This window comes from Clinocottus analis, unplaced genomic scaffold, assembly GCF_023055335.1.
Source record: "Clinocottus analis isolate CAN_PGR_092001 unplaced genomic scaffold, fCliAna1.0.p SCAF_12, whole genome shotgun sequence".
NCBI lineage: Eukaryota > Metazoa > Chordata > Actinopteri > Perciformes > Cottidae > Clinocottus > Clinocottus analis.
In genome coordinates, this window is record NW_027175843.1 from 17896112 (window position 1) to 18037766 (window position 141655).

Below are 141655 nucleotides of genomic sequence, written 5' to 3' on the forward strand. Positions count from 1 at the left end.
TTTAAGCATGAGTAAAGTGAATATCAGAACGTAGTCTTCTCTTTCCTCTATCAATCATCTCACGACCCCTCGGGTTCATCTGGTGACCCTTTGGAGGGGCCCGACCCCGCGGCTTGGACCAAAATACCTAACAGTAGGCTAGTTAAAACTAGGGCCTCCTTGAGCAGCTGCAACAGTAAAATGAGTCATTTTTCTTTTCAGTACTTTTATTGTACTGAAAATTCTTCTGTACTTTTAGTTATAATTAGAAAAAAAGGCATTTTACTTGAAATGGAGTAGTTTTATATAAATGTATTAGTACTTTTACTCAGGTAGAGAATCCTAATATGTATTCCATCATTTGCGACACAATTTGTGTATAAAAATAATATCTAATCACTAATATATTTACGACACTTATAGTATCCGAGTCCATCAGAGGTAGAAAATAATACGGTAAATGTAGTCGAGTAAACTATGAGGTACTTTACTTGAGTACTTACATTTTAAGCTATTTCATATTTTTGGCTTTGAATATTAACACATCAAACAAACATAGTTACGTAATTACTCGTCATTTGGCGGTTTATGATTTCATGCACAATATAATAAAAAAAAAGATAGTCTGGCATTTAAAAGCAGTCGAGACGTGTGAGTGACTGAGCTTCAATAAAGTGCCTGACGGAATAATTTATGATCTGCAGCAGAAAGTTCAGAGCCAGAAGATCAAACTTTGACTGAAACTCCGCTGAGACGCATTTAAGTTACTTCATTCCTCCGTGATGGTTGACATATGTCTAATAGTCTGTTATAACATGCTGGACTAGAACGTTCTCATCCCTTTGGCTGGGTTATTTTAGACTATCCATCAATGAGATGTATTATGTCCCATTAGCTTCCATTGTTTGTTGCTTACAAGCATATAAATATTGATTAAGGATGAGAATAATAACTTCTGTTTGTCCGAAGCACAGACACAGTTTTCAACTTGTGGGTTTGTTTGTTCCGCAGGATAACGACAAAACTACCGGCCAGATTTTTATGAAGTGTTGGTTGAAGGGTAAGAAGAAAAAGAACCGTTATATTTTGGGGGAAATCCGAATCACGGGGCGGTTAAACGCATTATTTTCACGAATGGGAACGGCGTTGGCGGAGATCTGCGCTCTCCGAGTTGAACCAATAGCGCCTTGAGCAGCTCCTTAAGAGTATAACATCCACACAATACAAGCATGTCACAGCACACATACTACAACAGACACAGCATGTCTTTCTGGTATTTCTCTGATGCCACCTCCTGCACAGCGACTCAAAAAAGCAACAACAAAAAAAAGGACGGATCTTTCGTTACACTATTTTCTGATCAAAAGAGTTCATTCATCGCTGGAGCAGGAATATGCTCAAAAGATATAAAATATCTTGCGCAAACTCTGACATTTTGTCCTCAGAGTGGCACGAGAGTGGGAGCTCCTGGCCCGCCAATGTAGAAATGGTTCATGCTCTGGGGAACAGGAATAGACTCAATAATCTGGCCGGGGCTCTGATGCACAGTTCGAAAGGCTTTTGTTTTATTGAGGCACCAACATTATGAGGATTCATCTTTTTGCAGCCACTTTGTCGCAGGCCAAAGCGTTGCACCGTCATCATCATCCAACAAGACCAAGGGGACGTTCACGTGTCATAACCGGCACCAAACCGGCTCCTTTACATCCAGATTGAAGACTTTTCTGTTTGCTGTTGCCTTTAATTGAACCAGACTCAATGGCTGCAGACCAGCTCAGTCTGCAGCAGATTCCAAGCTGCAGGAGCAGCATCGCTAAAACCCCTTCTACCCATTTCAAAGACATCTGATGGCTGCGATTGGTTGTTCCTCGTTGAATGACGCGCAGTCCGGCTGAGCTGTTCCTAAAGTTGAACCACAACACATTTGAGGGCGCACAAAAAGCTGCAAAAGAGTCTGAGCCAAAGTGACGGACTCGCCGACATCGCCACACCACGAGCAAGGCCAAAATAAAAAAAGGAAATGGGTTTTCTTATGAATCGTCATCATCAAGCCTGTGATGAATGACACGGCGCCGATGTCGGAATCCATTGACTCCGAGGCGCCGGCCTGCTATTAATCTGAGCCTGGGTTCATATCTGACACACAAACCACATCCCGTCCATGCAAGTAGATTACATTACACTCACGGCACCGAGCAGACAGCTAATACAGTCGACACTACAGTGATGTATAATCGCTCAGAACACCCAACACATGGCTTTATGTCCCAAAGCCTGAAAGCTTCCATCTCCACAAACACAGAAAAAAAAACAGATGTAACTAGCAGTGAGCCGGCTGAATAAAAAGCTCTTCATTTCTATTCAGTAGAAGCCATCGAGTTGATAAAATGCTGTGGCTTTTATATATATATATATATATATATATATATATATATATATATATATGTATATATATATATATATATAGAGGCATGCAGTATAATATTAAGGCTCTGAGGCAGATTGAAGACATATTGCAAATGCATCACACTCGTGTGGTTTCAAAACACGTGTTCGCACGCGGAACAAATGAAACCATTATTGCATAATATTCCGGCGCGTATGAATCCTGTGATATTCCCATTCTTTCGGTAAATGGCCTCCGGGTAAACCCGAGCGTCTGTGAGCGAGAGGCTGACTGTGAGCTTCTGTGTCTGACTTCACAGACGAAAAACCGTTAGAGGCAAGACTGGAGGTGCTGTTTTTTTTTTTTTTACAAAGAGGACATTATTTTGAGATCCAGCTTGAACTTTTGTACGTGGAAACCTGAAAGTTACAGCGAGGCTGCGCGTGACAGCGACGACGTCACGAAGCGTAACGAGCTGTAGCACACGCTCGGTTGTTGTTTCAGTAAATCTAGCTTTTAGCAGCTGAATGCCACATGGTCTTAACCTTCCTCTTGTGTTTACGTGGTTCTTATATGCATTTAAATGCATAAAAGAACCTCGTGAATTAGTTTCTTGCATCCAAGCTTTTTGCCTTGTCAGAAGCCTCTATTTCAACAAATTTATAACAAACAAAAACAATGTCACTAAATTTTAAAATGCTCTGGTTGACCTTTCTGTTGTTGGGGTTAGTTTCGACCCAGTTATATATATTTAAAAAAAGATTTGCTTGATTGGTTGCTGTTTGTTTGACCTTTTAAAATCTATATTTTGTGTTATGACTTTTCATTTTGTGTTTCTATTAAAGTGCTACTGCTGAAAAAAATACTTTTTAATAGTTTTTAGTGTATTTTACAGCTGAGGACATGGGTCAAAACAGACCTGTTCAGATGAGAGATGGGAACAGAAAGCTTACGCAAGAGGAAGGTCGAACTAAAAGTACCATCATTTATACCACGTAACTTTTATCTTGTCTTTCTGTAGCAGGACAGCTTGTTTCCTCCTCTGACCGTTAGCTGGTTTGAAGGTCCAGCGTCTTTAGCGACAAGCCTCGCTGTTGCTGCTTTATCTCCTTATCTTGTTGAACCGAACAATAATTAGTTGTTTGTCTGTTCTTTGCAATAGTTTGACCCGCGAGGCTCGGCCTTCTGATTTCCTTCCCCAATCAACACCAACGATATAGCGGCAAATAATGAGCTGCGCCACAATCTAAATCTTTCCAGGAGCCGTAAACGCCACGCGACATAATCTGAAAGAGGATTTGTGCAATCGTGTGCGAGTGCGCATGGAAACGTCACGTCCTCAGCTAAACTATGCGGGTCTGTGGCTACACTTGTTAACAGGATGATCCCTGTGTTATCTTTAAAAAGAAAATGAGCTGGATGGAAAATGTGCAGCGTCAGTGAGAACGTTCTGTAATCCACAGTGTGTCTCCGGCGGTAGAAACACACAGTTCACCGCGAGCGAATGAGCCAGCGTTTAACCCAGTTAAGCACAATAAAGCAGGACTCGGATCCCAGTCTGCAGGAGATGTCAGTTCCAGCTGTTCCTCTGAAAGAAAAGCTGGAAGTAGCCAAACAAAGGCGGGAACACCGACCTCCGAGCCGCTATTGACACTTTGTTTTCCTCAACTTCCCGCTATAGTTTAGTTAAATCACTCCGCATTTTCTCAGGAGAAGCAGACGCCTGTTCACCTTTTCACCAAAGGGGAGTGTTCAAAGTGTGTTCTTCATATCGTACACTATTATAATTCATATTTAGAGGTTTGTGTAGCCCGGTGTGGCCATGAAGTGATGTTTTGTGCATGATGGATAGATGGGTGTGGAAGTGTTCGCCTTGAAACTTGACATCCCGCCTTCACATCCTGTCTCATTATAATAGTCTGTGTTGACATAATTTATAATGTAACCATGACTACTGTCATCCACTAAAATCACTCAAATAGGCACTGCTGCCCCGAAAACACTATTACCAGCAAGTCTCTTTTTAGCTCCAGGCAGACGTCGGTTTCCACTCGAATATGAATAAAAATCTATCAGAAGACACTTTGAAACTTTGCTTGAGTTGTTTAATTTGTTTTTCCAACTGTGCAATATTTTGTGGGCATGTGATTACCAATAACACGGAGCAGTTCAAGTGCAGAAATGTAATTAGTCCTGCGGGTGTTTGGTCATAATCCAACGTATTGACATGAGGATTTCGCTGGATGAGAAGTCAGAGGATCATCCTCAGGGGAACAGGAACTACATTTCAACGCAAACTGATCTTAAAGTTGTTGAGATAGTTCATAAGAAACCACAAATGACAACCGGGTGACACTTCAGGAAACCACTAAAGTAATAGGGGTTCATCCTCTGGGATCACAAATGGAAATTATTGCATTAAGTTGACACTTTTATCCAAAGCGACTTACGTTGTTGCTCTCTACACCGTAGACACAGCGACAGGGAGCAATTCAGGGTTAAGTGTCTTGCTCAAGGACACAACGACATGGATTAGCTGAGCCGGGGTTCAAACCACCGACCCTCTGATTGAAAGACTGGGACGCTAACCGCTGAGCCACAGTCGCCAGAAACCTCAGTAGTGGAGACATTTCAGTCTGGACTAAATACGTAGAAACCAAACGGCTTCATCATATTTAGCAGCTGGTATCTGAGAGCGATGTGATGACTTCCCAAGTGACACAGTAGTGTGAAATACAGTTATTTTAAGAGAAATCCCTGATAAAACACAAACATTTTAAGTATTCTAGAGCGCTGCAGGGACACGAAGGTAGAAAAAGACCTCAACACTGTGAAAATGTTTGTTTTATCTCAGGAACATTCCTGTCATCCTGAAGTATTTTGTTTGCAGTCGACGTGCAGCAAACGACACTTCCAACCCAAACGCTTCAGAATAAAATAAGTGTCATCTCCACAAACCTCTGCTTTCTCCTGTCATTTCCTCTCTCAGAGCAGTTTAAAGTGTTGAATTTGAAGTTCAACATGGCGGTGGGGACCCTAGATCTAAATGGATACACTCATATTATTTAGAATTTACTGCATGGAAGATAATTCCCATATAATTGAATTTACGTCTGTGACTCAGTCACCTGTTAACCAGCTGAGAAGAACACCTTGAAACCTATTTTCCGTTGTAATTTATCTAAACTGTCAGCTGGTGTGCAGTTCATTGTTTGTGTTTCGTGTTAGCACTCATTCGGTGGTTGTCTTGCAACAATAAAAAAAAAAGATTTGTGTCAACACATCAGGATAAAATCAGAAAGTCCTGATAGAGTACAAACAATTCTTTTCCTCCCTTAATAAACAATAACCTCATTATAATTTCAGTAATACGTCCTGTAGTTATTGTGACGTATGAAAGCGCGAGTTCAGACCCGGGAAGGCAAACGACCGCAGCACAGAGCGCGAGGGAATATTCTGCCGGATCAAAGTGAGGATTGCGATGTGGAAAAAAAACAAACCGTCGGCACTAACCCTGCGGTTGGGACGCTGTGTAAAAAGATTTAATTGACGCAGGACTCCGCTGGCGAACGTCTCATATGTGTCTGCATGAAAGGAAATCTGCTAAAAAAACAACGTTAAATATTTAACAAGCGAACTCTCAGCAATCAGTCGCGTTGTTGTCGGGAAGAGGAAATGCAAACACACTCTGAGTATCCTGGTCGTCCACAGCAGTTAAATAAATATGTGCCGTGGATGTTAGGCTTTCAAATCCAACCAAACGCTTATATCTTGATTTAAGCTCAGCGTTCCTTCATGATGACTTGTCAAACCAGACCGGAGTCCTAAAAATGACAACAAAACTGCATCGTCAATGACGTTTGGAGGTCAATGTGGATGATCGGGTCAAACAAACACAGGACTTCTCAGCCAGGAGGCCGCTGTGTGTGTCTCGTAAGAGGCCAAAAGTCAATGTTGACTTAATTTAATTGTACGTTTGTGAACGTAACAAACATGCTGATGCAATCTAAGCATTCGTTTTGTAACCAAGAAGTTTCAGCATCCGTAATCACGGAGAAAACAAGATTTTTTTTTTCCTGTGTTGACTGACAATCGATCGATCAAAGCGCAAGAAACACAAAAGAAACCAGAACATGATGTCAGTCTGGATAATGAAGTGAAACTAAATGACATTTCAGCCTTATTGTTAAGCTAATGGCTTATTTGAGATTCTTGATAAATGAACAAACTAATTGTTTTATTTTCTCCGAATAACACCGAGGCATTAAAAATAACGGTCTGTTCCACAGAAAGTGATTTGGGGGAGATGCTCACACACAGACTGCAAATGCTCCTTTTTTCCTGATCCTCACTTATTGATAAATTCAGACAGGTTGTTTAAATTGCAATGCGACAAAACCCCTGAGTCAGGTTCGACCTTTCTTCTGGACGACCTTGTGTTTCATTGAACACGGACAAAACGTCTAACTCTCTCCCAACTTCCTCCCGGCATGGCATTTAGATTAATCCAAGCAGATTAATAGTAACTTTAGAGCCTTTATAGATCATTATTATGATATGTGGAGTGATATTAGTAGCACTAAGTCAGAAATGTCTGCTTAATTGTTTTATTTTATGAATTGTATTATTTTATTTATTTTACTTTACTCTTTTTTATTTTTTGTTTTAATTGTTCTTCATTTATTTTGTTATTTAATTTTTTATATTTGTTATTTATCATTGTTTTACTCTTATTATTTGTCTTTCGTCTAATTCGTTACTTTACTTTTTTTATTTTGCTTTTTTTTCCCTCTGAATTTCTACCTTACTTTTGTGAACACATACACAACAAAACACGAAAATATTTCTTCTCTAATCCCGGTAAATCATATTGTGCATACTCGTCAATAAAGTAAATACCAAATGTCTCAGTGGCAGCCGTTTCAAAAGACAGGATTCTGAGTCTGGAGGGTCTGCGTCGCTCATGACGGACATGGATTCACGCTCCGGGTCGTCTTCGCTGCTCCGTGCGCTCTGCTGAACCAAAATGATGCAGAAAATGATGAGATGAGTGTTTCCACCATGTTGGGTTGTCTCTCAAAAGGTCAGCCTGCGCGAGACGTCGTCCCTGTTTTCAAGCGTTGGCCACTCGAGCGTAAAATTACAACCTCACATTATCATGATAATTATCATTACACGGTTTCCAAAGGTCCGGCTGTGTCGTCGTCTCGGTCCGCTTCTGTTGGAAAGTGATTTTTTTTTTTGGCATTCGCTGAATGTTCTGCTGCTTTAAAGATTCCTGTGGCTTTTAAACTTAAAAAAAAAACATGACAAATACTAATTATGAATGCACATGCAGCTGCCAAGTGGTTGTGAAAGTCAGAGATAAGGGCGAGGGCTTAATATTTTAAAAACACTGATAATGGTTCTGAAAGACGGCGAAATGGAAAGAAAAATCAGTCTTAACCTTCAGTTTATGAGAGGGACGGAAACCAACACATTTAAAATGTTCATTTCTTTGTGTGAGGGGGGCTGATACCGCACATATATACATTATAAACTGCACACTGAGCACTACACATCTGTGTCCTTGCATCACACACAACGGGGCCTCAGGCGAGAACCACTTGTGCTACCGCATTTGTACTCGAGTGGCAAGTAAAAAAAAAAATGACCTTCTCTCAAAAATGAAACTGCATCATGAATTACTTTGAGGTCAAAAATATTTAGCTTTTTCTTTTTTTTTTTACGTTTCCAATGAGTCCCCGGAAGACGTCAGGGCGGGAGATGGATCCAAAAACACAGGACCCAGGAGACTGCTGTATGAGTATGTGTGTGTGTGTGTGCGTGTGTGTGTGAACACAACCAAGTAGTTCTGTGGTGTGTTGTTTTGTTTTGGGAGAAAATGCGTTTCCCTCAAAACTTAATTTGTGCAGTTTGGCTGTACAGGAGAAAAGGCGAATAGCTTGATGCGTAATATTAACGGTCGTTAGTTGACAAGTCAGAACGTCTGCTGCAGGACATCAATACATGTCTTCATTTGCAGATTCATGACAGCTTCATGACGCCCCACAGTGTGAAATCATTCTTTTGACTCTTCCGGTGGATCTTTTGTGAATAAAAGTGGATGACAAAATCTCACAAACACCTCCACATGCGTTTTAGTGTCCTTCATCGAGCTGAAACGAGCACATTTACGACACATTTGTGCGTCTGAGAGAGTGTGGTGACTTGAAACACTTGTCGGAAAAGAAAGAGGTTTATGGAAAGACTATGAAACATGTTTTTTCTTCAAAACGCCAGAGCTCTGGTTCGTCACAAAGCGATACTTTGTTCAAGGGCACTCGAGCAGTTTCAATAGCAGCCGCTCCTCTGAGGCTGCAGAACAATTGTGTTCAGTCCTCTCTCCCACCTCTACCTCTTTGAAGTCTTCCAGTTGTGTGTGTGTGTGTGTGTGTGTGTTTTTATTTTTTTTTATCTCCAAATATTCTCACTTGTTTGGAACTCATACATACAAGATGAACTCACCTCTGCTGCGGCATATCAAACGTGCCGCTTCGCTCCTCAACCGAGTGATTGATATTCTCTTCTCATCATCAGGCGGTAGACAGAAAACACCCGCTGCTGACAAGCCTCCACCTGACAGAGAAAGCAACCTTTTCTGCTGCATGTCATCCAGTTCAAGTCATCATCTTTCAGCAATGGCGGCACATGAAGAGCTCCTCACATGAAGCAGGAGGCTCGGCTATTCTGCTTCTTTTTCAAAAAATGTGTCCACGCAAAATGTGTCCACGCAAAATCCAGTTCACCCTTATATAGGTATAAAAGAAAGAATAAACAGGTTTCCTCTTCACTGACTATGTTTTTTTAAATTGATTTTGTATGCATCATTCCATTAAATCTAAATATTCTTGATATTTTTAAATGCATTTACCCAAAACTCATAAACCATATTCGACCGTGGACCTGTCAATCACAGTAGCCCCGCCCTAAAGCGTCCCCAGCTTTATGGTCTGTTTGACTCTGACTGGGCCAGAAATGGACTAAATGAACATTATGCTGTATTGAAAAAGACTTGAAACTAGAGATTGAGACATAAACTCATGTTTACAATGTTTACTAAGGGAATAAATCAAGAGAGAAGAAGAGCTGTCTTCTCATAGACTTCTATACAATTTGAAGTATTTTCACACCAGAGGAGTCGCCCCCTGCTGGTCAGTTGAGAGAATGCAAATTTGAGACACTTCCACATTGGCTTCACTTTTCAATAAAGTTCTGTGTGTTGAATAATGTTTGTTTGCAGGCAGCTGCCATCACACATGAAAGTGAAATAACGAAATGAGATCTATTTGTTTCTTTTTCTCATAAATTGTAAAAAAAGAGTAGAAAAAAAAGAATTCAGGACGACATTGTTACAAAACAAAAGTTATGAACGTCAAACCACTCCCATATGCGGTGTTTATAGATATTACATACTACGTAACTAGGTCACATGCATGTGTTTGATTTGTGTGTGCACTATTTGTGTGAGTCATTTTAATCGATTGGCTTTTTTGTGTACATAAAACCGAAAGATTGCCGTGATACTGGACTGAATACAATAATATGCTGTACTACATTATAACGCCTTTTCTTTTTCAACCAGAGGTGGTTTTACCAATACAATCCCATGTTAGGAACACGTAAACCTTTGTATTAGCTATTCTCTTTTGCCTCACTCCACCGCTATTTCCCTCCAGGTTGCAATCTAAAGATTGGAAAGAAATTACATTTTCACATCTTAAAGCTTCCGTATGAGAATGGGGAATTGTATAAAACGATAACATCCATTGGGTGCGGGTGTGAAAGCAGTGGACTGAGAGACATATCTCACCTCAGCATCAGAACAACGCGTCTGTTTCATGATTTCCTCGCCAGACGTGTAAAGGAAACAACAGCTCATCTGTGTGAAGGATGGAGGACACACTCTGAGGAGCTGAGCTCATTACATGTACGCAGTCCAACTTACTGCGCAGGCTTATCGCATCTACACCAGATAGAAACTAAATTACAAATTCAATCAGCTTTGCTTGTGACTCAACTTCTCTGCATCTCATGTGGGACTTCGGCACGTAACAGAAAGATAATACGTATTAGATGGAAGATTGATGAGAAAAGCCAGCGTATTCTTGGCGTGTCAGCGTCTAAAACCGATGAGTTATCGGGGTATTTTAGTGTCTCAGAGACTGTCCTCTGTCACGAGGACGTGGCGACATCGATCCCCCATCAAAGATGCGTTCCAGCAGCGGCTGCGATGTAAAAATCAAAATCTGCTCTGAAATGAAGTGCTTCCACGTATTTCTGTGTCTATCACATCCCCATTACAGTCCACTGCTCCCCGAGCAGCTCTTCATCCTCCACTCATAAGCCAAGGTGAATGGTGATGTGACACACGTCTGGGAGCTCAGGGCTGCGACACATTAACATTCTGCTCACAGGTGAAGCTGAAGAACTGCAGGAAGTCTCAGAGGGAGCCCGAGTTCAGGTGTTCTCTCCGGTGAAAGAGATAACTTCTTCTCTTCACTCCTCCGAACAGAACAGGCACAACCAGAGACAGCATTCACACACACACACACACTCATTAGCATGCACATATGCATTTCTCCTCGCTGTGCACGTTGACGATTGACTGCCGGCATGAACACATTCAGTTGGCAAGAATCGTGCCATCGACTTCTCAAGGGGATCTATTTCATGTCACAATATAATTCACAGTTTTTTTGGTAAAATGGCCAATTTAATTGGCTGTGCGGCTACGGTGCGACGGTCTGAATACTCATCAATACTCATCAATACTTATCCGTTGCATCAAACGAGAACATTGACACCACTCTCCAGTACCGTAAAAGTCGGGTCACAAGCCGCTCCTACCTTCGGTGGGTGTCCCCGCTGTAGCAAGCTAGCGCTGCTGCTAGCTTCCCGCTGCTACCTTCCTGCTGTTAGCTCCCTGCTGCTGCTACTGCTCATGTCCTGCTGCCCGAGTCGGGTGTCGAGCCAGGGCTAGTCCCGCTACCTTCGGTGGTTGTAGGAGAGCTAGCAGAGAGCTAGCAGAGAGCTAGCGGTGAGCTAGTGGAGAACTAGCAGCAGCGCTAGCTGGCTACAGCGGGAAGCTAGCATGGACACCCACCGAAGGTAGAAGCGGCTTGTAACCAGACTTTAACCGTATTTTACTGTCGTCTGGGGAAATTATGAAACCTGTCTGCCAGCACTGACGTATTAACGCGTTATATTTTCTCTTTGCAACCATCTCCTCGCTGTAGAACAGTTAAAAGGCAGGGATTGTAATCTTGAGAAACCAGGAGGAGTATGCTTGATGTAACAAGTGTTATTGAAAAAGATCACCAACCCTGCTTTTAATGGACAACTATAAGGAAATCCAGACATCATATAGAGGTGACACTAAAACCAGTGAACAGTTACCAGCATCTTCGCAAGTCACTTACTGTTGAAATGACTCTGTACTTCAGGGACCAGCGGATCCAGAAGTGTTGTCAGAGCCTCCTGTTGTGCACAACTTGCAGCATTTCTGTGTTTGCAGTGAATATCTGTACGGTGTGCGTGTTGTCAGAGACGGACAGAGTCTTTCCCCGGCTTGTGTCTTCTGAGTGTTGAGGAAAGGTTTCCTACCAGATAACATTTGTCTCCCAGCACATCTTTTGTGGCAGAGATGGAGGACAGATTCCCCCAGTGAGCCGCGAATGTCAAGCTGGAATTACAGTTTTGCAAAGACGAATGTAAACTTCTCAATAAAGTTATGCAGTGAAGGGTATTGTGGGTAAATGTAGACGCACACCTCCAAATAACATCAGCAAATTCCAACTTCAGCGCATTAAAAAAGATAAAACCACATAAATGTCTCCGAATGCAACCCGTGCACACTCACTTACGCACGGAAAAGCTTGCCGGTTTGAATCAAACAATGACAGTCTCTTCTATGCGCTTCTGTGTATCGTTAGACAGGTTCATTTGCCTGTTTATTGTAATTATTGTTGCAATATTTCCCCCCATGTTGCATTGCTCTCTTTTAAAAAGGAACATTTAATCTAATTCAAACGAAGGAAAAGACAAAGACGGGTTGTTTGTCTTGTATACGAGCGAAACCCACTGACGGGTGTCATTTATATGCGGCCGCACCTCCTCTTCATCAGCATCAGGGTTTACGTTTGGGTGATGAAACAAGCCCAGTTAATAACATTCCCAAACCAAATGACTGTTCACAATCCAATTATTATGATCCCCAGTGTGGCGAGGTCCCTTCCTCCCTCTCAGTTTGATGGCATTTGTCACGCCATCGACCCAAATAAAGAGCCGACACGCTGAGTGTCAACAATGAGGCCGACGCTTCGTTCACATCTGAGCGGACAGACAAATGAGCGGCGGCCGGTCCTTTGAGGGTTTTCTTTTTGAAGGCCAGTGGTCTCTTTTTTCATGAAACCTCCTTTCCTTTTAACATATTGGCCATCGGTCGTTTTCCACGCTGGCAGGTATTTCTAGCTTCCTTCAGCACCGAATGAGTTCCCTCTCTCATTTGAGAATCACCGCTCTGCAGCAGCAATGTAATGAGGGAGGTTAACAAATGGAGCAGAGAAGTGGCTTCATTTCCAGGGTGGAACAGTTGGTTTATGATTGTGAGGGACCTGGCTGCTGTTGTTTGGAGGGAAAAAGAGGGAGAGATAGAAAGAGAAAGAGGGAGAGAGCAGCGACTGCCTCGGTGTAATGCAGTCCATTACAACAACGCCTTTAGACCTTCTGGTGGCACGAGAAGTACATACTGTACGTACTATTCATCCTGATGGGACCATGAATGTCTGAACCAAATGTCATGGCAATACATCCAGTATAATTGTTGAGGAAAAGTTAAAGGATCATCAACAGTGTAAGGAATCATCCTCTGGGGACTGTGAACGTTTAAATCATGGCAATCCCTCTCATAGTTGCTTGGAAGTTCGGATATTACAGTGAAATATTGTGTATATCATTTATATAGTGAAATACAAACGTAAACATCGCTGGATTACAGTTTTTTTATTTTGTTTTTTTGAGTGAAACATTTGCCCAAATGTCACCTGTGTGTGCTGTAAACTTCCTTTTTTTTTTTTTTACTGACATTGTGCCGCGCAGTCCGACAAAAATATGGATTTCCTTTACGCCGCGAGGTAAATGTCCGACATCAAAAGGTGGTCGGTCCCTCAGACGTGAGGGGAATGTCAAACCGTGCCGCACGGACATCTTCCTGTTGTGTTGGGCAAACTGTGTGATTCTGAGGACCACATGCGCCGGCCTGCCTTTGTGCTCCAGCTGCTTCACAGCGTTGGTTTAAATAAAGAGATTCCTGGGTTGACAAAAGGCTCTTTTTTTTTTTCTAACTCTGCTCCTCTGCTCGACCATTGAATCACAGTATGGAGAGAGAAAAGATGTTCGCTCGCTGTAGCTGAATGAGCTGCAACAACCTCCTTTCTTCTTCTTCTTCTTCTTCTTCTTCTTCTTCTTCTTCTTCTTCTTCTTCTTCTCAGCGTTGCCTGAAGTCGATATTCAGCCTGCTGGTTCAACGTGGCTTCGGGGGCATTTCTCTTTGCTTGTACGTTATGAATCTGAGACTCTTTGTGACCTTTTTTTAAATATTATTCCCCCTCTTGGTGTGAAAGAAAGAGTCATTTCCAGTCTCGTAGAGTTTTCTTGTCTCTTGACCTGTTTGTTTTTTCAGAGGAAGCGACGCTCGGTCAGCTTCATACGATGGAGTTCCTCTCTCGCGTCAGTTTTGATGTTTCTGGGACATGAAGATTCAAGAATTAACATATTTATTGTCATACGCACAGATAACAGACAGTTACTCCGTACAATGAAGAGCTTATTTGGCCAGGTCCTCCTCACACACAGAGTTACAATAAACTTAAGGTAAAAAGCTGTGCTATAAATGCTAATAGTATAAGAAAATATAAAAAAAGAGGCCAAAAATACATAAATATCAGTTTCTCTGAGTGTATAAAGGGCACTATGCTACAAATATATCGAGTATATCAGTTACATGCATGGTGTCTTTAAAAAAAAATAAACCTCCATCTTTACAGGAAGTCAGGTTTATGCAATGAAACCATGTTAACGAATGGATGATGGCTTTCCAGGTGACTTTCCAGTCAGGTGACTAACGATAACGACTGACGTGACAAAATATCTACGTTCACTTTAAGTTTTTCATTGGACCCAAACTGCTGTCTCTTGTTTTATTCTCAATTCATCCCGTGAGTGTTGCATTAGACAGCATTAGCATTAGCTAGCTGTGTCTTTATAAACAGCGCATTGTGTTTACTCTTTCAAGCGGTTTAATACCTTTATGCTGCTGCAAAAGCCCAAATTTCCCTCACGGAGATCAATAAAATCAATCATCACGTCGGGTGATCCGAGGCTCAGCCTTTGATCGGGGCCAGGGCCACTTTAAATTAATTAAATTGGCAAAGGTGAAGCCTTGTTCAGCTGCTGAGGCCTGTGTCTGCTGGAAAACACTGTCAATCACAGTGATAGTCTTAATTATGGCTCTGGCAAGACGTGGTGCTGTCACACCTTCGTTTGACCTTTTGAACCCAAAGAGGGAAACTCAATTAGTCACAGACGTTTGGTTTGGAGCGTTCTGCTGAGTCAGGTGGACGCTGATTACTCTCACGAAGGAGTGACACCCCCTTTTTTGTGTGTGTGTGTGTGTGATAGTGTTTAATCCTATAAATGGGCTAATGAGCTTTTAACAGACTACTCAAGAGAAAGCCAGGATTTCTTTAACGTCAAGATTCGTGTAATCATTTACAACGCAGAGATACCGCATCATAAAAGGACTGTCAGGCAATAATAAATATATTAACTGACAGACTGCAACTTTCACCTGGAGCGTCTCAATGTTCTGTAGAACATTGAGACGCTCCAGGTGAAAGCTCCAGTTGAAAGATGCTACAATCCAAAATGAGCTCTTTTTATTTTGATATGGCGGCCCAGAGCAACGTTAACATTGATTTGCAGAGGAGTTTGTGTCCAATATCCATGTCTTTTCAGCTCCCGAGCAACATCTCTGGCTGTAAAATGCTCCGCTGTGTTCAGCCGGAAAGTCTCTCACTGTGTCCGTCTGCTGTCTGCTGCTGAGCAGGTACATTTTACAGCTTTTCTTTATTAAAAACAGCTGCCCGCTGTGTCTGAAAATGTTGTTAATGAGAGCATTAAAGCTGCTGGCTATGAAAGCAAACAGTGAGCTGAAAGAGCGGAGGGGAATCGGATGACTCTCACTTTCACATAATGGAAACATCGTTTGATGATCGTAGTGTTAAACTCTGTGTGTAAGATTTGTAGTCTACGAGTCCAAGATGATGACATCAGTGTTACATCATCAGGGATCCTGCTGTAATCTGTTTGAGTTAAAATACAGAAAGAAGAAAAAACAACCTCCGACACAGATGGAAAGCTCATTCAGGTCAGAATCCATCTTTCAGGATCCATCTATGCCGAGATCGACAACATAAACAAACCTGAAATCACAACTTCGTGCACAAAGTGCACCGTAAGCAGAATTATCTTTCACATCAAGTTTTTCTTTATTTTAATGCAACATGGTGCAGGATTGTTGTAGTTCCATACATCTCATATATCACATATATTCCAGATATCACATAAGTTCCCTATAATTTACATTTAGAAGTTTTTGCAAGCAAGTGGTAGACTTCAAGTCTCCCGTCTCTTTTAACAGGGTTACCGCCGATCCTTAAAATGTCCCAAATTATATTATCAGAATTTAAAGGCTAACCCACGAGATGAGGAGCTTTTCTACTGCGTCTCAAGGGAGAGTGACTGCAGTGCATTCTCTAGTCGACATCACTGCACCATGTCTTTGAAGAGAAAAAAGTTTTTTGCTCCTATATTAAAACCCTCTAAATCCAATATACTGCACCTTCAAGGGCATTCAATGTCATTAAAAATGTGAAGTAAGTGACGAGCGTCCGTGTTTTCTCGTGACGATGCTTTTAGATCAAAAGTCGGGAATACCGATTAGGAATCATCGACTTCAGATTAGCAATATTGCAGCATTTTATCACACCATCACAACTTTCGTCTGTAAAATCAGTGGATTCACTGCTCTTCTACGTCAATTAAAGACGTTTCCAGATATTGTTTTAAAATACTAATAGCAGTTCTTAATCATGGTTGTCGTACATCTTATTAATACTGAACGGTGTTGCGTTTCAGTGCCAGGTGCTTCACAGGGCCAGAGTGAAAACAAGGGAAGGTGCTGATTGTTTTCTTGTGTTTCTGCTGTTGTTAATCAGGAAGTGATTGACTTCGATTGCAGACAGCTGGGGTGTTTCTCTAATCAGTGGATAAGCAGCTGAGGAGACGAACCGGCTTCGGGTCGTTTAGCTGGGAGAGGACAGAATCGCTGAGTAATGAGTTCAGAAATGATCGACGGTCACACACTATTGGTTAATGACGTTATCCAGACTCTCGATCTGAGACCCGAATGCAGCTCAGCTGGAGAAGCTTCCTCAGCAACTGCACACAAAACATTTTTGGAAGCAGTCTCAATTTGTCATTTAATACATTAGGCACCCGCAGACGGCAAATAAATCAAGTTTATTACTTTCTAAAGGTTTGTTTGCATTACTCATGTTTGACAAGAAGCACATATTTGCAACAATGATCAGTTGAGAAGCACCAAAGACTTATCAAGCGTCCATATCTCACACTGTTTAAAAGGGTTCGTAAGACTATGTATATGCTCCTGGTTGGATTGAAAGTTGCTTTAAAAATGAAAGAAAGAACTAGACGTGAAAATAATACACAATGATGTGTGTCTATACCTGAAAGTAAACGTCTGTTGCCCTCTGGTGGTGCTCTTTACAGTGCAGCGACTGGATTAAAATGTGTTTCACCACATCAGAGGCACTGGTTTCTTCCCACTGCCCCTTAAGGTCATCTGAACAGCATCGGTTGACGTCAGAGGGTTGGTCGGCTTACGGCCTCTTTGTCCAAGAACAGACCGGAAACATTGAGTGCAAATTGTCAACTGTGGTGGAGAAACTCCCTATTGATCGGTTGGCGTATGTTTGGATACCAGGTTGGATGCTAAACTGGCACTCAGTGTGTGCAATGTTAAATATTATGTCGTGGGTTGATAGACAGTTGTCTGGTAATTTAAACGCTTTGATATTTATCTCAGGTCTGGTCGAGGGATTTGATTGGACAATCAGACATAATGCAAATCAGTTATGGGAGATTTAACTACAGGTATCACTTTTACATTAAAAGTCGTTATCTTTCTTTGATTGTGCATTTGGGATGAACGCAAGATAAATATATAAACACTTGCAGGCCTGACAGCTCGCTTAAAAGTTACTGGGAGTGGAGGGAAACGATGGAGCAACGGCTACTGTTGAAAGACTGTAATCAAATGTAAACCTGATTAAGATTCACACTTAGATGTTAGAACGTCAGACTGATGTCACATGCTGGAATAAAGACTTGAATAACTAGTAAACAGTTTGTGGTTGTTTGAATCCACTGATGTTGCAGTTTACGTGCACGTATGTCCAAAATATCATCGCTTCCTCATTTCACCCTTTTAAAAAGTTGTTTAAAATGGTCACAAGTAGCGTGTAAACTCATAATTTACGGCCAAAGACATGTTTTTGCAAATTCTGTTCAATTCCAGTTCATGCTTGAGTGCAGGTGGACGTCTTCTGCCAAATTCCTCCAGGTGTTCCTGAGATATCGTCATGAGAATGGACCGAATGGATGAGAGGCTGTTGCTGACACGGAGGCATAAAAAAATGATGACAGGAGGAGAGTGGAGCTCTGAATGTTTAATACAATAATACGGAAAACGGCTGTACAGTATACACAGTGCACACATTCACCCTCACACACACACTCAAACACACACACAGAGAGCCAGAGAGCACATGATGACAATAGCACACATGAACGAACACAGTGCTCAGTGGATGTAAAGACTTTGCGCCGTCGGCCATGTTGGCTCCACCCTCAAGCTCGTTTTGGCCGTTGCTATAGTAGCTGGGGTTATTCAGGAGAAGTGACAGTCACGTGGTTTTTAATAGGAGGAGGACAGAAGCAACAGAAGCGGTGTGATTTCTGAGCTTCTGTCCATTTTTAAGGAACATTCTGGTATTTTCCGACGATCGCACAGTTTCTACAAAGACGGTGGAGAGTACAATGTCACGACAGCGAATATTAACCGAAAGTACACGACGAAAACTGAATCACAGGTGATCTGTCTGTGTGTCTGACTGATTCTGCTCTTTGTGGGTCCAAACTTCTGACCACGCCCCAATTAGTGATGTCATAGCAGGTACAGGTCAGGTCAGTTTGGCATTTCCATCAATAAACCACCATTTTGGTGTGTTTAACCGGTGTGAGGCTGGAGTCAAATACATCTTTTAAAGTCACAGAGGAACGGGGATATTTGATTGGATAAATGCCCCCAAGTTTAGGAAGAATCATCTGAACTATTGTGTTTTACACGAAGAGAAAAGAGTTGTTTTGGATGTAAACCTTTGAGGATTTTATTTTACTTTTATTTTACTGTGGCTTTAAAAAAGGCATCTTAAATTATTAACGCTTTGCATGAGCGCAAATAGACACTATGTCACCAAGCTTTGAGTATATCACATTTTTAATAAGGACGCGATGATGAACTTTGCTGAGCAGCTTTCCGGAGGAAAGCACACACACACACACAGACACACACACACAGGCACACACACATTCGTACATATTGCTAGCTAGTAAACCGCTAGCACTGTACATTAGCCATCTGCACGTGGAATGCAAAAACACTGCAGTAGTCAAATGCATGCAAAAAAGAAGAGTTTTTTTATTCATTTTCTTGCCATGTTGAAACATTTTTGACTTGCTGAGACATCATGTTGTACCAACGACAGTGAATTTGTGTGCGCTAACATTTTTCTATTGGCTTTCTCACAACACAAATTTAGGATTGTTCAGCGACAAAGTGACAATTTGACCTTTTCCTCTACTTGCATCCTTGGGGGCAAAAAAAATAAATAATTCACCAACCAATCAAGTAACAAGTCTAAGAGCCTTCAGCCACGCTGGTGGCTCTGTGAGGCTACTTTGGCACTGCAATGCTTTGAGCTAAATGCTAACGTCAGCAAGCTAACATGTTCACGACAGATAAGCTAACGGGACAGGGCTTTGAAGCGTCATGTGATGCCATGGGGCCCAAAAATACTTGTTTTTTTACACAGACTTACATTGGGAAAGCGACGACAGTAACTCAGCAGATGTTTTGTTTTTAGATGAATCCCAATACGAACACTTCAATAGCCCTTATCTAACTCATTAGGTCCTAAAAGTTGTAACAGACTAGTAGCCGAAAGCAGAGTTATTTTCCTCCCTCCGTTCATGTGAATGAGCCCGTTTCCCTTAACGTTAATGGAAACCTGGTGCGATTGCTCTATGGGCACATGGATGCCGAAGAGGAAGATCCAGGTGGTTTTATCTCAATTTTAGACTTGAATGTCAAATGTTTTTCTGAAGTTCTCTTTATGCATCCATGACGTCTACCAGGTATAATGTTTACAATGTTTACCATTTAAGTTAGTCATGGTTAGTATGCTAACATTTGCAAACTACAACTAACTACAAAATACAGCTGACGGGAATGTCATTAGTTATGGTGTGGCAGGTATTTGTTTCCATGTGGAACGAGACAAAAGGTTAATACAGTTGTTCAGACATTTTACTCAAAAACACAAAAAAAATCATCCTCGTGGCGCGAGAGGAAAAAGAAGATGATGAATAAAGTCATTACAATACATCTTCTTTCTTGGCGATCCATTCGATAGTTGTAGAGATATTTCAGTCTGGACCAAAAGCCGCGTGGCTATCGTGGCCATGACATCATATATTGGGGCGTGGCTACAAGCACAACATGATTATTTGAACCCAGAACAGACAACAGAGCAGAAATCCCTCTTCACACTCCTCACGAGTTATATAGGAAGTGTACCACAACACGCCTGCTTCATTCACAAAACCTCCACAACCGCTTCTTAACAGCTGCATGTCTCATTCCTCCAGATATTAGAAGTTTAGCCACGGTACGCTCTCTGGATTTCACCCGTCAATCTTTAAGTTTGAATTCAAATTTTGATACTTCCACTTATTTCACAGACATTTGTATTTCCTCTGAGCTTCTAATAAAATCATAAAACACTTTCACCACAGTGAATGGAGCGTGACGCTGCTAAGAAGCTGATTATCTGATGAATGTCGTCACTTTGAATGCGGTGTTTTCATTGTCGGTTGTAAACATATGGTCGTGTGGCCCTTTGAGGGGCCGCTGAGGGGCCACTGAGCCAGCTGCTGTGTTTAAAACACAAGAGTCCGAACCCTCGTTGACACTGCCACAGTCAGATACAGCGGTGAGTTCGCCGTGGAGCACTTCATTCAGGCACTTCATCTTGTTCTTCCTCTTTTTCCTCCTCGCGCCCCGCCCCTGCAACGGTTAGCATAGCCACAAGTCAGTCCATTGAGAGTTACAGGTTGTTTTTTTTTTAGGGGGAATGTTTGAGAAGGATTAAGTGTTCGTACCGTTCCAGGACAGGTGGACGGGCGACTCGTCTTCTTGAGGTTCCTCAGGGAGGGAGCCCTCTATGACACTGGGGCCGGGCGAGGCATGCGACTGGACGTCGGACTCCACTTTCTCTTGTTCCTCTTGCTCCTTATTGGCCAGCTCTGTTCACGGCACAGAAAGATTTAAGTTGCAAGAAAACGGGACAAAGAGTCACTTTTCTTCTGATATCCACTAGACAAGAGGGAGCATGTGATGTTCGCACGCTGTACTTTCTCTGAGGTTATTCTGTCAATGACAATGCTAACACCCAACATGGTGCCCATCTTAGTTTAGCATGCTAACATGTGCTAATTAGCGATGAACGCAAAGTGCAACTGAGACTAATGTCATAAGGTTTGCAGGTATTTATTGCCGGTGACTTGTGATCGTGAGAAATAAGGGCACTTTATGGCATTTGCAAGGTCGGCAACATGACAGTATATAACATATACAGAGCTAAATGACCGATTTTAAGTTTCCTGTACCTTTTTAAATCCACTGGTGTGTGTGTGTGTGTGTGTGTAGAGGTGTAGGCGTGTGTGAGTGTGCGTACCGTGCACAGACAGCTCTTTCCATCTGTCCTTGTTACTGCCGATCACGCCGGATAGGTGGGTCTTCAGAGCCGGCAGGTCGATGGCTGTCAGGGAAAAGTCCATCTGTCCATCATTGCTGTTCCCGTAGCGACCGCTACTGTGTCTCTGCACCGACTCCACGGTGACCGAACCACTTCCTGTCATGCTGGAACAAAGGACCACGTGGCGTGTGGAGGGTCACAACCAATGCAGCCACACGCACGTGAAATGGTCACACTTTCTATGTTTTGTCCGATCGAACAGCCATGACGTCCATGTTTTCTACAATACTGAATAATAAATATATAATTATGTATTGTAGATTTTACTGTTTTCTACCGTTTTTATTATTTATATTACTTGTTTTGATTTTTTTAATATGTTGCTTGTGTGCACTTTACCCGGTTTGCTGCTGTAATCCTGTGAGACCAATAAAGGAATATGTAATCTAATAAAACAAAGGAATATCTAATGTGAAAAGAGTACTTCTGCCACATTGGTACTTGGTATATCAACCAATATCCTTTTTTTTAACTTGGGTATCAGAATCTGGTTTTCTAACATAGTAACTAATATTTTGGACTGATGATTCAAAGAGCAAAGGGTCGTGTTCAGTCACGTTTTTTAAAACCCATCCTTAGGTCTATAAACACGTGGAGAAAGTTTTTTTGCCTTAAAGTGGAACTTTGATTATTTTTATTTTGTGTAGTAGTCGTAGTAGTAGTTGTAGTAGTAGTAGTAGTACCTCGACTTCCTGTTTCCGGTCTCTCTGGCCTTCCTGTTCTCGTCTATCAGAGGAGCAATCACTTTCTCTGTGGTGTCGATCAGAACGCTGAACGTCGGCTCCACGATGAAGTCTATGAAACCTGCAAAGAGAGAGAGAGAGAGATGTGATGGAGATAATAGAAAAGGTCAAAGGATGGAGGAGTAGAAATACAGTATCATTGATAATCATCAGTTCTTCTTCTCTCTAGAATTTGAAAATCAAACCAATCTCTGAGAGAGAGCGGAGAATGATGGTAGTTCTTCAAACCACCAGCAGGCGTCACTGTTGAACCAAAGTGAATACTCACTAAGAGCCTCGTGTCGTGAGTCAACAGTACTGTCCTGGTATACGTTACCAGTTCAAGGTACTCCTCACCTGCTGTGGCCCTGTGGTATTACTGGTTGCCGGTTGATCTTACCTATCTGTGATTGGGCGATCATGGTGGCTTTGCGGTCGCAGAGAGGCGAGAAGGGAAGGCCGAGTTCCACCTCTTTGTCTCCCTGGAAGAGACACAGTCACCAAGGCAACATGAACCCCGCAAACTCAAAGCAACTGTGTGGTATTTGCATCCACTTAAGAAGGATGAATCCAAAGCAAAGAGTGTCAATTCAAACAGGAAGAGGCCTGAATGTGCAAGAAATTACCCTCACAGTCCTGTAGGAGATGTTTCTACACGCTGCGTTGAGGGGATTAGTTTTGACGGAGAGGAAAACGTGACGATATCATTCCCACATAGTCACGATATGTCCCATTTTACAGATTCACAGGACTCAGACATAATGGGGCAAGCTGCACGGCCTCCTACAGCTTCCCAAATAAACAGGATTTTTTTGACATGAATCATGACGAGCGCCTGTCTCTCGAGTCACACCGAAAGTAAACGCAGAAAGAAACCGCGAGAAAATTCCTTCATGTCTCACTGCGTATGGGATCTATCAGCTCAACATCATTTAAAATAATTATTCTACAACAATAACGGTCCAGACTGTCATGAGTAAATAGTTAATAGACCCTCACAATGCTTTACATAATCCAAACCTCAAAATTTTTAAAAAAGAAACAAATTTACCATTTTAAATGTTGGAACCAATGTTTGGCCATTATTTTGCTTTGAAAAAATTAAACTAGCTTGCCAAATAATTTCCATCCAATCAATGAAAATCAGTTAATCAACCAATAGTTTCAGCTGTACTTGAATTCACTTTTGGAAAACAGCATATTTTATAAACTCTTCATATGTTTTTTATTCTTAGTAAAATTATAACTGAAGCTGTCAGACAAATTTAACGGGGAAAGTGCGATATTTACACTTTTTTTAGAAGTAGTGCTCGTGTGTCTGTGTGTGTGTGTCTGTGTGTGTGTGTGTGTGTGTGTGTGTGTGTGTGTGTGTGTGTACCTGTCTGAAGAACTCCTCCATCAGACTGTGAGTCCAGCGGTCGTGCAGCGGCCAGGCTTTGGCTGGATGACTGATGTCTGCAGCGTGAAGCATCAGAGACAAAACCTTCACTTTGTCGAGACTGGAGGGACGAAAATGCATCTAAAAGTCATCTTCAATAACAAAATGTAAAAGCGACACTCCTCGTGAGTTTGACAGGAGAGAGTCAGCATGTTTTAATTACCCTTTAAAAACCAGAAACGGTTAAGTGCGTCTTCGCGAGTGGAGCCGTGTTTTAACTGGGGATTAGTTTTGTAGAACTGGTACAGTTCCCCAGCTGCTGCAGCAGCACAAAGCAGAACCAGCGAGTTGACAAGCTGATGACAGCGTCTTCCCCGAAATCCCATCCAAGCGTGAGCAGCCGCCCGCCTCCCTCCTCCCCCCTTTCTCTCCAGCTTCTCCCCAGCAGGGCTGACAAACAGAGAAGGGAAGCTGGACTCTGGTGAGACTCAGCACTCGTCCTGTGAGAGCCCCGCGGGGACGCACGGGCCGGTCTGGTCCAGCAGCCTGCAGGACCGTATGTTGGCTGTTTCAAACAAACTCCCACTGCTGATCTTCATCAGATGGAGCCGCCACACTCGCTCTGCCACGACGCATTATTTCAAGTCTACTCAGGCATAGAATATTCGCATTTTCTATAGAAAATATAATTATGTCCAGTTATGATGGTCTGACTATACAAAGACAATTAAAAAGTGCATTTTTTTCATGCCGTCAAGACTTTTTTTTAAATTATTATTATTGTTTATTATTAATTCAACATTTTAGTTGTATTATTTATATCTTGTTCTTACACAAATATTGTGTCTCTTTATATGTCTTATGATAATATGATTAAAAGGAAAAAGTAATGTGGTTGTTGTTTTTTTTAAATTTTTAGAAAGGTAGGTAGGTAGGTAGAGATGGAGGGAAGGAGAGGGAGGGAGGGAGGGAAGGAGGTAGATAGATAGAACGGTAGGTAGGTAGGTAGGTAGGTAGGTAGGTAGGTAGGTAGGAAGGGAGCGAGTGAGGGGTGAGGGAGAGTGGTAGATAGATAGATTTAATATACTTTTCTCCAATCTTTATTCCTCAAATTGTTTTTTCATGAATCCCTTGCTAACTAGTAGATTATAACCAGCAGAATTACGTCGTTGCTAAAACAAAACACACGTGTGCATGTTGTCTGAAGCTCAGAGGTCAAAGGTCACGGCTGCAGCACTGACCTGTCTGTCTGTGTCAGGGTGTTCCTCATGGTCTTGATCTGCTGGAAGTGACAGGACATGTCTGTGGACATCACCATCTCTATCACCAGAGCCCTCAGCTCCCTGCCAACGATCAATACACCTAGTTAGTGACCAGTCACCGTGACAAGTATTAACCCTTCAGTAAAGTGTGTGTGCGTGTGTGTGTGTGTGTGTGTGTGTGTACCTCCAGTCGTCCTTGTTCAGGTTGATCAGGATGTTCATGTCCTCCTCGGCCATCAGCCGGTAGGCGGCGCTGACGTGATGGTTCTCCAGCACCGACCGGTCGTTGTACAGGATGGCCACCTCCGACCTGACGGACAGACACGACATCCAATCAGACGCTTTCAAATTACGGAGCCCCCCCCCCCCCCAGCAACTGTTACGATCTGTGTTATCCTCCTATAGTTTAGAGATCCATTCTCACATTTCATTTTGTGTGGAGACCTTTAGCAGTCAAATCTTATGGCAAAATCCAAATTCAATATTTCAATATAACTATTTGATTGATTGGCATGAAATTCGGTACAGATACCCATTGAGCACCGAGGATGAATCCAATAATAAAGCTTATTTTTCTTTTCTTTGCACTCCTTTTCATTCATAGTCTCTCAGTCTCCCTCTCTCCCTGTGATTACTGATTGCAGGCGTTTGCTTTAAATTAACCAAAGACGGTTTCCTTCAGCCAATCACATCGCAGCTGGACAAAACCACAACAGTCTGAAGCAGCTCTTTTGACATCGGTTACCCTCTATTTGACAGAGTGGAGTACATTGAAGACTACTTTTAAACGTGGCTTTACAACAGATGAAATACTTCAAATGCTTGCTAATTCACATGGGATTGAACTAAGCAAACGCACCCTAGAAAAAAAGTCAACAAAAAAAAAAGTCAACAAAAAACAATAAATGTTTTTTTTGGTCTTAGTTTTTTGTCCTAATTTATTTATTTTTTGTCCTAATCATTAGAATAATTTTTTTTTGGTCTTATTTTTTTCTTTTTTTGTCCTAATTTATTTATTTTTTTTGTCCTAATTATTAGAATTATTTATTTATTTTTGGTCACAATTTCTTTTTTGGAGTGTGGCGAGAATGGGCCTCCATACTGATATCTGAAAAGAGCTGTGACTTATTTTTGTTAAACACAGACACAAGAAGTGAAACCACTGATCCATAAAGGTCAGGTCTGTGACAAAAAAAGGTCACTGTCCCATCAGATCCTTCATAGATAATCTATAATTGTATTAATTTATAACAAGGCAGGACATCCTGTAACAATTATGCCTCAAGATCACCAAATTAAAATCTAATAAAAAGCCTCTGTGTACCAATGTATAATAAGGAGTGAAACATTTGTAGTATTATACAATAATTTGACAGTAATACTGTCCACATTACCTGGTGTGGATGTGGAAGTTGTTGGTGGTTCCTGTGTGTTCAAAGTCGTGAATTGCTGCAGCAAAAACCATCGCAAGAATCTCCAGCTCGCTGAGCCAGTGCTGCAAACAAACACACACACACACACACACAGACGCACACAGACGCACACACGCACACACACACACAGTTAGCTGAGTGAGATAATTCACTGTGCAGAGAGACACTGTCAAGTGATAAAGTGGTGTAATGTCAGTGTGTCTGTGTGTGTGTGAGTGTGTGTCTGTGTGTGTGTTACCATTAGTCCAGTGTGCAGCATCAGGAAGTGGGCGGTCTGAGTGACATCGGCGGCGTGGATCAGGTTGTGGTAGGGGTTCTTGTGTTTGCTGTAGCCGTTCTCCAGCGCTTCCACAAACTGCACCAGAGCCTGCACCGGGATCTGAACACACAGTACCAGCGGTAGTACAAGTACTACGAGTACTACACCGAGTCTATGTGGATACTCAGTCATCCAGGATCAAAGACTTCTAGTTGCTCGACTGACTTTGAGGCAGGTGGGTCGCGATATTGCCTTCATCTTATTTTCCCAGTAAACTGTCTCCATTACAACGTCTTATCTCTGGGATCTTTTTTCTCGTAATCCTGAGGTGCTCAGCTAAGTGTACATGAAAGGTATTATAATAATCATGAGATAACATCTCCAATCTCCAATCTTTTTTTCTTCTTTGATGAATGCAATGCACTTGGCACCAAGAGCCAAATAAGCTTCAAGCAACAGCTACAAGTCCTTGAGGGGATGTGAGCAGGACTATCTCAGCCGGGTGATGTAACTTCCTGGAAACAGTCGGGCACACAACCGTACCACCAGAACTTAGTTTTTATACTTTGGTTGTTGTATGAATTAATTAGTGCACTTTAGTTGATGGTGGAAGGCAGATTTAGGTCAGAGACAAACTTGAGACAAAGCCAGGCTAGCTGTTTCCCCCTGTTTCCAGTCTTTGTGCTAAGCTAAGCTAACTGGCCCCCTTGGCTGTAGCTTCACATTCCATCAATTCACATCCCGCTTCGAGTTTTTGTCCCCCACCCAGCACACCCAAGCGCTAGCCACGCTGACACGAGTCCAACCCCACAGGCGTTAGCTTTATAAAGCCGTGTGTACCCTGAACCTGTTGATGAGGTCATAGCGGTTCAGCAGGTCGTAGACCAGGAACTTGAGGGCATGGTCGCCGGTGCCCTCGTGGAAGGAAAAAACATCAAACGACCAGTGATCCACTTCCTGTAAAACAACAAAGTGAGATCCAGGTAGACATTTAAGGACATGTATGTCGGTGCAATGCAGGCTGTCTGGTCATCGATCAGTGTAATTCAATGTAATGTAGGACTTCTGCCACAAGAGGGCAGTGTGTTTATAATGTTTGCTGACATTGGAAGGCGGTAGCGGTAGAACAGCGTAACCAATTAAATTAATGATGATAATTATTCATTAGGCAATAATGATATAATTCGATTTTTAGGATTTATGTCGTGTTGTTTTCCATTCTCTCCGTTTCGGGTTTTACATCATAAATAAGAATTGGCTGCAGAGTGTTTATTGTCTAATCTAATTTTTCCTGAGTTTGTACAGGAAGCCCTGAGATCAAGACGTATGTCATCACATACACGGGGCTGAAAATACATCTTTCTTCCTCCAACTCCTCCTTCCTTCCTTCAATTGCTTCTCCTCTAATCCATCTCCTCATTTTACTTCCATTCCTGCTCCTCCAACCTTCCCTTCTCTGTCTCCTACCTCTCCTTCAATTCCTCCTCCTTTCCACTTCTTCCTCCTCCTTTTTGTATGTTCCTGTCCTCCTTTATCTCCTCTTCTCCTGCTTTACCCTAGTCACCTTTTCTGCCTCCTCTTCCTTCCCTATTCTGTTCTCTTCTCACCGCCTCCTTACATCTTTACCTGCTTGATGCCTTCTTCTTTTCCTTCTCCTTTTCTCTTATATCACATCATTTCACTCGATACGATTCCTTCTATACCTCCTTTCCTTCCTTTTCTCCATTTAATTTCCATTTCTTCCCTTTCTTCCTCTTTTCCTTTGATAATCCACCGTCCTTCTTTGCCTCTGATGTTCCTTTCCTACTTTGTCTCTACCTCGTGTATTCCTTCCCGACACCTCGTCCTTTCCTTCTCCACCTCTTCCTTATCTCTCGCCCTCTTCCTGAAATGATGGCAGAAGCATTAAGGCCGTCCGAACATTGGCCCTTTTGAACTGTTGTGGTCAGGGAAGCGTTACCGCAGTCAAGGAGCCGGAGCGGAGAGATTAAAGAGGAGCTTCTTCCCTCCGGCTGTCTGAATCCTGAACGAGGACACTGCCAAGTCTCCCGGAAGACTTTACCGCTCATGTTACGTCAGTTACGCTCAGCATTCCCCTGCATCCCTCTACATCTGCACCATATTTCATATTTGCACATAGCAGTTTATTGTTGCATTGTGTCATTGTGCATATTTTCTTGTGGTACTGACAAACAAATTATTCCACTGCATAATGTAGAAATATGTTGAGTAGGTGGCACATAAAACTTCTATTCTCTGCCTCCTTTCTTTCCTCTTCTGCTTCCTTCTCTCCTTAATCCTTCTATTTCATTACTTCCTATCCTCTTCACTTTTCTTTCTTTACCTCTTCCTTTTCATTCAGTCCCTTACTTTCTAATCTCCTTTCCTACTTCCTCAACTCTTTCTTCTTCCATTCTTTATTACATTTCTCTTGTCTGCCTCCTCCTTTCCTTTTCAAGTTTCTGGAGAAAACAAACTTGTCTTTCTTTCACAGTAGGAACTGACTGACGCAAATATTTTTTAAATTGAATAATCAAATTATTTCCCTTTCCTGCGGACGGGTTTGCAGCAATAAAACAGTTTATACCTTCAGAGCCGTCAAAGCCGTGGGAGGGTAGGTCAGACCAGCCATGTTGGACGTCCGCCTGTACATCCTAAAGTCACACACACACACAGACGCACACAAACACAGACACACTGGTAAAATAAACCGTGCAAAAAAAAAAATCTCACACTTATATACAGACGGTTGCTTGCATATACACACACTCCTCCCGCAGACCTGCAGTCGCCCTCCTCCACAGTTTGTGACCAGGATGGATGGCGCGTCGTCATGGTAACCGCGTTCTAAACACACACGACGAACGCGGCGCCTCGTTGCAGCAGACATCGTGTTTGTTTTTTGGATTTCATGCGTCATTAAGCTTTTTTTTCCCGCAAGATGAACTGATAGCGCTCTCTGTCACTTACCCCTCATTTACCCCTCTAATGATATCGGACCTCGTGGTCCCCCCCCTTCCTCCCCCCTCCTCCTCCTCCTCCCTCTCTCCACTCCCCCGCACACGAGCTGCTAACGTCGTTACACGTCACGTTTTCGACCTCGTAATCACATCTGCGGCGAAGTCGTGGGGGCCGGATGCGCTCTAATGTTTATTTTGAGGCAAGTTGACGCTCGTTGTTCAGTTTCATCTTCAGGTGCTCCAGATTTCTGCTCCGAGACAAAAATAACTCTGGGAACATTTCAGAGTGTTGCTTTTTTTGTTATGTTTTGTTTTGTTCGAGACAATCATCTGACTGGACCTTTTGAGGAGTCACAGCTCTGTCTCTGTTATAAATACAATGTGTGAGGCGGCCGTATGCGAGCGTGGAGCTTGTGATTCCTAAACCATGGGCCTCAATCTGCAGCTCTAACGGCGTCCATTCATCAGGGTTTCAGTCCTCGGAGGTTCGACGCGGATGTCGGGCGACGAGGTCTGGCTCACGTTCAGTGTTCCAGTTCATCCTCGTGGTGTTGGGTCAGGTTGATGTCAGGGCCTCTGCGTCAACTTCTTTCACATCAAACTCACAGTTTTCTCACAGTTCTGTAAGGAGCCGGCTTTGTGCACACCGGGAGGGGAAAAGGGCAAAACTCAGGATGCACACCATTTCCTGAAATGTCCCTGTGTTCTGCAGCATTAAGATTTATTTTACCCAAACTAGGAAAAACAGACCCAGACTAAAAGCAAATGTAGGGTCCATTTCTGCAGAGGTGTTACATTTTGTGGAGGGAAATGTGAGCTCCATGTTTGCATTGTTTCCCTAATTCTCTGGCTGACAGGTGCAAAGTTTGCATGACTCATAAAGTCACAATAGCTGCATTTTATTTAACCCTTCAGGGTCTTTTTCTAAATTTGACATAACTTCTTAAATTCACTTTTTAAAGCCACTTGCATATGTGATAGATACCCGTGTGTTACATCAAAAACTACAGAACAGGCTCAGCTCTCGATATAATGAGGCACAATTGTCATAAGGCACAAGTGTAAAGTGACAACTTGGCCCAAAAGCAGAAAAATGTAAGCTTGATTTTTTTTAATTCTTCATATCTCGTGTAAAAAGATAACTTTACTCATGTGGACGAACTGTTTGGTGCCTTAAATTGGTTTACCAAAGGTCTTAGGTTCACAAAAGCAGTGAAATATAAGAATAAAAAGGTACATACATGTAAATCAATGTCTAATACCAAATTTTGTAATACCGCTTTTGTGCCCTTTTCACACGAAAATTTGAATGTTTAAAAAACGGAAACACTGTCAATCACGCCGCCGTGTTTCAAGACCCCCGTGGGTTCAAGCTATATCATTTGTATTTTTAAAAAATACTTTAATATAAGTATATGTATATATATTTTACCTTTCTACAAATATCCCAGCTTGCACTGCATGGACGATGCTCCGGAATCTCGGCTTCTCCTCGGGGCGCCGCTTGGCCACGCCCATCTTCCTGGTGAAGGTGCACGCCAGCCAATCCCGTACTTCGCTGGGCACCGACTCCGCCTGCAGGTCGCTGAGCTCGTCCTCGGTGTCCAACAGACGCCTGCGTGGGACAGAAGGACGCGGCCGTCAGTCACGGCCGGGACAACCGGCGACGGGGGGAAACATTTTGCCACACATCTGTTTGTCTACTTGGTCTCATCCGTGTAAACGTTGTCCAACATGGAGGCAGCCAGCTCCAGGTTCCTGCGGAGTTCCTGCAGGTCCACGACACCCCGGTCCATCTGCTCCAGGACCCCCTTGAGCCTGACGACACAAAAACACACACACGCAGGTCGCACACAGTGCACTCATGTGCTCAGAGAAGAGAAGTTCACAACATGAATCATCCAAAGTGTAGAAAAACACGTCGGTTTTTAGTTTGAGTTATTTGGACGAGCTGGAGAGGAATTTGTTGACCAGTGAAACCTTTTCTGTCTCATTCTTCCAATCAGCTTCATTCAAACTCAGCATTTCTACAGTTTGTTCCCAAGAAAAAGCTCTTTCAAATTCATAACATTTGTTATAATAATAGCACTAAACACAGCCTTGGTATAGAGTATAGTATAGAGTTCATCAGTATGCTGTGGCTTGTTTCGTGTGCTTGGATAAAGACGATGGTTTGAAAAAACTAATATTTCAGCAGCTAGCCTTTAGCATTGAACAATTCCCATAATCCTTTGCCAAGCATTGGGTCAAACTGTTCTTCTATGGCGTAAATTAAATGTAGCTCTTAACTGCAGAACGTTCCTCTCATGTGCAGCAGTTTACGCTCCAGCAGATCACAGTGATACAGATGTTTTTGGTGTATTTTAGGTTCTGGGCGTCTCCGTTCTCTCAAAGGAAAAGAACCGACAAGACGCCTTGTTTTTGGCGCACGGCTCAAGTTCCCTTTTTCTATCCTTCCACCACGTCCTCGGGAAGATGGATGAGTTTGTCTGCAGCCGAATAGCACACAGCCGGTCGTTACTCAAATGAGAACGATTCAATCTGTGCTGATTTCAGTCTCATCAAAAGTCCCGAAATGGACCAGCGGGAAATAATTTAGTTCCAGCTGTTATCTGTTATCTTCATCTCATTTTAGCCGCGTCACGCTGAGCTGTCTGAGATCACTGTTGCCAAATTTCAGTCAGGAAATCACAGCCCAGAACTCGCCCACCCAAAACTATTATTACCTGCCCACTTCAATGAAAGGTAGCCGCATTTGGAGGCGCTGTCTGAGCTGCTGTTTTGAGTGCCGAGAGCTCAGGTTGAAAAGAAATATTGATATTTCTCTCTCTCTATATATATATATTTGTATATTTAGAAATATCATATTTCTGGAAACTCCAAGCTTACTCCATGTCTGACCTTCTGCAGAAGAAATATGAGTGGACACTTTCAAAAGGTCAATGACAAAAAGTTCAACCATGTAAACTTCCAGTGCAGCTGCAGGTTAAAACAAATGTAAGATGCAGCTGTTCTGCTCCTCTGTAACGTTAGTCACCTGCAAACTATAACCTGTGCCGCGCGCCGCTGCGCTACATTCGAGAGTCATCGTGCCGTGTGCAGGAATCCTCTCCGCAGACTTCACACACCTGCTAACTGGCAGCAGGAAGCACGCCGATCTTCCTTCGTGCTTTGCACCCACACAGCTGCTGTCCTGTTCGCGCCGCGGAGCCGGGACGCGAAAAATCTGTTTCCTCCAGATGGACGCACGACACCCGGCCTCCTGTCAATCAGCCGACTCCCACGGCAAAGCAACGGGAGAGTCTCCTCCCGGGAATAAACACGTACGACCGGACGCCGCTTCATCCTCGCGGCGTCTTCGGGCGGAAGTTCGCTTACAGGTTGAGACCCGAACTTAGAGTTGTTTTGTCTCACAGCAATGTGATGAGTTCCTTATTTAATATTATCTTGAAATGTTGCCTGCAGATGCAAGATGTAATCCACAGAGGGCTTATGTGTGTGTATATATATATATATATATATATATATATATATATATATATATATATATATATATATATATATATATATATATATATATATTCATCTGTTACCCACCACACGGATGGACGGTTCAGATGTTAACGACAGAGGGAAGCTGACGACATGAAGACATGAAGACATGAAGACATGAAGGATGAAGGCATGAAGACATGAAGGCATGAAGGCATGAAGACATGAAGACATGAAGACATGAAGATGTGAAGACATGAAGGCATGAAGACATGAAGGCATGAAGACATGAAGGTATGAAGATGAAGACATGAAGGCATGAAGACATGAAGGCATGAAGTCATGAAGGCATGAAGACATGGAGGCATGAAGACATGAAGACATGAAGGCATGAAGGCATGAAGACATGAAGACATGAAGGATGAAGGCATTAAGACATGAAGGCATGAAGACATGAAGGCATTAAGACATGAAGACATGAAAGCATGAAGACATGAAGGCATGAAGGCATTAAGACATGAAGACATGAAGACATGAAGGCATGAAGACATGAAGGCATGAAGGCATGAAGGCATGAAGACATGAAGACATGAAGGCATGAAGACATGAAGGCATGAAGGCATGAAGACATGAAGACATGAAGACATGAAGGCATGAAGGATGAAAGCATGAAGACATGAAGACATGAAGACATGAAGGCATGAAGACATGAAGGCATGAAGACATGAAGGCATGAAGGCATGAAGACATGAAGACATGAAGGCATGAAGACATGAAGACATGAAGACATGAAGGCATGAAGACATGAAGACATGAAGGCATGAAGGCATGAAGACATGAAGACATGAAGGATGAAAGCATGAAGACATGAAGACATGAAGGCATGAAGACATGAAGACATGAAGGCATGAAGGCATGAAGACATGAAGGCATGAAGGCATGAAGACATGAAGACATGAAGGCATGAAGACATGAAGACATGAAGACATGAAGGCATGAAGACATGAAGACATGAAGGCATGAAGACATGAAGACATGAAGGCATGAAGACATGAAGGCATGAAGACATGAAGGATGAAGACATGAAGGCATGAAGACATGAAGACATGAAGACATGAAGGCATGAAGACATGAAGACATGAAGGCATGAAGGCATGAAGGCATGAAGACATGAAGACATGAAGACATGAAGGCTCGGCGCCCGGCGCTCGGGCGTCGTGCCGTCGCCGTGGTTACGAAAACACCTTCCTGTAAACTGGATGAAATCTGTTTTAGTTGCCATGGCTACAGGCCGGAGGAGTCAGACTGGGATGCGGGAGCGAGGGAGAAATAAATAAAAAAAATAAAAAAAAGTTCAAGACGGAAGACGTTCAATTCATTTTTTTTCCTAAGAAAAAATAATTAAATTAAACCGCTCAATAGCTTCCCTTTCTTTTTGGGAACAGAACATTGTTATTATTATCATTATCATCATCATCATCATCATCATCATCGGCGGTATCTGGGGCCAAAAGCCTGGAGACTCTCAAGGGCTTAAGCTGAGCTCGAGAGGTTCAAATTCCCGGCGAAGTCCGGCGTGAAGACGTTGGATTATTGATCGCTTTCCACTCGGCGAGTCGGCTTTTTGTGCGCTAAAGAGCAGATTCCCGCCAGTTGTATATTCTATCCCGACAGGTGACGAATGGGTTCATTTGCGGAGTGAAGGAAGGAAGCGCTGCATCCATCTTGGCGGCGGCGACGCAGACGTCAATGAGCAAAGAGGCGGAGCGCTGTGACGCAGCGCAGGTTGTCCTCTTGTTGATTTCTGCTGCAAAGTTTGATATTTCAACGCGGGGGACGGAGGCGATGGACAAGGTGGCCATGTGGATGGAGGTGATTCATGTGAGAGGAAAGAAGAAGCAACAAAGTTCTGATACACATCTTTTTCAGTTTTTTGGACTTATGACATTTTTCTCTTCTTTTTTTTTCCGCTGTTTTGTGAAATATCTAATAATTTAGTAATTGACCTCAAACTGTTATTGAAATGAAACCAAAGTCTCTTTGGCGGAGCTAGAAACAAGTACTTTGGAGTGTTTTCCTCGTGTGTGTGTGTGTGTGCGTGTGTGTGTGTGTGTGTGTGTGTGTGTCTTACCTCATTGAGGCACTTTTATATTTCTGCCTGTAAACAAAGAAAACAAAAACAGAATAGTCACTCAAACGAACACACTGATTACAACACAAACTGATTACAACACAAACTGATTACAACACAAACTGATTACAACACAAACTGATTAAAACACAAACCGACCAAACTCGCGACCGGGCGGTCAGAGTCAAATCCTCGGGGAACATTGTTGACTAGTGGCCACGGTCGGTAATGCAGGTCACATGACCCCAAAAAAAGCTTTCCAAAAACAAAGTCTAGCGACTAACAGACCAGTGGGGCACACAAACTCAGATCATAACACACACACACACACACACACACACACACACACACACACACACACACATAGAGGGAGAGGAACGTCCAACTCTGCTCATGATGCCATGTAATATCTCTCGACCAAGCGCAGAGTTGTTTTGTTTGCCGCTGCGTTGATGTTTCCCTGCGCGGCACCTGGATTCCTCCGAGGTCACAGAGGCCACGCTTCACAAGAAACTCCCTCTTGTCAGGCTTCAAGTGACACGTTTGTTGTCCGCCGAGCCGGAGCCAAGACCAATTAGCGTCCCGCGAGGAGCTCCCGGCAGCTCTACGGGGACGGAGCGATTGTGGTTACGTAACTTTCATTGTGTTGCTTTTGTCTGCGTTGCGTTATCGAAGGTGGGCGTGTCTCTCTGCTACAATCCCTGTTTCAACTGGCACGTGTTGGGGTGATTTTCGGGTGGATATTACCATTGGAGGGAGACTTTTCCTTCACAGGACAAGACTCACATGTCCCAGGAAGAAGTTCATGATGTATGCGCCATTATTTATATTTTTAATCGTGTTTCATTGAGAATTCCCTAATTTTTCAACTGATTTTGAGTCTTTTTTTTTAGGTCAATGATGGGCCACGATACCTGTTTTTCATTTTATGAGAAGTTCTACAGGTAAAATGAAAGGAGAGTACTTCCATTTGCCTTGTATTGCTGTGTTTTGATGTATTTTCATGAGATGTATTTTTGATTTGGTACATTATATCGGGTAAAATACAGCCAATGTTAGTGTTAGTGTTACTATTTGTAACGTTAGAGTTCGAGGGTTAAACATGCAGGGTTGCCACTTCAATACTTTCCCACACATTAAGTTTAAAAAACGATCAAAAGGAAAGAATATTAAACCCGAACGTTAATTGCAACTCTAATCCTTCTTCTTACACCTGAAGCGGGGGCTCGAGAGACCGCCAACACAAAGCGGGAGCAGAGCCGACGTCAACAAAACCACCAGAGGTCGCAACATCCATCAAGGTCACGGCTCACTGCATCGGACCAATAAAAGAAAAAAAGCCCCTCCGGTGAGCAAATACGTAAACCAGAAGTTGATGAGCTCCATTTGGTCTGAAATGAGCCAATCCCGGCTTTTGGGATCTGAAACCCTCCCCGAAGGCTGCGTCTCAGCTCTCGACCCGTCTCAGCTCGGCAAATGTGACAGCGGGATTATTGTCTGTTGTTTTTCACACGGGCCTGCGTGGGCACTTCAACACCGAATTACAAATCAGGGCATATTTATACGGCGGGGCGAGCGGCGCCAGGCTGCATTGTGGGTTGTGGTTTTTTTTTTTTGGTGGGAAAAAAATAAATAAGACGCATGCTGCAGCACCAACAGTGACAGGTGAGGACAGAGATAGTTTCTGGAGGAATGACTCACCGCTCTGTCATGACTTTTCCAGGCTAACGCCTTCAGTGAAAGAATTAGCATTTTTATTTTTTTCTTCTTCTTCTTCTTCTTCCTCTCGTGTTTCTTCCCTCCTTGTGATGATGTGTGTTATTTTTCTTTTTACTGTCATCTCACACATCCCCCCCCCCCCCTTCTCCGCGTCCTTGAGCGTTATTAGTACTGAGCATGTACGGAATATTTTATTCTTAGATGCTTTTATTTCTCCGCATGACTGTTTGTGATGCACCACCGCGGGGTGCGTTTTTCGCGCTTTTTTAGCGGCTAAGTCTGCACCGCCTACATTAAGACCAAGCGCCCTGGCCTGAAGAAGAAGAAGAAGAAGAAGAAGAAGAAGAAGAAGAAGAAGAAGAAGAAGAAGAAGAAGAAGAAGAAGAAGAAGAAGAAGAAGCAGAGCATCCATTAAAATGTAGCAGTCTGTTCATAAACTGCAAAAAACACACGAATATGTATAAATACATGAAAAGCACCGTACATGCATAAGAACAGAGTACTGACGCGTTCCCACTGGTTTCCACTCCAACGTCTCCACCTCTCTGTGTTTTCTCATTTGTTTTAATGCCGGCTATTTCAGGTGACTGACTTTAAAGAAACTAGTTATTCTGGTTTTTTATTCTGTTATTCTGCTCTTTTTTTTTGTTCATTGTCGTCGCTGAACTGTATCAACTGGTTTCTGTTCGATTTTCCGCTTCACAAAACAGTCTGATGAACTCCCCGGAGCACATTTTCTAACTTTTTATTCCCCTCCTCTTCCATCTCATTAGTTCATCCCTCTCTCGCCGAAGCAAATCTAAAAGATTTGTTTCAAACGCTTAAAAAGATTTAATGCGAAATAGTAAAAAAAAAAAATTTTTAAAAAGCGGGAGGTGAACTGTGTAAAACACTAAATAAAGATAAATAAGATACACATTTTGTCCTCGGCTGAAACGAGATACTCTGCTGTTACCACGGAAACTAGGGATGATGAAAAAAAAAAAAAAAACAACCTAATCTGTACTCTTAATTGTTTTCCCTCCAAACAGCAGAGACCTCTATTGTGTGTTGATCTGCATCCAGGGTTCATATCCATCAGAAGGAGAATTAATACGATCGACTGGGGTTAAATGAATAAAGACACAAGAGGGCACTTGTGGTTCAAGCACTATACTTGAACCACACACACACACGCACACACACACATGCACACACACGATATGAAGCGGCTGATAGTGTTGAGTGGATACCTGTTTGTCATTCTCATGCATCTTTGAGCTGTTTGCTTGTCTCACGCGTGAATCTTATTGCAGTTGAGCATTCGGAAGAAGTTGCAGCCGCAGCTTTAAGAGACTCTTCGCCTGCAGACGGAGCGAGTTTCAACACGGAGAAGTTGCTCTTTCTTTCTGTAGGATAAGCGTCTGTAGGATGTCAGGCGTCGACTACTGAGAGCGGGCGTCTCCCTTTGTGTCGGCGCGTCAGATGTTCCCCGTCTAAATCTGGAAAACGGGTCTGACTTTGCACTGAATTTGATTGATTTAATTTGCTCCTTCAGTCCATTGAACACAGATTCACTGAGCTCGTTTGGCACATTTTGTTAAATCCCCCAAAAATCTTTGCTCTCCAAACTGACAAAAGATGAGTACTCTGTACTGAGAGTATGAGGTGTTGCCACTGATCTTACACATACGTGACATCCAGCAGCGCCGCAGCAGGCAACATGTCGGCATCCATAAAGTGCGAAAAAACATCCCAGTGCATCGATTTTTACCTCTTTTTTTTTTTAATAATCACACAGTCCCTGCAACACAGCAATTCTATGTAACCTTCTAAATAGCTGGGCCTTTACCTCCACTGCAGTTAATGACTTTAAAGAGTGCTTATTAAAAGAGAAATGTAATGAGCTTTAATTAAGCGGAACAACTTCGAAATGAAAAGCGCTTTAAAATAGAAAAAGATGGAGGGACTGGAGCTGTGATTCCATCAACGAGACTTCATGGCCCTCGTGAGTGTACATGGAGTCTAACAGTCAGTATCAATGACACAAAATCACACATTTTTGGACGACCCTATGAGTTGTTTTCCATTAAAACCGGTTGCTGCTCGGTCGCCACCGCAGGCTCACAGTCGGCCGATGCACACGGGAGTCTGGCTGTTTCATAAAGTAAGAAACCTGTCACTCAAATCCTTTCTCAGTCCCTCAAAGGGGAATGTATTGTCTGCATTTCAACCCATCCCCAGTAGTTAAGGAGCAGTGGGCAGCCTCGTGAAGCCCCTTGGGAAAGCAAAGGAGTCTGCACGTGTAAATATGTTTGCATTCATTATTTTTTGGGATGTTTGAGTGTTTTATTTTAATTAAACTTCTACATGACTTGATTGGCAGCGATCCCCCCGTAGCTCGGTCTTACGAGTAAAGTTACGTCAGTTTAGGAGACGAGCTTCTGTGTTGAGTTCTGCATCTTTTATTTTCTATCTCATTGAATCACTGCTGACAGATAACACGTTCACTTGCCAATGTTTATTACAGGATTTGGCAAAATGAAACACTTCTCTTGGCCTCAACTTCTTCAACCGACACACCAACTTCTGCTGTTGCCAGCTAGTTACTAATACAAGATGCTGTTTAGCGAGTAGGGTCTGCTGAACAGAAAGAGAATAGCCAAGGGGCACGAATCTGTGGTGTGTTTGTGTGTGTGTGTGTTTGTTTTTTATGGAAAGAATAACACGCAATCTCGTTTCATTGCTGCTGCTGATGTGAGGAACTTTCATTGAATCCTATTGCCGGTCACTTTTCCTCCGCAACTCGACGAATGAATGAGTCCCCAAGTGATACGAACGACGGGAAGTTATTAAGATGTAAATGCGGCGAAACATTCGATTGAATTACAAGTATTATGAACGAGGGGACGCAGCGTGCACTGTGTTTTGAAAACGTGTTTTCATTCAGCTGATATTCGGAAGAGAAATATCAGATGCTCCTGGTTTGAAGAGTGTCAGTCTGTGGACCGGTGAGTCATCGGTTCAGCTGACGAGGACGAGGATGAGGACGAGGATGAGGGCTCTCATTTGGTTCGAGGGCTTCGAATTTTCCTAAAACTGTGCCGCAGCCTATAAAGGACCAGTGCCACAAATGTCAAATGTGACATTACACCATATTACGGAGGTCTGATGGACACATCATAGTATAAAGTGCTGCTTCGAGAGCCTCCGCTCTTCCGGGTTTCAGTCCACATGTTGAACCCGCTGCAGGGATTCGCCCCCCAAAAAACACGCGACGGCGTCCGTGAGGTTCGACGATGTGTGGCCCGGCTTGCAGGGAGCGCTCCTCTTCCCTCCCAAAAAGGTGCCGGGGTCGTACAGCCGGGGTCGGGGTCGGCGCTCTCTGTGCAGGCCCGTCATGTTTCACCCCCGAACCGGACACACAAAGATTGGGATTCGAGCCCGGATTCCTCCGTCCTGCAGCGGAGATGAGCAGCCGACTGCAGCTGGTCCGATAAGATCACTTCTTTTTCTTTTTTTGTTGAAGTCTTAACAGACGCCGACTCAAGTGACATCACTCGAGGACGTTTGCCAGACTTCACACGGCTCCCTCTGGAGCCACTAAAGGCTTTGTATGTTTTTAATGTCCGTCTCCCATCCTCGTCGTCTGCTGCTTCATTTAACTGGAATGAGTTGCAAGGAAAAGCACTAAAAAATACCCTCCTCATGCCGTCACCCTCCTCCAATAACTCATCACAAACGATCACCGCTACTGTCTCTCTGAATTTGCTCCGCCGTATGTTCTACACATCACGTCCATGTCATGTTTGCGTGAGTATGTTTGAGACGAATCGACGTTTGCTGCCTTTTTTTTTTTCGTGGGAAGGTCGTCATTGAAAACCGTTTCTCAAACGACTTGTCTGGTGAAATAAAAGGTCAAATGGTTTGATGTTGGAAGTCAGTTCCTCCTTTTTAAAAGATCACGATCAGCAGCGAGGCTGTTTGCTGCACGGAGACGCACGTCCCGCTCTAATTCTGGGCTCCATTTAAAGACATGCGTGTTCTCAGCGAGTGCTGCGATGATGTACGAGGGCTCTGACACACGAGTCGGTTTGTAAACAGACACCTGAAACATCAACGAGGACGTTTCAACAAAACACTGTGATGCTCAGTTTGTTTTCTCTCTCTCTCTCTCTCTCTCTCTCTCTCTCTCTCTCTTTCTTTCCCTCTCTCTCTCTCCTAATCTGTCCATCTTTGCAGAGAGTTTTGCTGCATCGCAACGCTCTGCCGTTACCATGGCAACCCGCGGAGAACAAAAAAAAAAAAGCCCAGCTTTTTTTTTTTTTTTTTAATTCTTTTTTTTAATTCTTTTTTTTACATCTGCTGCCGTCGTGGAGAAAATATCTGACAGACAGACTGGAGGACGAGAAGCTGTGACCTCATCAAAAACACTCACACAGTCTCTCTCTCTCTGTCTCTCTCTCTCTCTCTCTCTCTCTCTCTCTCTCTCTCTCTCTCTCTCTCGCTCTCTCTCCCTCCCTCTCTCTCTCTCACTCTCATGTTCAGTGATGTCGCACGCCCACAGTTTTTCAACTCATTTTCTGTCATTCGTCTTTCCCTCTGTCCTCGGTCCTTCGCCAACATCACCACAGCAACTGCAACGGTGGCCCCCTCCCACACTCCCGTCTCCTCGTCCCCTCGTCTCCTCGTCTCCTCGTCCCCTCGTCCCCCCCCCCCCCCGTCCCCGCGGCCGGCGGTCTGATTCCCGCAAACGACTTCTTCCCCGACGACATGATCGGCAATTATCAATCGTGGTCAGTCACATCATGGTTAACATTACGTCAGCGGGGCCAGCCGAGGGCGCCGTCTGTGTTTACTCACATCCCTCTCAGTCGGATCAGGACCTGGTTGCTGTGGTTCTGCTCCAGAGCGTAGTCAAAGTCCTGCACCTGCTCGATTTGCGCCCCTTCGATGCGCTGCTGCTGCTGCTGCTGCTGCTGCTGCTCCGTCTGCTGCTGCTGCTGCTCAGTCTGTGACATCTCCTCAGTCTGCACCTCCTCCTGCCGCTGCTCCTCCTCCTCCTCCTCTGTCTGCTGCTGCAGCACCTCAGTCTGCTGCTCCTCCTCCGTCTGCTCCTGCTCACTCTGCTGCACCTCGTCCCGCTCCTGTCGCATCTCCTCCTCCTCCTCCTCCTGCTGCTGCTGCCCCTCCACAGTCTGCGCTCGCCGCTCAGCGTGCACCTCCTCCTCCTGCTCCTGCTGCACCTCTTGCTCCTCTTTCTGCTCCTCCTCTTTCTGCCGCACCCCCTCCGAGCCCGCTGCCTCCTCCCGTCCTCGGTCCTGTCGGGGCATCTGCTTTCCCTCCTGTTGCTGCGCTTCCACCTCTTGCTCTCCCTCCTGTTGCTCCTCAGCCTCCAGCGGCACCTCCTCGGGCCGCTGCGCCTCCTCGTTCATCTCGGCGTGGCGAAAGAGGAGAAGGAGGTGTGGAGGTTGTTGTCTTTCCCCCCCCCCCCCTCCGAGTCAGTATCGGCGATCACAAGGACTTCGGTCTCCGTGAAGCGTCCGGACGTCTTTCAGACCGACGGAGTTGTGAAAACATCGGCCGAGAGGCGAGTTTGGGTTCGATGGAACTTCATCCAACTTCCTTTTCGACGTCGCCTGACCGCCTGCGACTTTCCCCCCACCGAGAAGCGATGACCTCTGATCCGATCTGTTGCAGAGGGGTTAAAGGTGTGAGAGGCCACGAGACGAGAGCGTAGCGCCTTTAAAAAGTTGAAGAGCAGGAACAGACTGACGGCATCTCTTTTTTTTTTTTCCCCCGTCGATCGAATTCCTGGCGATGAGAAGAAGAAAAAAAAAGCGAGGCTGATCGGCTGGCGACTTCCTTCACGGCTCAACAGCTGAGCTCTGCGCTCCGGCACTGCGGCGGCAAAATGATCCAGCTTCAGCTGTCCCGGAGCATCGCCGTAGCAACAACGCGAGGAGGAAGTCGACCAGCGATAAAAGGCGGGATGGAGCGAGAGAGAGAGAGAGAGAGAGAGAGAGAGAGAGAGGAGCGATGGAGGAGGACAAAGGAGAAGCAGAGAACATCGCAGAGTGTTTCCCTGGTAACTCAACAACGGTTGCTAAGAGTGATGGAATCCAGCAACTGACAGACCTCCCTCCTCCTCCTCCTCCTCTTCCTCCTCTTCCTCACACACCCCCCACCTCCCACCCCCCGTCCCTCCCAAATTCAAAAGCCCACAACTTTACGCTCCTGTCAGACGCAAACAGCACACAGGCATCTCAATCTGTCCTCCCCGCACTCACCCGCTGCGTCTGAGAGGGAGAATGTGTGTGTGTGTGTGCGTACCCTGCTGAGCTGTGTGTGTGTGTGTGTGTGTGTGTGTGTGTGTGCATGTGTGTGTCTGTGTTGTTTAGACAATGATGATGTAATGGTCCTGAAAAGAGAGTCACAAAGCCTCTCCAGTCAAGTGGCACAACCAAACAATCAGTCTGCAGTCCGGCTGGCGTCCCCTAGAGGCTGCCGCGGTCATTACTCCTTGTTATGCTGAGCTTGGCGCTATTTGGGTCATGTGGTCAATAAAATGTTACGGGTTCATCCGAGTGCATGGACACAGTGCTTCCACGTCTAAGCACAAAGCTTGGGGTGAGGGATGGATTAATACAAAATGAATGATCACATTTAAGAAGCTGAGATATCCTCAGTTTTAGTTTCACTGGATGCTACATTTCCCACAATGCAACTCAGTTGTGTCTTGTCTGATATCCTCGCTGCCCCGTTTCAAACTCCACACCCCCCAAGCGTGATGCAGACTTTGTGCTATTTGTGTTCTCCAAGCCTAAACCAAATTAACCTGATGACATCACTATGACATCGTTAGGGTTGATTTCTCAGACTTGACAAAGCTCCTCCACACTTACAGGAGACAATAGCAAAGTAGGACTATTTATATCTGTATATTCTGACGGGAATGTTTTTCTTACCAGCTCGTGGGGTTTTTCGCAGCACAGTTGTTGGTGGCGCCAAGGACACGCCCCCTGATGCTGCACCGGGTCCTGATTGGACGCTGCAGCCGACTCACCGCCTCGCCCGGCTGTTCAGAGTCCCCTGATGGAGGAAGAGGAAGGAAAACATTGTTTTAAAAGCTGGAACGGTTGATGTCTTCATGCAACTGTTTTAACTATTCAGCTGTTTCACAGTATGGCTTTTCGAAAAAATGAGGTCCGCGGTGTGAGCTCTTTGCCTCTTTGGTGATCATACGCAGTAGGTTTTTTACTACACCTGCTGAGAATATTATCACATAAAAAATGACTTAAGTGAGTCAGACCTAAAAATAGAATAAAATGGCCGAATAATAGAATCAGCAGCAGCAACTGAAACAATCTGAAAACAGGCAACTAGGTACTTTAATGTGAAATATTTCAATTCGTTATTATTTAATACCTTGATTCTATTTTTACTGCGCTGGTTATTAATATATATATATAGAGATAACTCAATTGCAACATGTACACATTGTCTCTGTCTCACTGCATTTCATCACTTCCTGTATATATTTAGAGTTGGTGTTTATGACACGGTTAAGAAGAAAGGTAAAAACGGCCGCAAAAAACAAAGACGAAAACATGAAAAAAGAAGACTATAAAGACTGTGTGGAACAATCTCAACTTCTCAAATGTATTTCATGAGGTAACACGTTTAATGATAAACCAAAACGACCAGCTGGAGGCGACGCTAGAGAGGGAACTATTCCCTGTTGCCCTCAATTAGCTGCATTTGAATTAAAAAATCAAAAGTGCATCTTCAGGACACGAGGTATTACAACATGCATAACAATTCAGACTCTTCAGCCTTTTTCAAACAGACCCAACAGCTTTCATGCAGAAACCAAAAAGCCCAACAACTAAGAAGTAGTTTAAAAAGGACTTACATGACGTAACTTTAACTGAGAATACACAATCACTGTCCTGAGGAGTAGCTTTTCCACAAATTCAATTAATTCATGAATACAAAATTAACTTAATCAACTTACTGATTACCTCGTCAGTAGGTAAATACTGAAAAACATTGTGCTTTATAGAAAATGAAGCAGCACTCAATACTCCTCACAACCCTCAAGGTTCTTCCTGTCAAGCCTGAAAAAATCTGTTCGTAAAATCCACTCTCGCATCTCAAGTTGCTCATCGTGCTGTAAACAATGAGCAGAGCCCAGAAGAAGGAGTCTTGGCGGGCTTCACCAGAACACCAGAAATATCGCCCGTTGTCCCCAGAGGCTGAGCCGCCGCAGATGGCAGGTGGGTTCAGAAATTGTGTATTTATTTGTGAAGTTTACGATTAGGGTAAGATGCTTGAAAATGCTTTGTCAAAGAGTCTCCTCACAAAGTTAGAAGACTAACCTGGTTTGTCCCGGATGAGTTCAGGTGAACTTGGTTTGGCTGGGGAGATGGATAGATAGATAGATAGATAGATGGATAGATAGATAGATAGATAGATAGATAGATAGATAGATAGATAGATAGATAGATAGATAGATAGATAGATAGATAGATAAATAGATAGATGGATAGATAGATAGATAGATAGATAGATAGATAAAATTAGACTTTATTAAACGCACAAAATAAAATATTAAAACAACACGGATGAAAGATATAAAATAAATCAAAATAAAATATATATAACTGAAATGAAATGTATGTACATAATAATAATTTAGGAAGTTAAATTAAATTTAAACAATAGAGTGTGCAAAATGTGCAAAATGCTAAGTATGTATGTGTGTATATGTATATAGTGTATATGAGGTGTGTTTCTTTCAACTACTTAGTTATGGTGAGGAAACATTACTTAGTTGTGTTAAGGAAACATATTTTAGTTGTGTTGAGGAAATATAACTTAGTTGTGTTGAGGAAACATATTTTAGTTGTGTTAAGAAAATATAACTTAGTTGTGTTGAGGAAATATAACTTAGTTGTGTTGATGAAATATAACTTAGTTGTGTTGAGGAAACATATTTTAGTTGTGTTAAGAAAATATAACTTAGTTGTGTTGAGGAAGCATAACTTAGTTGTGTTGAGAAAGCATCACTTAGTTGTGTTGAGAAACAGTGGCCCCTCCCCCTTCGTCCAGCGGATCTTTGCTGTCTTTATACTTTCAGGTTCATGATCACGTGGATTACAAACGGGTTGATTCTGTGTGATAGCTGCAACATACATGTTAATGTTTCCTAGATAAAGGGCTCCCATGTGTTGGTGCTGGTGATCCTGGGTTAAACAGAAGAGTGAACAATATGTTAGCGTGTGTTACAGCCCATGTGGGCGCCCATGTTGTCCAACTGAGCATCTCTTGTGCTTGTAAACAAACCCTCATGAACACTCTGGACCATCTGATTGGTCATCTGGCTAATTGACTGTTGGTTCTTCATAATCAGCAACGACACTGAAGAGACAATTAAAGTAGGCCATGTGAGCGGCTGGAACAGTGTGAGTGTGTGTGTGTGTGTGTGTGTGTGTGTGTGTGTGTGTGTGTGTGTGTGTGTGTGTGTGTGTGTGTGTGTGCATCTGTGTGTTTCTGTAATATATTCAGGTCTTTGTCAAAAGGCTGTTGAGGCAACAATTAAAACAAAATAGGCAGAGCTGAGAGATTTATTTTTAGACCTTAATCTGACAGAAACTATAAAAAAAAACTCTATTTCTTTAGATTTTAATCTCGTTAATTGTGTCTCAAAGGTCTCTTCTAGATCACACAAAACTGAATCTGTTTTGAATAATAGTTTCCATGTCATATGCCCACAACAAAAGTAAAATAAACTATAAAAAAATGGCATCTACTTCTTCCCTTTGATTGAAAAAAACTGTATTTAATAACTTTCTTAGGAAAAACATTTAAATAGTTAATTTTAAGATAATTGTATTATAAAACAAACTTAACATATTTTGAGATATATATTTAGATATATATTTTCAATTTGCATTACAGTATTGCCGCATTACACACTCACACAAGCTCCACCACTACACCATCATGGCTAAATATCACATGCATATCAGAATGTTGATAATTTAACAGTTGTGGAGAGGTAGAACGGGACTGACTGACCTGCCACTGTCTGAACCGACAACTTGTCACGTGGCATCACCGTCACCACCGCCATCCTGCTGTTCAAAGCAGAGCAGAAGGAGCCCATCATCAGCAGAAACCACAGGAGGAGAACGTAGACTTCCTCCTGCTTTCATCCACATGCTGCTCAGCACAGCTCTCAGCCCCTCTGAGTGCCGCTGACTCTCGCTCTCTCTCTCTCTCGTCGTGCACAGAGGTCTCTCTCCTTTTTAAGCAAGGTTGCAGAGAGGAAAGGACGGTCAGTGTGTGTGTGTGTGTGTGTGTGTGTGTGTGTGTGTGTGTGTGTGTGTGTGTGCTGGAGCCGCAGGATTTTACATCACTTGCATTCGGGCACATGTGCAGTTTACAGATTCTAATTTACACACAGTGGAGCAAACTTCACCATTGACATTCATGGCAATTTTAGCCCTTGAGTTTTATTTAGGGTTAAACCTCATTTTATAGTCACCAAAAACTGATTTTGCTGAGTGAAGTGAAAAGTTTTAACAATTTCATGAGCTGTAGCGAGCTAGCTGGCTACTGTTAGCGCCACAAATTGGTTGAAAACGCCATCTGATTTGTTTTAAAACCACAATAAAAGGATCATAAATATGCAGTTGACAATGTGATGTCATGCTAACAGACTGAGGCTACAGCTAACAGGTCCCAAGCAAAAAGTTATAATTCTCACCAATTTTCAGAACCCTCCAACTTTTTAGTGCGACCGCTCCAAAACTTTCCTCATCTTTCAGAAAGGCCGTTATATAGATATCCAGCCATATATTATCATTGGTTGTTTTTGGTGAGGCCTTCTTCAATTGGTGAGGCTGTTGAAGATGGTCCGCATTAGCAAATGTTGCATTGTTTTATAAAACCTAACGCTTACCAATACAACCTAAAAAGCAATAGATTTTTTTACAGCAACACGTGTGTCAGGTTTGAGTGAGTGATGGTGTGTGTGTGTGATGGGTTAAAGAGAGAGAGACGAGTGTCCTCAGCCATGGATATTATGTTGCAGGTCATAGTTGCTGTGTAGTTGTGTGAATGGCATAATTGTGCACAATATTAGCCTTGGTGGTGTGTGTGCCAAGCGTGTTTGTCTTAGTTGATTGCCTCGGCTTGCATCATGAAATGTTGTAGGCCAAACGTTGTGTATTAAGTCTGTGTGAGACTTCTATAATTACACTGGAGCACTAGAGAGAACCCCACAATTGCCACCAAGTCTTCTTCAGTATAAAGCCACCCTAGAGGGCACTTTATCATGTTTTCACTGCCGCTGTAGAAGGAACATAGCTGTTTAAATCCAGTTTAAAAGCCAGCGTGTCCCATTTGGGGGATCTATTAATGGAATGTACTCATAACTATGTTTTCATTAGTTTATAATCACCGGAAACTACATGAAGCATCGCATTAGTTCATGCAGGACCTGAAAGTCGTGTAACCAGCCAGTTGGATCATTGTTTCCAATCAGTCACACACCAATCACAGCCCACTCGCCCCTCAAGGCGGGCCATTTAAATATGACTCCATCATTAATGATCTTTGCTGCACCAATGCTGCTCCAGACTGTGCTGTTAGAAAAGATTTTAAAATACTATATGACAAGAGTTCATTTGTTTTTGTAATGTCTTTTTGCGGCATTATTCCCTTTTTGTTATCTGAATGACCCTTTTAAACTTCAGTCCCTTTTTATAATCAATGAAATATATGTTGTATTTTAGAACATACTAACTGCTAGTGCAAGCTACAGAAATACTTTCTCATACTGAAGTAGTTTTAGCTTTTAGCTAATAACACCAAAAACACACTATTAAAAAACAGGACTGTTACCACAATGTGAGCTCTACTAATGTCATTATCTTATGAGAGCTCTGCTAACGTCATTAGCTTGTAAGAGCTCTGCTAACGTCATTAGCTTGTAAGAGCTCTGCTAACGTCATTAGCTTGTAAGAGCTCTGCTAAGGCAACTCGCTTATGAGAGCTCTGCTAACGTCACTATCTTATGAGAGCTCTGCTAACGTCACTATCTTATAAGAGCTCTGCTAACGTCACTATCTTATGAGAGCTTTGCTAACGTAACTCGCTTATGAGAGCTTTGCTAACGTAACTGACTTATGAGAGCTTTGCTAACGTAACTCGCTTATGAGAGCTCTGCTAACGTAACTAGCTTGCTAATCATCATAAGCTTCCCAACTTTTAGAAACTACAATAATTATTACATAAAATAAACACATAGCATATATTTACCTTTAGCAGATCATGATAAATCCTGCGGAGGGAATCCAGTTAGTAATAAAGCTTTTCTGCTCCACATATGTGGAACAAGGTCCCTGAAAGCTGCTTTAAATCCAGATTGAAGACCTTTCTGTTTGCTGCTGCCTTCAATTAAACCAGATTCAAGGATATAAATTTCTGCATCTCACTCCTGCATTTTATTTCTTAAACTGGACTGCAACTTTTATTCAAATTTCTGCTTTTTGACTGTATTTTTAATGTTTTAAAATAAATGTTCTTCATTGTTTTTTAATCTTGTTTTCTTCTGCATTATGTTTTGATGCTTGAATGGTTTTATGTGAAGCACTTTGAATTTACCTTGCCTTACCAAATAACAGTGAGCAGTTACAGAAAACCATTTTACTTCAGTCATTCAAGTTTTTATTAATTTTCATGCTTAGAAATAAAACATTCTGGAGTTCGTGGCCGCCCACCGCTCCAAAACAGTGAAGATGGTTCAAATGCAGAGAACTAATTTCCCCCCACAGAGATTTAATCATACTTAACACAACACAGACGTGATTACGATAATGACAACACCAAAACACAAAGAAGACATTGTTAATAATGAACAAGAAAATAATGCATTTGTGTCTCAAAACCACATGGCTACTGCTGGAGGGAAGACAGTCATATGTTTTTCATTTGTATGAATCACTTTCCAGCATGTGGTATCTAATGCCAAACCCATTTTAAAGAGTTTAGATGGTGTGCAGTATTTTAAACAGTATCAATCTCACATTATCATATCATCTAGTCTATCATCGAGAATTTTCTAGATCATTAATCCGGAGTATAACCAGACTCGTCTCTGTTCAAAGACAGATCTTACACTGCAAAAACAAATCCCAAATATGACTTATTTCAAGTCTTGGAATTACATGAATAATTTCTCATTAGGTCAAACTTGTTATCCTTAGCATTTTCACTTCCTCCGTCAGTGTTTGGACCCGTTCATCATCGGCGTTTTGTAGCTCCTCAGTTGTTCCAAGAAGCCAGGGTTCGGGGACGAGGCGGAGCGGGCCGATTTGACCAATGAGAGGGCGGCGTCAAAGGACTGGCCTTCACATGACATCAGATAGCCAATGACAACTGCCGGTGCCCGTGACACACCGGAGTTGCAGTGGACCAACACCGCGCCTTTCTGGAGGAGAAACAGAAGGAAATATTGAGATTTGAGCTCAATTGATTTGAGCCACTTGGGGGAAGTAGAACTCCACAAAAAAAACAGATCAACATGATCATCCAATCCAATTTTAGTCCATTTGATGAATGGAAGAGCGTGCATCTCCACCTGTGAGACCCAGACTACTGTGAGACCCAGATGTTACTGTTAATATGATGTTACTCTTGTATCTGCTGTACAAAATCTACTAGATGGTTGAATACACTTATTGTTTATTTAATGTTATGAATAGTCCAATTTTCGCTCTTTTTTTTAGCTCTATTTTTGGTCTCCACCAACTCCTGAGGAAAATATCTGTTGTCTCTTCAGCTGCTTTTTTCTCCACTACGTCTCCGGCTGTGTCTGTCTGCACGAGCGTGACGCTCTCTGGACATTAGAGGGCTCTACAGGCCAACAGAATTGCAGCTTGTCGAGCTTCACACCCCAACAGGCTCCATCACTGATGTGCTGTTTAGTTAATGGATAGTCTGTTTGTTTGTGTCCATTATCCTCTCCATTACGGCCTCTATTTTCCTTCTAATGGAAGGTTTTTCACCACAGCTGTGCCCCAGTTTTTTAGGCTGAGCCTCACATCAGGTGTGCGTTCACTGCAGCCAGAACCAAGCTGGCATCAACCAGTTTGTATTTCTTCTTCTCACAAAAAAACAAACAAAAACCTGGACCACAAAATGTTGTGAATTTTGATGAGCGCATGTGTACGAACCTAAACATTCAGGTAAAACTGTATTAGAATATTGTGTAAAATTTGTTCAAAGTAGCACCAACACAATAGCAACGGGTTGAATTTTAAAATCAGTTTGGATTAAGAGCTTCTAGGTTCAGGTACATAATTGAAAATCAGTTTAATAGTAATATTCAACGAAGTAATTGTGATACAGTAGCCAAATATTTGGTCCAAAACCCAAATACTTTCCTGCATGTCCAGGTTTGGGCTAAATCTTTGGGCTTTAAAGAGTGCGAGCATTTAGAGGAATACCCCTAAAATGTGAGCGGGGCATAACATAAAACCTTGGATAAAATAAGACTTTACTAAAGACACATCTGAATATTGTAATACTTGAACATTTTAAGAGATGTTTTCACTTAACAAGGGTCATAATGCTGCAAAACCACTTCTTTCATACTAAACCACGTTATGTATCTGTAATGCAGTCATGAACTCAGTCACATGTCGCTGTCATTGTCATGGCAGTGGCAATATGTGAAGGTCCTTACCAGCCAAATGGCCTGCTGGGTCATCTGACCCTGCATCTCAATGCAAACGCATCAGTTTGATTATCAGGGCTGGAATTACTACATACACACGCTCAACAATATCATAATGAACACACACACTTTGCGTAATCATACACCCCTAATGACTCCCTAATGACTAGCTGTGTGTGCGTGTGTGTGTGTGTGTGTGTGTGTGTGTGTGTGTGTGTGTGTGTGTGTGGTGTCATGTTAAGGTGAGCCCCAGGCTTCGCTGCTAAAAGCTGTATGACACTGAGATCTGATCTGTGTGCAGTTTAATAAATCATGAACAAAACTAAACATCCATTATTCACAGCAGGAGAGAGGAGCGGAGCGGGGAGGAGATGTCGAAACATGTGTCACATGTCAACCCTCATTTTAAAACCCTTACTTTTGTCTCTTTACTCCCTTAATCCCTTTACTTTTCCTTATAGGATTGTTTCCCTTTCATTTGGTTTCACCTAAGCTACAGCGGCTCTCGCCTCCAGTTTTTCTTTAGTTTTAAGTAACGTAAATTTAGTTGCAGAGTGAGACGTCTCTGTGTTTAGAACGTCTTTGAAGAGGACTCACTTCCTCACTTTCAGGTGATTTGTCAACTATTTGTTGATTGCTCAAAGTTTTGATGAGTGATTAAAGGTTTCAATCTATGCAGAAAAACTCAACAACAAAAAAAACAACCGTTGCTCTCTGTTACTCTTTTGTGATACTGTGGGTTAAAGAATGGATTAATCAATTATTAATACATTGATTGATATCCGCAAGTAGTGAGAGTGATGCGTTAACCTCGCTGCGAGCCAGCTGGATGAAGTCACAACAGTCCTGGATGTGAAGCAGCACATCAGCGTCGGGATGATCCAGAATACTGACGGTTTTATAGATGAACAGGTCGGGAAACACGTTCTCCACCCCGAACGCCACGTTCAGGATGTGAGACACCTGATGAGGAAGAGGAAGAAGAAGAAGAAGAGGTCCAGACTTTATCTTGATTTATGTCTCTTTTTGATCCAGAAGAATGGTGATGCAGATATAAGATAATGTTTTTCCTTTCTTTAGTAGCCCATTAAGCCATAACCTTAATCATATTTATTGTTTAAATTGAGTTTAGATGTTGTACATGGGGATTATATATTATTGTATGCAGATTTTTATGTTTAATTAGATATTTAACATGTTTTTTTATCTTATTCATACCATGTTTTTTTCTTGATATATACCTTGTGACCTTGCTATATATTGTTATTTTTTATGCAATTACTTTTTTTGGGAGTGGCTATAAGTTGTCATTTCACCGGTAAAACATATGTTCTAGGGCATTTTTTAATGTACACACAATGTATTTTTTTAAACTTTTGTTGTATTTTCTCTATTGCTTTTCTTTTGGGGGGATAAACCAAATTTGAGTTTTTGCCACTAGGATTCCCATCATGCATTGGGTGATCTCACCTTGTGTTTTTTCAGCGTGCCAAAGTCATGTGCAGCATCTTGAGAACCTACACACACACACACACACACACACACACAAACACAAAGTTAGCATTAGTTAGCGTTTGTCTCCGTGTGGCGCGAGGCGCTGTCCAAGGTGCTGAACCAAGTGAACCTGAAAAAGCAATTTGTGTCCACTGAAAGGTCAAAGGGTCATATATGTTCCACCTGTGAACCAGTGAGCCCTGTCGGGTCACCTCTCCCCCTGACCTCCCCCCCGGCGGGGCTCGCGTTACCCTCTGCTCTGAGCCGGGTGGTTATCAGTGTTGCTGGATGGAGGTGAGTGCCGGGACAGGGCGAGGCGGGAGGGAGTGCAGCCGCTACTCGGTGCTTCGCGCTGCTTTACAGTCAGCTCCAGGGAGGAGTTGGAAGAAGACAAGTCACCCAAACTGCCGCGGCGCCTCACTTGTAAACATGCGTAAAACCCTGTGAATGTACTTGTTCAATTATTAAGCGCCTTTGCTGAAAGATTCCATCGTATATTCCACAAATGCCATCAAAGTGAAAGCGATAATCTAACTTTTCAGTCGGGTTGATGTCTTCTGTTCTGTTTTCAGCTGCTCCAACAGCTAAAAGCCTCAAGTATTTGTTCCAGGAAAATTAAATTTACGTTCATGAATCTCCATTAACTCATAAATCTCCATTAATCTGCATTCATAAATCTCCATTAACATGTTTTGATTGTATTCTGAGCGCCACGCTGACAAAGGATCGACCAGGGGTTACTAAATACTGAGCTCACCATCGGGAGCCACCAAGCACATCTCCTGCTAGCTCGGTGCTTTCTTACATTTACCGACCGGAAATCAACACTTTTACAATATTACAATATAGTATTGTGTTGAATTATGACTTTCTATTAATGACAATGCAAGCATATTTTTTTTAAACACAAGCGTGCAGGAAATAGCTTTAATTTCGCCACACACATCCTTGCTGTTGAGGTCTAATAAAATGGTTTTATTTACTTAAAGTCTGTGTCACATAACAAGCAAACCTGCTGCCAGATCTTTGTTTCACAGGAGAATGTTTTTGTGGCTGAGGAACAGCTTTACATGAATTGTCAAGCTGTCAGCAGCAAGAGGGAGAGGAGTTACCTGTGGTGCAAAGTGAGTCATCAACTAGGTTTAGAAGTTTGTTTTTGTTATATTTTAGCATTCTGGTCTGAATATTCATCTTTGGCTGAGTTCATACTGAGGGAAATGGGGATTTAAATCTTTCAGTTGGTTATCTAGATAGTTAAAAGACTCCGATTTGCGATTGTTTTCCTGTTGTTGGTCTCGATGGTCGTTGGAACTGTTGTAATGATTTAGACGACGAGACTAACTGGACTCCAGGCTGGAAGTTTAACTGGAACATTTCAGAAACATTCAAACGTCTCGCCATCCAAACTTCCCCTTTGCATCTGTTTCCTCACCTTTTTCCACACAAATTAAATCAAAAATGGACTTTACGGTGCACTTTAGGATGGAAGGCCATTTCTGTTTGTTTTTACAAGATTTGTCGGCTTGTCAAGTGACAGAACTTCACCAGTGGGTTCACTGGTGGGTTCACTGGTGGGTCCACTGTGCTGTCCAGCCAGCTATTGTGTGTCACGTCCACTCACCCAGCAGCAGGTAGGGCTTGACGATGCCGACCTGCAGGTCCCAGGACGTGTCGGGGACGTACCCCAGCGTCTTCTCCGGGGGGGCGGGGTCTTCCACCACGGTGATCGTAGAGCCCTTCCAGGTCTCGATGATGCGACGGCCGCTCAGTGACGTCACGCGGGTGCACTGCTTCCTCAGCCGCGTCCGGGAGAAACTCTGGATCTCCTCGGTCAGGGACTGCATGACTCGACCAAGGATGAACTGAACCTGAACTGGACCGGGCTGGAGGGAACCTAAAAAATAAATAAAAGGTACTTGGATGATATTTATAATAGATTGATCTGGATATGTTGTATAGAAAATGACTGAACACACACTCACATGCTACGACTGGTACTTTTTCACTTATATTAAGTTTAGTACTTGTCTACTACTGTCCAGCAGTATGAAGCGCACATATGTGGTAACAACTATTTGATGCATTTCATTGAAATTTGGTTCAAACATTCATGAATTGCAATAATTGTTGGAAGTTGAATTTGTCAAATACTTAAGTTTGTGCAGCTTTAGTGCACCTGTATGTTGTGTTTAGTGCTATTTAACTCATGTCAGGTGATCATAAACACAGCTAGAACAACACTATAAGCAGATAAATAAGTCAATAATGTGTAAAATACTGTATGTGAGAAAAAAACGACCTGTTTCTTCAGATGCTCAGCGTTGGTCCGGTCTGGCTCAGAATGGCACTGGCTCTCTTTCTAGTCCAGTTTTAACCCGCAGAAACCCGAGCAGAGTGGGGATCCAGTTCAGTTTCCTCGTAAGAGACACACTTCTTTCCTCATCATCTTCTGCTCCAGAGAAGAAGAAAAAACAACTCTTTTGTTCAGTCAGACGTCCAGCGAGGTCCAGGTTCCTGTTGCCCGCGCTAGACCCGGTCCAGAACAGAGCCGGTCTTACTCGTTGTGGTCCTGTCCGTCTGGACTCTGCTGGAGGCGAGACTGAACCGCTGCTGTGTAACATGAAGCCGCCGCCTGCCTGTCTGTCAAGAGTGACGGTGACACTTCTACCAAGTACACAACTAATAACACACACCAACACCGGTCCATTAAACTCAAATGTCTGTCATATATTTGAGAGAAAATAAACTACATGGCACGTTTTAAAGCGTGTATCATTTGTATCAACAAAACTACAAGGAACACATGAACATATTTTTAATATAACATCATTATATCATATTAATAATCATTACATCAGGCTAAAAAAGTATAAATAATATGAAGAGGCATATTGGAGGATGTTGATTCCAGCGTGGTCCACAAGAGGGAGCCACATCCCTGCTTTTGTGAGCTGCTTCAGACTTTGAGTCTGCAGAAACCGTTCAACGTTTGGTTTTGATTAAGGAGGTAAGTAAATTATTTCATGAAAACATTTGCTTGAATAAACATATTTGCACTTGTACAAACCAACAGTTCTGTACATTTTAAATATAATTCAAAAGTGTGTGTGTGTGTGTGTGTGTGTGTGTTTGTGTGAGTGAGTGAGTGAGTGTGTGAGTGAGTGAGTGTTTGTGTGAGTGAGTGAGTGAGTGAGTGAGTGGTTTCATGAAAATCGGGTCACTTCTCTCGGACTCCTGATGAGAACAGTTGAAACAGCCCAAAACACAACGTCCTTGTAGGAGAAGACAAAAGCAGTTTGGATATAAATCCTCTCACTATGTTAGACGTGTCCTCAAATTGAAAAAAAAAAAAACAGTCAGAAATATATTGTTTTTAAAAGCCAAATGCAGGTTTACATGAGCACTGAAGGTTTGATACAACAGGTCTGTGAACATCCCGAAGCCCCGTTTGGTTTTTGCGTCTGAGCTCACATGACCTCCTCTGTGCTGCAGGGCTGCAGCCTCCAGCAACCTCCAACATCACACACCTGAATCTGTCAGCAGTGGTGTTGCATTGTGGGTCACGGATGCATCAAGTTTTGACAAGAAGAATGTGTGAAATAAACTTGTGTGAAATAAACTCTCCATCTTGAGTCCAGCAGCGCTAAACAGGTACAAGGCTGAAAGTACTCTTTTACAGTAAGGCACCAGTGACCTCCGGCACTGTTTCACATTGTGTTGTATTCTTGCGTTAACTTACACGGACGCCAGCTTAATGTGTTATAACAGTAAAATACCGTAATTTTTAAAAAAAAATACAGTTGCTACGAAAATATATTTTTCTAAAGACAAAATGACATAGATGTCTGCACTATATCCATAACGCTCTGCAAATTACAGTAACTAACTGTGAACATGTTTGGTAGGTTTATGAGGTATTTTGTGGTGTTCCAGTGTAGAAATTACAGAAAAGGCCAAAACTTCACCCTCAAATGGAATTATACTTTAGTTCCACGATGAAGCGCTGTCGCAAAATCGGTTATTGTTGCAGGTTACTTTCAGTCCTTTTGCAATATCGTGTGTACGTGTGTGTGTGCGAGTGTGTGTGTGTGTGTGTGTATGTGTGTGTGTGTACAGCTGCAGTGTTATTTGTGTTGGAAAACATTCTGGTAGTTTCCAAGAATATTTCCACATACAGCGGGAGAGAGAAACAGTTTTCTGGCTGAACAACAGCCACAATACACACACACACACACACACACACACACACACACACACGCACACACACATAGGGAGCGTGAGTGTGAGAGAGAAAGAGAGAGAGAGAAAGAGGGGTCAGGTTTCTACAGGAGTTTGTTTTGGATATCCAAAAGAGAAGAGGAGAAGAACGTTAACAAGAGGAAAAGAGAAGAGGAGAGGAAAGGAGATAAGAGCAGAAGGTTTTTGGTTGCATTGGAATGTGTGTGCGTGTGTGTGCGTGTGCGTGTGTGCATGCATGCGTGTGTGCGTGCCCCTGGGTATGTGTGTGTGTGTGTGCTCCGCTGATAAGATTTTTCCTGCCAAATGTGAGCGGCTTTTACGTCACAAACACACTGCCAGAGATGAATTAATGAGAACCGAGAGAACAAAAAAAAATGAAAGAAGGAAAGAAAGAGAAGGAGAGAGAAAGAAAGAGATGAGGAGAGAAGGAGGGATGGAAGAAAGGATGGAAGGGAAAGTGCTGACTCAGTTCTCTGCAAGTTGATCCATGAGTCAGAAAACCCAGAGACCCTCTGTGTGTGTGTGTGTGTGTGTGTGTGTGTGTGTGTGTGTGTGTGTGTGTGTGTGTGTGTGTGTGTGTGTGTGTGTGTGTGTGTGTGTGTGTGTGTGTGTGTGTGTGTGTGTGTTTGTGTGTGTGTGTGTGTGTGTGTGTGTGTGTGTGTGTGTGTGTGTGTGTGTGTGTGTGTTTGTGTGTGTGTGTGTGTGTGTGTGTGTGTGTGTGTGTGTGTGTGTGTGTGTGTGTGTGTGTGTGTGTGTGTTGGCTGTAACTTGACCCTAACATGGGAAGCTCCTCCAACATCTGACAACCATTACTGCTATCACACACACACACACACACACACACACACACACACACACACACACACACACACACACACACGCAGTGCAGTTTGCTGCGTCATATTCAGCTTTAATGGACCAATAACCGAGCCGTTAATGCAACAAGCCTGCAGGGGTCAAAGGTCACCACCAGTGAGCCAGACTCAACACAGCGAGCCAGAGGCAGAAAGAGCAGTAAAGTAACATTTTAAACAATGGATTGAGGAATGAAATGCTTCTTTTATCCGCTTCTTTTGATTTCATTGAGTAGAAGTCTCTTTTCCTGCGTCAGGTCGCTGCGCCTGAGGTCGGGGTGACGGGGGATGGGTGCTGTCATGTTCAATTATGTGCATTTTTATTTATTTTTTTGCAGGATGGGTTTGACGTACGGACGAGTGGCTGTTTCTTGGCAATGCCCGCGAGTTCTCCCGATGTCCCGGTTTGACGTTGCCGCCAGGCTGGTTCCTGTTTGGGCACGTTTCCAAACACACGGATGAAGCCCAAACGACAGAAGGATGTGCAGGGACGTGTGTGAAACATCGCAATCCCGCAGTTTACGTCTAAACGGGTACAAAAAAGTACATTCTCTTCTGCAGAGTACTGCTTTTTGACGCGGCACAGAGACCATTTCCACTATTTGTTTGTTGACTATTTTGTGGCAGGAAAAGTCGTTTAGTTCTTTAAAATACTGTCCAAAAGTTGTTGTCTCTTACCAAGAGAAGCCTGATTGAAGAACAGGAAGCCCACTGGAGACTTTTTTTTATTATTTTCAGACTGGTTTTGTGGATTCGGAGCTACAATTAAACATTTTGTGATGACACTCGCGTGACAGAGAGACGATTCTCCATAAAAACACCGGCGACTGACGATGCACTGAATCTTTTAAACGATCGCAACCGAAAAAATAAAGACCTGGCCGGCTTCACAGCAACAGCGCGGTGACGTAACTTCATTAGAGGAGTGCAGTTAGTGGCAGTGTGGGCCCCGTGGTGACGTAGCTCGACGGAGGAGCATCGAGGGGCGGGGCTTAGCAAAGGGTCAACCGGACCGTACGTTCTCGTGTCCGGTTTGCAAAGAAAAAGGTGTTAATCCACAACATGGTGTGTGTCTAACAGGGAACACACACACACACACACACACACACACACACACACCAATAGAGCTCTTAATCGAGTGTTAACGGCAGGGGCTGCCAGGGTAACAATACAGTGGAATTCCTGCAAGGCATGCTGGGAGATGCAGTCGTTTTTCTCCAGCTGCTTAAGCGGTGACCCCTCCAAAGGGTCATCAAATACATCTGAGGGGTCGTGAGAGGAGTGATGGAAAGAAGAAGAAAGTTTGACACTCAAATCTGGTTCTGGTTCTGGTTTCTTGTCATTCTTCTGATCTTTGATTCGTTTGTGAAATATTGATCATTTTAAAAGGTCGAGAGGAACTATGACGACAACTCAAGAGATGTGAAACTTTGCAAGAGGCCAAGACACACTGAGTTTGTTTGAGGGCGTCACAAGCTGAAAAGATTTAAAAGCAGTTGTTTAATCTTTAAAGAAAAGTATGAAGGAAAAAAAGTGTTAACACTTGCAAATATGTCAGAGGAGGTATTTTATTTAATGAGTACTTTTACTTTTACGTAGTCGGGCCTACTTTTACTCAATATTTTTGCATGGACTTTCACTTGTGATGGAGTATTTACACAGTGGTGTATTAAGTAGATTGCTTTAACCTATTTACTTAATAATACAACTTAATAATGTGAGACCCCTGGTTTCATGACACACATCTCTGAGCTTTCAACGGATTTACCGGTGTTGACTTTTCATCTAAAAGGAATCTATCTTTTTAGAATGGAGGATAAGAGAAGAGGAAGAGGAGGGTGGTGAAGAAAGCAGAGGAGGAGGGGAGCTGTGGAGAAGGAGGAGGGGGTCGGAGGGGTAGAGGAAGACGAGGAAGAAGAGGAGGAAGAGGAGGAGGAGGTGAAAGTCTGAAACCAGCGGCTCCTCCCGCTTCCTCGAGCTGCCTGCAGACCGGACAGCGGCGGCAGAAACGCGCCAGTCAGCAGCGAAAAGCAGGTCCTCTTCTTTGGATTTAACTCCCCGTGAGCGACCGAGAGACCTCCGCCCCCGGAGCTGCGCGCGGCTCCAGTGACCATGCTCTCCCCGGGACTCTGCGTGTCTCTGCTGGCCGCGTCCTGCGCGCTGTGGCCGGCGGCGGTGTGCGCGGCGTCCTGCGAGTCGGTGCGGATCCCGCTGTGCCGGTCCATGCCGTGGAACATGACCAAGATGCCGAACCACCTCCACCACAGCACGCAGGACAACGCGGTGCTGGCCATCGAGCAGTACGAAGGGCTGCTGGGTGAGTTCCTGTCCGGCCGCCAAAGGGTCTGCTGTGGTTCGTTAAAGGGCTTTAATTAAGGGACTCCTCAAAGTAAAGGTTCAACTTCAGTGTCCTTGTGAGAGCAGAGCGTCAGGATCACGCTGTGGTTTGCATATATACACACTTAAATAAGAAGATATAAAACATGTCAACAAAATATACAATGCAACAATACATAACAATGTATATACACTTTAAAAAACAATCTCGTCTGTGCACAAAGTGCAGCCTGAACTTTCAGACTTTTGAAGGCTCTTTTTTAAAAACATTTTGAATACATAATTTCTTAAAAATGAAGACTATTTGTTTTTTCGTGACAACCATATGCCTTTTAATAATGTATGAGTTATATATCTTAAAACATATATATTTTTTGGAGGTGTATTTAGGCCCTGTTTAAAAGGAAAGACTGAATCAATTTATCTATTAATTGACCGTGTGCAAATTTGATCTATTAAATCTTTTTTTTTTTTTATCAAAAATGCCTAAACCTCAAAGGTTACCACCTCTCAAAAGTGAATAATTGTAATTATTTTATTCTTCTGTAATTATAAACTCAATATTCAGAGGGAAGCAATTTCAATATGTCCAGCAATGTCAATATTCAGAACATTTGAACAACGTATGAATTTATTCATCAAAAAAATACTTCAATAATACAAATAATAGTTAGTTGCAGCCCTACATTATTGTATGAACTAATTAAAAAAATCTAAACAGTTTACTGACTGAGACAAACAATCCTAGACGGCAAAAAAATTAAGAAAAAAATTAAGAAAACACCAAATATTCTCTGGCTTTAGCTTTTCAAATGTTAGTAATATCAAGTACACATAATATTATATCTGGCTTAAAAGGGGCTTTTTTCACTCAAAAAAAAACATGAATTAACAAATATCAAAAGATTAATCTGTGATGAAAATAATCATTCGATGCAGCCCGGACCGTGATTACGGTTTTATTTGCAGTAAAAGAGTCAGAAAGAGAGGCGAGAAGGAGGGGATGGAATGAAAGCAAGAAGAAAGAAGAGGCAGAACAGAACAAGTATGAGACAGAAGGAGAGGAAAGACAGATGTAGTTTTTAATAATCACCCGTGGGAATATGAGAGAAAACGCCGTCTGTTACTTCTTCAGCACACAGCAGCTTCTTATTTGCTCTTGTTAACAGTTTTCTGATCCAAATGAATTCATTGCCCACGTCCGAAGTGTGACATCGCATCCTAAAAGCCGATGTGACCTTCCTGAAGGAGTCGTTCCACTATTTACTAGCACTGGCAACTCATGGGGGAAGTTTCATCGCACGATGTAAAGTAGGACCATGAATATGAGATATGAGTTTTCAGTTAATTACATTTCCTCCCCTGCATTGCACTCGTTGACTTATTCGATGTACGAACAGCACGTTGAGCGTCTGAACACGTTGCCACACGTATGATTAAACAAAGCTCTATTGAACACACGGAAGCCAGTGCAGCTGCGTTTTTTTCTCTCCTATCATCCAGTAAATGTGTTTTTGCTACACCTGTAACCACACCCAACAGTGATGTCACCCTGCAGTACATCTCTACATCACTGCAACAAAGAGACAACTTAAACCACTAGTGATCAGTAAAAAACAGATGGTTACACTTTAAGGGCTGAGCCACTTGACTCCACAGCTTTGCATTGTGGGTAATATATACCTACAATACATCACTGCACTCTTTAAATAATGCATTGTCAAATCTGACAGCTCAATGCCGCAAACACAGAAATTGCAGCGATAAATAAAAACAAAACTGTAACTTTATTTATTTTACCTGAGCTGAAGCGCGACTAGATCTCAGTACAGGGACCAGCGCTTGTTCTTCTTCTCCTGTTTAATATCTGGGAGCAATAAAACAATGTGCAGAGCTGGATCTCATCTGACTGATATGAAACTTTAAACCATCAGTTCATGGAAACATTTTTGTGTAAACCATCATTTTGATTAAAGTTTACTCGAGAAGGGAAAAGAAAATTGGTTAGTGATTTAAAAAAAAAAAACGGCTGATTTTTGAAGAGCGACAGCTTATACTGTTGGTTTCTGGTTTGACTTAAGATCCAAGACGGTTCGACCACGAATCTCCGTCCTGGCGAAGTTACTGAAGGAACATTTTCGTCACGCAGGCGTTCATGAAATTGCTTCCAGGCAGAATGTTGAAAATACAAACTTCTGCCTGAAACTCCTTGAACATTAGAACGATCATCCAGAAATGCAGTTGTCCATCTGGCATGTCTGAGCATCGACACACATATTAATGAACCCACACTGTGAAGGCTCATCACAGGAGTAGGGCTGAACGATGGGAATGAATAATCCAGTATATTCCAACGAATTAATGCCATAATCTGTTCAAAATGTTGTGTCCTGGGAGTTTTTTGCATGTGCGCTGATGTGTAATTGTTCTATATTCTTCTTGGGTTCTTTACCCAAACTAATGTATCATTTAAAACTGTTTTAATCTACTGTAGGTCTTTCTAAATTCACCATGTCACATAGTTTCCCATAGCCAGAAGTGATGTCATCAAATGTCTTATCTTGACTAAAACCTGAAGGTTACAACCACTTTGATAAGTCAAGTAAAAGCAGGAAAATATCAGGTTTGAGAAGCTGGAACTAACCCCATGTTTGGTAGTTTTGTATGAAAAAATACTAAAATAATTAATCCTGTCCATTTCCTGTTGATTAAATTGACTGATCATTGAAGCTCTAATGTGCATCCTTGTTCATTAAATATAAATGGGCCGTTTTTTTATAATCAAACCTGAGCTTGTTTATCAAAATAAGCATATTTCCTTTTAGAAAAACAACACATTAAAGTAAATAACACCACGAGGTATTGTTTTTTAAGTGTGTCCTGGAAAAAAAACTTTCACTTTGCAGCTGTTTACTTTTCCAAATGGCAGTTTACATTTCAGCAGTTTGGCGAGGGCTAATACTGTAAACACAAACTATGCAGGCGTCGTAGTTACATCACAAAAAACTGTCCGAGAGCAAAGCTCCTGCTTCTGGCAGCACTGAAATAGTTACAGAAATAGCTGCATCTCCCTCCCTGTCACCAAAGCAATAATAACCTCACACTTTCCCATGGAAGCACCCGGACATCCAACTGATAAGTGGGCTAAAAAAGCATTAAATGTATTGTTGGCATTGCTTATTTCCTCCCTACAGTTAACTTTTAATATATCGACACATAATCTAATGGATGGAAAGATAAACAGAACATTTTTGATGAATGTTCTTTGGACTAATTCCATTTTTTTTTTTAATAAGGAGGAAATAATTTTCTCAACCTTCAGGAGAGCTGACAAATATCACTGTGTCAATATCATAGATTTACACTTCCTCATGCCTTCATTATCTTTTATCACAATTGGTCCTCCTTCTTTTTCTTAAGCCCATTCACAATTGTTTCCAACTCAAAGATAAAAAGGAACCACATTATTATGATTAATGTAGTTTATTTTCATAACCTGCCAATTAAATACAAAGTAAAGACGTTTTTATTTCTTATCACTTTGATCTTGGCCGTACATTATTAGGTTTACTACGTGAGGAATGTGTGTCAGAGATGTCGAGGTTCCCTTCAGAGCTGAAACTGACGAGGTTTTTTTTGGGCAGCGTAACCGTTGGAAAGGAAAATGTTTTCAGAACTGCAAAAACAAAGTGATGTATGCTCTTAAAATAGGATAGAGTTTGAGGGGGAAAAAAGGCTGTAAATCCTGAACATAAGTTTGGCTGTAATATGTTATGAAACGAGTCTGCAGCCATGCATGAGGCTGTACTTCGACACGGCTATGCTTTTAGCTAAATGCTAACATACGTCACTCCGGTCCACATATCATCTCCTCCGATCCACTTCCATCTTGGAAGACGGCGATGGCCACAATCCAAGATGGCGCCGGCCCAGATGCGAAACTCGACGCATTAAAAAATGTAGCCCACAAACCGATGGGTGAGTCGTTAGCTGTTAGCGAGCTAATGTTAGCAAGGTTAGTGTAGTCAGCCAGGGCACAGACTAAATACTGTTTACAGCTGTTGTTGGAAGGTTTTTCCACGATAACATACATTTCCTAAAACTGACATTTGGACAAAACAAAGCTTTTGGGCATTTCTCTGATGTTTGCTAGCAGATGGGACGTAACAAGGAGGCACCATCGCACAACACAAAGCCAATGGAGAGCGATTCATTCATTAACGAATTGCACTCTGTCTCGATGTTGCTATCAAGACAAATGCATGTTTTAGGGTAAAAGCAAGCGTTTAATTGAATATGACCTCAGTAAAACTTGGTCAATGTCATAAAGGGTTGGTCTGTCCAGCTGCAGTGCTGCCAAACCTTGGTTTTATGGTTTACTCCAGTCCAAGAGGTAATAAAATAAACTCAGCCTGATGCAGCTGATCGTTGGATACGAACTGGCCTGAGAGTTAAAAGTTCCCCCCCAATTATAAAAGTAATTCTTCTCGTGGCTTCTAACCACAGTATTGTACCCTTAAAATGACGAGTGAGTCAGTTAGTTTATGCAAAAGAATCGGATGAATTAGAAACGCATGTGAAGCGTTTCGTCCAGTCACATTTCAACAAGTTCAACGGACTTGAACTTGTTGACTTTTCTCCTCTGCGCACAAGCCGATACCGGATGTCACGACCTCTTGTGTGTTTTTGATAAGTTGAGCTGATAACGCTGCTCTGCAAACCTGCACGTTCTGCACATGCACCATCTCATCTGTAAACTATGTATTTATACAAAATATATTTTTACAATGTGCCGTATATATCTACACATATCTACATCTCTGTAGAAAGTATATATATTAAACACATAAAAACCATGAATGTCACTGCGAACGTTAATCAGTTTTACATTTTACCACATCGATGGTCCTTTTTACTGAGGATTTGACCTCAAATGTGTTACAGTATTCAGTTGGTGTTTGTTAAATTTTAAAATGTCAGGGTTGCTCTCTTTGACTTTTCCACATATTCATATTAAATGCTCAAACATTATTTGGGGTTTTCTGCTGTAGATCATTTGTTTAGTTGTTTTTTTTTTGCTATGCTTTTCTGAATACTACCACCACTTTGGTCCAGACTAAAAATCTCTCTACATTTTGGAATGATTGCCTTGAAACTTTGTACAGACATTCATGTTCCCCAGAGGACGAACCCGACTGACTGGTTGGTGATGTCAAAGCCTCACGGTTCATAAACACGGTTCATTATGTGCTGCTTATTCTGTTTCTCTTCGGGCCAAACTTCTTTTTTAAATGAACTACATCTGATTTTTAATTCTTGTGGTTTTCTTTTTAAGTACAATTGCTTCCCATTTCAGACCACAGACACTTTCCTATGCCAGCTTTTGGTGTAATTTTTTCTATATATATATATATAAAAATATATGTGCATTGTGAAGATATTTATATTACAGGTACAATATTCAAATATATGTGTTTGTCCTTATTGTATGATGACAAAGTTTTCGGCCACAGTTATCTGTATTCAGTGCTGAGCTTCAGGCTTTGTGCAATACACCCATTTTTTAAAATGTCCTTAACCGTAAAGAAGAATCAAAGTGGATCAACCTCATTGGTTGCCATTATATTTCATGATGCGCACACGTCTGTCTTCAATAAGTGCATTCACGTATTGGTTGAAGTCAGAGCTCGGCTGAGGTCGGAGAAGTGGAGACAGAAAGTGGAAAGGCAATCAGCTTTAACCAGAAAAATGTCCTCATGAAAGACCTGCTGGCCCAAAACCAGGAAGCAGTTTCATAAGCACCGGTCACAAGTTTAAAGTACTTCTGTGACTCCATTGTGGAGCCGTGCAGCCAAACCTCAGTCCTGTAAACACATATTCCTCCTCTAACCACGCTCTTAGAAATATTGGTATGGGACTCTTTGGCTTGTCCAACGAGGAGGACTTTTATTTTTGTTTTAGATCGAACCATTTATAAAGGTTCCACCTGGAACCCTTTCAGAGAGTTCAACACATAACACAACTCAAAGGTTACACCTAGAGCCGTCTCTGAAAGGTTTAAACTCTTCATGAGAGTCTAAAGAACCCCTCTAATGGTTTCACCAAGAAGCCTTAATTTTATTTCCACCTTCTGAAAGTACGAAACTGAAAACACTAAAGGGGATCTCTCAAGAACTCTTTTATACTTAAAAGGTGTCCATTGGATCCCACCCAGAAGTTCATAGTTTTGAGGATTTGGGGACTAACGTTACAACCTTCATCCCTCCCCCTACCTGGTTTTACTTTAACAAGGTAGACTGCGGTCATGGAAACCTGATTCAGTCCTGAGGTGTTGAGCGGTTTCTAAGAGGCTGATGTGCTGCAGGGTAACACTCACGGTTCCATCGACGCATTTTCTGAATGAAAAATATTCTTAATGGAGCCCATAGTCTTACAAATGGGGAGTTTAAAACACATGTTATTCTGGGTTTCAAATGTCAGTCAATGAGAAAAGTCTCAAATATATCCAGAAAAAGGAAAAGGCTTTGGCTGAAGTGTCATTATTGTTTAGATATTTCCCTACGTTGACTCAACTCAACCGTCCCACTGAGCGTTTGAACACTGGTGGTAACACACCTGTCGTCTGTGTTTTCCTTCCCGCCTCTTCAGGAACTGGCTGCAGTCCGGACTTGCTCTTCTTCCTGTGCGCCATGTACGCTCCCATCTGCACCATCGACTTCCAGCACGAGCCCATCAAACCCTGCAAAGCGGTGTGCGAGCGGGCGAAGGCGGGCTGCGAGCCGGTGATGAAGCGTTACAACCACAGCTGGCCCGACAGCCTGGCCTGCAGCGAGCTGCCGCTGTACGACCGCGGGGTCTGCATCTCACCTGAGGCCATCGTCAAGGCAGAGGGGCCAGGTACCTGCATCGTTCTTACGACCGAGATTCATCTCAGAGGGCAGCCGAGGTCGCATTGGGGTCAAAAATATACAAGTTTGTACAAGTTATAGGGTTAGTATGAAAGTAAAAATCAAGTCAAAGAGTAAACATAGACAAAGGAAATATAACTTGATCTCTAAATTGCTTACAAAAGTGATGGAAAAATATGAAACTTGGACATTAGTGATGAGCGGAACAGTAGAGATGAAGCAGAAATAACTAGCCTTTACTACATTTACACATTAAATATTTTAATTTGGGCATTTTAAACATCATTTTCCATAACATAACTCTACTTTATTTTTTCAACAATAATGCAGTGTGTCTGTTCCTTGAATTGCATAAGCTATAACAAAAATAATACTATTCGGATCAACAAAAACATAAAAAATAGTTTTGCCAAATTGTGATACAAACAATTTTTGCAAAACTCACAGTTAAAATAGTAAAATTATCTGAACCAACAGGGTTCTTACGGTCATGGAAAACCTGGAAAAGTCATGGAATTTTAAAATGGTTATTTCCATGCCTAAGAAAAGTCATGGAAATGTGTTATATTCATATGTTTTAAATAATTAACATGCTTTTAAAAGAAATACACTTAAAATATAAGCAGGCGTCTATATAAATGTTTATTCTTTTAATCAAACTATTGTCTCTCATTCATTTGTGTCATTTAAGGTTTACTGTATGCTCTGAATCCTCATTGTTAGTTTAAATAATAAATATTCTCCCTTTTTTTTATGATTTCACAAAATGTTTGGTCATGGAAATTTGGTTTAAAGTCATGGAAATCCATTGGTCAAAATGTGTATGAACCCTGAGCTAACTTAAATAAAAGTCTATCATGCAAGTTCAACTTCATGAAAAGACAACAGCACACAGAACCTCAGATCTGTTTCATGTTATAAACTCAATATGGATATTTCTCTGAACAACATGGACCATCAGGAAGCAGTTTCCCCTGCTTGGCTGAGTCGTATCAATGTTTTCTATCATGTTTCTCTACTCAGCGGTTTGTTTCTGCTCCCCCTCGAACAGATAGCGTGAGTCATTTCCCCACCGACTTCACGCCCACTGATTTTCTCAAAGAGCTCCTTGATGCAGGCGGCCCACTCGTTTTACACTCAATAAAACCTTCACTGTCCTCTGCTTCTTTAAACAGTCCCTCGACCAGCAGGTTCTCAGAAGAAGAAGTAATCTCAATCCCCTCGACCTTCATAACTATACGCCCACGCATCTCAGAGCGGCCCCGGCTCGGCAGGGTTTTGGGATTTTCCGTCGGTGTGATTTGTTGATTCTCTGCGGTTCAGCCGGGGTGGATCGGCTCGAGTGGTTTTCAGGGGTTTTTCTCGGTGGCCGGCCTCCAGTCTGCAAGTGGCCGTTGACCAGCTTGTCTCTGGTTGGAGCAGAAATCAAAAGGCGGCCACAGCTTGTCCTTCTTGTTTCCATTCATTGTTAACTTGGTGGTGCGTTCAAAGACGCTGGGTCACAGAGTGCACGCACTCTACGAGGAGCGAACACAATATAAAAAAAAATCCTCTTTCACAGGTGATGAGTAAACAAGACGACAAGTATTGTGGCTGTGCTTGTGTTTGACTACGAACTGAATGACTTAACACAAATTTCAGTCGATCTAAAGTTCATAAACCCATGTCTGAACTAATCCACCCATCGAGTTTGAGACACTCAAACTCAGCAATCCACCCCAGACCCCGAGGAGAAACTTTCTTTACCAGCTAAATTACTCGTTTGTTCTTTCTGACGCGTTCATTGTGTGGCTGTAATGAACACTGCCGCCTCTGGGGGGCACTATAGAGGGCGACTTAAGAGTGTATGGTTGAACCCGCAAAGTGGTTCTGTATATTTCTCAGTCTCTGAACCCAATTTCTGTCTTTTATGTAGATCCGTACCACCAGGACCCTGCCAGGTGTAACCCAGGTGAGCTTGACCTTTGACCTTCTCTTTGCTCAAGCTGTGATTGCTTTTCCTAGAAGTTGGCTGGTGGGAAAAAAAAGAACACTTTTGGGGGAATAAAACTGTTGCATATCCAAGTCTGCTCTCCGAACGAGCGGAGAGTTACCTCCCTAATTAAATACATTAAACACTCACACCATCAACAGAAGCCTTCATGTCGTCTTGCACTTATCGTGAACCTTCCTCCCGTCATCCCATAGATATTTTTAGGAACAACCATGATGTGCACTTTGTAACATACAGTTATAGCAGATCGCTTGACTCTGAAACCGAAGTTGCTCTGTGTAAAAAGGGAAAGTTCACACAAAAAGGGAAAGTTCACACCGGAGTCATATTTAGGGTAAAGTTCACTCCTACGTCACAGGCCATGAAACGGCAAATATTAGCGGCTATGTTTGTTTTTTTCCCCCAACAAAAACCAACCCCGCACCGCTTCAGAATCTCAGTTGATCTTTTTCGGGGTTTTGATCCTCTCTCAGAATCCAGTCCGGACTTTCCAATGGACTCCAACAACCTCCACTGCAGAGGACCAAATGGAGGTAACCTGTCTGTTTACCTGTCTCGACGGGTCCAATCCCAATGTACACACTCACAGACTTTGAGTCGCGTCCTCTCAAACTGCGAGAGGGTTCGGGGGCGTCCCGCTGTTAAAGCGCTTGAGGGCTCTCTCTCTCTCGCAGAAATGTTGAGCCCTCTAAGCACACGTTCTGTGAGTCTGCATTTCTGACTTTAAACACTGAGGTACCAGGGGAAGAGGACAGCACATGGGTGTTAAGCCTGGCATGGCAAATTTACATGGAAATATTAACATTAAGGGGTCCATTAGATCACATGAATCAGGGGAATGCAATTCTAAGCTATTTTACATTTATTCAGCAACCATTTCTTTGAATATTGCTTATTGACGCTGTTTTGTCAAAACAAGTTTTTGCCTATTTTCCTCTCGGCAAGAGCTTGAAAGAACATACAAAGACAAAAAAAAGTGTAAATTGAAACCCCATAATTGCACATGACATGTTTTGATGTGATATGTAGCTGTCAAAGTGCTGTCCTATTTGTATTTATACCATTTCAAGCCCTTGCAGGCTCTCACACGCAACCATTTACCAGTAAGCCCCTGAGGGTTTAAGGCCTTCGAGGGGGAAAAGTCCACATTCATTTTTTTTGGGCTGAGAGTTAGAAGAGAAGATTGACTCTCATCTCTGTACGTTAAATATGAAGCTAAAGCAAGCAGCATATTGGTTTAGCTTAGCATAAAGACTGGAAACAGAGGGACAACTATCAAGCATTCCTTCCATATGACGTGAAGTTCAGTCTGGAGATATGGACTTTAGAGGAGGCTGTTTCTCTTTTAAATAGTATGATCCGTTACTTTGTTTTGTTTTTTTGTGTGCGTGTGTGTCTGCAGATCGCTGCAAGTGTAAGACAGTCAAGATGTGTTTGAAAAACTACAAGAAGAACAACTACAACTATGGTGAGTCATCTCCAACTCTCCCAATTTTTTTGGGGGGGGAAATACGAGACAGAAGAATCAGTATTCAGTTTCAAGATGTCACCCATTTGTTTGTGGACTGCCGTTTTGAAACCTCGACTGGCATTTTTGCCGTCGCCATCTTGGTTTACAGCGGTCGCCATCTTGGCTTTTTTGCAACCAATGAACAGGAGTGAGCATATTTAGACGTGGTGTATTGAAGAAGACTTGAAACTAGACATTGAGACCATAATCCCATGTTTGCAACATTTACTGAGGTATAAATCAAGAGATTTCTCATAGACTTCCATGCAATCTGTCTTTTTTTTTGCCCCCTACTGGCCAGCAGAGATAATGCAGGTTCAGAACTGAAGGTCGCCGCCTGCATGCAACTTAAACTCAAAGGTGTTCGTTAGTACATTTTCCAAATAAAACCTTTACGCTTTCACAGTGAGAATGGTGGTCTGTGCAGCATCTCTTCTCAGTGCTACATGTGAGACATCAACGTCCCAACACGTCTACATGCGCAATGAGGTTCATTTGAGATTCACAAAACTCTTCAGCGGATTCTTTCCCTCTGACTTGTTTTTCTCCTTCATATTGGGGGAAATATTCTGGTGCTGAGGCTATTTGGTTACTTATATTAAACTAGACACACTAAACCTAAAAGCCCAGAAAGGCCTTTCCAGATGATTACAACGCACAGGCATGATTTGGCAAATCCAACAGAGATTTCCATGTGGATCCTTTTGAGCGCGCTAATGCCTCTTTGGCCACAGAATCTATTTGGGGAAGATTTTAGGTTTTCTTTCCAGAACAAGAGCTCACTTACAAAATATTCAGACATAATGAAAAGGGGGTAGTTAAGTGAAGGATGGGTGGCAAGGCGGGCTTTACAATTGGACTTGCTAGCTCGCTCACTTTGCTAGTTAACGCTGCTGTTGATTCCAACCTGCTACACCGCATACTGCTGCTGGTTGTGCTGTTTTCTCCTCCATCTCTGCATCTTCCACCTCTTCTAGTTGTGATGGTGTCCCTGCTGTAGCAAGCTAGCGCTGCTACAGCAGGGACAAACAGCATTTTGGAAGTTTAGCCCTCAGTGATGTGTCCCTCGGCCCTGGTGGGATACTAATGGGCCCACTGTTGGCTACCACCACAGTCCTGTTGACCCAAAACTACAGAAGCATCCAATCCAAGCAGCCTTTGACCTCCATAACGCCGTCTCTGTCCTTACAACCGGCTGTCTTTTCAGCACCAAGGACAGCGGCCGGTCTTCAGGGTGACTGATAATAAGAAATACAACCAAAACTATTGGTTTTGTTCGATGGACAAAAGGTTTCAAGTTAGAGTCTGTGTGAAATCTATACTGGAAGGAAATGGTCGGAATAGTTAGTTTTAATCACCTGTTTATTCATTTTCTCCAGAAAGATGTCGGCAGTGATTCAGATGTCTGGAACAAGGCCGCAGCAGATTCTTTTAACCAATATATATATATATATATAGATTTTAAAGCTTCAAACTCCAGTGTCCAACGTGTCCGTGTATGCTGACGACTCTCTCCTTCAGTGATCCGAGCCAGGGTGAGGGAGTTGAGGAACCGCGGTCTGGAGCCCACGGCGGTGGTGGACGTGAAGGAGGTGCTCAAGTCTTCTCTGGTCAACATTCCCAGGGAGACGCAGACGCTCTACTACTCTTCCTCCTGCCTGTGTCCTCCTCTGTCTCCTGGGGAGGAGTATCTCATTATGGGCTACGAGAACGAGGAGACGTCCAGGTACGAGTTGGAACGGGTGATGAAAGTATTGTGATGGACGTCGTGGCGCCCTCGAGGAAAACATTTTATATCTTTTAAACTTTAATTCAATGCAGCGTCCAGAGGCAATTTATGGTTATCAACTAAGTTGCAGTGCAGCCTCCCCTGATCTGGCTAATTGTCTCGTCTTTTTCCAACTCGTAAAAATGATTCATTTATTTTTTGGCTCCACTGACTAATTGTTTCCCTGAAGCTTAATAACATTGTTTTAATGTCTTCTGAATTGGGTCACCTCCGCTGTAAAACCCTGTGGGTGGCTCTACATCGACAACCTCACTGTGTTTGTGGTTGCAGGTTGCTCCTGATTGACGGCTCCATTGCTCAAAAGTGGAAGGAGAAAATGGGCAGGAAGATCAAGGTGCCATTCAAATACACACACACACGGCTGCAGTTACTGAGAAGCGTCTCCTATTTATTTTAACACACACAGGCGGAGGCTTTATGAGTTGATTCTGGATTGAACTGACCCGTTGCTCCATCTTAACGACAGTTTGATTGGACGTGTTGGGTATAAACTCGATGCCAACGGCTACATCGTAAGTGGTTAGCTACAGCGCGACGCTCCTCGCTGCACCGTTTCTACGTCTGGTAGCGGCTCGAAACAAAAATGTGGAGCTAACATTAGCTTAATTACCTCACTAGCTTTAGCAGATGTAGCAAGAAATGACTGGTTTTCTCCACTTCTGTCTGCAACGAAGGACCCATTGTTTGTAAAGCATTTGATGCATGCGCACTCGTCTCCTTCCGTTGTCGTTACTTAAACTTGTTGATTAGGTTGATGCATATCTGAGGATCTGGTGGCGGATAATCCGTTAGATTACCAGCGCAACAGGAACTGATTGTTATTGTGTGTGTGAAGTAACACATCATTCATTTCACTTCCTGTCTGTTTGTGCAGAGATGGGATCAGATCGAGCAGGTGAAAGGCCGAGCAGCTCAGCGCCGGAGTCGCCACTGAGATCTGACTGTGTGTGTGTGTATGTGTGACTGTGTGACTGTGTGTGTGTGTGCATGTATGTGTGTGTAGATATTGCACTATCACAGGCTGTTGTAGCTGAATGTAGTTCATCTCTTCATCTATCAGACTGTTTGGAGTCAGATTTTTGTCTTTTTATTTTCTTTGCACAAACATTAATTAGTGTGCGTTTAGTGTGTCAGTTGAGTGGGTGTGTGTGTGTCGTGTGTGTCTTTGTATGTATATGTGGTGTGTGTGTGTGCGTGTGTGTGTGTGTGTGTGTGTATCTACACCTAAAGCACTCAAAAAGACAAGAGAGGGGGCGGAGCTTCAAAGCTGTAGTACTAACCCTACGCAAAGCCATACATTATGTACATGACACTTTTTTGGAACAAATTTCTTTTCAGTGGCGGCCATGTTGGCCCCACGGCCCCTCGCCACGGTCACAGTCTTTAGATGTTGGCCGTGTTACCACGACGATGTGACGGAGGACAATAAAAGCCATTTGGACATGGACATTTTGGACCATGATATATATCTGTAGCCGTGACCTTCACATTAGTGAACGCTGAACACACACAAAAAAAGGGAAAGTATAATATTCCCACTTTGTTCAGACGGCAACAAGACCAGCAGCAACCAGGAACAAGCAACAAGACCAACGGCAACTGCAGCAACCAGGAACAAGCAACAAAACCAACAAGAAACCAGGAACAAGCAACAAGACCAACAAGAAACCAGGAACAAGCAACAAGACCAACAAGAAACCAGGAACAAGCAACAAGACCAACAGCAACTGGGAACAAGACCAATGGCAACTACAGCAACCAGGAACAAGCAACAAGACCAACAGCAACTACAGCAACAAGGAACAAGCAACAAGACCAACAGCAACCAGGAACAAGCAACAAGACCAACAGCAACTACAGCAACCAGGAACAAGCAACAAGACCAGCAGCAACCAGGAACAAGCAACAAGACCAGCAGCAACCAGCAGCAGCAGAATGTGGCCGATGGAGTATCGATGGATCCGGCGCCTCCTCTGGTCTCAATGTGTCTCAGTATCAGAAGACGACAAAAGTCTGTGTTACAAATTGTTGGACAGGAAATCTACACTCGGTGGCCACTTTATTAGGTACACCTGTACACTCTAATGCAATTTAATACAACACCTTAGCCATGCATTTTACATTATTTAGTGTTTCTAATTGTGTCCATACGTGATGGGGCAGGATATTACAATCACATCTGATTAGCTGATTCTTTGACACGATAACTATGAACACAAACTGCAGATTATAGGTAACATGAAGATACAGGTGTACTTTGTAAAGTGGCCACTGAGTGCATGTGCTGTAGGAAGAGTGTGGAGTGTGCCACTGGATTTTTTTTTTGTGTTTGGTTTTAATCAATTATTAACTTGGGTCAATTTTTTTTTTTTTCCTGTAGCTGTTCTGTGGATTGGCCCTCATTTAAAGGTTGCAATCTTTTCTGTATTTTTTTTCATTGGCACAATGCTTTAATTACATTAAATGTATCATGAAAAACAAATAAAATTACAAAGGAACGGGAAAAAAAAATTAAATGTTACATGGAAAATGGCGAAAGTTTTTCGAAGCATCTTTTAAATGTACGTTACTTTGAAATGGCACACTTCAGACTCTATATATAAATATATATCCAGATCGTTTATTAAGCTTTCATTAAACTCTGCACCACCTTTACGGATCATTGTGAATGCATCTGGATGCCTCTCCATCAATCACAGAACTGATCTTCTTTGTTATAATAATAATGTTGTTGGTCAGGTTGATGAGGTCATGTGACATGCAGCGGCGTGTTTTGTGAATAAGGGCATCTCTAACCAGTTACTGAGACACACTGCTTGTTTGATTGTGATGCAAATTCACACTATACTTCCCATCTATGAACATTTGCACAGAATCCAAACGTCTTCTGTTGAAACCTGCATGACGCATTTAAACATGCACTTCCTGTTTTCAGTGCGACCTCCAGCCGGCTCCGGCGGGTCAGAGTCCACCTTTTTGTTCGTCTTTGATTGTTCGGCCAGCCAATAAAAACATTGATGGAAAATGGAGACGTTGTTATTCTAGTGTCGGACATCGCGGCCCCGCAAACTCAACATTCAGAAGACTGGCGTGACCGTACCTCGACATCATGATATCTATCGTTTTCTTGTTGCCTCTGAGAGTATCGCTGAGTGTCATTGACTTCTCCAACGACTTACAAAGCTTGCAGAGTCTTTGTGCAAGAGTCGTTCAGCAGAGGCATTCCAGGAACTACGATAATGATCTCTTTTGCAGTAAAAAGTCCTCCAAGTGCAACGATCCTGCCACATCTCTGCAACAAAGGGGGTGTGGGTAGTCCGAGGATCGACCGCTGAGAGCTGTTCAGCAAACGCTGAAACCAGGATTCGTATTAAAAACAAAGGTGACTTAAAGGGAGGCAAAAAAAAAGGCCTTACTTGTCTGGAGTTGCGAAACAAACCGTGCTCTCATTGTCACACAGCAACTCTCTCCATGTAAACACATTAACACTCTTAACACTACACTTCTTTTATCAGTGATCTATACTCCGATATGTTGAACTCTGGACTCTTCGCAGCTGTTTGAACCAATAAAAATGAATTTAAGCGACATTGTCTGTTGGCGTTTGTGTCTTTTTAGGAGGTTTTCTAACTGTGTTTCATCTTCCTTTCACATGAGCCATGAAAAGCCATAAAAAGCATGCAGCATTTGTCAAAAAAAACAAGACAGCTTTGGAAGAAGAGTTCTCTACACGACCAAACTCGTCTTAAACACCAAATCTTGAAAAAGAACTGAGCCTGAATCACATTGTCAGTAAACGAATGCGTAGCTTTCAGCAGAGGACCGGTGGCTGAAACCACTGCTGTCGGGTCGGCTGTGAAACACAGTACGTTGCTGCCTGATCGACTGCGAATGCCACATAAACAACCATGAACGTGCGTTCATTCTTCTTGCAAACGGTTGTTGCGAACGGCGGTGTTGAGACGTGAGTAAACAGTGGACAGAATACGCGTCATTGACCTGAACACAACCGTCTGAACCAGCTCAGTGATTCGTAACTTCCACTTTCTGTCGAACTCAAGGAGGGAAAAAGGTTTCCAAACTGGCGGTAGCACAAACAAGTGAGGCTACACTGCGTCTGCTGCTGGCCTCGTGTTGTCTTTCACATCATCGCTGGTCAAACGGTGTGTTTTTGTAGCTTTCTCGATGAGCAACATTAGCTTTCAAATAGACAAACATCACGCAATCTAATAATGATGTACCTCTCAACACTACCATACATATTCCTTCCCAAATTAGGCCTCATGGCGGGCGACCAGAAGTTGTGGGCCTTCGACTTTCTTTGTAGCGCTTTAGCACTTTAAAGTACCTTCCACTCAGGACGTGGCTCTGTGGGTTTGTACAGGATTAAACAAATTAAAAAATGTGTATTTTTTTCCGGTCTTGGTTGCAGAATGTTTTTGTAAATCCAACTTTCTTGATGTGCACAATTATATTTAAAATACAGACATATTTTTCCTCAGAGTCCCATGATGGTCCATAAAAAGGGGCGGGACTTCGTCTGGAGCGTAAATGATGCGTTTCAGAGCGAGTTTTCGTACGTATTCCTTTAAACGCTACATTTATCAAGATAAATTATTTAAAAAGTCAAAAAAAAGTCAAAAATTGGGCTGAAATAGACCTTCATAATACAGAGCGAGCATCAAACCAGAAGAGGAGAGGAGTTGACCCTTCAGACCTTCAGTGTTTCTTCCTGATGGGAGTAAAGTTTGTTTAACAAAACAGAGCAGCAACATTAAACACAGCCAGTATGTGTGTGTCGGTATGTTCAGTGTGTGTGTGTGTGTGTGTGTGTGTGTGTGTGTGTAGGCGTGCTTCCAGTAGTTCCTGCCTACTAATTTCCAGCGGTGTTTTCTCAGCTGCAGTTTCCATGAGAGGGAAGAGAAAATGTTTTCATGGATTTACTGCTATTACACCTTCTTATCCTCCTCCACTCTTCTCCTCCTCTCCTCCTCTCCTCCTCTTCTCTCCTCCATGTTGACTTCAGCTGACTGCCTTGGCTGAAAACACACCTGGCGTTGCCATGAAGTGTGGTCTGTTCCTCCGGCGTGAGTGGCTCTATTCATGTTCTCCAAGCGCTGACACGGACAAACAGTCACACACACAGAATAGTTTCATACCGACTGACCTCGTTGAAAGCAGCTGAAGCGGCATGGAGCGATGTTTCAACACTAGAGGGCGAAAAGTCCACGAAAACAAACTGAAAACCGTTCCTCAGGCGAACACATTGACCGAGCATAAGCTATGAGTTAACTTTCTGGTTGAGTGTTTGCTTTCGCTCAGTATCCTGTGGCCCGTTCGCCCGTTTGGTCACATGTCCACAGCCACAGTTTGGTCACATGTCCACAGCCACAGTTTGGTCACATGTCCACAGCCACAGTTTGGTCACATGTCCACAGCCACAGTTTGGTCACATGTCCACAGCCACAGTTTGGTCACATGTCCACAGCCACAGTTTGGTCACATGTCCACAGGTATTTCAGTCCAGGCTTGGTTCAATATTTAGTGATGTTCGGACCCAAGTACCCGCTCCAGTAAGCTGTGGTTTGGTCGGGGACATGCTGCTTGTTTTAGCCTTGGTTTGGTCAAATGTTCTGTTATGGTTTAGCTCTGGTTTGCTCTTCTAATATTATGTTTTATGCCAGTTTTGATCCAATATTCGGTTATGTTTTTGCCCTCGTTTGTTCCAAAACGTCTTGTACTTTTCCCTTGGTATGGGCTAATAGTCTCTGTTTTAGCCCACTTGGTCCAATATAATGGTGAAGTTTTAGACCTGCTTTGTTTCAGTAGATGCTGCTTTGGGCCTGTTTTCACTGGTGTTTTAATATTTTTTTGGTTCAATGTTCTCTGTAGTTTCAGCTGTTTTTTGGTTTTATGTCCTTTTGGTGTTTTAGTCCTAGTTCAGCCAGTATTACCGAGTGTTTAGCCCAGGTTCAACCCAGTATTACCAAGTCTTTAGTCCAGGTTCAACCCAGTATTACCAAGTCTTTAGTCCAGGTTCAACCCAGTATTACCAAGTCTTTAGTTCAGGTTCAACCCAGTATCACCAAGTCTTTAGCCCAGGTTCAACCCAGTATTACCAAGTCTTTAGTCCAGGTTCAACCCAGTATTACCAAGTGTTTTAGTCCCGTTTGATCTAATACGTGTTTGTATTTTTATCTGTGAGGAGTTTCGGGTTTCGCTGACAGTATCCAGAGAAATAGGAGCATCAAATGCAAAGTGGTAAACTTCACATCTGTTAATCCGAGTACGGCGTCTTAGGAAGTGCTGCTGTCCAACTCAAACACGCACAAACCAAAACGTTTGCGATCCAACACACATCTGACAAACCTGACATCATCACCCGAAATGCACACACACACACACACACACACACACACACACACACTCACAGTAAAACCAGGTTGGTTCCCACAATACCTCAGCCAGTGTTTGTCCAACTTGCTGCTCCATTTCACATCATGAAACAATAGAGCGCACACACAGTAAGTGGTTCCAGTGGTTTATGGAGCGGTGCTACGTCAATGCTGACCTCCAGCTGCCCGCAACACACACAGAGGGTGAGAAGGAGGGTGAGAGGGAGAGATATACAGAAATGTCCTCCCGGTCTAATTATACTCAGAAGTGGAAAGTACCTTTCGGTCATTTGGATAATTACAGAACGAGAGAACATTTTTAAGTAGTGGGATTTTACCAGTTTGTGGGACTTTTCTACTTTTTACTCCACTACATTTGTCTGATTTTACACGGAAACTGTTTTTTTTAAACTCCTGAAATATGAAACTGCGTAATCGAGCACACATTGATCCCTCCAAGCTGAATAAGGGTGGAATAAAACTGACGTTTTCTAGATAATTTTGTTTAGATAGTGCGCCACCGATGTGTGGATTGTGATGAAATGTAGTTTATAACGTTCCCCTCGGGAGGTTTTGTTGCAACTTTAGAGATTATCTGACTTTTCATCTTGCATCGTCACCATTTTAACTTCTCCAACACGTTGGTTTATGATCAAATACCTGCAGCGTGTGCAACGTTCTGCCACTGCGTCTTATGGCCGAGCACAGATGTGAATGCAATATGTTTTTATACAAAACCAAACAGGCAGTCACCTCTTTTAGCGCTTCGTGTTGTTGTTTTTCAGATTTTCCTGTCTGAAATCTGCGTTAATGAGGTCACAAGATCAGGAGGGTGGAGTCATCGTTTCTCGACCGTATTGAGCGAATTACCTGAGTCACCAAGACGGACTGAAGTCACCATAACAACAAAAACATCAAATCAAAAACAGAGGCGAGACACGAACAGCTGAGAGTCGTTTCTCTCGTATACAACGACAATTCTAGTGTCCCCGTAAAAACAGAGAAACGCTCAAAACGCGGTCAAACGTCCTCTCGTCGGGTCCATTGCTGAGCACAAACGTAGCTTATTGTAACACAAATAACAGAACAGTTCAGTCCTGGACTTTGTTGCTGTGCTAAATTTGCACACACACACATTTGGGGTATCAGAAATTCAGTTTGGAAAACCAGTAGCAAAGGTTTTCTGGTCACCATGCTGCTGGTTTGAACTCCATTTAACCCATTTAACCCTTTGAGAAGCAGCAGTCTATGTGAGCTGTGTTTACAGGAATACCACCAGAGGATTCACCTTGATGCGTTGATTTACTTTCATACCAGAACAAGAGGTGTTCTCACGTCTGTACCAACCTGCATTAAGGTAATCGGTGTCCATGTACTTTGTGTTTCCAGTTGAACCTTTTCCCAGAGGAACAACAGAGTAGAGGAGCAACAGTGTCGTCTGCTGGTTCAACTGCAGACACACAACCGTCACAAACCATTGGAAAGCTGCATTATTCTACTATTATCTAGTGAAGGTGTGCCATCAACCGACGTCATTTCGGGCTTTTGTTTCGATGAACTTCACATTAATACTTTACAGAATAATCAGACAGCCCTCCTCCAAACCTGTATTGATCCATCGTGTTCAGCATGCACACTTACCGTGTTTAGGGCCACAGAGGTTCCCAGCATGCATCACGGTCAGGTTGTCGATCCATCGGACTACAAGGCTTCCTCAGCGCAATAGAAATTATAATGTAAACTCTTTCTAAACACATTTGAGCGGAAAAAAACAAAAAACTTTGGGTTGAGCCTGTTTTCTGCAGAACAGTGAGTGAACAGTGACACCTGCTGGCCAAAGCAGGAATAGCTTTGTTAAATTGAAGTTAATTATTCCGTTCATTAGCTAACTAAAACCAAAGTTTACAGACTAATACAACAGTGCTGCCTTGATGTTGAGCATTAGTTGAATTTCTAAGCTATATTCCTTTCTTTCTTGGTCAATATAACGCCAGAATATGAAGAAAAGATCCACATTTTCCCACAGCTCAAGGTGGCATCATCAAATACTTTTCTTTTGTCTGTTCCTGATTAAGGTTGTAAAATAGCATATTGTGTCAGTTGTCAAGTGGCAATTAGTGAATAATGGGCATTTTTTCTGAAAACATTAAATTATTTAATTAATTGCCCTGAGGAGAGGCACAATAGCAGTTTGGCCAATAACTGAGACATTTAAAAAGTGTATTTGTATTGATGTAAGGTTGATAGTACACATCTAATAATATTGTGTACAATATTCTAGCCCCTCTTAAAATATTATACACACACACACACACACACGTATGGTTACACACTCTCTCCCCACCTTCCTTCACTTGTATTTTTAATATAATTAATGTGCTAAAAGTGACAAAATGCAGAATCAACAAAGAATTTCATGCATTTCTTTTACAATTATATATATATATATATACATATATATATATATATATATATATATATATATATATGAATGTATAAAATAAAGTATAGAAGCAGAATGACAACTTCCGTAAGGTTGTAAAACAGTTGAAATCTTTTAACAGAAACACACCGTTTTATTTTGAAGGTCAAACAGTTTTTACATGAATAAAATACAACACTATATGTCAACATCGGGCTCTGTGTGCGCGTGTGTACACGTGTGTGTGTGTGTGTGTGTGTGTGTGTGTGTGTGTGTGTGTGTGTGTGTGTCAGTAACATGTCCAGTATCCAGTGTCTCACAGTCTTACTTCATAGAGTAAATACAAACAATGGAGACAAAATAAAAACAAAAAAAAAACAAGGCAGAAGTGTTCATTACATTCAACACAGCAGGTAGCAGCCGGCGTGCGGTCCGTTCGACTCTGACTCCGCCCCCCTCTGTGTTGGACTCCTCCAGGAGTGTCGACTGATTGATCTTTGTGCCGGACCCAATCACATCCAACGCCGTCCTTCCACGAACCGACCAGACCGCTGGTCTCTCCCCGCAGCACCCGCTCAGATCATCAGAGCTCGGTCTGCGAGAGAGAGATAAAAGAGAGAGAGGGAGAGAGAGAGAAAAGAGAGAGAGAGAGAGACGGCCGTCAGACTCCGGTTCTCCGTCCGATTTGTGTTCTTTAAAACATTAAAACGGTTGTCAGGCGGTTCACCTTTGGTTTGTTGTGTAATCGCGGCGACAGCTGTTGTAGTCGCTGTGTGATGATGTCAGCTATCACGTTGGAGTCGCGGCTGTTGATGGGTTCTCCGCTGTGTTCATACTGTCAACACACAAACACACACAAGTTGAGGCTTTCAAATGTAGTAAAAATAAATTAAAATGAAGAATATTTCATTTTAAGAATGAACAGGATTCATACACATTTTGACGAATGCATTTCTATGACTTTAAACTAAATTTTTATAACCAAACATTTTGAAAAATCTGTGTGTAAACAGTAAAAAGTGATAAAATGTAGTATTTAAACTAACAATGAGGATTCAAAGCATACAGTAAACCTTAAATGACACAAATGAATGAGAGACAATAGTTTGATTAAAAGAATAAACATTTATATAGACGCCTGTATGTATGCTGCTTATATTCTGAGCCTCTTTCTTTTAAAAGCATATGAATTATGTCAAACTCAGCGTAAATGAACGTCATGAACACATGAATATAAATACATTTACACCACTTTTACAAAACCTTTCAGATTTTAATGTCTTTTCCAAAGCCTGGAAATAATTCCATTTTAAGTTTCTCTAGAGGCTACGAACTCTGACTGAGGTACTTTTGTGCCGTTAGGTAGTATGATTGTGATATTATATTCATTTTTGTATGGCCTGACTCAGGTTAAACCCTTTGTAAAACATGAACAAATACATAAAGAGAAAGAAGGCCGTAGCATTTCCTTTCATTATCTTGTTTAAAACTAAAGCACACTGAACACTTCCTTCTTCTACTGGTGGGATTTCCCAGTGTTCGTATCTGCAACTCTCAACAGAGGCGAGCAAGAAGCGAGGCGGCTCTTTAGCTATCGCCATCGTTGATTTTGGACGCGTGAGCGATCTCTCTTCTTCCTCGTGTCTGTGGAGAGTTTCACGTGTTCAGTGCTGATCGGGCCGGACGAACAGAGCAGAACGTGCGGCTGTTCTTTCAGGTTTGCTTGGCGTCAGAAGAACTCTCATATATATGTCTATGAAAATGCTGCTGCTTTGCGTGTGTGTGTGTGTGTGTGTGTGTGTGTGTGTGTGTGTGTGTGTGTGTGTGTGTGTGAGTGTGTCCTCACCCTCCTTGTTCCCTGGTACGGGTAGAATCTGACGGTTGGGTAGGCGGTGATTCCAGCTGATTGACAGGTCTGATGATGAGCCTGACAGTCCACCTTCCCCGCTCGAACTTTCCCTTTAAGCACCTGTCAATCACACGGAGAACGTCCCTCATTAAAAAATCCTCTCTTTCAGCAACATGTCAGTGTGCGGTTCCTGCCCCTGCCTGACGGGAACCGCAGAGCAGGAGGTGAACAAAAATAAAAAAGGATTATCGAGAGAAAAAAGCAAAACGCCATCTCACCCGAGCCAGGACCTCAAACTCGGGGGCGAAGTGTTGACAGGGTCCACACCAAGGGGCGTAAAAGTCCAGGACCCAGTGATCCTGACCCGACAGAACCAGAGACCTGAAGGACTCTGGGGTCAGGTCCACCGAGGCTTTGGGTAAGGCGCTGCACACAAGACAACAACACAATTATAGGAGTCTGCATCAACACCAGTATTGATTCTTTGTGACACGTGAAGACAGAACATAGAGAGAGAGGAAGCCTCACCTGAGTGCCCATGATCTCAGTGAATGAGAGTCTCTGTTCCAGCCATTATAACTCCTGAAGAGACACAAGATCAATAAGCAATAAACATCTTCAATCTGTCACAACAGGTTTAACGGGTTCACTGAAAAGGATGAAACTGATATCCAAATTAACCAAATTTCCCGACGTGCTGAACACGGTACATGTGAACACAATGAGGACATTTAAAGTGCGTTGCGTACGTGTAGCGGTCCGGCTGCCGGGTGTTGCCGAGATACAGCCGGATTTCGGGGTACCCTCTCACACTGTGGCCCTGACAGAACGACGAGAACTGCTGACAGTCGACCGAACCGACCAGGATCTGACCCGACAGCAGCTGGAGGGTGAGACGCAGACAGAGAGAGACACACACACACACACACACACACAAAGGTTAGACACGTGACACTTCATCCTCACACATCCAGAACGTGGAGTTTTAATGAAGAGACAAAAGTTGTGTTGTGAAAATTATGAAAAAACAGCGGAGACAGATCTGCGCTGCAACGGATTCTTAAACTGGATGTCTGTGCTTTATTTAGTTTAAGCATCTGCCAGTGACAAAACACAGCTGTGAGGGATAACCTGTATTTTTAAATATGAAAAACGAGGACTTGCAGTTGTCCAATTATTTATAATTATTTGGCGCAGCACTAGCCTCAGTATTTCTTAACTTCTCTGCATGTGTGATTTTTGCACTCTGTGATGTGTGGTGTGCATATACTGATGGGTGTGTGTGTGTGTGTGTGTGTGTCAGTGTGTGTGTGTGTGTGTGTGTGTGTGTGTGTGTGTTACCCTGGCCATGCGTCTCCACTCTGGAATCAGAGCCTGACAGGGGCCACACCATGGAGCGTAGAAATCCACCGCCCAGATCTGCCCCTCAGCTCGACCTGCAAGCAACACATCAGGAGAATAAAATGATATAGAGAGAGATATATGCATGTATATATAAATAAATAAAGTAGCAACAACAGTAGAAGTTAGAACAGGGACTAGGAACCTGGTATATTCAGTCCGACCAGTCAAGACTCAATAGTTTAAATTCTAATCATCCTCACTTGCTCGCAGCTATAATATTACATATTGGAACGTGGCCATAACTGGAGTTTCAAGTGTCATGTAAGAGTGAAGTTCCTGCAGCTTACAGACTGCATTGTTTGCTGCTGATGCGCCAACAGAGCGAAACAGCCTGAAGTGGTTTCACAGAAAAACAAGTTTTTAAGTTTGAGACTTGTGGTTTTGCACCTGGTGGATGAACCCAATAAAAGACCTGAAGAGTTCAGCGCAACCGGTTCTTGGTCTGGCGGTTAGCAGCAGGACTACCTGTTGCTCGAAGAACTAGTTTACCTTTAACTTTCTCGTTGAAGCTGGAAGGATCCAGGATCATCACCGACGGACTGACCAGATCCTGCAAACACGGAGAGAATCTCTGTCAGCCGAAGACGCTCTTGTTGATGCTTTGTATTCAAACCCATTTTTTCAGAAGGCGGCAGCAGTAAGGCTCCATCCGAGCTAGCGAAAGCACAAGGACTAGCGTTTATTACGTCATACTAGCATGTCCCTGTTACGTAGTAGCACCTGAATGAACTCCAGGATGCCGTCAGCTGAGTGTTGTCCTTCATATTCGTGGACAGAGGAGCCGTTGAAGATCACTGTGGTGGGATAAGCCTGAATTTTATACTGACAAACGGAGAGAGAGAGAGACAAACAGATTATCAACCCGTCTGCGGCGTGCACACGTTTCTGTGCGGTCCAGATGTGCACATGCTCACCGTAGAGCAGAGGTTGTGGTGGATGGTGCAGTCCAGAGTGCCGAACTTCATCTGTCCGGCCAACTGGATCGAAGCTTTTCTCAGTTCAGGCAGCAGAGCTCGACACGGAGGACACCACTGCCAACGTGAACCAAACTTTCATTTCTTTCATATCCAAGTCACAATCACAATGTTTTTTAGGAATGTTTCTGTTCCAGCCTGAGGACAATAACTCTTGACTGACTCTCTCTCATCTCTCCCTGAAGAGTGCGGGCATGTAGAGCGAGCAGCTCTGATGACGAGGTGGTGACTTTCTCTCCTTATCGCTCACTGTTTGTGTTGCAGGTGGAGCGCCGTCACCAGCCCTGAAGGTAAACAGGCTTTCTGGGTAATCGAGCAACAAAGCGTGAAGTATAAAACTACCTGAAGGTTAAAAGAAGCCCGTCGGTAATGACGTGGCATTTCCACCTGTAATATTTATCACTTCATTTTGTGCTTCCCTGCAGATGAAGACCATCGTCCTCCGTTGTTCCTGCCCTTTACAGGCATCGCAAGACGCAAATAACAAGCATCAAACTGCAGGAATTATCAGACTATATGCTAGTATTTGAATGTATTCACTGTCAAATAGGAATAATGGCTAGTAAGGAACTCCTAAATGCTATTAATGTTTTTTTTTAATTGTTATTTTTGGACATTTTTTTAGTTTTCCCTATTGCAATGAACCGTGACCCAAAAAGCGAGGCACCTCCCAAACCGTGAACTGTGTGTACTTTTACATCTAGCATTATGTATCTGGTCCACTACTTTTTTTGGGGCGGAAGATACAGTCCGTGTTTGCTAAGATGGGCCACGAATCAGTAACACACAATATTAAACAGGCTTAGTTTGTCAAACACTACATTAACAGAACTGAGTTTGAAGAAATGAAGAGGAAAACCCGAGGAGGTGAAATTAATGAATCGTACAATTAAAGTATTTTGTTACAAACCGGAGCAAAGAAGTCGACGAGCCACGGCTCCTTCCTGTCTGAAGGGAAGTTGTCCGGCCTCAGAGTCGTCACATGAGCACGAACGCTGTCCCTCGCAAAACCCACAATGTTGTACAGCACATCTTTACCTGCAGACGGGACAGACACACAGGTGACGCAGACAGACAGGCGGAAGAGACGAGGAGAACGAGACATTTGAAGACGTCCCTTTGGGGAATTGAAATTCTGTGGTACCGACCGTGGTGGATCTCAAAGTCGTGGATTCCCAGTCCTTTGAAGACCGCCACACAGGGTTTATGGATGTAGAGGGACTGACACAACTTTGAGTCGGCTTTACAGTCGACTCTACCGACCTGGAGAGACAGACAGTCAGTCAGACATAAGAGGCCGAGAGAAAGACATCCTGATAGAGAGACAGACAGACAGCGTTGTACCTGTATGTGGTCATTTTGGAGGAAGGTCTGCAGCTTCTTGTACTCGTTGGAGGCGGGGCTTCCGTCTCCAAACACAAAACTCACCAACCAGCGATGATGGGCGAGTTTCCTCTGGGGATGAGAAGTTACAACAGGATGAACATTGTGTTTTGTATTTTAGAGTGTCGACGTGTCACTGAAAGCTGAAGGGTATTTGTGAGTGGATGTCGCTGGAAGTCGTAAAGTGTTTGTGCGTGCGAGTGCCGAGAAAAGTTGTACAGTATTTATGAGTATGAGTACGTAAAAGTTGGAGGGAATTTGTGCGTGTGAATACCTAAAACTTCTAAGGTATTTGTGAGTGCGAGTACCTAAAGGTTGGAGGGTACGAGTGTAAAAAAGTTGGAGGGTATTTATGAGTACGAGTACGTAAAAGTTGGAGGGTTTTTGTGAGTGTGAGTACATAAAGTTGGAGGGTATTTGTGAGTGTGAGTACATAAAGTTGGAGGGTTTTTGTGAGTGTGAGCACATAAAGTTGGAGGGTATTTGTGAGTGTGAGTACCTGGAAGTTGTCACCGGTCAGTTGTTCCAGATCAGGCAGGTGGTTGATGACCTCATTGTAAATCTCCCTACTGTCCAGAGTATTCAGCCACTGGAACACAGACACAGAGGAGTCAGTGCTGCAGTCCTACACAAGAATGATCACAGACCGCACAGCACTGGTGTCTGTGTCTTACCAGTATGCTGCCCGGTACATCCAGAGAACTTCCAGGTGGGAACAACGCCGTCACTCCGCTAGTCACCTGAAATACAGCAGAAGGATTAGACACTACTACAAGTACTGCAATTGTCCACTTAAGTATTTGACAGTAGTATTATCAGTAGTATTGCAGTTGGGCTGAAACATACCTGGAAACTGTCACAGAGCTGTTCCTGTGAGGTGCAGTCCATCCACCCCACCTTCACCAGACCATCCTACACACACACGAATTAGATATTTATATCATAATTAAATCATTAGACTTAATCACAGTGAATATGCGGTAAAGGCATTTCTTCTACAAGCACATTTTACCCACAGAATTAGATAGTGATGTTGAGCCTGTTCCATAATTGAGATTCATACATTATTTTTTTTTAAAAACATGCACAAAAAAAAGGGGTTCTCAAATATTCCTTAATTTACTGATAACACTGTGTGAGTCGTGCACAGTCCACATGACTCCAATATCACTACATTTTCAACTGGCTTGCTCGTTAGGCTGAGAAAAACCCACTGAAACCCCCGAAAGCCTGACTCACTGAACATGTTGCCTCTGCTGCGAGAAATAGCGACTCAGCTCTTTTTCCAATATACAAGTTTGTTTTTTTCGTCAAAAGTGTATTAATTTCTTTCCACATTAGCAGAGAGCTTATATAACTATATTACAATATCACTGCTGAGTTCTCACCAACATCCCGGCCACCTTCTGCCTCGTTCTGGGCTCCAGGCAATCTTAGGGGGAGAGGACATAATTACTACACGATAGGTCAGCTATATACTCACATCACACACACACCAATGTATATATGCATGGTGTGCGTGCAGAGAGAGACATGTGACTGAATGTTTCAAGTGAAAATCAGACATAGCATTCAAAAAAAGTTTGTTTTTTTATTTTAAAGAGCCTGATATCCACGTGTGCGTTACCTCCGGTGTCACAGCAGAAAGTGATCAGCCAGCCGATCCCGGACGCGTACGCGCTCTCTATCTCGCTGTACATGTTTCCTGACAAAAGAAAAATGCAACCACACCCACGCGGTCAGACCACACAAAGACAAATATGATCGGTTATAAAAGACATGAATTGTAAATGATGAAGAACAGCTCACCTTGCCAGAGCTGCGTGACGGTTGTTGTGATGAACTTCATGGAGAAGCGGACCAGGCTGTCTTTAGACCGCTCCTCGTTATACTTCTCGGGTCTCTGCGGGAAGACAAACAAAATGGGAATGAGAATAGAGAGCGAATAGAATTCAGCGAAGGCGAGTTTTATTTATCAAAAGTCAAGTCAAGTACATGATGAACAAGTAGAGAGAAGCAGGCGACGCTCATCAAGAAAACACATCAGTCAAATCTCAAAATGAGAGGAAATCTCGCTCGTTCGTGGCTTCATTGTGAATATAGCAGGTCAGCGTTGTTTTTTGTTGTTGTGTATTTTATCTTTTCATTTGCACAATATGAGTAACACGTGTGAGAAAAGATTGTGTTCTAGATCTCGTTATTTCAATAAAAACAGTCAAAGTCGGCATAATATTGTCCCAGATGCATCAAAATAAAATCAGTTTAGATGAGCTGGGGGAAAAACAAGAAGATCCACTGAGCTAACTAACGACATTATACTTTAATTGGATTAACCTTTGGCATGAGTACAATATAACAGCTGGCATTATTGCGCAAAACTGACTTTAAATTTAACCAAAAGCTCACTGGTGAGCTGTCGTTGGATGAGCCTGCAGGTTATTCCTGAGAAGTTTATTCATGTAAAACACGGAGCTGACTCAGGAGGTACTGTTCACTTCCATTTTATCTAATGAAGCATGACACACTTCCCTCACACTCACGTATGATTAACAAGGAAACAATCGATGAACACACCTGTCCTGCTCTGAATATGAACAGACTCGGGTAGCTGTTGATGCCTTTACTCCGGCAGAGGTGGTTGTTGTCTCCACAGTTCACCGCTCCGATCCTGATGACTCCATCCATCTCTTTGGCGAAGTCCCTCCACTGAGAGGCAAACGCGTTCGTTAGAGAGACGCAATTTACGACACAGGACTATGCAGATATTTTATTTTTTTTAATTTAAAAGAAAACAAAATTAAAACAGAAAAACAGACTTTAAAAAGGACAAATTAAAGAAAAAAAATGAGCTTACAATGGAATTCAAGAACCATAAAAGGACCCGGTGAGCCGCAAACAATCTGCTTATTCAGTGTGTTTAGTTTATGTTTCAAGTGTTTATGACACATTTTAGTGTTATATTACCGTTGGAGCCAGCTGGTGACAGTGAGAGCATCGTGGGAAATAGAAGTTAATGAACCAGATTTCTCCAGAGTTTACTGCTGCCTCTGAAACACACACACACACACACAACAATCATCACCTGTTTAAGTCTGCTATTTCCCACCCAACACCCATGTTCTAGTGAATTCCCACAGCCACCAAGGAAAGAGAGACAACAAGAGACATAATGAGTTGAGATATGGGAAATGGTTGGCACCAACAGTCAGGATTCGTCGAACTTTGCTGCTTCGAAGGTGATTTTTATTTAAAATCTGCCTTTTGTTCGTCACCCAACTATTAGAGAGTGCTAACACTGTAGACAGACAACAACAGCATCATCATAAAAGGCCCTTTTTGGACTCCCCGACCCCTGAACAGGAACCCAGCCGAATGTGCGGCCACAGACGCCGCTTCCAAGAATCAGACCCCAGAAGTCTGTGATGGTGGCCGGGAGCTTTACCCCGACATCAGCCATGCACACCCATTGTTAGTGGAACTAAATAGCAGAGTCAGATCTTCAGATCCACTCTGGCGAAACATAATTAAAATGAAAAACTCTTACCGAAATCTCCGCTGTCCAATGTGATGATCTCCAAATCATCATCGTAGATACCTGGACAGAAAGACAAACGTTTAGGAATGCAGACTTATTCACAGCAAGATGAGGTCATGGCTCCTCAAAGACAATATTACACACGACAGGTGTTACATGGTTACAAAGACTCACCGAAGTCATATCGGTAGAAGTTCCAGCTCTCGTAGCGTCCTCCCTGCTGCTGCTCGTCCAATCCCTTTTCTCCATATTTATCGTATTTCTTCCGGAGGTCCGCGTCCTTCAGAACCTCGTAGGCTCGATTCACCTGCAGGAACTTCTCATGGGCTGTGGCGTCGCCCTGAAACGCGACACTCGTGTTAGGGTTCAGGGTTATCTAGCGCACGCCGACTGGACTTCTATCAGGGTTTTTTGGGGTAGTCAAAGGTTTCATTGGGGGTGTTCACGGTTTAGGGTGAACAGGGTTCATACAGCACGCAGGTGCTGTATATAACTTTAGGTTGAGGCTTCTCGGGATAACTCACAGGGTTTTTGTCGGGGTGCATGGTGAGCGCCAGCTTCTTGAAAGCCTGTCGTATCTCTCTGGTCGTGGCCTCCCTATTGACTTTCAGCAGATTGTAGTAGTCTTGGCTCTCCGCCCAAACGCCCGCCGACAGGACGACGAGGAGCAGCAGCAGCAGCGGAGCCACCGTAACCTGGACTGGACGAGGCCGTTGAACCCCGAGGACGAGCCTGTGCCCCATCACCAGTTCTCCCAGCGCAACCACAGTCACCAGCAGAGGCCGAGCAGCTGGAACACACAGGAATATTATTCCTGACTCAAATGCTACCAGGTTTGATGCTTTGTGATGAAGAACAACCGTGCAGCCATGAACATAAACCGGACATGCAATTTTATTTGCATCACATGCAAACAAATAACCATGGCAAATAGAGTCATTGTTAAAGCAGCATGATGTGTTACAACCTCGTTATAACTGTATTAATTGCTCCGCGTGTTTCTGAACGTGCTCAGGTGGATTGGCTTGGAGCATGGGCGTGGCTGAGGAAGTGTCTGCTGCGCATTGGTGACAGTTTACTATCTGAATTTGTGTGATCTTATTTCTTACGGTAGAATAAAGTGGCTCCTGCTCATCAAACCCAGACACTTATCTAACTTAGTTATTATCTTCTGGGATTTATTTCTCTTGTTTTTTGGATATATTGGAACAAATGTCTATGGTTTTTAAAGCACAAGTGCCTTTTAAACTGCAATGTTTATACCTGTCTTGGTGTCCTTGCATTGTATTAATTTTGCATTTGGTTTGGCTGTTTTTATCATTCCTCCTGTCCATACTGTCTGTGAGGAGACCGCTTTTAAGCGTGACTCCTCTTAAAGTAATGTGTGGGAGATCTACAGCCTGTGTTCTGCGTAAAAACATTCTAAGGTTCAAGTTGAAGTTAATATGCAGAAGTTTGAGTTAGATAATGCAGAACAGTATCTTCCAGAAGTCAAAATACTTTGAACAAAATGTCCAACCTATGAGCATCGGTGGAGGGACACAGGGAGCAAATGTTGTACTAAAAAGGACTCAGACAGCTGAAGCCTCGGATTAGCTTTAGCTGAACTTACAAATGCATTTATTTTGTAAAGATCAAGGGCTGCAGAGGTCAGAGATCACTTCAGAGCCACGATGAACAAGGACACGCGTTCTGCAAATATCATAATCAAGAAAGAGCTGAGAAAATTCTGCAATGATCCTTCGAGACACCTTTTGTAATAAAGGAGTTTCCTGATCATCTGAGTAAAAACTTAACATGTAATGTTAGTAGAGTTGTCTCCAATAACAAAAAAAAAAATATTTTTCTTTTTGTTAGTGGTTAAACAGGTAAAACACTGAATGAGAAACAGTTCATCTTTGACTTGTGGAAAACACCTTAAATACGAACACAGAAAAATCAATACAGATTTCAGCACTTAGAAACTGCAAACCAATAAAAAGAGGCATACCAGAGCATTCTGAGAAAAAGTAATACATTTACTTTCATATGCTGTGAATAACCAGCAATAAAACACATATAATACTACAGATAACATATCAATAACTACATGTAATGTTCTAAATGAATATATATTTTAAAAAAGAGTCTTACACAACAGGTACAGTTGAGAAGAGAGACGTCCACAGGTTCAAATCTTAAATAACTCAGATTTTGTGTCTTTCTTGAGCCAGAAGAACATCTATGATGAGCTCCACTAAGCTAGGTTAGCTAGCTGCGCGTCAGCAGCAACTATTTTAACTTGCTAGCTAGTCAACGTTTATCAGCTTTAAGCTGCCCGCAGCGTGTTGGCGAAGCTACAGACGATATTAATCTGTCGTGTCGGTCTGATTCAAACAGCAGCTGCGTTGCTCAACTTTTAAAAGCCTTTCAGCGGCTGAAGATCCGCACCAGCGTCCGGTTCAAACCGGCATCAAGCTACACGCAGCAACAACAACGTCACTTCCGTTTGAGTCATTTCACAATAAAAGAAAGGCCTCCAAGCAAGAGCGCAGACAATATGACAGTAAGAAGTATTCGGATCCGTCGCACCGTGAAATTACTTCACTGCAAATGAAAGTATTGCATTCAAACATGCCTTACGTAAATATAAGTATTATCAGTAAAATGTACTTAAAAGCATATACATGAAGAAAAAAAAACACTTGTCATCAGTAAATTGTTTCCTGTCAGTATTACCGCTGCATTAATGTGTATGTTTCATTTGAATACTTTTGATGTTATGTTAATTTTAACTAACTAATGCATCATACATTGATATTCCGGCTTTTTAATAAGACTTTATAATAAATCACCTACGGCCAAATCAATCGCCCATCCATAACACAATTTCTTTTCAATTGATATATTATTCTGTTATATTTTGTATATATTGTGAATTGTTGGCTTAATAAAGTATCTATCTATCTATCTATCTATCTATCTATCTATCTATCTATCTATCTATCCGTCCGTCTGTCTATTTATCTATCTATCTATCTACTGTACTACATTATACAATTATAATTAGATCATCTTGTGTTTTTCATGAGAAGTGTTCATGAACTCAGAGAACAGTGATGTGTTCAACTTTTTGATGATGAAGAAGCCAGCACAAGTAGTAAATGTACTTCGTTGCGTTCCAAGTTTGCGTTACGCTTTTATTTTGACAACAGAGCAGTTTCCTTTTTGCGGGATGTTTTTTGTTGCCTCCGGCAATTGATTAAACTCGGGCGCCACAGGCCGCATTCCGATGACACATATTTGGTGCATTCAGGGCCGCATGTAATATAGAAAACATTCCAATAACTCATTCAAAATATATACTTGTTATTTTAAAATGTTTACTTTTCAACAAACCATCATTTTATTATTCATATGTAGTTACATTACACCATGGATCATGTTGTGTGTTTGATGTTTCTGTTTACTTGAATTTTTTTTTATATTGTAATTTTATCTCCCGTGAACGCATCTTCACGTGGACGCTGTCTAAATGCGCCACAAGATACCCAAGTTAGCTGCAGTACTGTGATTATCTGTCATACCTCCACCACAAGCTCTGAGCTACAGAAATAAACTGCAGCGGACTGAGTACCTGATTTTAAACCTCAACTTTAACTAATTGGTTGTGATTTTTTTTTTAATACAGATTTATTAAAGTAGACTTTACCACAGCAGTGAGAGTGAGGAATCAGTTAGCTTCGCTAGCCGGGTAAGCTAGCCGGCCATTTCTTTTGCCTGGCGTCACTTCCTACTTTTTGAAAATCGCGGCCAGAAAGAAAACGAAGCAGAGATGGAGCTACAAGGTAAAGAAACTCTCCTGTTAAGTCCATGTTCTGCTGTTATCGGCTTGTCATAATGTTCTGCTATATGTTTATAAATGCTCTGTCTGCTCTGACATGTTGGCTCAGCGTCAGCTCATTGACTTTCCTGTTTTTTTTAAGAGGTAAAAAAACATTATTAAATGTCAATCAATGGATTTAAGTTTTTATCATGTTCACAAAGACTGATAGCAAACTAATTAAAGCAGAGTTTTGACTGTATTTTACTGTCATTGTGCTGAGATTCCAGACAGTTGTTTCCTTCTCTTATATCGTCACTTCACCTTTTATGGACTTCGACTATTCTACAACCAGTTTACATCTCTAAATACATGTATTACATATATCATACATTTCTGTTTACATCATAGGTTGATCATTTAGCAATTTCTGCACCCTATTCACTACAAATAGCATTATTTAGTTAATATGTGTAATATTTTAACTTCTACACTATTTAATGTCTTAGATTCTCCCTTTTTATTAATTTCATGAGCGTTTTCAAAGGGAGCATGAGAGCAAATGTATTTATTGCAAACAACTGCTTCTCTGTAGTTATTGTGCATTTGACAATACATCATTTTAAGCAGACTGACATCATCAAATAGGATTGAAGTGGTTTCTGGCCCCTGAATGTCATTTAGCAACATCCTCAAAGACTCTTTTTCCATCTTAACTGAAACATAGTCTTATCAGCAAATTTCCATTTCCCCATGTTGCCAATGTTTTCTTTTCCTCAAAAGATTTTTAGCTGGAAGTGATGCATGTCTTTGCTCTGATCTGTACAATGTGAATCCAAATTCACACTGTTATTATACCTACCTGTCCCCGTCTCTCAGTGGGAACCGAACCGATGACCCTGGGCTCTCCCACCTCTCCGAAGTCGACCCCTGGAGCTCAGTTTCTCCCCGGCTTCCTGATGGGCGACCTGCCGGCTCCAGCTAGCCCCCAGCCACGTCCCTTCAGTCTGGCCATGCCCATTTTTGAGAGCTCAGGTACGCCCCGAGGTCAGCAGGAAGACGCCCGTCATCTGCACATTAGCTGGTCCTTGGTTATTCTGTTGATTTATTACTGTCTGTTTTCTGTCCTGCACTTCAGGAGGAGGTGGAGGCTCTGCACCGCAGCCCGTTGTCCACACCCCTAAAGATAAAAGTGGAGCGCCACCTGTTCGCAGTATCCATCACGACATGATTAATGCGACGACGCCCCTTAACACTCTCAGACAGGTTAATTCAAAGACACTTTCTGAAAATAGTATTTATTCAGAATTGAACAGTCATGAGGATCAAATGTGATTAAGGCAAGAAGAGTCTGAACACCTTTTTTTATGTTCCTCTTCAGGCTTTTCCAGTTATGCAGTCTCCTCTGTCTGCACGGGGGGCATCGACTCCAGGTACACACGGATACTATAGTACTACTACTGGTACCAGATATTCTACCGCTGATATTAGTAGACAACAAGTCAAGCTTACAGCTGGTGTGTGTATATATATAACATACATTTAAAATGTAAGCTCATTATTGGTAATAGTGAGGATCTTCTCCATAGAAATGATAAAGCTGAATGCTAAATTCAGCATACATATTACATACATATTTCATGTAAATTAATACAATTTCATTTTTCTCCACCCCTTTGGGGAGATACCTGCTAGTGAGTCTCTGGAACTATGTTTTGGCATTGCACTAAGAGGTGATACCTATTTCCAGATGCAATAACTCTCTGGCATTTTAAAAGAGCAGGAAATTTCTTTATTTGCGATTCTCTCTTGAAAGAAAACAAAAAAACTCAGAAATCATATCTCTTCACCCTGCCTATATTTACTTTTCTGTCTGTTTGTCTCTCTCCCTCCCTCTGTTTTAAGGTGTGCAGCAGCTGTGCATGTCTCCAGCTCAGGTGGATCCTTTTTACAGTCAGGGAGAGTCTCTTTCATCTGAGGATCAGCTGGACCAGACATGGATCACTGTGTTTGGGTAATTATACTGCTAAATATGCTACTAACACAGCTGTACTGATTAATACACTGTACATACAAATAAATAAAATCTGTGTGTATATTTGTGTTTGTTAGCTTTCCTCCAGCCTCAGCCTCCTACATCCTGCTGCAGTTTGCACAGTATGGAAACATCCTCAAACACACGGTGAGACACACACACACACACACACACACACACACACACACACACATTACATTACATTAACTACAAACGTATAAAGTAAGTAATAAACCACTACTGGTAGAGGTTTAAAGCGTTTAGCAGGTGGTGGTGGGCTGTGGATATACTGCCAATACTTGTTTTTATATCCCAGTGCAGGACTCACAAAAATAACGATTTCAATGACAGGTTCCATTTAAATATGTGTTTTCATCGTTGGCTAGCTAATGTTTTTTTTGGACGCAGTGACACAAAAATAACAACTTTAAAAAAACTGAAGAAGTGGTGTTGGAGACCACTCGGCCATAAAGAGCTCCAAAATGTGTGGTGCGGACATATGACCCTAATTAAATTTAGATGCATAATCTCATTATGGGTGCTGGAGACATGTGAAGAATCACTGCAGTTTGTGAGCATGTCAGAGTGTTCAGCATCCTGATAACTAAATTGTATAGACCCAATAGATCCAAACGATTGGAAACATAGATTTTAGGTTATTCAGAGCTATATTGGTTTGAATTGAAGGATGTATTGATGATTTATTGACAGATGGCGTCTCCTGGTAACTGGATGCACCTTCAGTATCAGTCCAGACTTCAGGCCCGGAAGGCTCTGTCTAAAGATGGGAAAGTGTTTGGTGACGCCATCATGGTGGGAGTCAAACCCTGCATAGACAAGGTCAGTACCTGATGTTGGTACTGTTGTGTTTGGTTCTCTGCCGTCTGATTGGTCCTCGACATCAGGTGACACCGAGCCCGGTTTGAATCCTTTTCTCTCTTCTTTTTCAGAGTATGATGGACAGCAGCATGGCCGTCTCCTCTCCCCTCGCCTCCTCCTTCTCCTCCGTCCTCCCCTCTACTCCTCGCTCCACAATCAGACCCCTCAGCGCCGGCTACAGGAGCTCCTGCAGCGACTACCAGGTGACCTCTGAACCCCGGATCCACTGACGTGAAAAATCTCAACTGTGCATTTGTTTGACCGTTGAAATATAACTGTGTTTTCTGTCTTCAGGTGGTAACAGACAGACAGACACCAAGGAAGGACGACAGTTTTGTTTCCAAAGCGATGGAGTACATGTTTGGCTGGTGACATTGCACAATGCATCATGGGATACCTGCAGCCTTGAAGGAGAGGGGAGTCAATAGAGTGATGGATGAACTGATTCACTACACTGTGTGTGTGTGAGAGAGAGAGAGAGTGTGAGAGTGTGTGTCTGCTGAGGTTGAGAATCTTTTTGTCTTTCTCTTCTTTTATAATCAGTATTTTTTTAATGTTTTGTCTCCAATAAAGTTTTTCTCTGTCTGAAGTGAAACTGAAGTTTCATTCAACAGCCACAAGGTCGCACTGTTCGATCGACAAAGTGCAGTCGCATCCTCCTGTTGAAAAAGGAAAGGGACAAACACAAACTGATGACATAATGCTGGAAAGAATACTGTTGTCTAATTATAATTGTGTACGACTGTGTCCTGGGCTCGAGAGTAACAGTTGCCGCTTTGCCAGTGGCAACTAATTAATGGCCTTTGGTTGCCAACAGTGGCAACGAAACATGCATCCAAACGTAAAATGTACAATTTTGTATACCAGAAATTGAAGGTGGACATATTAACTTCTAAGATTCAAATGATCTTTTAGAATCAAGTATACCTTGTTCAAAACATTGTATATTTTAGTATTTTATTTATGCTGCGGACATGGGTGTTTAGAAAATCTGGGGTAAATTATACGTGATGCATAAAATATGGAAATCCAGTAGATGCTTGCCACAAAAAAAAACATTTATATGTGATGAAATGCACAACATTGAGTGGCTAAATTGTGCGACTGGCTCACAGTGGTTAGCATGCCCGTCTTTTAATCAGAGCATCGGTGGTTTAAACCTTTGCTAGTCGTTGTCTTTGCGTCCTTGAGCAAGACACTCAACTCTGAATTGCTCCCCGTTGCTGTGTCTATGGTAGAGCAAAAATGTAAGTCGCTTTGGATAAAAGCATCAACTAAATGTTGTGTAAATGCACCCTGGTGTCGATGTGAACTTGGGTTATGTCCAGCAGATGGGGCCACAGATCCTGCCACACACCTTAAGAAGTCTATCGTGTGAAGTACAGACTAAAAAGTAAATTAATAATAATTCATAATAATTTGTGTTGGGGATATTGTGGTTGTCGAAACTCAGAGAGTTCAGGTGTTCCCCGCCAAAAAAGAGAATAGCTTCAAAGTTTTTTAAGAAATGGCAGACCGTACATAATGATGCTCACACCTACCTTTATCTAGTTGAGCAACATTCTTGGAGTAGACTGGCGCACCTTAGTGCTTGGTCTGTCTGCTGGGAAATGATGCTAAGGAATGACTAATTAAAATGGCAAGTCAAGTTGACACAGAAACACAGATGTTCCTGCCTAACCTGCCAAGGAGGCGCAAACAAGTAGTGTGAACAATGACTCTGATTTTGGGGAAGAAAATCTAGAGGGAGGGGGCCTTTTTCAGTCTTGCATCCATCTCAGTCGTCGATTGGTGGACAGATTCTTACCCGATGAGTGACGCTTTAGACTGAAGGAAGACCGCCAGTGGGCATCATTCTCACTCATCGTGTGTCATGTCAGAAAACTCTCACCAGTTGACCTCTCCCCGAGTAGCCAATTACTACCTCTTGTGTACCTTATGCCAGCAACATATGGTCCACTCAGCCCCCACGCTACTGGTAGGGCATGAAGTCAGATGATAAATGACGAGAACAGGCCTCACAGACGACACTGTAGAACAGAGGGCCCACTGCTCGAGGAAAGAATGTGACAAGGGGGGTTGTGTGTGGAAGAGACGGGTCAGGCTTTGGTTGACCTTATGCAAGACCATCCTGACTTTACAGGACATGTGTAATGGATTGAGGGAAACAATTTGTATAAAACACTATAGATACACAGTATAAAGGCGTCTCTGAGCCACAGCTTTGTGCTTCAGGAGACGCAGCTACAGCCCTTCTCCCTTTGTGTGATTGTTATTGTTGTGTCTCTTGTGAGTACAACGTCTGTCCTCCTTGTCTCACTGTCTTTGGGGTAGAGAGAAAGATGTGTTGCCCGCCTGAAAAAAATGCTTGCTTTCCCAGATTCATATGCTTTATATATGTCGACACTATGTAATTTATGTTGTCATTCAATTTATTAAAGGTGTTACTTTACAATTGTTGATTGTGTCTACTTTCTGTGAACACACTTGCACTTTGCTGTGTTTATATTTACACTATATATATATATATATATATATATATATATATATATATATATATAGAGAGAGAGAGAGAGAGAGAGAGAGAGAGAGAGAGAGACTGTATAGAGCTGCACTTCATGTCCACTGTTTATTCTGTTCCATACTGTTTATACATTGTATTTATCAAGTACATTGCACTGCACTTCTGCTGTTTTCTTTTGCACTCTGGTCAGACGCTAAACTGCATTTCGTTGTACTCTGCAATGACAATAAAGTTTAATCTTCTCTGAAATTGTCTGTTTTGGAGGAATAATCCCTTCACGTTTTCCACAAAGTTTATGAAGTTGTTAACACGCAGCCCTTCACAATTAAAAAAGAACTACTAAATTGTTTTGAATTTTGGACTTTAGTATTTTCGCACTGTTGTAATAGTGTTAAAGAATTAGTTTTACCTCTTCCACCGCTGCCTTAATGATTGGTTTCCTGCGTCTGCAAATAGCAGCTTTTTCTCCACCAATCCGGGAAGGAAGAGAAGTTCTCGCGAGAATTGCCGGCCTGGGGTTACAGAGGCGATATCTCGCGCTACCTGAGTCCTCCGTGTCTCATTCCACCACGGTCAAGCCTGCCGGCGGAGTTCCTGTTCTACAGCTTCACTTTAATCATTTCATTTGTAAACTTGAAACGGACATTTATATTTATAACAAACGTCGTTTTATTTATTTAAAGTAAACGCAATCGGCCGAGATAACTTTTACAGGTAACCGTTGGTTTCAAGGTCGACAATTTTGTACAGAAAAAAAGGAAATTTCACGTAACAGCGTAGCCGGCTCGCGCTAACAAAGAAAATCCTTTTCTCTTCAGAAATAATCCCCCATTACTCTCTTTAGTTATGAGTCATGTGGTCGTCGATAATCCCCACGGTCTAGATCAGCAGGTGAGTACTTTTTTATTCTTATTAAACGGTGACTTTACTCCTTTTTTTTTGTTTCCTTTTGAAAAAAAATGTCGTTACGCGCACGCAGTTTCGACAGAAAAGAGCGAAGCTAGCGCTGCGGCGGCTAAAATGGAGGTGATGGTGTCGCTGTGGAGGAGATTGTGATGGCGGAGCTCGTCGCTGCGCGGTGCAGGCTAACCACGTTAACACGCGTGTTTCGCGGTGACTTTTCACTCATTTATCTTGGCCAACGATCGGCTCACACGCGCAAGACAAATATTGTTTCGTGGGAATGCGTATTTAAATGTAATTGAAAGTTACGAGTGTCGGTTGACGTTTTATGAAACTGCCGGTGTCCCGTGGAGTTAGCCGGCTAACGTCGGGCCTGCTCGACCTGAAACGTGGCGCAGGAAAAAAAAAAAATGTTGGCAGCGGATTTTTTTTTTTAAAGCCACCATTAATGTTTCTGAAATGTAATTCTGTCGAGTGAATAAATAATTCAAGCCACTGACCACACCGTATCAACTTAGACACGTCGTTTCAGTTTGTGCATTTAAACGTGTTATAATAAACTACTAACTTTTACTTTTGTCTTATTACAGTTTTAAGTATTTTATGCGTTGTTAGTTTCAAGGAGCAATAAAACGCTGTTTCGTTGTGGTTTGTTTAGACTGAAGTGTAAAACTTGGTAAAAAGCCAAAGATTTTAAGTTAGATGGCTGCTTAAGATATTGAAAGATTATTACCTAACAATAATCATTGTGTTGTATCTTGATTATTTGTAGTTTCGGAGTCAAAGTAACAGCTTATTTAAATTAAAATTAAATAACATTCTTATATTTGTCTTTTTTTGGTTGTAGCTTGCTGGCCTGGACTTAAACTCTCCTGACGGGCAAGGCGGAGGAACTGGCAGTAAGTAATAAAGCAGATTCTACTGTACGCCAATGTAATGCATTGATGGCATTATCTTCTATCTGCTACTTGTGTAGTGGTGACTGCAATAAAGTAGCCAATGCTAACTACTGAGTTTCTCTAATAAATGAGACATGCAGTTTTACAATATAGAATAAATATTTACCAATTGGAGAACATGACACCAAATCAACCCATACAGACAACAATCAATTGTGTCTATTCAACTCTTGCAGATCACAAGTGATTGTGTGTTTATTTTGATAGGAAAATAGTTTTTTTTTCCTCTCTTGCATTTATACCTTCAGGTTGTCTAACAGTATTAAGAATGAGTGTATTGTGTATGGCTCATGGCATGGATTTGATATTTTTATGTGTATACATAATATATTTTTTCCTCCACCTAGGACGTTACATTCCACCTCACTTAAGAAACAGAGAGGCACCTAAAAACGGTAAGTTTAATCAGACACGCTTACTGACCCACCGTCAACACGGGTCTGGTTTGTGGCATTCTTCTTGGTGTTAAAAGCCCATCAGAGCAAGGTAGAAGCAAGCACAGCTGAGAAAGTATGGGTGAGGCGGTAATAATTGATTCTCAATCAATTGATCTTGACCAGCCAAGATGAGATGTTCTGCATGCAGCATCTTTGCAGATTACTTTTACAAGTGCACAGAAAGGAGAGGAAACCATGTCAGTCAGTTTTCTGTGCATGATAGCGTATTTTGGCATGGATAAAGTAGGACAAGTGGTACTGTAAAATGGCTGGAGCCTGATACGTTCACCCCAGGCTGATCATAAGGAAGAAAATGAAGCAAATTTCAAAATTATTTCACATTTGAACCATTGTCAGTGGTAATCTTTCACAGGTTTATTGTCTCACTTGTGAGCAAGAGGAGTGCTAGCTGTTGGCTGCTCTGATGAAGGGGAATCTGGAGGGTGGGTTATTTATAATAAGGTTTTTTTGTATCTGGGATAAGGTAGTTTTGAAGTTGTTGTTTTTTTTCTTCCTGTACTTGTTGAGCCTCCTAAAGGCGTTATATCAAGACAAATACTGTGCCTGGCATAATTCGCCAGATAATTTTACATTTTGAAAAATTTTGGCATAATGGTACTGTGTCATTGCACACTTGACGTTTTTTCTCGTTTGTACTGTTTTCTCATTCCACAGCAGGAAATGCTTATTCCGCTGGTAGACAGTACGGTTATTCAGTGGCACCAGTAAATCTCTGTAAGTCCCTTCTGTCTGCTTTCGCTGAGGGCAACCTGCATTTCCAGATGCATGAAATAGCCATTTTACATACAGCAAAGCCAGTGTGAAGGAGAGTGTTTGAGCTGTACACTTTACAGTAAAGAATAATGATGGGCTCATGATTAATTGATGTGCTTCTCTACTAGGATGCTTGCATTCAAAATGAGAAATGTTATAAATAATGGGCAATTTTATGAGCGTACGCTTGCAGAGTTCACGCTTTTCCTCAACTATATACTGGGTGGAATTTATCTATTGAAGTATAAGACAACAATATTTTCCCACTGTATACCTAAGCCCATATTTCACCTGCAAATGTCCACCAAGTTTCCTCTAAGCAGTACAGGCAACCATGGCAGGCAGAGAAAGCAAAGAACCAGAAATATCTATACAGCAGGAGGGGATGACTGTAAGATTGGTAACTATTAGTGTAAAGTCAAGCCCAACACTCGCACTGCATGAGTCAGTAGTCATGGGTGAGTCTTTTTATAGCCTGCTTCCCTACCTTTGCTCAGGTTACCCAAGACTGGCCTCTCAAGAGCTTGCCTTTTACCATGCCTACAGTAAGGGTCGGCGAAACAGATGTGGTATACTTTGACCTCTACCTGCATGCCATCTACTTGTTGGCAGATTTCCATAGTGTGTGTGTGTGTGTGTGTGTATATTTAGCTGAACACTGGGGCATAATCAATGTGCCCTTGCTTTGTCATGGTCACTTGAAAAAAGCAGCAGAAATCTGGGCTTAACGCAGTGTTGAAGCTTGCAATTGAAGGTGCTTATGATGCATGAGGATGGTGCCTACAAGACTGCACTGCATCACTAGTGGCTGTCTTACTAATATTGACCCAATGTTGAAAGTAGTGCGGGCTGACGTAGCTTTAAAATAATATCCACATTTAGGCTATTCCACAATATTTCTTTTCATATTTTGTTTAAAACTGTTACAACATGACAAATTATGTGCACAATTGAAGTTACATTTTCCCATGAAATGCAGTTTCCAACTGGTAGTTTAGTTGGTCATGCATCTATTTAGGCTCTTATCACAATGTACAAGTACCATGAAACGTCGACGTCCTTACCTCATTGCAGATTTTAACCCGTTTTGATGCTTTACTTATTTTGTTCTTTCCACATGAATGCTTCCGCCCAGAATCATAAACACCACTCTATGTGCGTGCTCACATGCCGCACACTCAACCAAAAGAGTGCAAGCTGCAATAAATCACATTAATTAGTTATACTGTGCAACCATTCATACCCTTTAACCTCTGTTAATTCCAGTCAGGAAATTAAGTAAGGGATTTTAGTTTGCTGCAAAACCTGGCTTTACTTTGCTGCATTGACAACTCAAATCCACTGATTATTAAGCTTAAGTTTCCCAGTTCCTAAGTTGCCCACGGTACACTATTGAAATCACAAAGTGTAATGACTAAACACTGTGCAGAGTCTGAGTACACAAAGGATTTTGTTCTAACAACCAAATACCTCGGGTGATTTCTTTTGATTTGTCACTACTTTCTAGTGGAAAATTATCATGACCATTAAAATCTACTCATGCACTTGATAGCGTAATAGAGGCGAGCATCCAGTCACTTCTCTGTGTCAAATTATTGAATCTTGTAGTGCGTGTGAAAGGGATGTTATTACCTGCAAAATTGTAAAGTGATTATTCGGTGTTGTCCCTGACCCTTTTTTATACAAACATAATTAGAGATTCACGGCTAAAAAGCCGATGTCCTGGTTACATATTTTACTCAATATTGCCGGGTAACGATCGTCGGTAAAGCTTTGTTTTTCACTGTGTTGGTCAACGTTTAACTCTGTGTATAATCCCTAGTTCACATGTGCGCTGAACTGTAAACGGGGATCCGTACGAATCGATAGCAGCCTGTTACACAACTATTAATGTAACAACTGACTTGCACTGCGCATTTAATGTGCCTGTGTGATAATGCACCAGAAATGTTCTCTTGGGCTAACAGATTGCGGAGTTGTACGCCCAAGTATAGATCTTATGTAAAGGTGTAAAAGTAATCTCACAACATGCAGTCTTTGAAGTTGAGCAGGCTTGGGTTGCTGCGCCAGCGTCTCCCGAATATGCGGTTAATTTGCTGTCTGGGGCATGTCGACACTCACCTGGAGATCTGAGACTGTTCTCGGGAACATATTCTTTTTCCAAACAGTGTTGGATTCACCAAACAACTCGTAGCTCATGCATGTGCTGCAGAGGAAATGCACGCAGTCTAGGTGATTAGTTGAAAACGCTGTTTGGCCTTTGAAATCCGTTTTGGAGTTTCACGTTTTCCTGTTCCAGAATGAGGCAATTACCATTTTGCATTGCCACATTTCTTTGATTTCCTCATCTGATTGTTCGTCACGATTTGCACAACGCATCAGGGGAAGCTACTTGAAAGCTACACATGATGTGGTCAATCCAACATTGCTTGGAGAAGGAGAAGGTGGCTCTACTACCGCTTTCCTATGTTTGGTAGCTAAGTTGCACTGATACGGGCCACCGCAACATTTTTACGAGAGCTTCGCGATAAAGTTGTAATTTACGCAAAGTACTCAGCGTTGTCTCGTTTTTGTCCGGTTTTTGATTGGTTGATGAACTGTGATATCACCTCCGAACGTTTGGCTTTTGAGCTTCAGCTTAACATTAGCGCTCAGTCGTGGGAAAAGGTCTAAATGCCACATCTGAAATTGTATTTATCGCTTTCTTGCCTATTGTGATTGCAATGCAGCTCTGAGAGGCCCCAAATTCTCCCCAAACTGACACAAATCCATTACTTTACCATCCATGTAGTACTTTTTTTTGGTTTGGATTTAAAAAAATATATATGCATGATTAATTTAGATATTCAGACCAGTACAGGAGACCAAAACTGTGGACATGCTCAACCTTTTGAAGCTAGGGGGCAGATCTACATCGCATAGTTTGGCGTGTGCCTGTGTGAAGCATTAGGAAGCTTTCGCTTTGTAATTACTTGAAGGACGCCCTATGACTGAAGCATTTACCTGTTGGCCCACAGGTATGAGTTAAGATCCTCACCAGACTAGCGATTATGTCATAGCCTCAGCTACTTGGCAAGCTGTACTGTGACAGTGCTAACCAATTTTCACCCAAATCCTTTTTGCTTAAATCTTTTGTGCTGTACAGGTGTAGAACTTGCTTTGCATTTTTTGCCCGATAATCTTTTACATAATGGACAACATGACAAATGTTGCATTTTCTTTTTTATCCTGATAGTTTTGTAAACTCACAGTCCAGGTTCAAGTCTACTATGGATTTGCTTGCATCCCACCTTAGGCTAAAGGTGTAGGTCAGTCTTCGGAAAAGAGGGACTTATGGCTAAAAGACACTTGAGTAGTGCTTAATGAGTATTTGCTTTATGACACAAATGTGCAGCATCTTGCTCTTCCTCCCAAGCCTCTCAATTTTGTTTGTCTTTCCACAAAGATACGCCTGGATGGGACGGCGGCCGCAGCAATGGATTTGTGAATGGTTACCACGACAATCGCTCAAATGGGGGCTATGGAGGGCGGGGAGCCCCTCGCAATGATAGAGGTGGGCGTGGTGTCTACCGTGGTAACAGGGGTGGAGGCCCGTTTAATCAACCATTGCAAGATGCAGGTGGGAAAACCCTGTCGTGCCTTAAAATGTCAAACTATAGCTCTGGATTTTTAGAGTGACAGTAGTTTGAGATGGAGGCTTCGCCTTCCCCCACCCTTGTTACGTAGGTAGCCGATGTCTACATAATGGACTGCAGTTAGTTTTTTTTTTATATTAGCTGTGCACTTAGGGGAATGATCTTTGCGCCGCTTTTGGTAAGGAAGCAGCGTCATCTGATGACCACAGATTTGCAAAAAGCGCACGTCGCTGACTGGCTCAGTTCATTGCAGGATTCGGTGGTGATGGTGGCGGTGGAAACTGGGCTGGAGCTCCTCGGGACGCTGCCTACAACAGCTTCGGCGGACGTACTGATCAGCGGTCAAAGTCTACCTTCTTCAATGACCGTGGGTCAGGAGGCGGGGGAAGAGGAAGGTGGGTCAAACAACAAATTACAATGTCTTGATGTTTTATAATCAGAATTTTTATAGAAAAGCATTCATTAAATGATGGTATACTTTAATTTCTGACAGTATTTCCATTCTTTCTTTGTACTAGTATTAGTTTCCTCTTTTTTTTAAAGCAGCCCCTGTGTAATACGTTTTTTAAATAAGTTATGATGTAAAACTTCCCTCCAGCCAGTTATAGTGTGTGTATATAGTTTTATTAAATTAAAACATGGAAGGGTTTCTTTTGGCTGCACACATTAACTAACACACTGGGGTCCTGTGTACAGATATGAGCGCGGCGGCTCTTCAGGCGGAGGAAGTAACCGGTGGGGAGACGACTCCAGTAACGACGACTGGTCCAAGCCCACTGCGGCCAACGAGCGCCAGGAAGCGTAAGATGGCTCTTCCTCACAGTTGACAAAACACCAATCTTGTGTTGTGGTTTGTTTGATCTCAACTTTTTTTGCCAACCTTATTTTCCAGAGAGCTTTTTGCCGCAAGCAACACTGGCATAAACTTCGAGAAATATGATGATATTCCCGTGGAGGCCACTGGTAGCAACTGTCCGCCCCACATTGACAGCGTAAGTGTATATTCAGAAGCGCTCGCATATTCAAAATTGTCATTAAAATGGCCATCCTTAATGTATAAATGGGTTTTACTAGAAAAGCTTGTGTCGTTTTTATTGACTGTCTGATTTATTCTGTAGTTCCACGATGTGGACATGGGGGAGATCATCATGGGGAACATCAACCTGACTCGCTACACCTGTCCGACCCCGGTCCAGAAGCACGCTATCCCCATCATCAAGTCCAAGAGAGACCTGATGGCTTGCGCCCAGACTGGTGAGTGTTACTACATATTCTCAGTAGATGCATTTGACAGCTTTAACTAGATCAACCAGCCTTTTTGTTCTAATTACAACGTTAAAGGTTGATGTATCATTTACGTCTTTTGGCTCCATGGTTTTATATTTTGTTTGAGGTTGTCTAAATAATGTAATCATGTGTGTTCTAGGGTCCGGTAAGACCGCCGCTTTCTTGCTGCCTGTGCTGAGTCAAATTTACATGGAAGGGCCAGGAGACGCTCTTGCTGCCGCCAAGAACAATGGACAGGTATTTTGGAAAGAAAACACACAATAGTTGAACTGATCCCGCTTTTGCCATTTGATTGTGTCTAATGCACATCACTTCTTTCATACTCAGGATAGTGGAAGGTATGGCCGCCGCAAGCAGTACCCGATCGCCCTCGTTCTGGCGCCCACCAGAGAGCTGGCCCTGCAGATCTACGATGAGGCCAGAAAGGTGAGGGACTCGATCCGACACCACATGGAACATAAAACGTTTTGCCTGAACATTGACACCTTTTTAAATTGCATCTTAAAACTTATATTTTCCCCCATTCTCCCTACATTTTAGTTTGCCTATCGCTCACGTGTGCGTCCCTGCGTGGTGTATGGAGGTGCCGATATCGGCCAGCAGATCAGAGAGCTGGAAAGAGGCTGTCACCTGCTGGTGGCCACACCTGGACGTCTGGTCGACATGATGGAAAGGGGCAAGATCGGTCTGGATTATTGCAAGTCAGTAGAACACCGAGATCCCGATTGTTTTTGTTGTTGTCGAAACAGCGGATTTTCATATTTATTTTAGTTTTTTGTAATTAAATTTGAAATGCGTCTCTGCAGCTTCTTGATCCTGGATGAGGCTGACCGCATGTTGGACATGGGTTTCGAGCCACAGATCAGACGCATTGTGGAGCAGGATACAATGCCGCCTAAAGGCATCCGCCAGACCATGATGTTCAGCGCCACCTTCCCCAAGGAGATTCAGGTCTGTCGGACGGTCAACGAGTACAACGAAGCTTGCTAAATGCGTGGATTATCTGCATACTTATGTTTGATTTCATTTGCGTAGATCCTCGCTCGTGACTTCCTGGAGGACTACATTTTCCTGGCAGTGGGCCGCGTTGGTTCCACTTCAGAAAACATCACCCAGAAGGTGGTTTGGGTGGAAGATTGTGACAAGAGGTCCTTCCTTCTTGATCTGCTCAATGCCACAGGTGAAAAATGCAGACGTTATTATGACGCGGTTTGGGGTTTGCCGCTCACGAACGTCACATAGGGCTCTAATCCGTTATGCATTTCTTAGTCTCCCTCATATCAAGCTAATATTGACTTTTCTACACTTCTGCTAAGAAATGTTGTTCATTATAGCAAGACCCTGCAGTGAAATATAAAATATAATTACGTTAACGGGTGAGCAGTCGCTGAAATAAAATGCTGTGTGTAGTGCGTTAGCTTCTCCACGTGGATCTTACATTGTTTTTAATCTGTGTATTGAGAAGCCTTACGTTTACCGGCTGATTTATTTAATTTATTTTGTAGTTATTCCCAATGATGGTCCAGAAAATGCGCCAGATGCCCCAGAGAAACCTGGTTAGTGTGAACCTATCATAATTTCACTCTGACCCACAAACCATAGACATCACATCCCCAACTTCATCCCGTCCCTCTGCTCCCCGGCTTTTCCCCAGTTTCCGACAAGAGCTTGTAGGACGAACGCTAGAATTCACGTTGCACTTTTTAGATTCTACTATTGAATCAAATTCTGCAATGTCACTCAGTCTCGCCCACCGAAAAGGAAGGAACGAAGAGTTAGTGTGTCATCAACACCGGCGCTAAGGTCAGCTGGCTCAACACCGCGGTGGCTGGTTGCCACGAGTCAGATGGCTGTGACAGATTTTAACGGCTTCTCGAGGTCTGGTTTAGACCACTTCACCGCCACGAGGGGGAAAGTTCCACTCCATGTTGGTATTGCGTAGAAGCGTGTCGTAAACTTGACTCAACCGCGAAAGAATCGGTTACCATAGGTTTCTATTGGCTTGGGGCATCCCAAGTTTGTAAAATTATCCAATTGTAAGATATCAGGTAACAATCCTAAGAATTGGGACATGCCTAATTTAAAAGGAAGTGTTTCAGTTGTCTGAATTGTGCAGAAAACCTAAAGCCACGGTTCAGAATTCATGGTCATCCGGAAATGCATATTTTTATGCAATCCTATGTCACTTGGTTTTCTCGTTTTCATCTAATTCATCCCGCTCCCTGCCCCTTGTTTCCGGCCACGCAGTCAAAGAGGCGTTGACTCTGGTGTTTGTGGAGACCAAGAAAGGAGCCGATGCCCTGGAGGACTTCCTCTACCACGAGGGATACGCCTGCACCAGCATCCACGGAGATCGATCCCAGAGAGACCGAGAGGAAGCTCTGCATCAGTTCCGGTCTGGACGCTGCCCCATCCTGGTGGCTACAGCTGTAAGTGATCGTATGGTTTTTCCTAACTGGGGAGACGCAGCCCCATCTCGAAAGGGTTAAGAGTGGTTGCAATTTAATGAAACAAGCCCTCGCTAGAGCAACGTTTTTGCTTTAAAATCAGATTTGTGTGGTTTCTCTCTTTTCTTTTAATCTATTTTTATCTTTCACGTGAGCTACTGTTGTGAAATGTAACATGCTTGTTTCTGGGCTCATTTGAAGAGGCCTTGAAATGCTCAATTTATTTGAGTGCAAATATATAACTAGTATATCTAGCACAACTAGTAATGAGCCAGATCCAGGATGGCAAACTCACAGAAATCAACCTCAAAGGTTAACAGAATCTTTAATTGACTGTATTTATTTATGTTTTTAATCAAAAAAGAGGGACACTGAAACTCGACTAAAAGTGGTTTGATTTTATTTATATAAAAAAAATTCTAACTTTTGATTTCTTCTTTTCCCAGGTGGCCGCCAGAGGTCTGGACATCAGCAATGTGAAGCACGTCATTAACTTTGATTTGCCCAGTGACATTGAGGAATACGTTCACCGTATTGGCCGTACGGGACGTGTGGGCAACCTTGGTAGGGACCTTTTTTATTTATGCATCTTAAGACCGATTTTTGTATGCGTCATGTACGTTTATATTTTAATATCTCTCTAATCCTTCACTGTGTTTCGCAGGTCTGGCCACGTCGTTCTTTAACGACAAAAACAGCAACATAACCAAAGATTTGCTGGACATTTTGGTGGAGGCCAAGCAGGAGGTTCCCTCCTGGCTTGAGAGCCTGGCCTACGAGCACCAGCACAAGAGCACCACCCGCGGGCGCTCCAAGAGGTAATGGTCTCGAGCAGGAACGACTGCATTTTTAGAACACGTCTTCAGTCAGGTGTCTGTGTGTCAGTCGTGTTCGTCACGTCACAAACTGTCCTTTTGGACCTCGTTAAGTTCATCTTTTGTCGTAAAACATTTTAACCACACAGCCTTAATCACTTCTGACATTCAAGAGGTACCTTTTTTTAAACAATCTGTACTATAATATCTTGTAATTGTTTTCGTAGCTTGAGCATGCATTTTTAGAACAGATCGTCTGTCAGGTGTTTGTGTTAGTCACGTCACAAACTTTCCTTTTGGACCTCGTTAAGTTGAACTTGTATCGTTAAAAAAAGAAAAATTGTGCTTTTTTGTTTAGAAAATAGGTGATTGATCACCTGATATTTAAGAAGTACCTTCAGACAATCTGTACTATAATATCTAACAAACGTACATTCTTGTCAAGGTTCAGACGCTAGAACATGCATTTTTAAAACGGGTTTCTGTCAGGTTGGTTATGTAAGTCAGGTGTTAGACATGTCGGCCATGTGTTACTCAGGTGTTAGTCAGGCATTCTTCATGTTAGTTGTGTAGCAAACTGTCATTTTGTACCTCCTGGTGTCGTAAAACATTTTAACTCTTTGTGCGGCTTTGCATTTATTTATTTTTTTGTGTGGAAAATATCCATTTAAAAAAAAAAAAAAAAAATACTTGGCATCAATCACTTCTGATATTTAAGAATTACCGTCACACAATCTGTACTACGATGTCTAACAAACGTCCGTTCTTGTGAAGGTTCTCTGGTGGTTTCGGAGCTAGAGACTACCGTCAGACGCCTGGTGGCGCCCCTGGAAACTTCAGTAGCAGCCGGGGTAGTGGACGCAGCACTGGAGGCCATGGAGGAGGAAATCGTGGCTTTGGTGGCGGCGGCGGTAAGAAACGCTCTTTCCCCATTTTTTTTTTTTATCCGTTTCACTTTGTCCTGAACCTTACACTGGTCACACTTCTATGTAGAACCATGCCGCTCCTCATAGCCCGACTTTGTCCTCCACAGGTGGCTTTGGCGGGAACTTCTACAACAATGACGGCTATGGAGGAAATTATAGCAACTCTGGTAGTGTGGATTGGTGGGGCAACTAGTCGCCGTAGGATCAGGTTGCAATGCCAACCCAAGGGAAACCACATGTTAACTTAAGCCAGACCATAACAACCCTCCCTGTGTAGCTTCACTGACACACAGTACATTACCAACCCTGGTTCTCTGCCATTATGCTTCTCTCAAAAGGAAGTGCAGCACGAGGCAAAAGGAAAGTCACCAGCACGTGCAATGCACCGGAGAACGCAGAGATTCGCACACCTCAGAGTGAGCATGGATGCTGACATGCATTGTCCGATAGCAACTTCGGGCTTTCATTGTTAAAAGTATTTTTGTTCCTTTTTTGTGGAAGAAAAAAAACCTAAAAACTATATAAAAAAAAAATAATAACCTGAGGATCATTTGTATGTTAATGTACTGTGCCTTTGGAATTTAGACAGGAAAAAAAAATCTATGTTTTCATTTCACCAGATGAACATGGCCAAGAGCTCTAAATTTGATTTTACTATTGTTTGGTGAAAAAAATAATATTAGAAAGGTATATTAAAAAAAAGAATAATAAGCTTGGACTTAATCAAACCTTGGCAAACTACTGGGGTATTGTGGCGCTGAGTCATGATTCCATTTGAACTTCAAATTTATTGCAGGAACATCATGTAGCCTTTTTTCTATAGTCAAACAGCTAATGGAGCCATTACTATGTCTAACACAAACTGGGCCGCTCTGTGAGGCAACCGTATTTTAATCCTAAGGGACAAAGTTACATTTCTTTTTTTTTTCTTTTCTTTTTTGCTCACTCTATCCTGGACAGGCTCCTTTTTATGGATATGATAGTCTTTGAAATAGCCATTCCTATTATAATCTTAAGAAACACATAAGTCATTAAGCTCGGTGCCAACGATCGCTGAGGTTTAAAAAACGAGAATAATCACTGCTGGAACTTGTTACTCCACACTTTTAAATTGACTTGACAGTGTTACGGCAGCTAGCGCGCCACCAAGTGCTAGCTGCGTTAAGTGGGCGGTGTTTTTTGTTTATTTTTACTTGAGACATTTTTGGGTGCAGGTGTGTGCAAGGTCGAAAAACTGAAGTCAGTTTTTTTGATTTTTGGAATTGTTTCTCTACAAATATGTATCAAAACAAAAAATGCCTGCCAATCTTGAAAGCGAAGTTCAAAATGGCCGCATAAAAGGACCACAGCATCGGGAGGGCATAGCGTGGTGTTAGTGTTTACTGAATCGACCGGCATCCACGAGGCCCAGATGGTATTCTACGCTTGCAAGTGTTTTGTTTTTTGGTCAAGGAGGAAAGACACGTGAACTGAGTCGCAGGCTTAACTTAATTACAAACGTTTTCTCTTTTCAAGCTGCGTTGGAGGCATTGGTTCATCTTAAAGAGACAGGCATTTGAAGTGATCACTGAGGTTTATCAATTACAAACAGCGAGAGAGAGGGGCGAGGGAAATGGCGGCGGCGGTTTAGAGCAGCACTTCGACCACTTAGGGGAGGGAACGGGGACTAGGCGCGGCTTTTTCAGTGCACCGCTATCGCCGAGGCTTTGGGTTTCCCCATCGCCGCGTAGTACAACTGTGGAAGGGGGAGGGAAGGGAGGGGATAAAGACTGGAGGGAGGGAAGGGGAGCGAGGGGACGCCTTCCTAACGGGACATTTAAGCACCGTCGTGGGTCCTCTGGGAGTTTATCTGCTCGGACGTGTATACGAAAAAATCTGTGGCTTTCGCCAAGCCGGAGCGGGCTTTTCCTCTCAAAGAGGAGCAGCCATCGAGAGGAGGAGAGATGGGGCATTTCACCTCAAAATGCTCCCAATTTTCTCATCAGGGTGTGTTGTGCCTTTTGAAACCTTTATTTTTTATTTTAAGAAAAAAACTATAAGCGGATGCACTGACAGTGTTGAGAACTTGAGATTGAATGGTGCTACTTGATTTAAGTGTGTAGGCCCTTGTTCGTCGTGCCCATCAAGTTTTACAAAAAGAAGTTCTTTTATTGCACATCTAGAGTTTTATATAGATGTCTTGGATATGTGTCCTTAAGCTTCCAAATATTGTGTGTGAGGAGATTGTGAAAAAAATAAAACGCAGCTTGTTTACAAAGGGGACAGGTTCTAAACGTTTAAACCAGGATTTATTTGGGACCAGGGGATTTAGCAGTTGGGGGAATTTAGCCATTTGCACAGATTTCTAGATTCTACTTTTGCTGCTAGTTTTGTGTAATTTATTAAGCATTTTTGACAAATATTTATTTTTGTAAGCCTCAAAGTGATTCTTTGAAAGTTTCAGTAACTTGACCAAAAGACAGTACAAAAAACACTGGCACTTGAATGTTGAATGTCACCTGTTTGCGTGAAATTTATATATTTCGGGGTAGTGTGAGCTTTTTAATGTTTAAGATACATTGGACTCAGTAAATAATATCCACAGCTGTTTCAGGGCCTCCTCGTGGCCAGTCAATCTCTATTAGATTCTATTAATTGGTCATCAAAATTTGAAATGGAATTGAACAAACATGCCAAGGTTTGGAATATAGCTGTCAAAATAGCAACAACAAACAAAACATAAAAGAAGAAGATCTTAAGCATATCAGTGCTTGAAGTGTTCAGATTCTCCAATTGTGTGCATTATTGATTCTTTACTCCAATTTGACCTGATGATTATTTTTCTCCAGTGAATGTCTGGCACATGGCAATCCTTAAAGAAACAAACATGTGGTTTATTCTCATTGTTGTATTTGCATAATATGAAAACCCTCCGGGGGCGGGGCTTCTCTTTGGATGTGACGCACGTCTGCAGAATATATATTTTCTTTTTATTATTTTAATTTTTTCTTCCAAGGCAGCTCTTGGAAAAATGTTTTGCTTGAACGAACAGGAGGTTCTGCGCAGGTTGTTGCAGGCAGAACCCGAGACGTGCTGCACATTCTCCAGGAGAACCCCTCTCCCCGGAGCTCTTTAGGCGTAGACTTTGCTTTCTGTATTAGCTTATAGGCTACTGCACCGCATGGGAAATACTCAGCTGTGCAATTGTATGATTTTACCAAAATAAAAAATATGTTTGAATGCAAAAAAAAAAAAAATATCTGGAAAAAAAATCCAGCATGTTCCATGAAGACTTGTTTACTGTAGTTGTGCAGAGAAGACCTGTAGCAGCGGCCCGGTTCCTCGAGGGGACGCCGGGTGGACGGGCGGCAACATTCAATTTGGTATCTATCTGGATGGGCTTCATTTCTTTTGAAAAAACAAAAATATAAAGATTTCATTTGTAAATTTACCTGTGTGGCTCGTGTTCTTTCCCCCAAAACCCGCGTGGTGGTTTGGAAGTCAACGACTACTAAACGCAACCAAACTTATTACTGTTATTGACACGTTTTCCCATTAATCTTTCATTCCAATTTTTAAACTTTCTAATGTGTTTTAGGAAGTGTCAGTTTGCTGTGAGAAAGAAAGTCGATATTTTACAAATGAAACTACACTAAATTGGTAAAAATTAAATGTTGGTCATTTTTCTTTTGGCCTCTAGTCATTTTTGTGTTTCTTTGTCTCTTTCTGATATCTCAATCATTACAATAAGTAAAGCCACAATTGAATCTACAAAACTGACTGAAAAGCTATAGGTAGAAGCATAATGCCATATATTCTCATCCTAAATACTTATCAATTAAATCAGATTTAAATAAATTGTCAGTCCTGTGAGTCTGAGGTTCAACAGTCAGCAAGCGCATATTAATGCTCAGTATTATGGAACGAGTGTTCATATGTGAATATATACTATATATATATAAATATAGTATAGAATATATACTATATATATAAATATAGTATAGAATATATATATATATATATATATATATATATATATATATATATATATATATTATAAATATGACATGAGGGGTAAAAGTTCCCCCCCAAAGAAAGTGAAAGCTGACCTGCATTTGATGCCTCTACAGATGGCGGGAGCTTTTTTTAGGCCGAAAAGTGAAAAGGCTGATTGCACATCCTGCATGAACCCCGCCCCAACACACACACACACACACACACACACATACACACACATACACACTCACACACTCTCTCTCTCGCTCTTGCTCGTTCTCTTTTGGGAGGTTTGTCCATGTTACTCTTGAAAGGTCACATCGTCTCTAAAGTGCTGCGGAGGTTTTCATAAGCCTGTTGTGTAACATCTGTGTTATTTTGTGTGTGTTGAAAATACCGCTTTCGGGACATTTGAAGTCTCTTTGGAGGAAGACGCTGCAGAAGGCGTCATAATCACATCCAACAAACCGCATCGATCGCCTCAATAGATCACACATGCCCGCTGCCGGTACCATAATCCCCCCTAATCCATTTGCACATCTGCATTTCTGCAAGTTTTACATCCAACTTCATGCAACGAGTGTGTGTGTGTGTGTGTGTGTGTGTTTTGGCGTAATCTGTGTGTTTCCAAGTTACCGCTCTGCCTCGGCGGTTTGATCCGAGAGCTTCGCTTTACTTCTGTAATCCCACCAACCGCCCGTCTCACTCCCCATCACTCCATCACTCCATCCATCCAGGGGATTTGACTGCCATTAAGAGATGGCTTTTTGGTCTGTATGTGTGTGTGTGTGTGTGTGTGTATTATGAAACACACACACACACACGGTGAAGGGAGGGAGTGGGGGTTGAAGTGTAAACTCCCAGCAGCACACACTCTAGCTGGAGCACCGTGTCGGGCAGCAGCGTCCGCGATGCCGCTGATGGAGCGCCGTGCAGACGCCAGCGGGCCGCGGGCCGCGACGGACCCACGCAGGAGCCTCTGGACCGCGTCCTTCAACGCGCACGGATGCAACCGTCTGGGAAGATCTACAGGTGCAGGTACAATTACAGGTACGCCGCTTCCCCTTTTTCCTGCAAGCTGATTGGCTTACAGACGTGATGTTCTGGAAGTCAGAGGTCTGTTTGTACCTCTTGAAGTTGTAGAGTCGGAGCTGAGCTAAACCCACCTGCAGATTCATAAACTGTCTTTGAGACATGCATTTATATAATAATTTAAACGCTTCATCGTTAAGTGCTGCTCTGCTGTGTTTTTTTTTGTGCCATTTCAGACCTCCGTTAATCCTGGCATGTCCCAGATGAGAGGCTTCAGTAATGACTGTCATCACTTTCACTGGTCAGTTCTATCCCTTCACTCCTCTACTGTGTTTTTTTATATTATGTTTTTTTTTTCCAGCTGTAAAAATGATCTCACAGCTTTAACTGGTTCAGTGAAAGAAGCCTCACACTGTCAATCCTCATGGATTAATAATTAATAATCACTTGGGTAAAAGAAAGTTCTTCAAAAGAGCCTTCTAGGAATGCTGCTTTCCCTCCTTTAAACACCTTTCCTCCACAAGTTGTTGACTGACTGATCACACTAAAAGGCAGCGGCCACCGAGAGCCGACCTGAACCGGATCGAGGTGAAATCCCAGGCGCAGACAATGCCTATTGTTGTGGGGCTAATCTCTGATGTAAGCTGTTCTGTCTTCGTCACTTCATCATTGCAGCAGCAGCTCGCAAAGAGACAGTTCAGATCCTCAACCGGACACATTGTTCTTGACAAGTTTGAGCTGTGAGTTGAACCTCAGGCCGCCTTTAACAAAAAACAATGAATAACTACAATGAAACTGTCAGATCCTGTTGCAGAATATGTGTAATTTGTGTTAGTTCAACGAGCAGCGGGAGGAAATGTAAAAACTAAAGTAAAAACAAACTGACATCAAAATGAGTTCCAGTGAAACATTTTTTCCAGCAGACGTTCGTTAGCTCGGCTAACGGTTTCCACCCGTTTCCAGTCTTTATGCTAAGCTAAGTTTAGCTGCGTCAATCTGAACATCGAACTCTCAGCTAGGAAGAGAGTAACTGAAATGTGTCGCTGCAGAACAGGAAGAGCAAGCGTTGCAAATGTAAATCGATATTTGAATCATTCAAATTACTCCTCTCTCATAAAAATGAGATGACATCATTCAAGTTTCTCCACTGTAATGACAGAAAAAGGTTTGGGCACCACTGAATGGACATAGAAACAGTTTGCAGTTTAGAGTGTTTTTTTTTTTTTATAAAGCCCACTAAATTGAATTTGGCAATATTGATGCTAGAAACTGTAATTAAGAAAAATCAAATAATTCTGCCACAGAATGTGGATTACAGCTGTGGATGTAAACTCCCAGTAGACATCTACGCATGCATTCGTTCATTTTCACATTATTATTTACTGAATCCTGTTTGATTCAAGCAAACGCACACACTCACAAACTGACACACTAAACGCACACTAATTAATGTTTGTGCAAAGGAAATAAAAGACGGAAATCTGACTCCAAACAGTCGGATAGATGAAGAGATGAACTACATTCAGCTCCAACGGCCTGTGATGTTGCAATATCCACACACACACACACAAACACACACACACACACACACACACACACACACACACGTCTCAGTGGCGACTCCGGCCTCTTCCCTGCAGGATCTGATTCCATCTCTGCACAGACAGACAGGAAGTGAAATGAACGCTCTGTCCCTCTATAATCTTCCCTCTGTGTCATGGAGATTTCCCTGCAGCGTATAAATGATGGCTGACCCCGCCCCCTCCTCCTCCTCCTCCTCCTCCTCCTCCTCCCTCTGTGCGCCTGCAGTCTCGGTGCTGTGCCTGCTGCCCCAGGCGCTGCTGGCCCGCTGGGCTTGCGTGCGGGCGTGTCCGACCTCCTGCTCCTGCACCCCGGAGAAGAGCTGCAGCGTGCTGTGCGACCGCTCCAGCATCACTGAGCTGCCCAAAGAGTTCCCCTGCGAGGCCGCCGCCATCAACCTGGACAAGAACCGGCTGAAGTTCCTGTCGGAGCGGGCCTTCGGCACGCTGCCCTCCCTCAAGACGCTCTCCCTGGACCACAACAACATCTCCTTCATCACGCCCGGAGCCTTCAAGGTCGGCGGAGGGCTTCCTGGTGATGTCAGGGATTTGTAGTGAAAGTGTTGCAAAAGGTTTTCCATCATATGAAGGACGAGGCTGACGTTCCTCTAGTGGTGAACCCTCGAAAGATTCAGTACTTTCACCTCCATCAGGGAGCGAAGAGTTCACACTTATCTTGATCTTTCTCTCGAAACATCGGCAAAGAAATATATAAAATCTTTGGATGTGTAAGTTTTGGTTCATCCAAAACACAAAACAAAGAAACATTGATTAATTTACGCTCTGTAAAATCCACAATTTGGGATTATTGATGGGCTTTTTTGCCACTAAATCAAAAACAACGGAGGAGATTGGGATTAAAATGGCCGCGCTCAAATTTTGTTCAGAGCTTTTTGAAGCTACAAATATGCAACAGGTTCACCTCCAAACCTGAACAAATAAAACCAAACTCATCTCTATGATTAGCATGTTTAGCCTCGAGCCTCCCAGCACCTCTTTTCTGCAGAAAAAAGAAAAAAAACTATTATCTCCACGACCACAGGGTGGATTAACTTCATTTAAATCGCTGCAACGACACCGTTTTTTGGACTGAATATCCTTCTCAACATGCCAACGCTTTGTCGGATTGGGATTATTGTTGCAGATTCTGATTCTTTGCTATTAGCATGTGGGTTGTCGTTGAGGCCCTGAACCAGACAGTTTTGGGGAATCTTGCACATATCATGCTGGATGTTCATGATCAAAATATGGTATAAGTGTTTTTTTTTAAAATATTTTTTTAAACTTTTCACAAGTCTTAACATACAACTACTTGAACACGGGGAACAAGACGTACAGAAGGCTTTTAGCCCTCATTTTTAGGGGCTCAAAAGGTTAGATATTGATAGGTTTAATGATATGTTTAGGAATAAACTACCTTTTGAGGAATTGCTTTAAAAAAACAACCAAAAAAGGAATCTTGTGTGTTCACATTCCCACAGAAAGTCAACATTAAACGACTTCTCACGTTGTCTTGCCGGTGTAACACGTTGCCTCCCCTTCTGCCCCGCAGGGCCTCAGCAACTTGGTGGAGCTGAAGATGGCGAACAACGACTACATCAGTTACCTCCACACGCGCACCTTCACGGGGCTGAAGAAGCTGGTGCGCCTGGACATGTCCAACTGCAACCTCTTCAACATGCCCGACCGCATCTTCATCGAGCAGCCGGCGCTCCGCGAGGTGCTCTGCTTCCAGAACAACTTCCGCAGGATCCCCGGGGCTTTCCGGGGGATGGAGAACCTGACTCACATCTACCTGGAGAGGAACAAGATCGAGGCGGTGGCCTACAACTCCCTGCTGGGCCTCGGGAGCCTCAAGTGAGTCTGCAAGCGGCGTGGAGTGATGCGGCAACTCGGCAACAGTCCAGAGAAAAAGTGCAGTTCGCGGTGTTATTTTTTTGGGGGGATTCAGCATTTAACAGAGGAACACGACACCGCCGTGACTTTATATCTGCACATTTCTATCACTCGAAGGCTCATGACACGTGGAACAAGAATGGTTTAAAATGATATGAGCTCACGGGACTGTAGAGCGTATTATTAGTGACTGTTAGGGAGGGAAAACTAGATTTGATGATGTCAAGTCTCAAAATACAAGAATTTGAACATGAAAATCCGGTTGAATCAAGATATATTCACACATGAACAACAGCTACTGTACAGTGTTATCTGGAAGATGTACTCCGACTTTAATACTACAGAATAGAACAGTAGTACTCGCTTTGTACTACTGGGGAAGTACTCCCTGTACTCTGAGTTCTTGAAAGACAATGTAAGGCGACCGGCACTTGGAGCTTGTTTTAGACTTGAATGGATAAAAACGCTTTTTCAGTTGAATCATCAATAATGAAAAAAGATGTCAACTACAAGTTTAAATACTTTAGATGCTTGTTTGGAAAGAAAGATATTTTTTTAACGCTCAATTGCAACCGGACTCTTTCCATTCCACTCAGTTATTATAAAGCGAAAGCATTGTTTTCCTCCTGTTCGAGTAATATTTCAAAAACAAAAACAAAGCCGCTGTTTGAGGCGATTAATGAGACCGTTTGGGAAGAGTGACTTTATATTTTATAGTTCTACATCGACAGGAGAAACAAATGGGCTTGAGGTTAAAGACTGGGTTAAGATGCAAGTATTTTATTATGTATGTTTGTTTTGGTTTATGCATGATTTCTGGGTTAAGCGTTCCTTTAATATTTGTAATTTCCCTTCTGCCGTGGGGCTTCACGTCGGTTTTCCATCATTCCCGACCTGATTCACTCGCTCTATGAATGAAAGAAATCCCCCTAAGGTCCTCCGTTTGTTCTTTTCCTCTCACTCCAGGTTCCTGAACCTCCAGGAGAACCGCATCAACGTGATCCACGACGGCGCCTTCCAGGACCTCGTGCGGCTGGAGAACTTCTACTTCAACGACAACCTCCTGTACGAGCTTCCCCGGCACGTCTTCAAAGGCCTCGTCCGCCTCAAGACGCTCAACCTCGGCGGCAACATGCTGACCAACGTGTCCAAGACCTGGTTCGGCGACCAGGTGGAGCTGGAGGTGCTGTACCTGGACCGCAACCAGCTGCTGACCATCGAGGAAGGCGCGTTCGAGAACCTCACCAGCCTGATCACGCTCCACCTCAACAGCAACAACCTCACCACGCTGCCCTTCCCGGTGTTCCGGCCCGTCTACTTCCTGGGCCGCCTCTTCCTCTTCAGGAACCCGTGGGAGTGCGACTGCTCCCTGCGGTGGCTGCAGGAGTGGATGGAGAGCTACAAGCTGGTGCGGGACGTCCCCTGCGCCTCGCCGTCCTCCGTGGCCGGCATGGACCTGGCCGAGGTGGCGTTCGCCGAGATCAACGGCACGTGCGTGGACCCCGGCGAGCTCAACCTGACGGCGGCCCCGGCCGAGGTCGCCCCGACCACGGAGAACCGCTTCAACAGCCTCATCTCCAAGCTGCTGCAGCAGGAGATCAGGGAGGAGGCGGGCAACGCCACCGAGAGCCTTCGCAACGGCACCCTGGGGCCCGAGGACGGGCAGCTCGCCGCCGGGGTCGAAGGTCAGCGGGCCCGCGCCGGCCGGTCCGTCCTGTGCTTCGTCGCAGTGTGGCTCTTCTTGGATTTCATCGGCCGGGCGGACGCGGGCCGCTGGCTTGCTCGCGCTTGAGAGCGGCGGGGAGAAGTTCGACAGGGTAGCTCTTCAAATTGCCGATGAGATAAAAAGAAGTTTTCATTTATCCACGAGAGCACAGAGGGGGTGAGTCTGCACTGCCAAACGGGGTGAACGTGAATATTACCGGCTATCTTCTAGGGATGGGGGGGGGGGGAGAATCGATACGGCATGGTATTTTTGGTTGAAAAAAAGCTAATAAATCACAATATATCGCGATACTCAATATATCGCGATACTCAATATATCGTGATACTCAATATATCACAGTATCGTGATAAAATATCGTATCGGGACTAAAGTATCGTGTCGATATTGTGTCGTGGGACCTCTGGTGATTCCCACCCCTGCTATCTTCTCATGGAAGACTGACGCCGACGCGGCGGGATTTACTTTTTCCGCGTGAGCTGCAACGATCTATGATATTTATAGATTGCATATCTGATGCATTTCTTTCCTCTCTGCAATCACACAGTCGGCGGGCGTCGATGTTCAGGCTGCAGATTACTGCGCGAGCGACGAAAAATGTACATGTGAACCTCCACGTTTTGTCGTACGACGCTCACTTTGAATTAATACGACGTGATATTAATATTCGTAGCGTTGCATATAGTCTGTTACGAGTGTTTATTTTATATTTTTGTGTGGGTAAAAATGTGTAAAGTTAAAGCAGATAAGAGCTCCTGTAGTGATCTCCTCAGCAGATGTCCTCTCTGCTCATCTATAAATGTAGGTTCTGCAGCTTTTTCCATAAATGCATTAATCTTCTTATTGCACATCAGTGCGGCTCAGCGGCGTCGCCGCTTGTGTGTGTGTGTGTGTGTGTGCGGCGTAATGGAGGGACTCTCGCATTGCTTTTACCTCGCTGCATGCAGGCCGCAGTGCTGCGGGGTGTGAGGGCCATATGTCAGGTCGAGGGCCGGGGGGAGGGGAAAGTGTCAAAGTGTCAGTTCACTGTGGGATAAGAGAAGCTTTCAGGTACGTATATATATATATTAACATTTTACATGAATGATGTCGTTAATTGGCTACACATTCTGCATCCTGTTCATTTCATATATATACACATGCATACTTGTGTGTTCTCTGTAGCTGAGTTGTTAACCTTTTGGAAACTGTGCGAAAATCCTCCCGCTCCAATTTTAAGTCCCAGCGTGCCCCATTCAGACAATCTTTTGGCATAAAATACATCATTTGTTTTCATTTTTGAACCAAACGACACAGTTTTTTGACTGAATCTCCTTCCTAACAGGCCAAGTCTTTGTTTTATTGTGATTATTGTTGCATATTCACATTCTTTTGGTCCTAATCTTTCCAAAAATGTGTCTTATTCACCGCTCCAGGAGGCTTTTTGGGGGATTTTGGCTCATATCACACTGGATGTTCATACTTACGATCAAAATATCTTTTAAAAGTGATTTTTTTGTTGCAGATATACATTTTTTTCCCCCCAAGACTTTGCTGAACAAATACATACAATAAACTAATTAATTTGGGGTTTCCTACGACGACTCAAACACAGGAGAAAAGGAGAAAGGAGTTTTCATCGGCTTAAAGTGCATCCCCGACCTGCTGGATGTCAGTTTGGTGCGTTGGTGTTTGAAGACAAAACGTTGTGATATATACACATGATATATATATTTTTTAACAATAAAAAAATAAGAATGCTGTTGAACTTTTGACGTGCCTGATGAGTGACTCTTTTCAGACGACCCGGACGCCAGTTAATCTGCACACTGGCCTGTTGAGCCTGTAATGCGGGATTAGGTGGGACTAAGGCAACTGGGAGGCTGCTGGTCCTCTCTCTCTCTCTCTCTCTCTCTCTCTCTCTCTCTTCTCTCTCTCTCTCTCTCTCTCTCTCTCTCTCTCTCTCTCTCTCTCTCTCTCTCTCTGCTTCATACAACAGAGGTGTTACAGATGTGCTCTCTGGTTCCAGATGCTGGGATATATTCACAGCGCAGCTGCATTGAAGGGTTAACGTGATAACTGTTCAGTTTATGGGTCCAGTCAAGATTTCCTGGAAAGAGACGGAGGAAATATTACAAATAAAAATAGCAATAATGTGCTGGGACAGCGACGGTATTTGATTTTTGTTTATGTCGCTTTATACGTGATTCATAAATTGTTTTGATAATGTTCTCAGGGATATTGCAGTAAATTGTTTGGAAGAACTGACACATATGAATGTAAATTCAAGTTAATATTCACTCATTCTTGGATTTTTTTCTCCGTATTTGTGGACTTTATGGATGTTTGTCGGTCGTGATGACAAATTCCAAATCCATGCATGGGTTCATTTTTAATATATATATTTCGTTACTAGTTACAAAAGTACCTCATTACAAAAGTAACTAATTTAAAAAGTAACAAATTAAAAAGTAAATAATTACAAAAGTAACTAGTTACAAAAGTCACTAGTTACAAAAGTAACTAATTAAAAAGTAACTAGTTACAAAAGTAACTAATTAAAAAAGTAACTAGTTACAAAAGTAACTAATTAAAAAAGTAACTAATTAAAAAAGTAACTTATTAAAAAGTAACTAGTTACAAAAGTAACTAATTAAAAAAGTAACTAATTACAAAAGTAACTAAATAAAAAAGTAACTAGTTACAAAAGTAACTAATTAAAAAAGTAACTAATTACAAAAGTAACTAATTACAAAAGTAACTAATTAAAAAGTAACTAGTTACAAAAGTAACTAATTAAAAAAGTAACTAAATAAAAAAGTAACTAGTTACAAAAGTAACTAATTAAAAAGTAACTAATTAAAAAAGTAACTAATTAAAAAGTAACTATTTCCAGAAGTAACTAATTACAAAAGTAACTAGTTACAAAATTAACTGATTAAAAGTAACTGATTACAAAAGTAACTATTTCCAAAAGTAACCAATTACAAAAGTAACTAACTAAAAAAGCTATGATAAAAGGCACTATCAGCGTTTACCAGAAGTAGAATATAACAAAGTATTTTTACTTCGTTACTGTACTTAAGTATCTGTACTTTACTGAAGTAAAAATAATAGTGCATACATACGTCCCCTTGCGTGAGTACTTAAAAGTAATTTAAAAGTAAGTATGTTTTACTTTTTCTTCAGTAAGATTGTTGATGTAGTATTTTTATTTGTATTTTCCTGGGTACCTGTACTTTTACTTAAGTATTAAACTTCAGTACTTCCTCCACCAATGCTTATTATCTAAACTACTTAATTGACACGAAGCGTTAAACTAATTAATGTCACCGAGTCTCTACAGAATTGGGGAAACAGCGCCCCCTCTGTAGGTGAATGGCTCCTCCATGTTAACCAGTGGTTGTGGTTTCAAACGGTACTGCCGGTTCCAACCATTATTGTGTTTCTTTATATCTTTATCTGTAATAAAAAGCTTGTCAGGAGCCAAACTTAAAGGTTAAATGGAGTATTGTGTCTATATAGTATACATTAGGCTGTGTCGCTGCTCTACTTTGTCAGATGTACTTGTACTACTTGTACTATGTAATAACAGGAGTTACACAACTCAAAGGTTTGACCACTGGAGTCTGTGACCTCAGTATGGATTCATATTCATAACACCCTTGTTGTTGGTAGATGTAGAGGTGGAAGTATACTTTTACTGCTTGTACTTCCCTGTACTAAGATTTTTTATTAAGAAGTACTTTACTATGACTTTTTATGACGTACTATACTATACTTTTTATGACATTGTAATAATAAAATCCACACTTAAAAAGCAAAAGCTACACACAGCTGTCCTCAGTGCTGCGTCTCTTTTTCAGATGTTATTGCTTTGGGGTTACGCAACAGGAACGCAGCGTTCCTTCTAATCACTTTGATTGATTAAATTCACAAAATGCAGCACGTTACTGAGAAGTCAGCCGAGTTCATCTGAAATATTTATCACGACATTTTTACTTAAAAAAAAAATCATTTAATTTGCAGAACGGTTCAGCTAAACAATCTTTCTGCTGTAGAATCACTTTTCTTTGAGGCTAAAATGGTCAATCTGAACGAAATTAATCAGTTAATTGTTAATTATTCCTCAAGGCAAAAAAAAATTCTCAAATTTCCTTATTGGCTTATTTTCTTCTTGCTATGATGTTTGTTTCAGAATTATTTTAGAGATAGAAAAGATGTTTCTGCACAAAATATTAGCTAATGGAGACAAGATAACAGCCGGTACATATTATAATTATTATTATTATTATAACTATAATATTAATATATTTATTTAATTACACTTAATTCAGGATTCTTCATCTCTGCAGTTTTGAGGCAACATTGTGAGTTCAAATCAGATAATAAATGTAAAGTGTCCTGTTTTTAAATCACTCAATAAAAATAGTGGAGGAAATTCTCAGATCCAGAAAATGTATCTTAATAAATAATGATTTAATTAATAGATATTTATATTATGCAAAAAAGCCCCAAATTAACTGCGATAAATGTGAATTTTTCTTTGTCCTGCGACAGTAAACAGCTATCTAATAATAACTAATAATGGCTGTTTTTGCATGCAATTGTAATTAAAATCTCATAAGTCATTATCAATTACCCAGAATCCCCTGTGTTCCAGTAACTCGTACTTATTGTGCTTCATGTGCACCTCGGGGCGGAGGGTTGGTGTCATGCTCAGTGGAAAAGAAGAAGAGCCACTCCAAGGTTCACTTTTTCCAACACATAAAAGGAAATATATTTAAAAAAAACTGTTCATACTGAAGAACTTTTTTTTTATCATTGCAGAGTCATTTACACAAGAGGCAGCTCGTAGGTCAGTCTGCCGTATTCATATTCATAATCATATACACGTTATTCAGATGCACAGGCCGCCTCCTCTTCCCTCGCAAAGCCGTCCCCTTTGCAGGATGGATGGTGTTCGCTCGCAGACGGTCGCACAGCCGCGGAATAGAAATCAATATTTCATCTCTCGTCAATCGGTAAAACTCAGTGGAGACATTAATACTCTTGGACATCACATTTCTGAAATGGCGAATGAAGAATAAAAAGGTGACATTTCCCCCCCTTTTTTCTCCGTATGACAAATCAAAAAGAGAAAAAAAAAATCAAGACTTTTATTAAGATTTTTTTCTTCTTGTTTTTTTTTTTTTACAAACACGTCTCACTACACGGTCGATCGTTTTTTGTTTTATTTTATTTGTTATAAATCTCTGGGTTTAGAAACGTCACCTGAAATGCAAGGGATGTGCAGAGGTGTCAAGTCGACGTCTGGATCTGTCGCCGATCGCTGGCGTCCCTTGAGTTCAGTCTTTCCAAACAGCTGGAATGTGTTTTCTTTGTTGTTAATATATATTTATATATATTTATGTCTTCTTTTCTTTCTTGGAGGTTTACAGAGGGACACTGGGAACACTGACTGACTGACTGACAGCATGGAAGCTTGCAAATGTCCACATGCATGATTACCTCATTCATATCTCTAAAACATTCATGGATTCATTTAGAAGAGACAGTACCTGGTAGGTGTGTGTGTGTGTGTGTGTGATGATGCAACTGTACCAAAAAGCTAAACATGACACAGTGAAACCCATCTTTTTACAGCGTGGAAACAGACCCACAGAATAAATAATGAGGGGATGGGCGACGTGACCCACAGACGAGAGGACATCGCGGTGCGTTTGTGTGCTTTTACTTCATTCTGAGAGACGGAAACAAACCAACAAAAAAAAAAAAAAAACCCCGCCGGTGTCTTTCCCTTCAGACGCTTCAGGACCACAACACCCGACGGGGGCTGCGGCGGCGGCGGGGGGAGGGGGGGAGGACGGGACGCAGTACTGTCTCTTTAAAACAAACATCTACAGAAATGTTGCCTCCTAGCTAGTACAGACATGACAATATTCACTTTTTGTTTAAACTCTTGTTTTTATACATCACTATGACTAAGGTCGTCTGTCGGGGAGAGGGAAGGGGGGGGCAAGAGTCCCAAAAATGGCCGCTTGGTGGTGTGTGTGTGCAGCGTTTGGGAGGATTTAGGTTGAATGGGAGGAGGGGGGGGGGGGTCCATTCATTGCAGTGTAGAGAGACGTTTCCCCTTCGCTTTTTTTTTGTTGTTGTTAAAGTTCATTATTTATTCTCACTGGGAATGATGGGAGTTTGGCCGTGTTGCTGTCGCTGAGAGAGGAGGTGGTGGAGGAGGCGGAGGCTCAGTAGACCCAGGACACGGGAACCCACTGGCTGGTGGTGCACACCAGGTCGATGGCCTCCTCCAGGTGCCTGATGGTCTCGTCGATCTCGTTGTTGATGATGGTCTGGTCGAAGTAGTGGGCGTAGGTCTTCTGCAGGATCTCGGACTCCTTCTGCAGCCGCTGGAGCGACTCGTCCTGGAGGAGGAGGAGGAGGAGGAGGAGTTAGACGCTGATGGAGGCAGAGAGAGGGGTGGAGAAGACTGAAAGAGAAGCTCTCAAGGCCCGTGCATACGGCGCGAGGGAGATATTCAAGGTGAGAAACACGGAGACATCTTTAGTTGTTGATCAAGAACTAAAATCACAAATCATCAGATTTCTTCTCCCCGAGCCATGAACTTATTCTGGGAACACGGGTTTCTTATTTTTACTGCATAACTTCGAGAAGACGCCGTCAGTCTGCAGCGAGAATATGACGTTTGAATGAAGCAATTAAAGAACAAATAAGCTGAGACGGTCGATTAGTCAAGCAAACTTTAGATTTTGGGGGTTTTGACTGTCGATGGGACAAAAAACAAACTAATTAAAGCATCACCTTAAAGCAGTCGTTTGTGTCTTTTTTTGTCCCACTTGAGGAAGAACAATGTTTATGGCCCACTACACCGAAATTGCCTATTGTGGCTGCAATTACAACCTTTTTGCACAAAATATCTTTTTAAGATATTAACAATAATGTGCAACCTGTGCGAAACAAAACGAGTGCAGATATGTCAGCCATTGCGATGTGTCAGAAAAAGAAAAAACAGCATCCCACCAGTTTGAGAACCACAAGCTTAAAGGCTCTAATTTATCAGCAACGCTCACAATTTAGCGAAAAATATTGACGTAATAATACTTTAGATTTTATAAAGCGGTTTTCTAGGTACTCAAAGACACTGAGAACTTCTTGTGTAGTCTATCGTGGTAAAGCACCAGACATTTATTGCATAATATATATATATATATTGTTGTTATAGTGTATTATATTAGGACCACGCAGCGTGACATGCAGTCAACCTGCAAGATGGCCGCTACAGCACAGTGTGTAAGGGCCTTGCTCAGCAGAGGAAGCGGACAGGAAAACACAGAAGGCGGCACTAACCACGAGAAGCATATGGCAAAGAACACACACACACACACACACACACTAATTACAAACACCACTACATACTTACTGGCAGCGTTCGACACCACCTGGGCATCTGAGAGGAGCCAGAGAAACAAACGCATGCAGCATGCAGAAGGAAACAAGTGCAGAGGAGCTGAGAGAAGGAAACACACGCCGGCGGAAACGAGAGGCGACTCTGAAGCTTCAAAGTTCAAGACGCAATGAAATGAATGAATCCGTGTCATTGACTGACACCTGGGGGATGCGACCCGGTCAGGTAACAACTGGCATCGCTTTAATCTAAACGTGTGAAGCAGATTAGAGGCGAGATCTTGGTGACGTCCGTCCACAGAACTAGAAGCAGAAGAGTTTCCTACTGTGGGTGGAACTGAACAAACTAGCTGCATTATTACACTGTTATTGTTGTTTTAAAGACATTATTGGGATGTTTATCAGATAAAAAGAGTCGTTTGTCGCAGCGCTGATGTATTATGCAATATAATAAATCTCTAAATCCAGGAAACAGGAAGTGAATTCATTATTTGAATGTAGACTTTTTGAGGTATTTGACAAGTCCAAGTGTTCCTCCTGAAGATGAAATCCTTAAATACAGCTTCATTGAATTAAGGCTCAATGGTGAATGGTGGACTTGTGCATTTGCTGGGACTTCTAGTTGTATTTTGCTGTATTATGAGCTACAAATCAGCAGCATGGACCTGTCAATCACAGCAAGCCCCGCCCTAAAGCGCCCCCTCCTTTATGGTCTGTTTGACTCTAAATGAGCGTAATCTACTGAATGAACATCACGCTGTATAGAAGACGTGACACTAGAGATTGAGACATAAACTCATGTTTACAATGTTTACTGAGGGAATACATCAAGAGAGAAGTAGAGTCATTTTCTCATAGACTTCTATACAACCAGAGGAGTCGCCCCCTGGTGGTCAGGAGAGGGAATGACAGTTTGAATTCACTTTCTTATCTTGTGATGCGACCGCATGCGTTATCGTTCAACATGCATCATCTGTCGAGAGCGTGAGTGTGTGTGTGTGTGTGTGTGTGTGTGTGTGTGTTCCCACCTCGTTGATGCCCGGCGCAATAGTCGGTGCGGCAATGAAGACGACGTACGGCGCAAACTCTGCTGTCCGCAGGACCTTCAGGGCCTGATGAAGAACAAGCGTTAGTGGTCACAATGTCCTTACATATGCACACACACACCCACACACACACACACACACACACCTGAGGCTCGACGTCCAGTATCGCGATGTGTCCCTCTTGGTGGATCATGCGGATGGTCTCCAGCCGCGTCCCGTACATGGCGTCCTCGTGGCTGCCGTACTCCAGGTACTCGTTGTTGCTGATGTCCTGCATCATCTGGTCGTGGGAGACAAAGTAGTAGTTCTTCCCGTCCTCCTCGTCCTTCTTTGGAGGTCTGGTTGTGTCTGCGGGACGCCGGGAGACACACACACACACACACACACACACAGAGAGCATTCATAATCAGCCTCCCAGACACACAAAAGCGCTGTGTTTCCGTGGAGGACTGGGATGTGGCGTCTTACGTGGAATGGGGTAGGCAAATCTGTCGGGATGTTTGGTGATGAGTGTGTTCTTGATGTGTCTTCTGCCCACTCCATGGGCTCCTGACAAACACACACACACACACACACACACACACACACACACCGTCAGCGAGGGTCAGTACAAAAAAAAAAGGAGCTATAAATGCTAATAGTATAAGAAAATATATAAAATAAGGTGATTGTGCAGTACTGATTGATAAAGTTCACTCTGTGCATTGTCCTCGTGCTGCACTCACCTAACAAAACTAATGTTTTCCTCTTGAAAGCAGGAAGCTTCACGACCTCTTCGTACGTGACGAGGTCTAGTTGGTCGAACACTGCCGGCGGGAGAGAGAGAGAGAGAGAGAGAGAGAGAGAGAGAGAGAGAGAGAGGATGAGGAGCAGAGCTGGAGGGGAACAGGATCTTGAACACATGAGATGAAGAGGAGGAGGACGTCGGGTCGCTCATCAAATCAAAATAAAAACAACAACTGGAGAGCTGAGATGAACCGTGAAGTGATGACGACTCCTTTAGAAACTAATGATGTAAAATTGCTGTGCTCTTGAGATTAAACTAATCTGACCAGGCAGACGTTATTCTGGTAAGAAACGCATAGAAAGGCAAATAAAACCAGGATAATGAACGTGTGATGGCTGCTGCTCTCTGGCTGGATGAGGATTATATTGTAAATTGAGGAAAAGAGGGAGACAATGAATGTGTCTTGCATGTAAAATATAAATATTTCCAGCTTTTCTTTGACGGTAAACTGAAAATCTTTGGGTTTCTGACTGTTGCCAAACAATTGAAATGTCCCAACTCGAGGGTTCACACATTCATTGTCTCCCTCTTTTCCTCAATTTACAATATAATCCTCATCCAGCCAGAGAGCAGCAGCCATCACACGTTCATTATCCTGGTTTTATTTGCCTTTCTATGCGTTTCTTACCAGGATAACGTCTGCCTGTCTACCAGAAGTTATTTCTTATAATAAAACGTCAGAAAATAAGTCAAGAGCTCAAGGTGGCTCACGTAAAGTCTGCCTAACACCCACAAATATCCAGTTAACTATCACACACGACACAGAAAAGCTTCAAACCGGACATATTTGCTATAATAAAGACTAAAATGCTCCCTATGTATCAGCTGTTTATTGGTGAATTGCTTCAGGTATCTCCTAAGGGCATTGATTAAGTTAAACCTCTGCAACTCTTTCCTCTTAGTGAATCTCCTCTGCGTCCTGTAGTCCACAGCTACAGGTTGACTTCAGCGTATTTTTAATGCGGCGCGCCAGGTGCGACATTCACGAGCGTCTCTCTGCTCGACGCAGAGAGACCAGAATAAATGAGGCGAATTGCAGGTTGTGTGTCACATGTTCTAGCGGAGACGTTCCCTGTACAATATGTTCTGTAACCTGAGCCGCCACGCAGCCAACACCCCAGGGTGCTGACAGGTGACACGCAGGCCCCTCAAGTCACCGGGTGCACACGTGCAGCCGGCCGGGGAATAATCGGTTATAAATACAGAAGAGAAGAGGCTGTTAGTTCACTAAAGTCTGCTCGTATTCACGCTACTGAGTTCTGGGTCGGCTAACGGGACCAAACGTGTTTTAAAAAAGATGGGTGAAGATGAACGACACACAATATCTGACACACTGAGCTACACGGTTTCAGTTTTGTCTTTTGTTTCTTCTGTTGTTTTATGACCAAACCAACAGAAACCAAACTGAAACACTGGCAGTGACAGCTGATGGAAACTACAGGAAAGAGAGAAGAAGAAGAAGAAGAAGAAGAAGAAGAAGCAGTAGAAGAAGAAGAAGAAGAAGTAGAAATAGAAGAAGATGTAGAAGTAGTAGTAGTAGAGGAAGAAGTAGAAGCAGTAGAAGATGTAGAAGTAGTAGTAGAAGAATAAGTAGTAGTAGAGGAAGAAGAAGAAGAAGAAGAAGAAGAAGAAGAAGAAGAAGAAGAAGAAGAAGAAGAAGAAGAAGAAGAAGAAGCAGTAGTAGAAGCAGTCAAAGAAGATGTAGAAGAAGTAGAAGTAGCAGAAGAAGAAGAAAAAGACGAAGTAGTAGCAGACGAAGAAGAAGAAGAAGAAGAAGAAGAAGAAGAAGAAGAAGTAGTAGACGTAGAAGAAGTAGAAGAAGAGTTGGTTGCTGTCACCGGTTGTTACTTACATGCAGAGAGGCCGTTCAGTAGGAGAAAGCGAGAGAGATGGAGAGGGGTCAACATGGTTCGGTTACAACAGCAGAATTACAAAATGTTACACACACACATAGCAAGATACAACAGCTGGGGGATGGACATAGTACACAACATTATGCTGTTGCTGCTGTCGTTGTCGTCGTTGTTGTTGTTGGGTAAATTCAGCCCAACAGACTGTGTGTGAGCCGTCAGGTTTCAGGGGAATAAAAAAAGACTCCTCCAATGTTTGGTTGAACGTTGCTCATTGAGGTGGCAATGAATAACCACGACCATGCAGAAGTGTGTTGGTCAGCACATCCTGTAAAGTGCTGACCGGAGGTTTAGAGTCGTTGACCATTAAACATGTGAAACCTGAACCGCACCGACACAACACCTTCAGTATGAATACAGCATTACAACAATGTTTAACAACTCAGTCTGGAGGCTACAAACACGTTTTGTGGGAAAGAATACAGAGCTTTGCTGGTTAAGTCTCATTTAACCAGCGGCATCGTTTCTCTTCACAGAGTCAACTTCATTTTTTAATGAGTCAAAGTCTTAAATACCAAATAAACGCAGCTGACGCTGGATCCCATGCATGCATGCTTACATAACTATTATTTATCATCCCAGTTGCATGCTGTTGCTTAGAGCAAGTCCTTTTCAGACAAACACACACACACACACACACACACACACGGATGTGACATAACAACTATCTAAGAAATGGAACATACTCGTCCAGCAGCTCAGACGTGTTTCTGAACAGCTTGACTTCCTCTGCAGGGGCGGAGCTTCTGCTGTCGTCACGGAGAGCAGTGTGTGTGTAGAGCAGTGTGTGTAGAGCAGTGTGTGTAGAGCAGTGTGTGTAGAGCAGTGTGTGTGTAGAGCAGTGTGTGTAGAGCAGTGTGTGTAGAGCAGTGTGTGTGTAGAGCAGTGTGTGTAGAGCAGTGTGTGTAGAGCAGTGTGTGTAGAGCAGTGTGTGTAGAGCAGTGTGTGTAGAGCAGTGTGTGTAGAGCAGTGTGTGTGTGTAGAGCAGTGTGTGTGTAGAGCAGTGTGTGTAGAGCAGTGTGTGTAGAGCAGTGTGTGTAGAGCAGTGTGTGAACATGGTTCCAGCTGGATGAGACCTTTAACCTCTTCTTATGTCTTTTATGTCTCATATATGTCTCATATATTTCTTCTTATGTCTCTTGTATTTCTCTTCTTATGTCTCTTTCATGTCTCTTTTATTTCTCTTCTGTCTTCTGCTGTTCTTTATCTGAACACGTCGGTTCGACACTAATTAAAACAGCATACATTACTGCGACATTAAATAGTTTCTACAGAGCCCCCAAAAAAAAGTGTCAAATTTGGCGTCAAACCTAAATCTTCACGCAGGCCTCTTATTTCAAATCCAGGGAGTTATTGGCTCAGAATCGGGTCACAACGAGCGGCACATCTTCCCCAAACTCGTCCCTGTGCTCGTATAACATTTTCCGCGACATTGACGGCTTTCCACCGTGACCTCTGGCCGACGGCGCCGCCGCCAGATCCCGTTACGCTCGACTTCCACCCGCAGACACACGGACGGGCCGAGGCGCATGCTGTCCCGCCCTCACGAACGATGAGGACAAACGCATGCACGCGGGCGTGGACGGGTGTGTGTGCGCGTGTGTGAGGGCGTACCTGCGTTGTGCTTTGCCAAATACTTGTCTTTGTACTGCTTCTTCTTCTTGCCAAACCAGGTGCAGCTGGCCTGCTGCTCCTGCTTGGTCTTCTCCATGGCTATACACGCCACCCGCCTACCAAAACACACACGAGGAGGGTCAGCTGGAGGATTGTAGATGCTGAGGAACGGTTCCTCTGTGACCTTTCTCTCTCTGTGTGTGTGTGTGTGTGTGTGTGTTTCCCCTCTCACCACTCCTGCAGCTCTGGCGACGGGATGAGGCCCGCCGTGGCGTTCTTGGTGTTCTCCAGCTTGCCCTGCCACCAGTTGTGGTCGTCCTTGGAGATGATCTGGACGATGTCGCCCACCTGGAAGCGAATGCCGGCCTCCTTGCAGGGGATGAGCTCGTCTTTGGAGGGGTCGTATTCAAACTGGGCCCTGACGTAGATCTGTGTGGCGAAACCAGGGAGTGAAGGCGAAGGACAGAAACAACTTGACGGGGACATCAGAGAGGCTGCATGGTGTGTTTTTGCACATGGCGGCAGCTCGAACTCAAGTACTGCGCTCTAGGGGTTGGCGTCGGGCTTCTGGTTGCCAGGTGGGAAACCAGTTTCCAAGGAAAGACTTTCTCCAGTGAGATAAACCCAGACACTGCCGGGCTATTAATGAGCCTCTCAACACACTGGTAATTACAGCACCGGTGTTGTTTATGTGTCCGTTAGTTCAAAAACAAGTCATTATCCGGCTTTATTTTCATTTCTCGCCGCACAGACTCCACTCTGAGTGGAAGGAAGTGCGCTGCTGGAAGTGTTTGGGACAAATGTGTACACGTGTTTTGTATTTTTTTATGTTTGTGGGGAAGAGAGAGAGAGAGAAAGAGAGAGAGAGAGAGGCCATCTCTTACCTTAACAGACATTTTGTCCTTGATTGGAGGTCTGGATACAATCTAGGATGTGAAAGCATCACACACACACACGTCATGCAGCAAAACGGCTGTGCAACGTCTTAACAGCAGTGTGGAGGCCGAGGTGGGTGGAGGGGAGGTGGAGGTGATGGTGGTGAGACAGGACAGCGACGTACAGCATTTTTTTTAATGGATTATGATCCTCATATTGTCTACTTGGACTGGATTCGGGGTGAACTCGGGGAGATGCCGTGTGGAGGACTCTACTGCCCTCTGCTGGCAGGATCTGCTGTGACCGTTTGACGCCACAGGAGAAGAATGACATGATTTTTTTGGGGGGTGATTGATGTTGCATCGCAGTGGGAATGGACGGCGTCTGTGTCAGGAAGGTGCACACAGATCAAGACACAGTGGTGGAGGATTGTGGGTAATGACGCAAAACCTTTAAGTTGGCTTGAAGTCGATTCATATCTGACTGGGGATCAGCGCTCAGGGGGTCTCAAGGATCCCCGTGTCATTATTACCACACATACGAGTGAATGGAGGGAAGCGCTGCACTGCCGGCATGATGACACTCATGTTGAGGTCCTCATCGGTTCAGTTAAATCGGGTCAAAGCAGGGTCACGCTCTCGAGCAGTGTGTCCGTATGTCCACTACCAGAGCACCTCTCTGGTACCAGCTCCCTAAATGTCAGCTTTTGCTGCTTTTCTCTGTGTTGAATCATTACGAATTAAATATATTCAGGTTTTTTAGTAAACTTTTAACATGAAACAGAGTGCAATAAAAAAGGGAGCATGAATATTTACAGTACTGAATAATTACATTTGGATCTATAAAATGAAAAGTAAGATCAGGATAAAGTGCACAGAATGAAGTGGTTATGTAGAAGTGGCGAGTGTAAGTGAAGTGAAAGAACCGAGCTGTTTGAAGACATGGCCTCAGAACGTTATCATCATTTTATAAACCAAACGGTTTAAATAAACCTGATCTGGATCTAGTCTGATTGTTTTACTGGTGTAAACTGGTTCTGTGGCTTTCTTTCTTTCTTTTAATTTTTTTTTTTTTAGCATTTACTGGTATGCACATACGTTCTTTTACCCCTAAAATATTGGACCTGTGAAGACCTCTAGAATAAAATGTTTAACCTCAGCAGTGTGATTTCTGTTCGTCTGTGGAAGTGTGTGTGTGTGTGTGTGTGTGTTAAAGAGCACAGATGAGTAGAGAAGGACCATGAAGATGTGTGCGTCGTTGGTGATGTCTGGATCTCCGGCTTCCTCCTTTAATAACCCTCCGACTGTTTTCCTCTTTCACTTGAAGGGGAGCGTTATGCGCTCCAAATCAATGAAATCTAATTTCCCCAAAAGACCCTCGAAACAAAGCCAGATACATTTAGTCTGCTCTCTCTCTTTCTCTCTCTCTCTCTCTCTCTCTCTGAGCTGCTAACAGCTGCAGCCTATTTTGGTGCAAATTATATATTTTAAATTCAATGCATTTCGGAGTGGGCCCAGAATCCAATAGTTCTTCATTAATAGTTTAAAAAGGAGCTCGCAGTGCGGCCATTTTGCATCGGCACTGACGGTCTGAACCGCTTGGGGATCAGTCAGCGGCCTCTCCAAACAAAACAACCGTCCAGCACATGAGTCATAAATACATTGATGAGCTTTTTTTAAAGCAGAAAGAGGGTTTGGGAGAAAGTGAGACACACACACACACACACACACACACTTCTGTATAAAAGGGGAGGGATGCAAGCGTTGCATACAGAGCGAGTGAGTACAGGTGAGAGAGTGAGCGGCTTGTATTCACCTGTCGACCTTTGGGCTGAATGGTGGACGGCAGGTCCTGTGGAGGGAAACCGCCGATGACAGAGAGACTCGGGTTAAAGCGAGACACGACTGTTCAAAACCAAGACGTGTTGAGAAAACCATGCGTGCACGTTGATCCGCAAAAAAAAAAAAAAAAAAAAAAAAAAAAGAGCTCAGAGTAAAGTCTCATCTGGAGAAGCAGATCTGGCTGTTGAGCGACCAAGCAAGCACAGAGCAAGCCAAGCAGCGCCGCAGTGTCCGTCTGCAGGGAGAGGAACTGCAGAAACCCAAATGGGTTTTTGAAGTGTGTGTGTGTGGGGGGGGGGGTGCAGAGCGAGTCCCTCTGCGTCGGCCTGACAGCAGGGGGGTGTGTGTCTAGCGTCAGCGATGAGCCACAGCACGCAGCGCACTTCATGAGGCACACCAATTTACTAACTGAGATATCGGACTCAGTGGGAGGGTGAGGGGTGGGGGGGGGGGGGTGAACGAGCCGGGATGGACTCCTCGGCACGAACCGATTCGCCCAAAAAAACCCCTCAAAATTAAAGCGGAAACGAACACAATATCCGGTAAACGCGACACATGAGACGCACCGGGAAGGAGAGGGGGGAGGAATGGTTGTGGGTCTGTCGGTGTTTTGTTTTTTGTTTTTTTCTGGGTATCCTTACCAAGATAGAACTGTTAATGCTGGAGTGGCCATTGGCAGGGGACTGCATGGAGGTGTCGGGGGACTCTTTCTGAAATAAGACACACAGGTCAGCAGCGCCACAAACACACACACACACACACACACATATGTATCCACACACATTCATGAACCTGCGTGGCCACACACGCATTCGTTCACACACTCCTGCGCATCTGTAGAGCACAAAAGAGACCCGCTACAGCGCTGACGTAATGAAATGCGACGTCAGCTGCCCTCCGGCCTGCGGGTCCTCACATCGCCACAGGGGGGCGACAGACCGACGCTGAGACGCTGAGATCCCAGCGACCGTGAGGTCGCTTAACTGTCACGGCCCGAAGACTAAATCTGCGCTCACAGAGCAGCCGGCGTGTGTGCCGGAGGACCAAAAGAGCTGAAATTAGAACCGAATGAATGTTTAATGTTTTTATAGAAGGCTTCAGGAGTAATATATCTCATATATATATATAACGATTATTTAGCTTCAATGTGAAATTGGAGAACTGAAATGTGTTTCTGTGTAAAATTAGATATGCTCTCTCGAATGTAAATAATTAAAGCGGAGAATAAATCACGAGTTAAAAGAGCTTCTAAACAAATAAAGCAAACATATAATTAGAAATGCACGTTTATGTATGAATTAATAGTCCACATTTCTTTTGATGTGGAAGAAAATGTCAAGTTTGTTCTTTCTGGAGATCTTTTTGGATCTTTCTCTCCGTCTTTTGCTAAAAATTGCTGCGGTTTGCATGTATGCCTTTCTGAAATAAAAGTTGTGTTGCGGCTGAGCTGTCACTGAGTTTGAGCCTAAATAAAGAAAACCACAATAACCATGTCACTCCGATTTTAGGACCTTGGCACTGGTTTCCAAATGCCTTTTTAAAATAATCAAACTAATTACATACATGGTTTCACAAGGCCCGGTGCCAGATGACATCAGTAAATTCCCTCCTGTCCTGAAATGCCTCTTGGACCCGCTGGTGAAGGCCTCGCAGCCGTTCCACACTCCACCACCGGGGGCAGTAAAGCATAAAACTCATGCTCCATATCTGAATAGTTGGTTTCTTCTGTCTTTTGGTGGTTTATCCGTGCGTTCAGGACCGAATCGTTTTTCGGAAGAGTGGAGCGTGTTGAACAAGGCGGGGTGGACGAAATAACAGCCACGCCTTACAAAACAATTACACGTAAATATAACATACATGTCCTGAAGCTCGCAATGTCGCAAAGTTCCTCGTTGCAGCTTTTATTAAACGAGCCCTGTTTGTAATTGAAGCAGCGGCCGAACATTTTGAGCTTTAGCGGACTTGTATTTACTGCGTAGATGTTCGATTGTACGGTGTTTCCGGTATTTTGTCCACCCCTTGTACTGTAAAATGTACACAAGGCGGGATTGCACAGGGAGGTGTGGCTCATTCCTGGACCAGAGGATGGAGAGGGGGAGGGGGAGGTTGGGTTTGGTTCCGGTATCTTGGTTGTGAAATTGGTGTGCTGTAAATGCAAAACACAGCGGAAAAAAAACACCCAACACACACACACACACACCCCTTACACACACACACACGCGCCATACTTGTGATACACACGCTCAGAAACCAGGCGAGCAGTTAGTAACCAGATCAGGAGCTCACGAGTCAGCAGAAAAGAGGAGCAGCGAGAGGAAGAGGAGGAGACGTTACCTCGCACGAGGAGCCCTGCGTCCGGTAACTTGGCACTATTTTGAAGGTGATGCTGCCTCGCATCTCCCTCTGTGGACACACACACACACACACACACACACACACACACAAACGGTTTATTCTGATCTTGTGTCGAGCGTGTGACATTTTGCAGAAGAGATACACTGAAGCGTGAACTCGCACGCTTCGTCATGAGCTCGTGCACGCGCACGTGCACACTCACCAGCATCTTCTGCAGCTGCTCAACCGTCTGGTTGGCCACGCTGATGCTGTTGATCTCCCGGATCTCGTCTCCTATATGCAGCGTTCCTGAAAAGACGAAAAGCGGAATGAAAAAGCTTTTTCTCCTGATTATTAAACAGCCTCGCTATATTTCATTAGCCTTTGTCGCTTTTTTTTCCTCCCCCTCCCCTTTCTCTCCCGTCGCAATTGTAAGTGAAGGAGAAAGAATCCTTTTTTGTGATAGAAGTGGCTTTCTAATTACCACACCATGAATCAACTGGGGATTAATTAGCAGCACGCTAGCGTCACAACACAACACACAACAGAAGAGCAAGTGTTGCGTTCAACCGCAAGAGCAGAGACGAGCCAGCTATTGAAATGTCTGGCGAAATGGATGCATGCGCGCGCTTAGGCACGCTGGGTTTTGTCTCCCGTTTAAGGGAAGATGAAGGTTTCCTTTCTGGAAAAGTCGCGCTGTTTGTTCAGGAGACGAGCGGAAGAAAAAGCTGGAAAATAACAAGATGTCTTCCGCAGACTGAACCCTATTTTATTTCAAGTAAGCGACGCGGCACATGGCGCCGTTTCACATGAGAAGTGAGTCAGCGGACATGAAACAGTCAAACTGTTACTGCTGGTTGATTAACGGTGAGTTTTACCTTCACAAGACAAGCTCTCTGTCCACTTTACACGACTGGCTGGCTGTTTAACACTACAGGAATACTAACAGCCAAGTTAATTTCCCTACATATACATACATATATAGGGAAAATGAATCATACAGCCTGCAGGAAGCTATTCATAAAGACTGTGGCGTGTGCATGGATGTCCGTCATGAGAGCGGTACCTTGTCTGTGGATCATCCCCCCGTGCATTATCCTGGCGACGATGCAGTGGTTTGACTCGTTCATCTTCAGCGTGATTCCCTGCACAAAGACACACACGTGGATCCAGAGGACGATCCAGCGACGACAAACAACAAAATAAAAGCTCCAGCCGGAGCGAAAGTAGTCCACGTGAAAAACCGCGGACCAAAGTCGCACTCGACACTGGAAAATTCAACTTTATTTTTCGGAAACATTTGATTTTCTAGCAGGGCGTCGAGATGAATACATGTGGATGGACGTAGTAAACGACATCTATGCTAAGGATCAGCTGCTCCCTCCGCCTTCAGAGACGT

At 42.8% G+C, this 141655-nt stretch overlaps 8 protein-coding genes across 24 annotated transcripts in view; 4 read left to right on the top strand and 4 right to left on the bottom strand.

Annotated features, from left to right (window-relative positions):
* Positions 1-18201: 18201 nt before the first annotated feature.
* Positions 18202-43129, bottom strand: LOC137782571 (dual specificity calcium/calmodulin-dependent 3',5'-cyclic nucleotide phosphodiesterase 1A-like). Its single transcript, XM_068571958.1, has 16 exons — positions 41844-43129; positions 35283-35309; positions 31364-31477; positions 31092-31274; positions 29287-29353; positions 27540-27656; positions 26679-26819; positions 26402-26502; positions 25192-25317; positions 24987-25088; positions 23746-23866; positions 22768-22849; positions 22329-22449; positions 21565-21749; positions 20990-21133; positions 18202-20894 (listed from the first exon to the last, which is right to left on the bottom strand). Exons 1-16 carry the CDS (start codon positions 42413-42415, stop codon positions 20842-20844), a joined length of 2256 nt encoding a protein of 751 aa, XP_068428059.1. The 5' UTR covers positions 42416-43129; the 3' UTR covers positions 18202-20841.
* A 7145-nt stretch (positions 43130-50274) lies between these two features.
* dusp19a (dual specificity phosphatase 19a) lies at positions 50275-55067 on the bottom strand. Its single transcript, XM_068573017.1, has 4 exons — positions 54845-55067; positions 53200-53246; positions 52540-52692; positions 50275-50481 (listed from the first exon to the last, which is right to left on the bottom strand). The coding sequence occupies exons 1-4, from the start codon at positions 55065-55067 to the stop codon at positions 50275-50277; spliced, it is 630 nt and encodes a 209-aa protein (XP_068429118.1).
* Positions 55068-60274: 5207 nt separating this feature from the next.
* Positions 60275-74447, top strand: frzb (frizzled related protein). The gene is made up of 8 exons (XM_068573126.1): positions 60275-60633; positions 67302-67550; positions 69477-69512; positions 70028-70087; positions 70957-71022; positions 72586-72790; positions 73124-73187; positions 73728-74447. The coding sequence occupies exons 1-8, from the start codon at positions 60429-60431 to the stop codon at positions 73785-73787; spliced, it is 945 nt and encodes a 314-aa protein (XP_068429227.1). The 5' UTR covers positions 60275-60428; the 3' UTR covers positions 73788-74447.
* A 7599-nt stretch (positions 74448-82046) lies between these two features.
* Positions 82047-91599, bottom strand: dnajc10 (DnaJ (Hsp40) homolog, subfamily C, member 10). The gene is made up of 24 exons (XM_068573011.1): positions 91340-91599; positions 90990-91155; positions 90825-90875; positions 90245-90327; positions 89855-89986; positions 89090-89183; positions 88908-88985; positions 88669-88712; positions 88127-88192; positions 87955-88020; positions 87780-87869; positions 87242-87352; positions 87046-87160; positions 86808-86935; positions 85838-85954; positions 85644-85745; positions 85413-85473; positions 84861-84955; positions 84269-84402; positions 84048-84101; positions 83798-83945; positions 83517-83639; positions 82398-82505; positions 82047-82265 (listed from the first exon to the last, which is right to left on the bottom strand). Exons 1-24 carry the CDS (start codon positions 91556-91558, stop codon positions 82254-82256), a joined length of 2397 nt encoding a protein of 798 aa, XP_068429112.1. The 5' UTR covers positions 91559-91599; the 3' UTR covers positions 82047-82253.
* Positions 91600-94344: 2745 nt separating this feature from the next.
* nup35 (nucleoporin 35) lies at positions 94345-98103 on the top strand. Of its 2 annotated transcripts, none has more exons than XM_068573014.1 (9): positions 94345-94642; positions 95497-95664; positions 95756-95883; positions 95999-96050; positions 96523-96631; positions 96730-96799; positions 97364-97492; positions 97603-97734; positions 97826-98103. In XM_068573014.1, exons 1-9 carry the CDS (start codon positions 94630-94632, stop codon positions 97901-97903), a joined length of 879 nt encoding a protein of 292 aa, XP_068429115.1. In that variant the 5' UTR covers positions 94345-94629; the 3' UTR covers positions 97904-98103. The 2 variants fall into 2 exon arrangements, with proteins under 2 accessions (XP_068429115.1, XP_068429116.1); XM_068573015.1 differs by having other exon boundaries at positions 95497-95652.
* Positions 98104-100587: 2484 nt separating this feature from the next.
* On the top strand, positions 100588-115668 carry ddx3xa (DEAD-box helicase 3 X-linked a). Of its 6 annotated transcripts, none has more exons than XM_068572308.1 (22): positions 100588-100769; positions 100874-100946; positions 101806-101857; positions 102265-102312; positions 103030-103089; positions 106574-106681; positions 107017-107158; positions 107460-107564; positions 107656-107755; positions 107882-108017; positions 108190-108287; positions 108378-108476; positions 108591-108751; positions 108857-109001; positions 109086-109230; positions 109556-109606; positions 110298-110479; positions 110944-111061; positions 111162-111315; positions 112087-112223; positions 112346-112405; positions 112577-115668. In XM_068572308.1, the coding sequence occupies exons 2-22, from the start codon at positions 100902-100904 to the stop codon at positions 112669-112671; spliced, it is 2241 nt and encodes a 746-aa protein (XP_068428409.1). In that variant the 5' UTR covers positions 100588-100769; positions 100874-100901; the 3' UTR covers positions 112672-115668. The 6 variants fall into 6 exon arrangements, with proteins under 6 accessions (XP_068428409.1, XP_068428412.1, XP_068428410.1 ...); XM_068572311.1 differs by having other exon boundaries at positions 100589-100769; positions 112346-112446; XM_068572309.1 differs by lacking the exon at positions 109556-109606 and having other exon boundaries at positions 100589-100769.
* A 1856-nt stretch (positions 115669-117524) lies between these two features.
* On the top strand, positions 117525-122513 carry nyx (nyctalopin). Its single transcript, XM_068573059.1, has 4 exons — positions 117525-117546; positions 119055-119341; positions 120378-120682; positions 121688-122513. The coding sequence occupies exons 1-4, from the start codon at positions 117525-117527 to the stop codon at positions 122511-122513; spliced, it is 1440 nt and encodes a 479-aa protein (XP_068429160.1).
* Positions 122514-128280: 5767 nt separating this feature from the next.
* Positions 128281-141655, bottom strand: part of caska (calcium/calmodulin-dependent serine protein kinase a) — a 105337-nt gene continuing 91962 nt past the window's right edge. For 4 of the 11 annotated variants that reach the window (XM_068572851.1, XM_068572849.1, XM_068572850.1 and 1 more), the window contains 13 exons: positions 141323-141401; positions 140480-140565; positions 140257-140325; positions 138564-138632; positions 137897-137932; positions 136090-136131; positions 135438-135634; positions 135206-135321; positions 131620-131700; positions 131363-131443; positions 131040-131242; positions 130877-130960; positions 128281-128848 (listed from right to left, as the gene is read on the bottom strand). In XM_068572851.1, the coding sequence (XP_068428952.1) occupies positions 128672-128848; positions 130877-130960; positions 131040-131242; positions 131363-131443; positions 131620-131700; positions 135206-135321; positions 135438-135634; positions 136090-136131; positions 137897-137932; positions 138564-138632; positions 140257-140325; positions 140480-140565; positions 141323-141401 (1320 nt within the window). In that variant the 3' untranslated portion in view covers positions 128281-128671. The remainder of the gene's footprint in view (positions 128849-130876; positions 130961-131039; positions 131243-131362; positions 131444-131619; positions 131701-135205; positions 135322-135437; positions 135635-136089; positions 136132-137896; positions 137933-138563; positions 138633-140256; positions 140326-140479; positions 140566-141322; positions 141402-141655) is intronic. The other 7 variants (XM_068572858.1, XM_068572856.1, XM_068572848.1 and 4 more) reach the window with 3 other exon arrangements.

Bases quoted from the DNA above. Each gene is read 5' to 3' on its own strand.
- LOC137782571 (XM_068571958.1), bottom strand. From the start codon at position 42,415: ATGAACGAGGAGGCGCAGCGGCCCGAGGAGGTGCCGCTGGAGGCTGAG. The intron at 23,867-24,986 runs GTCAGTGCTGCA...TCGTCCCTCCAG, and splicing joins ACCCTGACACAGACAGACAG to TCTCGACAAAGTGAAGGTTT. The intron at 21,134-21,564 runs GTACGCACACTC...TGCCGTGAACAG, and splicing joins GAAAGAGCTGTCTGTGCACG to AGCTGGCCAATAAGGAGCAA.
- dusp19a (XM_068573017.1), bottom strand. From the start codon at position 55,067: ATGCAGTCCCTGACCGAGGAGATCCAGAGTTTCTCCCGGACGCGGCTG. The intron at 52,693-53,199 runs GTGAGATCACCC...CTTCCTCATCAG, and splicing joins GCACGCTGAAAAAACACAAG to GTGTCTCACATCCTGAACGT. The intron at 50,482-52,539 runs GTTAACGCATCA...TTTCTCCTCCAG, and splicing joins TCCAGCTGGCTCGCAGCGAG to AAAGGCGCGGTGTTGGTCCA.
- frzb (XM_068573126.1), top strand. From the start codon at position 60,429: ATGCTCTCCCCGGGACTCTGCGTGTCTCTGCTGGCCGCGTCCTGCGCG. The intron at 70,088-70,956 runs GTAACCTGTCTG...GTGTGTCTGCAG, and splicing joins CTGCAGAGGACCAAATGGAG to ATCGCTGCAAGTGTAAGACA. The intron at 73,188-73,727 runs GTGCCATTCAAA...CTGTTTGTGCAG, and splicing joins AAATGGGCAGGAAGATCAAG to AGATGGGATCAGATCGAGCA.
- dnajc10 (XM_068573011.1), bottom strand. From the start codon at position 91,558: ATGGGGCACAGGCTCGTCCTCGGGGTTCAACGGCCTCGTCCAGTCCAG. The intron at 88,021-88,126 runs GTATGTTTCAGC...GCTGTATTTCAG, and splicing joins AGCTCTGTGACAGTTTCCAG to GTGACTAGCGGAGTGACGGC. The intron at 87,353-87,779 runs GTACTCACACTC...TCTCATCCCCAG, and splicing joins TGACCGGTGACAACTTCCAG to AGGAAACTCGCCCATCATCG.
- nup35 (XM_068573014.1), top strand. The intron at 95,665-95,755 runs GTCAGCAGGAAG...CCTGCACTTCAG, and splicing joins GAGCTCAGGTACGCCCCGAG to GAGGAGGTGGAGGCTCTGCA. The intron at 97,493-97,602 runs GTCAGTACCTGA...CTTCTTTTTCAG, and splicing joins TCAAACCCTGCATAGACAAG to AGTATGATGGACAGCAGCAT.
- ddx3xa (XM_068572308.1), top strand. From the start codon at position 100,902: ATGAGTCATGTGGTCGTCGATAATCCCCACGGTCTAGATCAGCAG. The intron at 103,090-106,573 runs GTAAGTCCCTTC...CTTTCCACAAAG, and splicing joins AGTGGCACCAGTAAATCTCT to ATACGCCTGGATGGGACGGC. The intron at 108,477-108,590 runs GTGAGGGACTCG...CCTACATTTTAG, and splicing joins TCTACGATGAGGCCAGAAAG to TTTGCCTATCGCTCACGTGT.
- nyx (XM_068573059.1), top strand. From the start codon at position 117,525: ATGACTGTCATCACTTTCACTG. The intron at 117,547-119,054 runs GTCAGTTCTATC...GTGCGCCTGCAG, and splicing joins GACTGTCATCACTTTCACTG to TCTCGGTGCTGTGCCTGCTG. The intron at 119,342-120,377 runs GTCGGCGGAGGG...TCTGCCCCGCAG, and splicing joins TCACGCCCGGAGCCTTCAAG to GGCCTCAGCAACTTGGTGGA.